Source organism: Rattus norvegicus, chromosome X, assembly GCF_036323735.1.
Source record: "Rattus norvegicus strain BN/NHsdMcwi chromosome X, GRCr8, whole genome shotgun sequence".
NCBI lineage: Eukaryota > Metazoa > Chordata > Mammalia > Rodentia > Muridae > Rattus > Rattus norvegicus.
The window spans coordinates 25021768-25153354 of NC_086039.1; the positions used below are offsets into that span (position 1 = coordinate 25021768).

The window sequence follows — 131587 nt, forward strand, 5'->3', positions numbered from 1 at the left end:
CTATTACAAAAGTGTATATTCAACAAAACTTGAAAATCTGGAGGAAATGGACAATTTTCTAGACAGATGCCAGGTACCGAAGTTAAATCAGAACAGATAAACCATTTAAACAAACCCATAACTCCTAAATAAGTAGAAGCAGACATTAAAAGTCTCCCAACCAAAAAGAGCCCAGGTCCAGATAGGTTCAGTGCAGAATTCTATTAGACATTGACAGAAAACCTCATACCAATATTATCCAAATTATTCCACAAAATGAAACAGACAGAGCACTACCAAATTTCTTCTATGAAGCCACAATTACTCTTATACCTAAACCATACAAAGACCCAACAAAGAAAGAGAAATTCAGACCAATTTCCCTTATGAATATCGACACAAAAACACTCAATAAAATTCTCCCAAACCTAATCCAAGAACACATCAAAACAATCATCCGTCATGATCAAGTAGGCTTCATCCCAGGCATGCAGGGATAGTTTAATATACGGAAACCATCAACATAATCCACTATATAAACAAATCGAAAAATAAAAACCACATGATCATTTCAGTATATGCTGAGAAGCATTTAACAAAATTAAATACACCTTCATGATAAAAGTCCTGGAAAGAACAGGAATTCAAGGCCCATACCTAAACATAGTAAAAGCCATATACGGCAACCAGTAACTAACATTAAACTAAATGGAAAGAAACTTGAAGCAATCCCACTAAAATCAGGGACTAGACAAGGCTTTCCACTCTTTCCCTACTTATTCAATATAGTTCTCAAAGTTCTAGCCAAAGAAATCAGACAGCGAAAGGAGATCAAAGGGATACAGATTGGAAAGGAAGAAGTCAAAATATCACTATTTGCAGATGATATGATTGTATATTTAAGTGACCCCAAAAGTTCCACCAGAGAACTACTAAACCTGATAAACACCTTCAGTAAAGTGACTGGGTATAAAATTAACTCAAATAAATCAGTTGCCTTCTTCTAAACAAAAGAAACAAGCTGAGAAAGAAATTTGGAAAATGACACCCTTCATAATAGCCCAAATAATGTAAAATACTTTGGTGTGACTTTAACCAATTAAGTAAAAGATTTGTATGATAAGAACTTCAAGCCTCTGAAAAAAGAAATTGAAGAAGATCTCAGAAGATGGAAAGATCTCCCACGCTCATGGATTGGCAGGATTAATATAGTAAAAATGGTCATTTTATCAAAAGCAATCTACAAAGTCAATGAAATCCCCATCAAAATTCCAATCCAATTCTTCACAGAGTTAGACAGAACAATTTGCAAATTCATCTGAAATAACAAAATTCCCAGGATAGCTAAAACTATCCTCAACAATAAAAGGACTTCTTGGGTAATCACTATCCCTGAACTCAAGCAGTATTACAGAGCAATAGTGATAAAAACTGTTATCATATTAGTACAGAGACAGACACATAGACCAATGGAATAGAATTGAAGACCCAGAAATGAACCCACACACCTATGGGCACTTGATTTTTGACAAAGGAGCCAAAACCATCCAATGGAAAAAAGATAGCATTTTCAACAAATGGTGCTGGTTCAATTGGAGGTCAGCATGTAGAAGAATGCAGATCGATCCATGCTTATCACCCTGTACAAAGCTTAAGTCTAAGTGCATCAAGGACCTCCACATCAAATGAGATCTACTCAAACTAATAGAAGAAAAAGTTGGGGAAGGATCTTGAACACATGGGCACTGGAGAAAATTTCCTGAACAAAACACCAATGGCTTATGCTCTAAGATCAAGAATCGACAAAAGGGATCTCATAAAGCAACAAAGCTTCTGTAAGGCAAAGGACACTGTCGTTAGGACAAAACAGCAACCAAAAGATTCGGAAAAGATCTTTGCCAATTCTACAATTGATAGAGGGCTTATATCTAAAAATATACAAAGAACTCATGAAGTTAGACTACAGGAAGGCAAATAACCCTATTAAAAAATGGGGTTCAGAGCTAAACAAAAAAAATTCACAGCTGAGGAATGCCAAATGACTGAGAAGTATCTAAAGAAATGTTCAACATCTGTAGTCACAAGGGAAATGCAAATCAAAATAACCCTGAGATTCCACCTCACACCAGTCAGAATGGCTAAGATAAACTCTTGTGATAGCAGATGCTGGCGAGGATGTGGAGAAAGAGGAACACTCCTCCATTGTTGGTGGGATTAAAGACTGGTACAACCATTCTGGAAATCAATCTGGTGCTTCCTCAGAAAATTGGACATAGTACTACCTGAGGACCCAGCTATATGTCTCCTGGACATTACCCAACGATGCTCCAACATACAAGAAAGACATATGCTCCACTATGTTCATAGCAGCCTTATTTTTAATAGCCAGAAACTGGAAAGGACCCAGATGTCCTTCAACACAGGAATGGACACAGAAAATGTGGTACATCCACACAATGGAATACCACACACTATCAAAAACAATGACTTTATGAAATTAATAGGCAAATGGATGGAACTGGAAAATATCATCCTGAGTGAGGTAACCCAATCACAGAAAAACACACATGGTATGCACTCACTGATAAGTGGATTATTAGCCCAAATGCTCGAATTACCCAAGAGTCACAGAACACATGAAACTCAAGAAAGATTACATAAATGCGGATGCTTCACTCCTCTTTAAAAGGGGAACAAAAATACTCTTAGGAGGGAATAGGCAGGCAAACTTTAGAACAGAGACTGAAGGAACACCCATTCAGAGCCTGCACCACACATGGCCCATCCATATACAGCCACCAAACTAGATAAGATGTATGAAGCAAAGAATTGCAGGCTGACAGGAACTGGATGTATATCTTTCCTGAGAGACACTGCCGGAATATGGCAAATACATAGTCGAATGCCAGCAACACACCACTGAACTGAGAATGGGATCCCCATTGACGGAATCAGAGAAAGGACTGAAAGAGCTGCAGGGGCTTGAGACCCCATATGAACAACCAGAGCTTCCATGGACTAAGCCACTACCCAAAGACTATATATACATGGACTGACCCTGGGCTCCAAATTCATAGGTAGCAATGAATAGCTTAGTAAGGGCACCAGTGGAAGGGGAAGCCCTTGGTCCTGTCAAGACTGAGTGAACTGGCCCCAGTGAACGTGATTGTTGGGGTGAGGGCGGTAATGTGGGGAGGATGGGGAGGGGAACATCCACATAGAAGGGGAGGCAGAGGGGTTGGGGGATGTTTGTTGGAAACCGGCAAAGGGAATAACAATTGAAATGTAAATAAATACCCAATTTAATAAAGATGGAAAAAATAATAATCTAAAAAATCCTTAAATCTCTCTTTTTCTGTCTGTCTCTGTCTTTCTATGTATCTGTTTCTGTCTGCCTGTCTGTCTCTGTCTCTGTCTCTGTTTCTCTCTGGGATATGTACAATATAGTCAAATAATGTAATCAAACAAACATAAATATCTATCAATATACAATACTTCAAAGAAAAACTTAAAGTTTTATCAATATACAATAATGAAACAAAATACCTTAAGTTTCTAATATACAATAATTCAAACAAAGTGAGTAAGTTCATCAATCTCTAATCATAACCAATAAGAACTTTTCATCCCAGATAGCAATTTACCACATCAAATGACCAAACCTATCCACCCCACCTTAAGAGACTAGGGTGATGGTCTTCATAAAATTGTTTCCTACTGAATTGTGGCGAAGCATTCCTGTATGGGCCCAAGGACAAAAAAGGTTAGTTTGCAAAAAGGTAGCTGTAGTGTTTGTTGCCCAGTCTCTGTTTTCCCAGTGTCTGTGTGATCAACAATTGGGACTAGTCCTTTTGAGGTTGATTTGCATGCACATTTAGGAGAAATTAGTAACTGAAACAATCTGAATCCCCTGGCTATTTGCTTTGTGAAGACATTGTCTCAGCTGACAAGAAGTATTCCCTAATCAGATCTAATCTTTATAAATTTTGTTGGTAACCATGTTTTTTCATTCCCTGTAGCTACATAAGCGTGATCACTTCTCATCTTAAAACTATTGCTGGTTTCCATTCTAATGTCAGTACATCCTTATAATATATTGATTGGCCTAGTTCCTCAGTTTTTTTCGATAACCCAGTGTCTCTCAGCTATAGTTGTTCTTTTTTCACCAACATTAAGAAAAAATTGAAAGATAACAATGCATTATTGAGTCTGTCCCTGGAGTTTTTTACTCTCCCAGCATCTGTACTGGCAGGTTTTGTGTGTCAACTTGACACAAGCTGAAGTCATCATAGAGAAAGGAGCCGAAGTTGAGAAAATGCCTCCATGAGAATCAGCTATAAGGCATTTTCTCAACTAGTGATCAAGGGGGAGGACCCAGCCCATTGTGGATTGTGTCCTGCTGGACTTGTACTCTTGGATTCTATAAGAGAGCAAGCTGAGCAAGGCAAGGGAAGGAAGCCTCCATGGTGTCTTCATCTTTCCTGCTTCCTGACCTGCTTGAGCTCTAGTCCTGACTTCCTTTGGTGATGAATAGCAATGTGGAAATGTAAGCTGAATAAACCCTTTCCTCCCTAACTTGCTTCTTGGTCATGATGTTTTGTCCAGGAATAGAAGCCCTGACTAATCGCTTCTCGGCCTTTTGGCTAAGATCAAGTGTAGAAGCCCTGACTAAGACAAGCATCTCTTTTAAGGTACATTTGGCTGTTCCTATAACTACTTGTCCTATGGGATGCGGTATACCAGCAACATGTTTTATATTGTAATGTGTGAAGAATTGTTGCATCTTATTGGATACATATGCAGAGCATTCAGTTTTAATTTGTGCATTCAGATTTAATTGTGTATCCCCATGATTGCCAATTTTATTTTATTATTTATTTGGGTTGCTGCCAAGTGATGGAAACTTTTTTCCTTAAATCTTTCCGTTAGTATGTTTCTCATGAAATTGAATTTCTAACACATTCCCTATTAGTAATTTGTCAATTTCATCATTTCCTTGAGCTAATGGACCAGCCAAACCTGTATAAGACAGAATATGTGTAGTATATAATGGATAATTTCTACTTTTGATGGCCTGTTACAATTGTATAAATAACAAAGTTAATTCAGAGTTATCAGATACAATCAGATACAAATTGTGCAGTCTCTATATGCAAAATGAATCTTTATGCATGCAAGGAGTCAGTAATTATGTTAAGAGGTTCAGGATAATCTATTGATACCATAAGTATAGAATTCAATTCTGACTTTTGAAATGATGTATACAGACTTATGACCACCTTGCTTATTTTATCTGACATATAACCTGTCATCCCCATCATATTTGCATCAGTATAATAAGTTGGTACCTCTGGAATTAGGGTTCTCTTTACAATACGTAGAAGAATCCAATTAGTTCTTTAACAAACTGTATTCACTTGCTTTCTGGATATTAGTTTCACCCAAATAGTTACTACAAGCTTTTTGCCAATCCTAATTGATCATCCATAATGATATAATTTCAGCATTTGTAAGAGCTATTACCATTTCAACCAGATCTGTTCATGACAATTGATGTAGTCTTATTTTACATTTGATAATTCAAAAATCTTTTTTTTTTTGGTTCTTTTTTTTTTTCCGGAGCTGGGGACCGAACCCAGGGCCTTGCGCTTCCTAGGCAAGCGCTCTACCACTGAGCTAAATCCCCAACCCCGATAATTCAAAAATCTTTTCTAGTTCTTTGTATGGTTCTTTTCTATATGTGTCTTCAATATGTTACTTTGTTTATGAGCTAAGAAAATCCATTCCATAATATTCCATAATACTATCTTCCATTCGCATAATGAGCCCAGTAGGAGAATGAGTTGAGGGTAAAATGATGAGAATACAAACAAGTTTAGAATCAATTCTATCCACATATACCTCTTTTAGTCTTTGTTCTACAAGAGTTAAGTCTTTTTCTGCTTCAGCTGTTAGATATCTTGGACTGTTTAAATTGGAATCTCCTTATAATTTTTGAAATAAATTACTTAACTCATATATACTTAATCCAATTGTATCCCTCAACCAGTTAATGTCTCCCATTAATTTTGAAAATCCTTAGGTGTAGGCAATTGGTCTCTATGAGTCTGTATCTTTTGTGATCAAATTGTTCGTTGATTGATTTTATAACCCAGATACCTAAGTGAATAACTTCCTCTTTGTATTTTTTTCTGGAGCAATCTGTAACTCCCAGCATGGTAGAATTCTTTATTTTCTAAAACATCTATTTCAGAATTAGCCAACAGAATGTCATCCATATGATAAATGATAGAATGAAAGAATTGCTTAGGAATAATTTCTAAAAGTTGTTGCACAGAATACTGACATAAAGTTGGATGATTTAACAATTCCATGTGAAAGTACTTTCCAGTGGTATCTCTTTAGTGGATGACTATTATACAAAGTAGTTACTGAGAAAGCAAATCTTTCCCAGTCGTTTTCATGCAAACGTACTGAGAAAAATTTATCATTCAAGTCAATTATTACTATGACCATGATTTTGGTAACAAAAGTGGTAAAGGAACTGCAAGCTGCAAAGGACCCATTAGCTGAATTACCTTGTTAACTGCTTTTGAATCTGTTATCATTCTCCATTTACCTGATTTCTTTTCTACAGCAAACACAGGGGAATTCCATGGGCTGGTAGAGTCTTCTATATGTTGAGCCTTTAGCTGTTTTTGTACAAGTTCAAGTGCCTGCAATTTTTCTTTTGTTCTGGGCCACTGCTCTTGCCACAAAGGTTGGTTTGATAACCACTTTAGGGGAAAGGCTGTTGGAATGTCAGTAGTGGTCCTATGATGGTTTGTATTTGTTTGACCCAGGGTGTGGCACTGTCAGAAGGCTTGCAGTGTTGGAATAGGCTTGGCCTTTTTGGAGTAGGCTTGGCTCTGTGGGTGTGGGCTTTAGGAACCTCATCCTAGCTGTCTGAAAGCCAGACTTCCACTAGCAGCCTTCAGATGAAGATGTAGAACTCTCAGTTCCTCCTGTACCATCCCTGCCTGGATGCTGCCATGCTCCCACCTTGATGATAATGGACTGAACCTCTGGACTTGTAAGCCAGCTCCAATTAAATGTTGTCCTTAGAAGAGTTGCCTTGGTCATGGTGTCTGCTCACAGTAATAAAACCCTAACTAAGACAAGCCCCCTCTATACATTTGGAAATCCAATCCCTATGATCTACTGTGTTTTAACATGGGCACAGCTTGAAATTGTGCTCTGTCACCTGTATCAATACCTTCCTCAGAAACAATTACCACATCGTCCCCTATTTCCTCATTTATTGTCCCTGGAATTGCAGGAATATTAATTTGAGTACCTCGTTGTTGTAAAAGATCCCCTCCTCATATGTTTATGGGTATACCAGCCACATAAGGTCTCAACTTCTCTGTTGGTCCTTCTGGTCCCACACAGGCAATCCATTAGACACTTTGCCTTATTCCTGATAATTTGCCAATTCCTATAAATGGTGTGTAAACCTTCTGAAGTTGCCAATCTGGATCCCGAGACTTTTGGGAAAGTATACTAAAGTTAGCCCATGTATCTCCCCACCCTTCTATGTCCACACCATTCATTTGTACTGTTAATTTGGGTCTGTGAACACTGACCATTGTTTGCCAGAACATGTTTCCCAGTGCTACCAAAAGCACTGTTCAACAGGAGTGGCATTGTCCTTGATGTAAGGAAATAATTGAGCAATTCTATCCCCTGCTTCAATTTGAAAATCCCTTTTCATATTTGCTATAATTTTTATTTCATTCTTGCTATCCCTATCTACTACACCTGGAAAGACAATAAATCCTTGCTAAATTAATCCACTCCTCCCAAGATTATTCCTACTGTCCCTGAAGGAATGGGACCATACATACCAGTGGTTAACTTATAACATTCAACTTTTGGGAATAATGTAAGAGAGGTATCTGTGGTCAGATCAAAAGCTGCTCTTTCTTCTCTATTATGTATAAGAAATAAGTCATTTTCTTGCCTGCTTGACACCTCCTGGCTGACCAAAGGAAAACAGCTTGTACTGTTTACTGACAGGCCAGTTCCTTTCCTGATGGCGAGAGGTTACCTCTTATGTCTCAGACCAGCAATCCTTTGACAGTTGTTTGCCCTTTCCACTGTAGCTGCAATAGCCTGGAAGCCTTTGTGGCTCACAGTAACCAGAACCTGCTTGTGCTCCTCTCTGATTACCATAGTCTCTAGAATCAATGTACTGTGATTTTGAACTCTGGATCTTTTTAGCCTTACTGTTTCTTTGGAAGTGACAAAAGTGACCACAATTAAAACATTGAGCATTTTGATTTCTGATATTTCTAGCCACACTTTGCCCTATGATATTTACATTATAATCCTAAGAACCAATACCAGTTGTCTCCCTTATCCATTCATCTATTGGGGCTCCGCATGCTTTCATTGGCCTGATTGCTCTCATATTCAGTTTTTACATTCTCAAAGGCCAATATTTCTCTTTATATGACTGTCTGGCTTCAGAGTCTGGTATGGTTCTATTCACAGCTGACCTCAACCTCTGTAAGAATTCTGTAAAGCTTCTCCAGAATCCTGTATTTCAGTAAAGGAGGGAGATCACCCTCATGCCAACCAGCCCCTATTCCCCCAGGTTCCTCACCCAAATCCAAAGCTCTTAAAGCAGCAGCACGACATTGTTCAATTACAATATCATCAGATCTCATTTGTTCCTGTAAGTCAGCACAATGCCCTTCACCCAGCTTGTGGTCTTTAGAAACGTTATTGCCCTTGTTAAATTACATTGTGCTAGTTTTGTAGCTTCATGTCTTCACCAGGACAAGCACTGTAATTGTTGACCAACTTCTATAACAGCTGACACCTGTCTCTTTCAATCTTGTGGGATCACCCTATGCTATATTGCCCAGTTATTTAGCAGTTCTTTGACAAAGGAAGAGTGTAAGGCATACAAAACATTACTCTTTAAAATGCTCTAAATCTAGCATGTCTATTGTTCACCAGGTCAGTTCATTATATGCAGGAATACCGTCATTAGCAGGCATATGCAGCACAAACACTGGGAAGGCTGTGTTGGCCCAAGCAAATCCTCTGGTGGTGCACTCGGTTGCACATTAACCCTTTGTGCTTGTGATGCCTCCTGCTCTTCCTGGCCCCTTGTCTCACTGCAGCACTTTGGGCACCTGGTATTGAAAGTATGTGGAGCAGGTCGGGGCAGCAATTTACCTTCCAGCCTATTTTCCTTCCCCTTTTCATCATGTTGTTCATTCCAGTCTCATTCACCATGCCTGAATTCCGGTGTTCTCATCATGGCTTTTCTTGCTGTCCAAGCATTTCAGAGTTACAGTCACAAACTCTCTAGGTACATAGGCAACTCTGTAATCTTTTTTAACAGAAGAGAATTGAGTGAACCTTCTGAGTTTTCAGCTTTTCCTCCAAATTTTTTTGAATAGTATATGTGAACACTACTAAGGAAAACCAGAAAACCCCCTATAGGAACACATTAGGAGACTACCCTGCAGCAGTGCCTGCCATTTTGCCAATTTCCTTAAGGAACATTCCTAACTCCTCAAAATCTAGTTTACAACATCAGAAGCAGAATTATCTATTATGTCTAATCTACATTGGGTGCCACCTGTAGGCATAAGTTATTTGCAACTTCTTTTTAGTAAGGGTTCAATCTCTCCTCTAGCCCACTACCCAACAGAGGTAGTGGGAGAGAGAAGTTAATAGGATATGGGGGAAACGGACCTATTCAGCAATAGTTCTTTGGGGGTGAGCTCCATTTTTTTGGGCAGCAACTCAGTCCTGTAGCAAACACCAAACAAAATTTAGCAGCTTCAGATATGTCCTCTAGGCCTGCAGATACCACACAGGAACCAGCAGCTACAGTCTAGTCCTTTTAGCAAGCAGACACCAGGCAGCTATATTTCCATCCTGAAGAAACCTCCAGGCTCACCAACTGGCCTGAGGTGAGACCAGAAAAGCTGCAAGCTGCCACAGGAACCTCATGGGTGGCCCTTGGGCAAGTTTGTCTCAATGGCAGCATTATCACAAGTTGAACTCAATAATGCCAAAGGGGGAATCATTACATGTTTGTCTTTAGTGAATCATAGTGAGGTGGAGTAAACCAAACCAAAGCTCAGTGCTTTTCTCCCACTGTCTGTGGGATCATATTTATACTCCTTCAGCAAGAGTCCTTTCACTTGTGTCTACTTTATCCAAACATCCTTTCACCTGTGTCTGCTTCAGGAAAGCAGTGTTTCATATGTTTGCTTAAGTATCTGTATGCCCCAGCAAAATATCATTTGGCATAACTAACTTTCCAAAAAAAAGTTTCTGCTTCAAACACCTCCACCCAAATGCTTCTAAACTCATTTCTGTAGCTGCCATTATCCCTTTAGGAGAAGGGTAGGGCTTTTGTGACCCCAGTTCTTATCACCACATCCCCTCTGAAGTCATATCCATGGCTATGTTGCTTTCCAAGTGAATCATGATTTGAGGGTAGTTGGTTGGCTGAAAACATCTGGAGCTTAGGAGAGGACTGAGAGGGATGAAGGATCTGGAAAGTAGCAATAAGTGGCTGCCAGTGGGAGCCCATCAAGCACAGACCCCTGGATTTGAATCATGTATACACCGTTTATTTCTTATGTAACTCAACTCTGTTTCCATGACAACCAGGCTCGTGTGCATGATTCTGATCACATTGATCTTAGTTACTTAATCTCTCTAAGTCTCAGTTACCACATATCCTTTTCTCCTTTTCCTTGTAAAAGGACAGTGATGGACATCAAAATCAGGGTCTCATACCTAATAATCAAGTCTTCTACCACACACTTACATCACAGCAATAAAAAAAACTACCTTGTCTGAATCTGTGAATGTTACCTGGTTGGTCAATTACCTGGATAGCTTATGTGAGGTTCAGGGTTCACTCACTAGCACAAAGAGTTACATCATTTGTAACAATGAGGTTGGTTATGATATTCAAGGATAATATTCAGTTTTGGCATCTGTATTTAGACCAGAATATCATTAACTTTTCAAAAGCATGAGGAGTTAAACATGAGTTAGTTACTCCCAGAGGAAATAGAGAAGACTGGGACCGGGAATACCCCAAAATGGGTAGAGTGCCTACCCAATCTGAACCAGGCCCTGTGTTCATTCCCTAGCAATGGATAAGCCCAGAGTGGTGACAATAACTGGAATCCCAGAAAGTGGATGTTTGAAACAGGAGGTTCAGAAGTTGAGTTCAACCTTGAATATATGTCAAGTTTGAGGCCAGCCCATAGTATGTAAGGCTGTGTAAAAAAAAAACACAGAAAGAAAGGTCCCTGTGTCTGCTTGGACAGGTATGAAACATGTCCCTCATCATTCTTCAGTGTGATGGAGAATGTTGCATTCTACCTGCTTCCCTGAATGAAGTCTTGGTAAAAAAAAAAAGTCCATTCACACTATTCCTTTCAAGTATATGGCTGACATAAAGGATCACATTTCACCATGTAGCTGGAATTGAGGCTGCTGTGAATAAAAATTCCTGGAAAGAAGCTCTGTCAACAAAAGCTGACTGAAGCCCCAAAGACTGGAGAAATTGGAATATTGCAGGGTCAGTTCCTAATGAAAACTTTTCTAGTGCTATCTTTCTTTGGTCCCCAAAGAGACACTCTTGTCCACCTGCCTTTCTGATTTAGTATCCATATAAACAGTCAAAACCTTTTGGAATGTATTCACAACAGCATCTTCTCTCCATACCAAGGGGGTTAAGTAAGAATGCTATTTCATAGAATCTGAGGTCAGGGGCTGGTGTTCCTCTACTTTTAAGATTCTTCTCTGATATTTCCGTCAATGTATTTAAACATGCGTTCATGCTCAAGTTCATTTGTCTTGGTATTATAGAATACTCAAGAGACTGGAGGATCCAGAAAGTTTAGATGTCTGGTGAGGTGGGCACATTGTTGTGGAGGCAGGGTGTGGGGGAGGAGGTATGGGATGTAAAACACTCAGGGGGTGGACCTGGAGTTGAATAACACCTGGAGTGTAAAAGTAAATAAATAAAAATTATAAATAAAATAAAATAGTAAAGAAATAAAGGAAGAATACTTCATCAAACTGATTGCACATTGGAACATGGAACTTGGAGCAACCTAAAATCCATGTGTTCAGAACCATGATCGCATCTGTTTGGCTTCAGAACTAACAATCTTACTCCCTTTGAGGTGAGAGCTGTGTTTTGAGCTGACCCTACATATGCACCCACTCCCTTGTCATGATCTGCAATGATCTGGATGACAGGCCCTCCTACTCATATTCTTTTCTCTTATGGTCAATCCACTCAGGTGGCAGGTTTGTGCCTAAACTATCTGGGCACAGAGATAAATAGTCTCTGCTCAGCAAGTTGAGAGTTCCCCTGATTCCATGCCAACCCCATATGCCACTATAGCTGACTTCTCCCATAAAGTCCTAAAAGGCAAACATGAAATTCTCCCACACATGGGATCTCCACATCTGGCATGCTTAGGGAAACTAGCTTACTTCTTGGGTTCTCATTTTCTAGTGAGTTCCTGCTCTCTCACAAAGACAACCAGGAGACCCAAAGAGCAGAGGCTCCTCTACACTTGCCCTCTGTGTACCCCAACTGACCAGCATCCTTCAGAGACCTCTCCTAGACTCTCTGGAACCCCCCCATGTGAGGTCCCCTAGTCTGTCAGTAAACTTTCCTCAGGACTCCCAGGAAGCATCCCAGGATGCTGGTGTCTCTGGGGTCTGCAGCTGTGCCCTGTGAGGAGGGTGAATCCATAGGGATCATTGCTCTCAGGGCTGGAGCTGGACAGTATGTGCCAAGACCCCTATTCGACCACTCCTGGGGAGAAATTTTCTGCAGTCTCCCCTGAGATTCAGGCTGCAACACAGGCAGCTCCCTTTCACCTGAAGCCTGCCTTCCCAAGCAGGTTCTAGCCTGGCCATCCAACCGACTGCTGTGATGCAGCCTCTCTAGCCACTGGAGGACTGCTCCTCTTGATGATCTTAACCCTTGCAGTCTGGAAGACAAGCTGCATTTCCAGGATTGAGCAAAAAATAAAAAAGTGGTCCTCTGCTATGAAACATCTATGAAACAGCCAGAGACACAGAAGGAAAAAGAGAGAGATTAAGAAAGAAATCATTAGAGTCTTGAGAAGATGGAAGGAGGCATGTCATTTGGAGTAACAGAGGAAAGAATGCAAGGCAGGGGCAAGAATAACAGAAAAGCTCCCTAGCTGGGATGGGCCAAGGAAAAGAGATGGGAAACACAGAGAAAAACTCCTAGCACAGGCTTGGTATGCATTTAGGTGTGGACCAGCAGGGTCTTGCCTTGGCCAGCCTGGATAGTGATTTCTGAGAGGAGTTCTTGATTTTCTCAGAAGGTCCAACACTTCAGTATCAGATTCATGGTTGTACAATCTGTGGGACACATTGCATTTACCCATGGATTTCAATTTCCATGAAAAGGGGGACTAAAACTTCATGTAGTTACCATTAGGTATCTGGGAAGTGTTGCTGGGCTCAAAACTGTTCATGCTCTCAGAGGACTTGCATCCTTGGGATGGCCATGACCACCCCACCTGGCACCCTACAGTATGAGACAGTCACTGAAGAGTTACTGTTTTCAATGGAGACAACATTTACCCAATAGAAACCTCAGAGAAACTCTTGTGATTCCTGGCAAAATGAGTATCAGGGTGTGACTTAGAAAGACCCAACTACATACTCATGCACATGCACACACACACAGACCTGTGATTTCTCCTTTAGCACACAAGCATTTAGAATGTTTTCCTCACACGCAAGCTGCAGCAGAAGATACTAGGGAGGGAAGGCTTACTTGGCTGTCCTGTGTGTTAGAGAACAACTGAGCAGCAGAGCTCTGTGGAAAGGGAAATTATGAATGATTACAAGTTTCTATTCACGTTACAATATGGTTTCTCTAGATTGGCTCACACTGTTGGTGGGGGGTTGCTGTACATGTTGGACTCTGTGCAGGCTATGTTGTTAGTTTTTTCCAAAGGAGCAAGAGAGATTCCTTGTGTGGCTCAGCCTCTTGGGTTACAAGCAATGGAGAAGAAGGGTTCCTGTATTTTAATTCTTGAAAAAAATGCAAGAACACAAATCCACTTTTATTTATTTACTCTCCAGTAGTTTAAATCCAGGATGGGTTCAGCATCACACACATTCCGTGTCCAATGCCCTTTGCAGGAACATTGCTTTGGAATTTGGCATGCACCATACCGGTGTTTCCCTGGGCCCAAATACTTTTCCCCAGATCGCTCTGGTTTTGTTATATTTGCCTCCAGGAGTTGCTGTATTGTTTTTTGCATTGTACACATAGCACATCTCTTACCTAGGTAGAACTCAGTTTCATCTCCAGCGTAAAATCCTTCAAGTTTAGAAGAGCTGTCTGCAAAAATGGCCCCATACCATGGCCTTTGAGACATACTTGCTTTTATTTAGAAGTCCTGTTCCCAGCAGGCCTTCACAGGTGCCAAGATGGTGGGAAGAGCAGGTTCCTATATTTTTAGAGAACAATCACAACAGCTCCCTGGAAACGAGGTAATGTCTTGTTACTTGGACCACCTTGGCATCTAAGGAAAAGTTTTGGCAATACTTCTTGTAAGGAAACCCCAGTTTTATTCCAGTGAGTTAGTTTGAAAATTACAGAGTGAGAAGGAGAAACCTAAGTTAACACAATGGGAGGAGGCCATTCTTCACCCAGCATGAGGATGAGAAGTAAAGTCTGGAATGGGCAGCCCGTTGTGTATTTCGAGGGTTACCTGCCTTCTCAAGTTTTTAGTCCTTGTATAACAGAATCTGATGGTGAGAAATGAAAGGTGGCCATATTTCTGCTAAGCATAAAATGGTGGGTGCAAATTAGAGCTGGTAGGTGGCAGTAGTAAGAAGGCCAATTGTTGTGGCTGATACAGTGCAGAGAGCCTAAAAAGAAGTGGTCACCAACAAAAACTGGCAGCTTGACATTCAGTGAGTGGCTGAGCCTCTGTGATCTCCAGCTACCTCATCTGCAGGGAAGATATCCACACTTTTTGAGCACCCCTAAAGGGAGCCTACCAAATCCAAATGCTCCAGATCCTGAAACTTTCTCAGAACCAGTGTGAAACAACAGAAGATTCCACAGGTAACCTCTTCCTGCAGTTTCTTAAAATGCAGATAGGGGTGAGGATGTATTTCCCCGATGGAGGGTATCCTTTATCTAAATGGGGCACTGTGTTCAATTTGAGCATGCACAGAGAAACAAGAAAAAACACACACATGAAAAAAGAAATACATATACACATGAGAGAGAGAGAGAGACAGAGAGATTAAAATGCATGGGTTGTATTAGTATAAATTTTAGAAATTTATCTTTGGTTGTTTTTCTACTTGCATAAACGTTATATTGTGTGCAAAAACATAAATAAAAGAATTCACAGCTGCGGAATGCCAAATGGTTGAGAAACACCTAAAGAAATGTTCAACATCTTTAGTCATAAGGGAAATGCAAATCAAAACAACCCTGAAATTTCATCTCACACCAGTGAGAATGGCTAAGATTAGAAACTCAGGTGACAGCAAATGCTGGCAAGGATGTGGAGAAAGAGGAACACTCCTCCATTGTTGGTGGGATTGCAAACTGGTACAACCATTCTGGAAATCAGTCTGGAGATTCCTCAGAAAATTGGACATTGAACCTCCTGAGGACCCAGCTATACCTCTCTTGGACATATACCCAACAGATGCTCCAACATATAACAAAGACACATGCTCCACTATGTTCATAGCAGCCTTATTTATAATAGCCAGAAGCTGGAAAAAACTCACATGCCTCTCAACAGAGGAATGGATACAGAAAATGTGGTACATCTACACAATGGAATATTACCCAGCTATCAAAAACAATGACTTTTTGAAATTCATTGGCAAATGGATGGAACGGGAAAATATCATCTTGAGTGAGGTAACCCAATCACAGAAAAAAACACATGGTATGCACTAATTGATAAGTGGCTATTAGCCCAAATGCTTGAATTACCCTAGATGCACAGAACACATGAAACTCGAGAAGGATGACTTAAATGTGAATGCTTCACTCCTTCTTTAAAAAGGGAACAAGGATTCCCTTGGGAGGGAATAGGGAGGCAAAGTTTAGAACAGAGGCAGAAGGAACACCCATTCAGAGCCTGCCACATATGTGGTCCATACATATACAGCCAGCAAACTAGATAAGATGCATAAAGCAAAGAAGTGCAGGCCCGATAGGAACCAGATGAAGATCTCTCCTGAGAGACACAGCCAGAATACAGCAAATACATAGCCCGAATGCAATCATTAAACCACTGAACTGAGAACGGGACCCCTGTCGAAGAAATCAGAGAAAGGACTGAATGAGCTTGAAGGAGCTTGAGACCCCATATGAACAACAATGCCAACCAACCAGAGCTTCCAGGGACTAAGCCACTACCCAAAGACTATACATGGACTGACCCTGGGCTCCAACCTCATAGTTAACAATTAATAGCCTAGTAAGAGCACCAGTGGAAGGGAAGACCTTGGTCCTGCCAAGACTGAACCCCCAGGGAACGGGATTGTTGGGGGGAGGGCATTAATGGGGGGAGGATGGGGAGGGGAACACCCATAGAGAAGGGGAGGGGGAGGGTTTAGGGGGATGTTGGCCTGGAAACCGGGAAATGTAATAACAATCGAAATGTAAATAAGAAACACCCAAGTTAATAAAGATGAAAAAAATTTTGTCTTTAAAATCTCCGCCTGCCAATATATATATATATATATATATACATATATATATGTGTGTGTGTGTGTGTGTGTGTGTCTGTGTATGTGTATTTATAAATAGCTACCTACCTATTTATGCATATATGTCATCTACTATAAAAAAAACTCGCAATGTCAAAAACAGTCTACACAACACGGACCACAGTGTCCTACCACACCCAGGCTTAAGCCCTTCTTGATTCACTGAAGTATAACTCCTTCTCCACATGTCTCATTCCTCTCTGGTTCACACCATGACTTGATGTTATCATTTTTCAAAGGCACCTGCCCTCCAGCTGATGAGTCCTCTGAGCAATATTATCTTGCATGATGTATGTAGGAATTCATGAAGTCACACCTTGTCTTTGTGTTCACCCAGAGAGTGCCTGTGCCTTTCATCCCTGCAGGGTCCAGAGTCTAGAAGTGTGTGATACTGGTGCAGTAGCCACATTGCCCTCTTGGCTTTGTAGATGGTATTACTTTTTTAAAGATGTATTTATTCATTTTATGCACATAAGTATGCTGTTGATGTCTTCAGACACACCAGAAGAGGGCATTGAATTCTATTACAGATGGTTGTGAACTACCATGTGGTTGCTGGGAATTGAACTTAGAAACTCTGGAAGAGCCCCTGTACGTGGTATTATGCCAGTTGTTTTTCAGTTGGACCTCATCCGTTCTGAGTGGCCATGACAGATCCTATTCTTGAGTTTCTGTTCATTCAGAGGAATGACAAGTATCACGTCTTCTTGCAGACTCAGTTCCCAAGGATCTAGCAATAGTGCAGACTAAAACAGTATTTAGTGCTCTTAACCACTAAGCCATCTCTCCAGCCCCTCACAAATTTTATTTATCTAAACGTAAGCATTAATTTGAAATGCCAAATCCTGTAAATATTGTCCAGATTCAGCCGTACTAGAGATCCCTGAGCTGGCAGGGCAAGGCTGGGAGTTGAGAGTAAGCAAATGGAGTCTTCCTCTTTTCATAAGGGTGTGCTACCAACTCCATTACCATTTTCAAAGAGCTAAGTATGAGTCTATGGTTTTGTTTGGTTGTCTGAACCAGAGCACTGAAAGGACAGTGAGTTGTCAGACATTCACACTGAAATCATCACTCACTGATTTCATGCAGAAAACTTGCCTCCGAAAAAGCATTAAGTAATTATAAAATTTGAGGGTTAGCACTATCTAAAAAAAAAAGGAAAACTTTTTAATCAATTGTAAACCATAAGCCACACATTGGCTATCAGTATATGAATTGAAAGCTTGATTTTTTAACATTTAAAAAACAGCAGCTACAGCACGTATTTCAATAATCAGTGTTGAACAAGGGGAAACTCTAGAGAATTAACAAGTGGTCCAATCATATATGTAGCATTTTCATTAGATGAACCACCTATAAATACAGTAAGTGCATTTTCTATGGGTTGTATGCACAAATTTACAGAAAATACAAAATCATGTAAAGAGTAAAATTATCAACTTTGCCTGGAAAATTTGTATATGTAATAGGCCAAATATCAGTATTTTGTAATAACCAATTTAATTGCTGTTTGGAATAAGGTATGTTTCACTAGGTTTCTTTTTAAAATACTTCCATGACTCTAGCCTACAATTCTGTATTAACACAACTGAAGCCTTATCTCCAATGAGCATAACAAACAAAGGCTTAAGTCCTCTGGTAAGGTGAGGTACTTAGCCAACTAGCATATCCGTAGAAGCTTAAAATTAGTTTCAAGTATTAAAAAGGAATACTGAATCTTTTCTGGAGCAACAGTTACTCCCCAAATATTAAAGCTCATTTTGAGAGCAAAGGTTTGTATTAAAAATTTCCATATACACTGAAAGATTCAAAGTTCTAACTTCTTACATTGAAGAAGTGACAAAATTACATAATATAAGGCTATTAGCCATTCTTTTGTAAAATTTTTAATGATATCACTTCATGGGCTCTGTAAAATTATAAGCAAACACACGAAATGAAAACTCCTCGCAATCACCAGGACATAAACAAATTGCATAAAAACAATCCTCTAAATCTATCTTGAAATGGGAGTTGGAGTAAGCAAACAGGCTGTAATGCTCTCACAAGTTCCAAAACCTCATCAATCCTTCATAAATCCTGTAACAATCTCTACCTGTTTGATTTTTTTCTTAATAACAAATAAGTTTGAGTTAGTCAATGTAACATTGGCAATCTTTAATCACAATCCTTAAGTTCTCCTTGTAACACCAGAGCACAACCACAACTTTGGGAAGTCTCCTGAGTTCTGAGTACGTGACTAGGCAGCTGTCCTTGGGGCAGTACAATTAGCATCAAAATACAGATAACTTCAGGGCAAACCACAACTTTGGAAAGCAAAACTCAACCTCCAACAAACAATCTAGTCTCCAAAATCCAACCTCCAACAAACAATCTAGTCTCCAAAACACCGAGTCTGTCCTTCATGCTACAAGGTTTGACTGCCAATTCTTATGTATGAACGCACGATGGTACAGTCTCCAATACCTCAACAAAGAGACATTGCCCTAAAATCTTTTAGAAGCCTGGTTTCTAAGATAAGAGTTCCATAAAAATATTATCTCAATTTAGACCTGTTTCCCTAGGTTGGCTCATGCCGCATGTTGTCTAGAATGACTCCGTCCAAATTACCAGTTTTATGCCAACTTTCTGTTACCAATGTTACATTTTTTTAAAACCATATCTAATAACTTAATCCATGACCAAGGCATGTAGAGCATATTGATACATTTAAAACCAATCAGAAACAAAATTGAAGTGGCTTCACATATCTTTAATATTAGACCAAGCACCATTTTTACTTTTCTAGCTGTGATTTTAAGAGAAGCACCTTGTCACCTGCTAAGTCTAATAATCAGCTCATGCAGACGCTCATCCCCGGGCAGCTTCTCCAGCTGACCTAGGCTCCTAGCTACAGGTGCAGTGCTCCAAAGGCCGATTGAAACTGCTTTTTATTCATTTGTTTCTATTTTGAAATGAGATAAAACCAAATCAAGGCATGAACAACCAACAGATAAAGTTTTTACCATTTTTTCTTTTGAACATGAAACATAAAACATTTAAGCAAGAGAAACAAAAACCACAGACATAAACTGACAGACATGGACAGCTTGGTGCACCAAGGACAGACAATAGACATAGAGGGAAAAAACTAGATGGTGTCCCACCGAAGGGACCCAGATATCCTACCTATGGAACCCAGAACCAGAAATAAGCATTTCTCCAATAGGAGCCAGCAGAGAGGCAGGATGTCTCCTGACTTCCTTCTGTTCCTAGGAGAGCTCTGAAAAAGTTCCACACCATCTGCGGAGAGTCCGGGAGGACTGTTTCTCTTAAACCCATTCATTCTCTCTCATATCTAGGGCGTAAACTATCTCTAGTCAGGGTCCAAAGACTAAAACAAAACTCTAAAAGAACGCAAACACAAAAACACTTTACCATTACCTTGTTCCTTTTTTATTACACGTTTTACTCACGCTAGCCCAAATCATCGAGGCCTTTTCTAGCCCATCTTACCCCAATACGTCCCTGCTTCTGCACCAGCTTCCCGAGACGTCCCATCAGGAGACCTTGTCTTTCCCGATCTCGGATAACTGGATTCAAAGTTCAAATCTCGGTGGGACCTCCATTTGTCGGTGCCCCATGCCTGCACTGACATGGTACAGAGAATCGGGCAAAAGCCTGCGGGATTAAATAAACACACACACACACACACACACACACACACACACACACACACACACACACACACAGGTTATTTGTGTCAAGCCAGAAGCGGAAGAAGCTCCTGTAGCTTTATTCACCACTTATATACCCAAGTTCACCAGGTAGAAAATATCTGGGAAGCACAGTGGGAAACCATGGCTCATGACTTCGGTGACCTGAATTAACTAGGGAGAAATCCGGGAAGACCAGCCTAAATCTCAAGGACAAAGGCCGAGAAGACAAAAGGCCAGGAATGAATTGACCACAGCCAAGGTGTGGCCCAGGTATGACTGTACCAGGCCAGACTGCTCCTTTGTTAGGAACAAAAGGCTTCCACATGCATCAGCAGGGCTCAGCAGGGGTCAAACCCTGCAAGAGACCCAGAAGGATCTGACAAGGGGGGGGTGAAACATTGCAGGGGACCCAGGAGGCTCTGACACCTTCCTTTTCAATTCCTCATGTAGTTCCATATCTCATGTCTGCTTCTCCCCTTTTTTCTCAAGACATAGTTTTTCTGTGTAGTACTGGCTGTGCCAGGACTTGCTCTATAGACCAGGCTGACCTCCAACTTGGAGATATGCTTGCCTCTGTCTCCCAAATCTTAGTACTATAAAGGCATGTGCCGCCACCACCCATCAAGTGTGTGTCTTTTATGGCTATATGCAAAATCTCCCAAAGGTAATAGTTATGTTTCATTGTCCTATTCATATGATTTCTTGCATGTACATAATTGGGCATGCTGGTAGTTTATTGAGCTGATGTTTTTATCTGGGGACACTGCTTAGAAGAGTTATTTCTTTAATTCTAGTCTTGTACCATAGGATCGTCCTGTAGGCACCATAAATGGAGAATCACTGTGAGCCAGGGCCTGGACAATCTTACCTATCTGTGTGCTATTGCATGGCTGGAATTTGGGTTCCTTTCCTGCTGCCCTAGTATTTGCTAGGCAGCCACACTTCAGCTCACATTGCCTTTTACAGATGGAAGATTTTGCCATTCTTGGCAACATGTCCTAATATTATTTAACCAAAATGACTAAATGAATTCTGTTCCTCTCAGCTGACATAAGTTCACTTCCTGAGCATCTACCAGAAGGAAAGGTGGGAAAGGCAACATTTACCATTTTAAATTTCAAAACAAACAAAAGGCATTGTGTGTGGTATTCATCACCTCCACACACAAGCATTTGCTTCTTTGCCTATTTATTTTCTCCTCATCCACACTGGGTCTGACCCAAGGAGAGCAGGCACCTGGCCCTGTTTGTTCAGAATGCATGGATGGGCAAGGTTGGTTTGGCTGCACATCAGGGACTGAGAATGCAGCATGGACTAAATAAAGGATAAGAAGTATTGGCCACATCAGTTCCATGATTTGGGCATACAGCCTCACCTCCAGACCTTCCTCATTTGAACTCTCTGCCTCAAGATTATTTCCTGATTCAGACTTCTGAGGAGGCAGAGAATCTCGGGAGGTATTGCTCAACCACTAAGGCACAGGCCATCTGGACTGAGGAAGACCCAGGCTGGAATTCCATCTGTTTTGGTGGTGTGATCTCTGGGACATTATCCAGGCTCTCAGTATTTCGGTCTACTACATTGCAATGTGGGAAAATATGGCTTCTTGTCTTAGAGTTTCATTGCTGTGAAGACACACCATGACCAAGACAACTCTTGTAAAGGACAGCATTTAATTTTGGCTGACTTACAGTGTCAGAAGTTCAGTCCAATATCATCATGAAAGCCTGACAGTGTCTGAGCTGATATGGTGCTGGAGGAGCTGAAACTTCTACATCTTAATCCACAGGCAGCAAGGCAGCAAGGCAGCAAGGCAGCAAGGTAGCAAGGCAGCAAGGCAGCAAGGCAGCAAGGCAGCAAGGCAGCAAGGCAGCAAGGCAGCAAGGCAGCAAGGCAGCAAGGCAGCAAGGCGGCAGCAAGGAGGTGATTGTCTTCTACACTGAGCAGCTCCTGGGCACTGAAGACCTCAAAGATTACTGCCACAGTGACACACTTCCTCCAACAAGGCCACACCTCCTAATAGTGCTACCCCTGGGCCAAGCATTCGAACTCATGAGTCTATAGGTGCCACACCTATTGAAACCACCCCAATTCTGCAAGCCTGAAATACTGATATATTTATAAAAGGGCCCTGAATTTGAATTCTCCATATTTCTTAAGTAAGGGTCTGTAACTGGTGAAACAGAGAAACTCACTGACCACTCATTTCAATCCCAGGCTAGTGAATGGCACTTATAGATAACCATCACTCAACAGTAGCATGGGCTTCGGACTAAGGAAGTGGAAATATAGGGCACTGTGGGAACCTTAGGAAGGCCCCCAGTCCAGATGGTGTGAAGGAAACCAGAGATTAAGTATATTTGTGATTACCTTTTTGAGAGGGCCATACTTATGGGAGTTCAGGATACTGTCTCTGACAATAGACAACCTTACACGTAACCCAGATCTGCCCTGTGCTTTTATATAATCCTGAGAGTATTACCACCTTTTCCAGAGAAATTAGTTTGTTATTAAGAAGCACAGAATTACTAGATATGCTGGTGCACCACTGTAATCCAAATACACACAAAGATGAAGCAGGAGGGTGGACATGAGTTTGTGGATAGCCTGGGCTAAAGAGTAAGACCCTGTCTCAAACAAAAATTTAAGAAAAGAAGAGGAAAAAAATCACCATAGTCATGTCAGAGGGTTCCCTCAGCAGGTAGATAATATAAGGAGGGGAGACAGTAGAAAGGAATGGGGCCCATTTCCTGTCATTACTCACAGCAATGATGCTGTGTGGTGTTTCAGAGATGGACTTACCATGACACTTCATGCCTTCACCAAGAAAGTTACACTAGCCTTCTCTGATGTGCTCAAGAGCTGTACTTTCTCTGTCCTTTACTCGGTGTTTTAAGGATGATCCTTCATCAGAATCCTGGTCTTCCCCCGTCGGCTCCTCATGTAATAACATACACAGACATCTCACACAGTGTACTGAGTCTGGTTAGTTACTTCTGGAATCTACCTTGTACTATTCCATGGACAGCAGTGGCTGGCATGCTGATAGGGTTAATTCAGAAGAAACAAACCATTCACCATGGATCCATATTAAGCTCTTAACAGCATGAGCGTGCACATTCCTTTCTATGAGACAGAGTACAAATGCATGTGGATATGGAGAAACCCTGCCAATTTCTCACAATTCTGGAGACCAGGAACATCAACATCGGGGAGGTGTGCTCTTGGGTCTTGTGAGGGACTTACTGGCATGCCCTCAAATGTCAGAAAGCAGGAAGGACAGCAAGTGGAAATGAATTGTGTCCTTACCTGGACTCAGAGCCAAATGTACTAAAAAAAAAACTATTTTGTTTTGCTTTGTTTCTCTTTGTGTGTGTGGTACTAGTACATAGCCAGAGGTCGGCACTAGAAGTCTTTCTTCATAGCAATGCTTGTTATTTACTGAGTCATGTTCTCTCTGAATTCAGGGCTATCAAGGCCTGCCCCGAGGGATGTTCTGTCTCTGTCTCCAGCATGCAGGTATTACATTGGGACCATCATACCCATCTGGTTTTTAGGAGAATGATGGACCTTGACTGTGGTCATCATACTCTACTCCCTACTTTAGGATCATGTCCATTCTTTTTATGATTCTATACATCTATTCACTAGGCCAGGGCTCTCATCACCTAAGTGTATGCTTAGATATTTTTCAAAACACATTTTTATTTAGGGGTCTCAAACAATTCAATCTCCCTTCTAACCCACAGACCAGAAAAAGTGGGGGAGAAGACAAATAGGAAAAGGGTGTTATGGACCTGTTTAGAAGAACTTCCTTGGGGGTGATTCCACTCTTTGTTGTCAGGATACTACCAGTCCAGTTCAACAGCAAACACCAAATTGGAATCAGTAGAGGCAGTATGATCAGCAGCAACAGCCAGGGTCCTCCCAACTGGCAAGAGTCCCTGGAAGAATGGAGAATCAGCAGGAAGAATACAAGAAATTCTCAGGTATGTTTCTCTCTACTAAGTGAAGACCAGAGAAGCTTTGAAGTGCATAGAAATAGAAGAATATCCTCTCATTGTTTGTGGGGTTCCATTTATATTCTTTCTAAATATCAAGCACCCTCTCAAGTGTCTGTTTGAAGCAAGACATCACAAGCCTGCTCCCAAGACAGCTTCCAGAAGAACATCATGTGGCACAACAGATTTGTTCAACGAGAAATTTTCACTTCAACTAAGTACTCCCTTCCATTAAGCCGCATATTCCCATGCTGGTCTATTCTAGGTTTTCAATGTCAAGTGCTTTTAAGTTTGCCTTCATTTGTTTTGTTTTGAGACGTGCTCTCTATTAAGTGGATCTGGCAGTTATGGGACTCCCTACATAGACCAGGCTGCTCTTGAATTCTCAGGAAACTGCTTTTGCCTATGCCACTGGAGTGCTGAGATCAAAGGCATACACCACCAAATGAAGCTGCAGTCTGTGTTTAGTGGGAAAAAACATGGTCAAACCATAGCACTTTTCTTACTTTGGGTTTTATATTATTTGAAGAGTTGCCATGTCCATAGTGACTGTCATAATCAGAAGCATTTAATTATACATGCATTGCAGTTCAGAGGTTTAGTCCATTATCAACATGGAAGGACTCCACCTACCAGAGGGGAAAGACTGAGCTATACAAAACCCCTAATTTTTCAAAGTAGTGGTGCAACTCCCTTATGACAAAGCACTCAAATATATGTGCCTATGGGGTTCATTGTTATTCAAATTACTTTATTCCACTCACCTCTGTGCTTGCAGCCATATTTTATTGAAAATGAATTTAGTCAGAATTCAAAAGTCCCCATAGTAACTATAACAGTCTGAACATTATTTAATAGACCAAATCTTAAAATGACATCTGAGATTCATTGCAATCTCTTACCTGTAACCCTCTGCAAAATCAAAATAAAAAAGCACATCACATCCTTCCAACATGCAATGCCACAGAGTGTATATTACCATCTCAAAAAGGAGGGAAGGAAGCCTTGTGAGGAGATTGTGGACCAAAGCAAGCCTGAAAACCAGAGGGTAAACTCCAAATTCTGCATCTCCATGTCTGAGGTCAAAGTGCACTTCAGATCTCCATCTGCAAGTTTGTTGACTATGACACACTTCTCTATCTTGGGCTCATTCCACACCCTGTTAGCAGGAATCCCAAGATTCTGGTATCCCCAGCATCTTGGGTCTCAACACAATCCAGGCTTCCCCCTTTACAGCTTCATGCAGGGGCCTCTCTGGGTGACATTGCAGAGACACTCCTGAAATACACCAGGCATCAGCAGCTTTCCTAACCCCTAGAGGGAGAGTTTAACTTTTTCTTGCATTAACTCTAAAGCCAGAATCACATGGCCAAAGCTGCCATGTTATATTGCTTTCTGGGCCTGAACTTGGGCCCCTCATTCAAATACATTTCATCAGATTTCTGTTTTTAATGGTTTACTTCACAGCTTAAGAGTTTCTTTAATTGTTTTTTTTTTACACGTTAGAAGATCAGCTTGGAGGGGTCTTTCCCAGAGGCCACCACTTGCTTTATTCTACTTAGCATCAGGCTTCTCTTAAATCGTTTTGATCTTGTTGAGAGCAGCACTTAGCTCCATCTCACATCCTGGTGCTCCTTTTGTCCTCAAACTACATTTTGTGTTTTTCTCAGCTTTCTCCTTGTCATTAAAGATCTCCATAACTGTTACCAGTAATAACCACACAACAGAGTCAACATTAGGCTATCTTGAAATCTACTTTGCCAAAGCTATTAATCCAAAACTTCACTCTAGCCTCAGGCATTTTATGGTCAAGGGCAAAGGCAGTCACATCCTTTGCCAAAATATTACAAGAACAGTCTCTAGGCCACTTATCAATAAAATATTCCTCCCTCTGAAATCTCTTCATCTGGGCCTTCCAAATTTGCATTGCTCTCAGCACCCATGTCTTCCCCATCTCTAATTACACGTTCCATTAAGTGAGGCTTTCAAGTGCTTTCCAAATCCAAAGTCCCAAAGACTCAAAGTTCATATTCTGTGAGGGAGAGGTATGGCCAGGCCTATCACAGGGCTATCCTGCTCCCTGGTACCACCTCCTGTCTTTGTACTTGTTCTATTGCTGTGGAGAGACACCATGCACATGGCAACTCTTGTGAAAGAAAGCATGTATTTGGGGGTTGCTTGCAGTTTCAGAGGTTTGTTTCATTGACACCATGGTGGGGAACACGGGGGCAGACATGGTGCTGGAGAAGTAGTAGAGAGTTCTTCATCCAGATCTGTAGGCAGCAGGAAGAAAGAGAGCCACTGTGCTTGGCTTGGGCTTTTACATCCTTAAAACCCACCTCCAGAGATACGATTCCTCAAGCAAGGCTACACCTATTCCAAGAAGGCAACAACTTCTAATCAGTCCCTGATGACTAATCACTCAAATATATTAGTCTAGGAATAGGGGCAGGGTTCCACAATCTTATTCAAACCAAAACATCCATTACAACTAGCTCACACTGACCAGGACTTCCTTTGCTGAATTCCTTCAGTTAAACACTTGGTGGCATGAAGAGACTGTTAAGCAAACAGCTCAAAATCAAAATGTCATTCTTCCCATGGTGATCTATACTCAACAATTTTTGGGTGAGGGCAATGGAGAAGGCTTGAGAGGCAAGTGCATTATGATGCTCAGGCAGTAATCCAATGAGACTGTGTTGTATCAGAGGCTGGGAAAATATTTCAGTGCCTACTGAAAGCTACTGCAACCTTTTAAAATATCACACAAGGGTCAAATGCCCCGTAAATAGACCTCATAAGTAAGTAAAAGCACATTTTTACTTTTTTTTTTGAGGTCTGAAATCATTTTATTATTATTATTATTTTTTTATTATTAACTTGAGTATTTCTTATATACATTTCGAGTGTTATTCCCTTTCCCAGTTTCTGGGCAAACATCCCCCTCCCCCCTCCCCTTTCTTATCGGTGTTCCCCTCCCCACCCTCCCCCAATTGTCCCCCTCCCCCCAACAGTCTAGTACACTGGGGGTTCAGTCTTAGCAGGACCCAGGGCTTCCCCTTCCACTGGTGCTCTTACTAGGATATTCATTGCTACCTATGAGGTCAGAGTCCAGGGTCAGTCCATGTATAATCTTTAGGTAGTGGCTTAGTCCCTGGAAGCTCTGGTTGCTTGGCATTGTTGTACATATGGGGTCTCGAGCCCCTTCAAGCTCTTCCAGTTCTTTCTCTGATTCCTTCAACAGGGGTCCTATTCTCAGTTCAGTGGTTTGCTGCTGGTATTCGCCTCTGTATTTGCTGTATTCTGGCTGTGTCTCTCAGGAGCGATCTACATCCAGCTCCTGTCGGTCTGCACTTCTTTGCTTCATCCATCTTGTCTAATTGGATGGCTGTATATGCATGGGCCACATGTGGGGCAGACTCTGAATGGGTGTTCCTTCAGTCTCTGTTTTAATCTTTGCCTCTCTCTTCCCTGCCAAGGGTATTCTTGTTCCCCTTTTAAAGAAGGAGTGAACCATTCACATTTTGATCATCTGTCTTGAGTTTCATTTGTTCTAGGCATTTAGGGTAATTCAAGCATTTGGGCTAATAGCCACTTATCAGTGAGTGCATACCATGTATGTCTTTCTGTGTTTGGGTTAGCTCACTCAGGATGATATTTTCCAGTTCCAGCCATTTGCCTACGAATTTCATAAACTCGTTGTTTTTGATAGCTGAGTAATATTCCATTGTGTAGATGTACCACATTTTCTGTATCCATTCCTCTGTTGAAGGGCATCTGGGTTCTTTCCAGCTTCTGGCTATTATAAATAAGGCGGCAATGAACATAGTGGAGCACGTGTCTTTTTTGTATGTTGAGGCATCTTTTGGGTATATGCCCAAGAGAGGTATAGCTGGATCCTCAGGCAGTTCAATGTCCAATTTTCTGAGGATCCTCCAGACTGATTTCCAGAATGGTTGTACCAGTTTGCAATCCCACCAACAATGGAGGAGTGTTCCTCTTTCTCCACCTCCTCGCCAGCATCTGTTGTCCCCTGAGTTTTTGATCTTAGCCATTCTCACTGGTGTGAGGTGAAATCTCAGGGTTGTTTTGATTTGCATTTCCCTTATGACTAAAGATGTTGAACATTTCTTTAGGTGTTTCTCCGCCATTCAGCATTCCTCAGCTGTGAATTCTTTGTTTAGCTCTGAGCCCCATTTTTTAATAGGGTTATTTGTTTCCCTGTGGTCTAACTTCTTGAGTTCTTTGTATATTTTGGATATAAGGCCTCTATCTGTTGTAGGATTGGTAAAGATCTTTTCCCAATCTGTTGGTTGCCGTTTTGTCCTAACCACAGTGTCCTTTGCCTTACAGAAGCTTTGCAGTTTTATGAGATCCCATTTGTCAATTCTTGATCTTAGAGCGTAAGCCATTGGTGTTTTGTTCAGGAAATTTTTTCCAGTGCCCATGTGTTCCAGATGCTTCCCTAGTTTTCCTTCTATTAGTTTGAGTGTGTCTGCTTTGATGTGGAGGTCCTTGATCCACTTGGACTTAAGCTTTGTACAGGGTGATAAGCATGGATCGATCTGCATTCTTCTACATGTTGACCTCCAGTTGAACCAGCACCATTTGCTGATAATGCTATCTTTTTTCCATTGGATGGTTTTGGCTCCTTTGTCAAAAATCAAGTGACCATATGTGTGTGGGTTCATTTCTGGGTCTTCAATTCTATTCCGTTGGTCTATCTGTCTGTCTCTGTACCAATACCATGCAGTTTTTATCACTATTGCTCTGTAATACTGCTTGAGTTCAGGGATAGTGATTCCCCCTGAAGTCCTTTCATTGTTGAGGCTAGCTTTAGCTATCCTGGGTTTTTTGTTATTCCAGATGAATTTGCAAATTGTTCTGTCTAACTCTTTAAAGAATTGGATTGGTATTTTGATGGGGATTGCATTGAATCTGTAGATTGCTTTTGGTAAAATGGCCATTTTTACTATATTAATCCTGCCAATCCATGAGCATGGGAGATCTTTCCATCTTCTGAGGTCTTCTTCAATTTCCTTCTTCAGTGTCTTGAAGTTCTTATTGTACAGATCTTTTACTTGCTTTGTTAAAGTCACTCCGAGGTACTTTATATTATTTGGGTCTATTATGAAGGGTGTCGTTTCCCTAATTTCTTTCTCGGCTTGTTTCTCTTTTGTATAGAGGAAGGCAACTGATTTATTTGAGTTAATTTTATACCCAGCCACTTTGCTGAAGTTGTTTATCAGCTTTAGTAGTTCTCTGGTGGAACTTTTGGGATCACTTAAATATACTATCATATCATCTGCAAATAGTGATATTTTGACTTCTTCTTTTCCGATCTGTGTCCCCTTGACCTCCTTTTGTTGTCTGATTGCTCTGGCTAGAACTTCAAGAACTATATTGAATAAGTAGAGAGAGAGTGGGCAGCCTTGTCTAGTCCCTGATTTTAGTGGGATTGCTTCAAGTTTCTCTCCATTTAGTTTAATGTTAGCAACTGGTTTGCTGTATATAGCTTTTACCATGTTCAGGTATGGGCCTTGAATTCCTATTCTTTCCAGGACTTTTATCATGAAGGGGTGTTGAATTTTGTCAAATGCTTTCTCAGCATCTAATGAAATGATCATGTGGTTTTGTTCTTTCAGTTTGTTTATATAATGGATCACGTTGATGGTTTTCCGTATATTAAACCATCCCTGCATGCCTGGGATGAAGCCTACTTGATCATGGTGGATGATTGTTTTGATGAGCTCTTGGATTCGGTTTGCCAGAATTTTGTTGAGTATTTTTGCGTCGATATTCCTAAGGGAAATTGGTCTGAAGTTCTCTTTCTTTGTTGTGTCTTTGTGTGGTTTAGGTATAAGAGTAATTGTGGCTTCGTAGAAGGTATTCGGTAGTGATCCATCTGTTTCAATTTTGTGGAATAGTTTGGATAATATTGGTATGAGGTCTTCTATGAAGGTTTGATAGAATTCTGCACTAAACCCGTCTGGACCAGGGCTCTTTTTGGTTGGGAGACCTTTAATGACTGCTTCTATTTCCTTAGGAGTTATGGGGTTGTTTAACTGGTTTATCTGTTCCTGATTTAACTTCGGTACCTGGTATCTGTCTAGGAAATTGTCCATTTCCTGAAGGTTTTCAAGTTTTGTTGAATATAGGTTTTTGTAGTAAGATCTGATGATTTTTTGAATTTCCTCTGAATCTGTTGTTATGTCTCCCTTTTCATTTCTGATTTTGTTAATTTGGACGCACTCTCTGTGTCCTCTCGTTAGTCTGGCTAAGGGTTTATCTATCTTGTTGATTTTCTCAAAGAACCAACTTTTGGTTCTGTTAATTCTTTCTATGGTCCTTTTTGTTTCTACTTGGTTGATTTCAGCTCTGAGTTTGATTATTTCCTGCCTTCTACTCCTCCTGGGTGTATTTGCTTCTTTTTGTTCTAGAGCTTTTAGGTGTGCTGTCAAGCTGCTGACATATGCTCTTTCCTGTTTCTTTCTGCAGGCACTCAGCGCTATGAGTTTTCCTCTTAGCACAGCTTTCATTGTGTCCCATAAGTTTGGGTATGTTGTACCTTCATTTTCATTAAATTCTAAAAAGTTTTTAATTTCTTTCTTTATTTCTTCCTTGACCAGGTTATCATTGAGTAGAGCATTGTTCAATTTCCAAGTATATGTGGACATTCTTCCTTGATTGTTATTGAAGACCAGTTTTAGGCCATGGTGGTCCGATAGCACGCATGGGATTATTTCTATCTTTCTGTACCTGTTGAGGCCCGTTTTTTGACCAAGTATATGGTCAATTTTGGAGAAAGTACCATGAGGAGCTGAGAAGAAGGTATATCCTTTTGCTTTAGGATAGAATGTTCTATAAATATCCGTTAGGTCCATTTGGCTCATGACTTCTCTTAGTCTGTCTACATCTCTGTTTAATATCTGTTTCCATGATCTGTCCATTGATGAGAGTGGGGTGTTGAAATCTCCCACTATTATTGTGTGAGGTGCAATGTGTGTTTTGAGCTTTAGTAAGGTTTCTTTTACATACGTAGGTGCCCTTGTATTTGGGGCATAGATATTTAGGATTGAGAGTTAATCTTGGTGGATTTTTCCTTTGATGAATATGAAGTGTCCTTCCTTATCTTTTTTGATGAATTTTAGTTGAAAATTGATTTTATTTGATATTAGAATGGCTACTCCAGCTTGCTTCTTCTGACCATTTGCTTGGAAAGTTGTTTTCCAGCCTTTCACTCTGAGGTAGTGTCTGTCTTTGTCTCTGAGGTGTGTTTCCTGTAGGCAGCAGAATGCAGGGTCCTCATTGCGTATCCAGTTTGTTAATCTATTTCTTTTTATTGGGGAGTTGAGGCCATTGATGTTGAGAGATATTAAGGAATAGTGGTTATTGCTTCCCGTTATATTCATATTTGGATGTGAGGTTATGTTTGTGTGCTTTCCTTCTCTTTGTTTTGTTGCCAAGACGATTAGTTTCTTGCTTCTTCTAGGGTATAGCTTGCCTCCTTATGTTGGGCTTTACCATTTATTATCCTTTGTAGTGCTGGATTTGTAGAAAGATATTGTGTAAATTTGGTTTTGTCATGGAATATCTTGGTTTCTCCATCTATGTTAATTGAGAGTTTTGCAGGATACAGTAACCTGGACTGGCATTTGTGTTCTCTCAGGGTCTGTATGACATCAGTCCAGGATCTTCTGGTCTTCATAGTTTCTGGCGAGAAGTCTGGTGTGATTCTGATAGGTCTCCCTTTATATGTTACTTGACCTTTTTCCCTTACTGCTTTTAATATTCTTTCTTTATTTTGTTCATTTGGTGTTTTGACTATTATGTGACGGGAGGTGTTTCTTTTCTGGTCCAATCTATTTGGAGTTCTGTAGGCTTCTTGTATGCCTATGGGTATCTCTTTTTTTAGGTTAGGGAAGTTTTCTTCTATGATTTTGTTGAAGATATTTACTGGTCCTTTGAGCTGGGAGTCTTCACTCTCTTCTATACCTATTATCCTTAGGTTTGATCTTCTCATTGAGTCCTGGATTTCCTGTATGTTTTGGACCAGTAGCTTTTTCTGCTTTACATTATCTTTGACAGTTGAGTCAATGATTTCTATGGAATCTTCTGCTCCTGAGATTCTCTCTTCCATCTCTTGAATTCTGTTGGTGAAGCTTGTATCTACAGCTCCTTGTCTCTTCTTTTGGTTTTCTATATCCAGGGTTGTTTCCATGTGTTCTTTCTTGATTGCTTCTATTTCCATTTTTAATTCCTTCAACTGTTTTCCTGGAATTCTTTCAGGGATTTTTGCGATTCCTCTCTGTAGGCTTCTACTTGTTTATTAATGTTTTCCTGTGTTTCCCTAAGTGTGTTCATGTCTTTCTTGAAGTCCTCCAGCATCATGATCAAATATGATTTTGAAACTAGACCTTGCTTTTCTGGTGTGTTTGGATATTCCATGTTTATTTTGGTGGGAGAATTGGGCTCCGATGATGGCATGTAGTCTTGGTTTCTGTTGCTTGGGTTCCTGCGCTTGCCTCTCGCCATCACATTATCTCTAGTGTTACTTATTTCTGCTATTTCTGACAGTGGCTAGACTGTCCTATAAGCCTGTGTGTCAGGAGTGCTGTAGACCTGTTTTCCTCTCTTTCAGTCAGTTATGGGGACAGAGTGTTCTGCTTTCGGGCGTGTAGTTTTTCCTCTCTATAGGTCTTCAGCTGTTCCTGTGGGCCTGTGTCTTTAGTTCACCAGGCAGGTTTCTTGCAGCAGACAAGTTGGTCTTACCTGTGGTCCCGAGGCTCAAGTTTGCTCGCGGGGTGCTGCCCAAGGGCTCTCTGCGGCGGCAGCAACCAGGAAGACCTGTGCCGCCCCTTCTGGGAGCTTCAGTGCACCAGGGTTCCAGAAGGCTTTTGGTGTTTTCCTCTGGCGTCCAAGATGTATGTACAGAGAGCAGTCTCTTCTGGTTTCCCAGGCTTGTCTGCCTCTCTGAAGGTTTAGCTCTCCCTCCCACGGGATTTGGGTGCAGAGAACTGTTTATCCGGTCTGTTTCCCTCAGGTTCCGGCGGTGTCTCAGGCAGGGGTCCTGCTGCTCCTGGGCCCTCCCCCACGGGAGCCCAGAGGCCTTATACAGTTTCCTCTTGGGCCAGGGATGTGGGCAGGGGTGGGCAGTGTTGGTGGTCTCTTCTGCTCTGCAGCCTCAGGAGTGCCCACCTGACCAGGTGGTTGGGTCTCTTTCCCACAGGGTCTGGTAGCAGAGAGCTGCTGCGGGCCCAGGATCCGCGGGCGTGGGACCTCCAGCAAACACAGGACGTGCCCGGTCCTAGATGAACTCTGCCTCTGTGTGTCCCGATCTCACCAGGCAGCTCTCTTGCAGCAGACAAGTTGGTCTTACCTGTGGTCCCGAGGCTCAAGTTTGCTCGCGGGGTGCTGCCCAAGGGCTCTCTGCGGCGGCAGCAACCAGGAAGCACCAGGCAGCTTTCTTGCAGCAGAAAAGTTGGTCTTACCTGTGGTCCCGGGGCTCAAGTTCGCTCGTGGGGTGCTGCCCACGGGCTCTCTGCAGCGGCAGCAACCAGGAAGACCTGTGCCGCCGTTTCCGGGAGCTTCAGTGCACCAGGGTTCCAGATGGTCTTTGGCTTTTTCCTCTGGCATCGGAGATGTGTGTGCAGAGAGCAGTCTCTTCTGGTTTCCCAGGCTTGTCTGCCTCTCTGAAGGTTCAGCTCTCCCTCCCACGGGATTTGGGTGCAGAGAACTGTCACATTTTTACTTTCTTGGTTGGTTGGTTGGTTTGTTTTTCTTTACTTTTGTTTTTCTGAAACAGGTATTTTGTTTGAAGCCTTGGCTTTCAAGGACTTTCCTCTGTAGAACAGGCTGGCCTCAGACACACAGCGCTGTGCCAGCCTCTGCCTCCAATGTTCTGGGTTAAAGCAGTGTGCTACTACTGCCCAGCTAAATAATAATTTGAAAGAGACTTTCTGGATTTCATCTCCAAGGGATGTTATTTAAAGCATTAGCCTTTGAGAATGCTAATAGAGCATGTTGCAAGATTTACACTATGTTAGTGCAATAAAAAAAACTCTGGGTCCTCTCTTTTTGAACTTTTTTTCCTACTTTGATTCCAAATGATTGACAGTTGATAATTATAGATCTAACAGATTGTTTTGTCCATCATCCCCTTAACATCACAAGACTGTGAAAGACTTGCCTTTGCAATGCCAAGATTTACTAATGGTTCCCCTTCCAAACACTGTCAATGACATTGCTATGTCAAGGCATGTTAAACAGCACAATTATATGCCAGGCATAGGTGGACTCTGCTTTGGCTCCTGTCAAAAAACTAGTCCTTCATACAGGTGATGCCTTGATTCCTGTCCCTGAAGCATAATGTTAGAGTACCTCAGATAGTAGATGATATTCACTTTCTCAACAATGCTATACATGACCTAGTAATTGAGGATTACTAAAATTAATGTCTGCATTCATTAAAAATAGATCATTGCATTCAAGTCGATTTCCTTACAGTCTCAATTTAATATTCTACAAACAACAAACAAACGAACACACACACACACACACACACACACACACACACACACACACATACACACAAAGAGAAGAGACATCTGCTAGCAGAACCAGTGTCTGTCAGTAGAGGTACTTAGAATTACACCTCATGTTGTAACCGGGTATCTCCAATGGATACAAAGTCTACGGTTTACCTGAAATATAAGCCACAGTCTATTTCATTGATTGGAATATTCCTGTGTGAACAAAGGTATGTTCAGCCACATAAATGTTAGTTAGAAATGCACCATTACAGATCTACCTCCATCACAGAGATAAAAGCAATTAAATGATATGCTGACTCTAATGCTCAATCCTACCTCCACGCAAATCTTGACGATTTTTGAACAAATCTTGGTTTAGTGACAAAACTTGGTTTGGTTTGTTGAAACTAAATGATTTCATTTGTCTGTGTATTTGTGTTTGTTTAGTCAAAGTACTATTGTCCAAAATCACCTTCAAAATTGCACGGAGCCATATTGGATTTGGGCCTAGCCACTTTTTGACTGCATGGCTCAAAGTGACTAGGTGACTCTGGACTGTTTGGCCACAGATATTCACCCCTAAGATGACTGCCATAAGTCTTAAGATTGTTGAATGAAAGCCTCTCCCATGAATTTACGGCACAGGAAGATAACATTCACAGGATGTTTCAGTCTGAGCAAACACCAGACGTCTCCAGCGTCTCCATCGCATGACCTCTTCACCTTCTGCTCTCGCTGCTGGAATGCCCTTCTCCCTCCATTCTTTGTGTTTCACTAAGGACACTCCCCCTACCTGAAAGCCTTAAAAGCTGTAACGTTCACCCCAATAAACGAGATCTTGACAACAGAACTTTTGCTTGGTCTCCTTCTTCTCTTCACCCCCATTTTGGCCCACAGGTAGAAAGCCTCTTCGGGACCCTGAATAACTGGGTCCCCGCTGGCGGGGACACAAAATTACTAACAGTTCATATTTGGTCAGGCAGATTTCTGATAACTAGGTGTAATTCTCCTCCAATAACGTCCTGCTTCCTAATTTTTTCTCATATTATTCTATTAAAATAAAGGTCGTTATGTCTTTGTAACAAAAAGCAACTCTTTGAAAATCCCACTCAATTTCTTCACTCACTCAATAATTTTTCTTCAGAGATTTTTTACACATAAATACCATTTGCTTAATAAAAATAAATTACAGAGCTCAGCAGGTTTGTGGGGTTGTTGTCGTTGTTTGTTTGTTTGTTTGTTTTAGTCTTCTTCTCTTCTGTATTAGAGCCATGGCTAAAGTCCTTTACAGAGATACAGCTTTTTGTCCTGCTTAGTTTGTTTTCTAAAGGCTCTCGTGGGGACCACAAGTGAAGACACTTGCTTTACCTGAGGCTGGTTTTTCTATTTGTCCGTTGTTATGCATTGTAGATTTGTATAAACCTCTTTTTGCAGTAGGCCTCATATCAATCAGACAACAAAAGGAAGTAAAAGAGATATAAATTGGAAAGGAAGAAGTGAAGGTATCACTATTTGCAGATGATATGATAGTATATTTAAGTGACCCCAAAAATTCCACCAGAGAACTCCTAAACCTGATAAACAATTTCAGCAAAGTGGCTGGATATAAAATTAACTCAAACAAATCATTATCCTTCCTCTACTCAAAAGATAAACAGGCTGAGAAAGAAATTAGGGAAATGACACCCTTCACAATAGTCCCAAATAATATAAAATACCTCTGTGAGACTTTAACAAAGCAAGTGAAAGATCTGTATGACAAGAACTTCAAGTCCCTGAAGAAAGAAATGGAAGGTCTCAGAAGATGGAAAGATCTTCCATGCTCATGGATTGGCAGGATTAAAATAGTAAAAATGGCCATCTTGCCAAAAGCAATCTACAGATTCAATGCAATCCCCATCAAAATTCCACCTCAATTCTTCAGAGTTAGAAAGCGCAGTTAACACTATCCTCCTCTTGTGGGGCTGGCCTAATTAGTTCTCTTGGTTTCTTCCCCTTCTGGGATCACTGGCAAGGACTCTAACTTTGATTTTCCCTACATTTTTCAATCCATTGTGAACCCCATATATTGTCTTATGCAATCATATGAACTTCCTATTACTCTAATGAGTTCACAGAAAGGGAGCTGGGTGTAGCATTCAGGTAATAGACTTTCACACACTCCATGCTTCCTGCACTCCTTATCCATAGATCTTTGCTACTCCCTAGGGAGGATCTCCACCTGTCCAAGGACTGACTGACAAGATGTTTTCTATCCTTTTCTTAGCCATGCAGCTTAGAGCTTTCAAGGACATTATGCAAACATCCTTCTGTATCCTAAAAACCTGCTGTGATGAGAAATACATGATATGTTTTTCACAGTTTCTCTGTTCTAGCTTTGAACTCAGCTCTCCAAATAAAAGCTTTATAGGATGCCAACAAAGCACTTTGAGCAGCATGGCCTTGAGTCCTCTGGTTTTGTTAAATCTCAAATTGGACTTCAGTTCCTCTTCATCTAATCAGGGTATTGAACTGCCTGCATTTAACTGATTTGATGTTCTTTGGGAATATTTTGTTTTTGGTTTTCCTGGCCTCAAAAAATACTTGGTGAACTCTTCCCTTTTTCCTTAGTTCATTTTAATATTTTTCTCTACTGCTATTCATTCTTGTTTTCTCTTTTTTTATTGATTTTTTTTAATTTAGAGAATACTTTATTAGTTTTTGTAATCAAACCCACGTATATAAGACCTTACATATTTAATACAGTGTGTTACCCCTGTACAAATGGAAAAAACTTAAGTTCAACATTTCTAGACCAATATGGCTGTTAATTTCTGTACAGTGCCAACTCAACACAGTAAACGGGGATACTTTTTTCCAAAGTTGACAGCACAGGTAAAGTTTCAAAAAATTCAAATTATATATCTGTATATATATATTTATATTTATATAAAAAGACCAATAATAGCAGTGTGTTATGCATCAACAGCAGCAACAGCTTTTCCAGGTTCTGCAGTCATCTGAACAAAACTGTAGAGACATCCAGCATACTCCATTAAAAAAAAAAAGTAAAAAAACAAAACCCGAGAAAACAGCACAGTTCTGTTACTCTTGTGGTACCTGGCACCATTTTTTTTAAAAATTAGCTTCTCAATCATCATCTGGAAAGAAAACATTCTGAGCAACATCATTAAAAACAGCTCTGATAAAGCACGGTCACTACTACGTATCATAAAGCAGGTACAAGCTATTTTACATCCACAGAGGTATGATACAGTACTGTCCTACATCTATAATACTAGAGGATACAATTTAAAAGGCATTATTTGAGACTTGATTCTACTTTTCCAGCAGAGGGCCCAAAGGATGGTGTGACACAGCTTTGTAAAGAAACATACTCTAGACAGGATTTCCTTTCACTAGTGGCACAGTTCTAAGGATTCATTCTCTCCATGAATGTCAGCTAAAACCGTTATTAAAAAAATGAAATATCCCTAGAACAAAACCGTATAACCACCGGATTCACATGAAGATGACCTAGTGGAGACAAGCTGGACCTCACCTTACCAACAAGCTATCAAATCTGTTATGTTTAAACAGTGAGACCTCCAAGGAAGGAGATGCCAAGTAGTGCTTCAAAGCTTCGGACCACAATCAAACACAGCATTCTTTTCAACAGAAGCAGAAGCTCATCTGAATATGCTCAAGGATGCTGACATCAACATTTAATCATCTCCTCACTCATCCAGGAAGAGGGGGAGATCAGTTACTACTGTACTTTATTGTGTTCAACCAAATCACCATGTTACAAAAATAGCAAGCTGCCATAATAAAAAATAAGGCTCCTCTATCCAGCACCAGATAGCATCATTTTACTTTCAAGCCTAGAAATTGCACACTTGTATATAAACCAATCGAAGATGAGGATTGAGAGTTCATCTTGGTGGATTTTTCCTTTGATGAATATGAAGTGTCCTTCCTTATCTTTTTTGATGACTTTTAATTGAAAATTGATTTTATTTGATATTAGAATTGCTACTCCAGCTTGCTTCTTCTGACCATTTGCTTGGAAAGTTGTTTTCCAGCCTTTCACTCTGAGGTAGTGTCTGTCTTTGTCTCTGAGGTGTGTTTCCTGTAGGCAGCAGAATGCAGGGTCCTCGTTCTGTATCCAGTTTGTTAATCTATGTCTTTTTATTGGGGAGTTGAGGCCATTGATATTGAGAGATATTAAGGAATAGTGATTATTGTTTCCCTTTATATTCATATTTTGATGTGAGGTTATGTTTGTGTGCTTTCATTCTCTTTGTTTTGTTGCCAAGACGATTAGTTTCTTGCTTCTTCTAGGGTATAGCTTGCCTCCTTATGTTGGGCTTTACCATTTATTATCCTTTGTAGTCCTGGATTTCCAGGAGCCTCTGTACACCAGGGTTCCAGATGGCATTTGGTGTTTTCCTCTGGCGTCAGAGATGTTTGCAGAGTGCAGTCTCTTCTGGTTTCCCAGGCGTGTCTGCCTCTCTGTAGGTTTAGCTCTCCCTCCCACGGGATTTGGGTGCAGAGAACTGCTTATCTGGTCTGTCCCTTCAGGTTCTGGCGGTGTCTCAGGCGCAGGGGTCCTGCCGCTCCTGGTCCCTCCCCCACGGGAACCCAGAGGCCTTATACAGTTGCCTCTTGGGCCAGGGATGTGGGCAGGGGTGGGCAGTGTTTGTGGTCTCTTCCGCTCTGCAGCCTCAGGAGTGCCCACCTGACCAGGCGGTGAGGTCTCTCTCCCATGGGGTTTGGGAGCAGAGAGCTGCTGCGGGCCGGGATCCGCAGGTTTCGCTTTTCTTCTCTTTGTTTTTTTCCATGACGATTAGTTTCTTGCTTTTTCTAGGGTGTCGCTTGCCTCCTCATGTTGGGCCTTACTATTTATTATCCTTTGAAGGGCTGGATTTGTAGAAAGATAATGTGTAAATTTGGTTTTGTCATGGAATATCTTGGTTTCTCCATCTATGTTAATTGAGAGTTTTGCTGGATACAGTAACCTGGGCTGGCATTCGTGTTCTCTTAGGGTCTGTATGACATCTGTCCAGGATCTTCTGGCTTTCATAGTCTGTGGTGAGAAGTCCGGTGTGATTCCGACAGGTGTGCCTTTATATGTTACTTGACCTTTTTCCCTTACTGCTTTTAATATTATTTGTTTTGTGCATTTTGTGTTTTGACAATTATGTGACGGGAGGAGTTTCTTTTCTGGTCCAATTTATTTGGAATTCTGTAGGCTTCTGGTATGTTTATGGGCATCTCTTTCCTTAGTTACGGGAAGTTTTCTTCTATGATTTTGTTGAAGATATTTAATGGTCCTTTGAGCTGAGAGTCTTCACTCTCTTCTGTACCTATTATCCTTAGGTTTGATCTTCTCATTGAGTCCTGGATTTCCTCTATGTTTTGGACCAGTAGCTTTTCCCGTTTTACGTTATCTTTGACAGTTGTGTCGATGATTTCTTTGGAGTCTTCTGCTCCCGACATTCTCTCTTCTATCTCTTATATTCTGTTGGTGATGCTTGTATCTACCTTGTCTCTTCCTTTGGTTTTCTATATCCAGGGTTTTCTCCCTTTGTGCTTTCTTCATTGCTTCTTTTTTAATTTTAATTCCTTCACCTGTTTGATTTTTTTCCTGGAATTCTTTCAGGGATATTTGTGATTCCTCTCTATATGCTTCTACTTGTTTATTCATGTTTTCCTGCATTTCTCTAAGGGAGTTCTTTATGTCTTTCTTGAAGTCCTCCATCATCATGATCAAATGTGATTTTAAATCAAGATCTTGCTTTTCTGGTGTGTTTGGATATTCAGTGTTTGCTTTGGTGGGAGAATTGGGCTCTGATGATGCCATGTAGTCTTGGTTTCTGTTGCTTGGGTTCCTGTGCTTGCCTCTTGCCATCAGGTTGTCTCTGGTGTTACCTTGTTCTGCTATTTCTGACAGTGGCTAGACTGTCCTATAGGCCTGTGTGTCAGGAGTGCTGTAGACCTGTTTTTCTGTTTTCTTTCAGCCAATTATTGGAACAGAGTGTTCTGCTTTCAGGTGTGTATTCTTCCCTGTCTACTTGTTTTCAGCTGTTCCTGTGGGCATGTGTCCTGAGTCCACCAGGCAGGTTGCTTGGAGCAGAAAAGTTGATCTTACCTGTGGTCCCGAGGCTGAAGTTGCTCCTGGGGGTCTGCTTTTAAGCTCTCAGTGAGGGCGGCAACCAGGAAGGCCTGTGCCGCCTTCTCTCACATTCTCCCGGGGCCCTGTGTACTGGGGTCCCAGATGGCATTAGGTGTTTTCCTCTGGAGTCAGAAATGTGGTCAGAGTGTAGTCTCTTCTGGCTTCCTCTGAATGTTTAGCTCTCCCTCCCACGTGATTTGGGTGCAGGGAGCTGTTGACTGGGTCCCTTCAGGTAAGGGCGGTGTCTGGACCACAGGGGACCTGCCACTTGAGTGCCCCTATCTTCCAGTTCCCAGAGGCCCTATACAGTTTCTTCTTGAGCAGGGGTGGGCAGTATTGGTGGTCTCTCCTGTTCTGCAGTCTCAGGAGTGCCCACCTGTCCAGGCGGTTAGCTGTCTCTCCCAAGGGGTTTGGGAGCAGTGAGCTGTGGGCTGGGATCAGCGAGGTTTGGGCTCCAGCTAAAAACTGGAAGTGTCCGGTCCCAGAGGAATTTTGCCTCTGTGTATCCTGAGTTTGAGCTCTCAGTGAGGGCGGCAACCTGGAGGGCCAAATTATTTCTTTTTTTTTAATAAAAAAATAATCTTTTTAATAACATTAATACTCACTTCTATTTTCTGGAAAACATGCATAAAAAAAAGTATTCAGTTCAATTGCAAAAGGAGAAACAATCAGCTTAAAGTGAATACTGGACAAGTCAGGAACAGGAGCTCCCTGCTGCCTCTCCTCTGTGGTTACTGCTGTACTTGACGCGAGCCCAGAATTTCCCTAGGAAATAAGTCAGATCCTTGTAAATACTGTCCAGAGAGAAAAACAACAAAAAAACAAAACCCAACAAAAACACAGCTGTCTGCAGGTATCATTCGTGACTGCTTTCAAAACCGCAGGTGAGACCCCAAGTCCATCGAAGGGTTGTTTGTTCAAAGCAAAAAGCAAATCCCTTCACCCCAAAAGTTGTTCCTCATTAAGCAGGGAGTCAAAATACCCACTTCCAATCATAAGTCTGAACAGCATTGGGAAAATCAGAATTTTCATTCTTCTTCAATTTCATGTAACTTAATATAAGCTTCAGCTTACTCGGGCCTACAGCAGTCAGCTTGGGTGTCCACATCTTGGACAGAACACTGGCAGACAAACAACAGCATTCTCTTTTCGTCTCCATCATTTGTATGTATTTTGGGGATTTTTGTTTTGTTTTGTTTTTTTAAAAAAAGATACAAACAATCTTCAAAGTTTACCTTTTTTTGGACTTAAGGCATAACATGAAATTGCTCATTATTCTAAAGCTGAATTTTGAAATGAACTAGTTTAGTGCTATCAAACCCTGTTTGCGTGTACAGTGTTTCAATTATAGAGCACGTTGTTTATGTTCTTGCTCGAGTCCTGATGTTGTTCCTGACTGTGCCATCCCATGCCACCGTGTGCCTGCTGCCACTCACTGCCATGCAGTGGAGAAGCCAGGCACCAGCTCGCAGTCCCCAGCTGCCATCTCAGTTCAATGCATGCTGCTTGATGGTGTGGAAGATCCAGTCCATTTTTGTTGTCCAGCCACCATGATGTGCGTCATTCATTTGCTTTGTGAAATACTCCAGAGCCTCTTGCTCAGTTTTGTCTAAGGCTAGAGTCTTTCGAATATATGCAATATCATCAAAAGACTGCAGTTCTGGCATTCCGGAGCCAAGCATCATGGAGAAAAGGTTGATGAAGAGATTGGCATGCTGCCGAATTGCTAGGTACGCCTTGTAACACATCTCCTGAAACCTCTCAAACTCTCTGGTCTTTGTGTACTCTTGTGCTCCTTTACTAATCACTATTAAGAAATCCTGCGTCAAAACAAACGGCACGCGTTCCCGTTTATAGCCAAATTTTTTCTTCTTGTGATCCAAAAAGTGCCCAAAATCTATATGAAACAGCTGTCCGTCATCTTTCACCATGATGTTGCTGTTGTGCCGGTCTCCAATTCCCAAGATAAAGGTTGCCACGCAGTACCCAGCGCAGGACCAAGTGAACAGGTCAATGGCTGCGTCATATATCTTGCCCTTGTTCTTGTCCTTGAGCCACTGATGCAGCGTGTGCCTGTTGAACTGCAGTGCCCCCTTCAGGCCTCCTTTGCACTGAATCTGCATGATGGTGTGAGAGTTTCTCACCACCTCGATGAGACCCACACAGTCCCCAATGGATAGACAGGCATAAGGTAGCATGCGAAGGTCAAGGCCTTGGTTTTGCCAGATGTTCTCCATGATTCTGAAGGGTTAACATGTCTTGCCGTAAGTCATCGCCATTTTTAAAGATGATCTCATTGTTCTGAAACAGTAGCTCTGACATGATGTCTGGGTTCTCCCAATTCAACCACAGTGGCCTTTTTGCAGAGGACATAATTCGACACTCTTCAAGCCTGAGGTTTCCTAGTTGATGAGCAGGATTTAGAGGGGACAGAAAACCCTGCAAAGCATCCATGAAATCTGGCTGTCTCATCTGTTCAACCAAGAACTTCATCTGTACCTTCTGTGTCTCATCCTTCTTCTCTTGCTTGAGGATGTCAGTTAGATTGATGAGCTTCTCCATGGCCTCTACCTGTCTGTTCAGGTGCTTCAGATACATCCCACAGGCACGGCAGTAGGACTCCAACAGCAGGCTGAACCTCTGACTGACAGTCTTATTGTGCATCTCAGATTTTAAATGCCAAAAGAAAAAATGGCCAATCCTTTGATTTGTCAGTGCTTTCTTGAGTAAAAATCTCACAAGCAGGTTATCCAAATACTGTTCATATTTTAAGACCTGTACAAGCTGGATGAGGTACTGAGAAAGTTTGTCATCTGTTAAGTATTTTTCCAAGCACCGGACAGCAAAGCTCCGAACCATGGGGTCTGGGTAGTTACAGTCCAGGAGCTCCATGGCTTGCTCTGGTTTGATTGGAGGCCAATCTTTTACTAAGCAGTACATCTGGGCCACTTCATCTCTGGAATTCCACTTGACAGACAGAAGCAATTTGGGTAGGATTTCAGGAATAGTTACACAGTAGTGTCTGTGGCTCCATAGGAAGTCTTTCTCTTGTTCAGTGATTTCAGACAGTGGGTCCCGGGTACAAAGTGCTCAGAGCTGTTCCTTGTCATTTTCTCTTAACTCATTGTCTCTGGCTAGTCTGTTACTCAGTCCTGTATGAGAGTAACTGAATCCGGCTTCTCGGGACACAGACCAATTGGCATGCTCTTCGATCACAGACATATCTGGAAACTTCACCACACTGCTGAACCAATCAAACTCCAACTCTAAGCATGGAGTTTCTTTATTTGGATTTGACCCAGTAACACCAATAGGGTTCAGCAGATCTTCCAACCCATGTGGTACAGGCCAGAGATTCAAAGCCATTTTCCCGGACACTAGGGTGTCTGTATAATCAAACAAGTTTATGTTTCCCCAGGCCAACGGACAGTGCTCCTCCTTAGCACCCTTTCGGCCTTTAACAGAGCAGATTGAAAGGCAAAGGCGGGCAGCACGAGGAAGATCAGGAATGTATATATCATAATTCAGCCATTCATTCCACCTAGGATTGGAACAAGGGACTCTTTGAGTATTCACATTGTCACATAAGGATTCTCCTCCATGGTAGATACCTGTTCGAACATAGATCTTATCAATGTCTCGAATATTTACATTTACATAGGTTGCACACAGAATTTTTATTCTGAGCGCGCTATTTATAACCCAGAGAGATTTCGTAGCAGTCTCCCCGTTCATATAGGGTGTCGCTGTGGAAATGCGCCTGGAGTAGGATGGCATTGTGAAGCTATCGATCGGCAGCTGAGAGTGCAGGCTCTCCTTGGCCATCAGCATCAAGTTGGGCATCCTCCCCAGCATTATACAGCTTCTTATGTACTGTAAGAGATCACAGAGTGAGGGGAGAAGCTACTTCGCACAAGGGTCTTCTCTCCTTGTACTGACTCAGAGGGTACTTCTCTAGGAAGTACTCATCACAGCCACACACTTTGAGAATGTACTTGCCCTGGTATTCTAAGACACAGAGTTTCAGCTGCTCCGAGGACAGCAACATGCTCCGGGTCTTCTTCCTGATGGCCTCAGCAATGACTTGCTCTGGCACGCAGTCATGGTTGATCTTCAGAGTGTACTTCTGCTTGTCGTTGTTTGGAGAGACTATCACCCAAATCACCACTATGATTTGTCCTTTATCTAACTTGTTGTAGATGTGCTTTGGCAGTTCTGGGGAAGACTCGACATTTGGAGGGTAGACATACATTGCTCTGCTATGAGGCGAGTTGAGATCCCGCAGGCCCACGGCTTCTTTGCAAACATTCAGAATGTTCTTCGGAAGTCTTGGACTTCTAGATCTTTAACCATATCAAATTCACACACTGGCATGCCAATAACAAAACCAATTTCTCGGTTGAGGATCTTTTCTTCACGGTTGCCTACTGGCTCAATTACTTTTAAAAAGGGTTGAAAAAGCCGAAGGTCACAAAGCCGTCTTGTTTCATCGAAAAATTCTTCCCTTTCTGCTTCTTGGGTAACACTTACGAAAATGTAAGATGATTCATCTTGCAGAAGCTGATGGAGAGGGTATTTCCTGGCCTCTTTGAACAGTTCATGCTTGATGGTGACTAGTGTGGCCTCACGGAGGCATTCTAAAGTCACTATCATTCCATTTGGGAGTAAACATTCCACTAGGATTCGTGGGGGCATCAAGTGGATGCCCCACAGTTCACCCGAAGATGGTCGTGGAGGAATTGTTCTGACCCTCTGCAAACTTTACATAGAAAACTGCTTTATGGAGTCAGAAATATGGCTGTCAGCGCGGCGCCCGCCTCCCGGGCCCTCTCCCCCGCCGCTGCGGAGCTGCCCGGCCGGGCCCGAGCGCTGCCTCGCCGGCCGCCCCAGCCCCAGCCTCAGCCTCGGCCGCCGCGCCCAAATTATTTCTTAAACTACTGTTTTGATCCTTTTATCTCCACATCCTTCTCTAGCCCACCTTCTGACTCAATTTACCTGTTTGTTCAACACACTACATAGACTTGATTGCTTGATGTCCTTGTGATGTGCACATCTAGATTATAACCTCTGTCCCAGAGACCAATGTCTGACTACCTACTCCAGAAGAATAGGCGCTGCCCTGATTCTGCGTCCCTAGTCAGCTCTAGGAAGCCAGAGTCTCAACTTCAATGTCTCCTATCCTTTTGGGTCTCTTTCTCTACTTACCTTTCCCAGAAAATTTTATTCTATATTTTTATACAAAAACACAAACAAAAAGATGAAAATGTTAAATTATGAGCATTTTGAGCTAGTGTGATGGCTCAGCAGTTAAGAGTACTGACTGTTCTTCCAGAGGATTCTGGTTCAATTCCCAGCACCCACATGGCAGCTCAAACTGCCTGTAACTCCAAGATCTGACAACTTAACACAGATGTACATGCAGGCAAAAACATACCAAGGTGCATAAAATAAAAATAGTCTCGGATCCCGGCCTGCAGCAGCTCTCTGCTCCCAGACCCCGTGAGAGAGACACCCAACCGCCTGGTCAGGTGGGCACTCCTGAGGCTGCAGAGCGGAAGAGACAACCAACACTGCCCACCCCTGCCCACATCCCTGGCCCAAGAGGAAACTGTATAAGGCCTCTGGGCTCCCGTGGGGGAGGGCCCAGGAGCGGAAGGACCCCTGCCTGAGGCACCGCCAAAACCTGAAGGAAACAGACCAGATAAACAGTTCTCTGCACCCAAATCCCGTGGGAGGGAGAGCTAAACCTTCAGAGAGGCAGACAAGCCTGGGAAACTAGAAGAGACTGCTCTCTGCACATACATCTCGGACGCCAGAGGAAAACACCAAAGGCCATCTGGAACCCTGATGCACTGAAGCTCCCGGAAAGGGCGGCACAGATCTTCCTGGTTGCTGCCGCCACAGAGAGCCCGAGGGCAGCACCTAGCCAGCGAACTGGAGCCTCAGGACCAGAGGTAAGACCAACTTTTCTGCTGCAAGTGACCTGCCTGGTGAACTCAAGACACAGGCCCACAGGAACAGCTGAAGACCTGTAGAGAGGAAAAACTACACGCCCGAAAGCAGAACACTCTGTCCCCATAACTGAATGAAAGAGGGGAAAACAGGACTACAGCACTCCTGACACACAGGCTTATAGGACAGTCTAGACACTGTCAGAAATAGCAGAACAAAGTAACACTAGAGATAATCTGATGGCGAGAGGCAAGTGCAGGAACCCAAGCAACAGCAACCAAGACTACACGGCATCATGGGAGCCCAATTCTCCCACCAAAACAAACATGGAATGTCCAAACACACCAGAAAAGCAAGATCTAGTTTCACAATCATATTTGATCATGAGGCTGGAGGACTTCAAGAAAGACGTGAAGAACTCCCTTAGAGAACAAGTAGAAGCCTACAGAGAGGAATCACAAAAATGCCTGAAGAATTCCAGGAAAACATAATTAAACAAGTAGAAGCCCATAGAGAGGAGTCACAAAAATCCCTGAAAGAATTCCAGGAAATCATAAATAAACAAGTAGAAGCCCATAGAGAGGAGTCACAAAAATCCCTGAAAGAATTCCAGGAAAACACAATCAAACAGTTAAAGGAATTAAAAATGGAAATAGAAGCAATCAAGAAAGAAAACATGGAAACAACCCTGGATATAGAAAACCAAAAGAAGAGACAAGGAGCTGTAGATACAAGCTTCACCAACAGAATACAAGAGATGGAAGAGAGAATCTCAGGAGCAGAAGAGTCCATAGAAATCATTGACTAAACTGTCAAAGATAATGTAAAGCAGAAAAAGCTACTTGTCCAAAACATACAGGAAATCCAGGACTCAATGAGAAGATCAAACCTAAGGATAATAGGTATAGAAGAGAGTGAAGACTCCCAGCTCAAAGGACCAGAAAATATCTTCATCAAAATCATAGAAGAAAACTTCCCTAACCTAAAAAAAGAGATACCCATAGGCATACAAGAAGCCTACAGAACTCCAAATAGATTGGACCAGAAAAGAAACACCTCCCGTCACATAATTGTCAAAACACCAAATGCACAAAATAAAGAAAGAATATTAAAAGCAGTAAGGGAAAAAGGTCAAGTAACATATAAAGGCAGACCTATCAGAATCACACCAGACTTTTCACCAGAAACTATGAAGGCCAGAAGATCCTGGACTGATGTCATACAGACCCTAAGAGAACACAAATGCCAGCCCAGGTTACTGTATCCTGCAAAACTCTCAACATAGATGGAGAAACCAAGATAGTCCATGACAAAACCAAATTTACACAATATCTTTCTACAAATCCAGCACTACAAAGGATAATAAATGGTAAAGCCCAACATAAGGAGGCAAGCTATACCCTAGAAGAAGCAAGAAACTAATCATCTTGGCAACAAAACAAAGAGAAGAAAAGCACACAAACATAACCTCACATCCAAATATGAATATAACGGGAAGCAATAATCACTATTCCTTAATATCTCTCAACATCAATGGCCTCAACTCCCCAATAAAAAGAAATAGATTAACAAACTGGATACGCAACGAGGACCCTGCATTCTGCTGCCTACAGGAAACACACCTCAGAGACAAAGACAGACACTACCTCAGAGTGAAAGGCTAGAAAACAACTTTCCAAGCAAATGGTCAGAAGAAGCAAGCTGGAGTAGCCATTCTAATATCAAATAAAATAAATTTTCAACTAAAATTCATCAAAAAAGATAAGGAAGGACACTTCATATTCATCAAAGGAAAAATCCACCAAGATGAACTCTCAATCCTAAATATCTATGCCCCAAATACAAGGGCACCTACATACGTAAAAGAAACCTTACTAAAGCTCAAAACACACATTGCACCTCACACAATAATAGTGGGAGATTTCAACACCCCACTCTCATCAATGGACAGATCATGGAAACAAAATTAAACAGAGATGTAGACAGACTAAGAGAAGTCATGAGCCAAATGGACTTAACGGATATTTATAGAACATTCTATCCTAAAGCAAAAGGATATATCTTCTTCTCAGCTCCTCATGGTACTTTCTCCAAAATTGACCATATAATTGGTCAAAAAACGGGCCTCAACAGGTACAGAAAGATAGAAATAATCCCATGCATGCTATCGGACCACCACGGCCTAAAACTGGTCTTCAATAACAATAAGGGAAGAATGCCCACATATACGTGGAAATTGAACAATGCTCTACTCAATGATAACCTGGTCAAGGAAGAAATAAAGAAAGAAATTAAAGACTTTTTAGAATTTAATGAAAATGAAGGTACAACATACCCAAACTTATGGGACACAATGAAAGCTGTGCTAAGAGGAAAACTCATAGCGCTGAGTGCCTGCAGAAAGAAACAGGAAAGAGCAGATGTCAGCAGCTTGACAGCACACCTAAAAGCTCTAGAACAAAAAGAAGCAAATACACCCAGAAGAGTAGAAGGCAGGAAATAATCAAACTCAGAGATGAAATCAACCAAGTAGAAACAAAAAGGACCATAGAAAGAATCAACAGAACCAAAAGTTGGTTCTTTGAGAAAATCAACAAGATAGATAAACCCTTAGCCAGACTAAGGAGAGGACACAGAGAGTGCATCCAAATTAACAAAATCAGAAATGAAAAGGGAGACATAACTACAGATTCAGAGGAAATTCAAAAAATCATCAGATCTTACTATAAAAGCCTATATTCAACAAAACTGGAAAATCTACAGGAAATGGACAATTTCCTAGACAGATACCAGGTACTGAAGTTAAATCAGGAACAGAAAAACAAGTTAAACAACCCCATAACTCCTAAGGAAATAGAAGCAGTCATTAAAGGTCTCCCAACCAAAAAGAGCCCAGGTCCAGACGTGTTTAGTGCAGAATTCTATCAAACCTTCATAGAAGACCTCATACCAATATTATCCAAACTATTCCACAAAATTGAAACAGATGGATCACTACCGAATACCTTCTACGAAGCCACAATTACTCTTATACCTAAACCACACAAAGACACAACAAAGAAAGAGAACTTCAGACCAATTTCCCTTATGAATATCGACGCAAAAATACTCAATAAAATTCTGGCAAACCGAATTCAAGAGCACATCAAAACAATCATCCACCATGATCAAGTAGGCTTCATCCCAGGCATGCAGGGATGGTTTAATATACGGAAAACCATCAACGTGATCCATTATATAAACAAACTGAAAGAACAAAACCACATGATCATTTCATTAGATGCTGAGAAAGCATTTGACAAAATTCAACACCCCTTCATGATAAAAGTCCTGGAAAGAATAGGAATTCAAGGCCCATACCTGAACATGGTAAAAGCCATATACAGCAAACCAGTTGCTAACAGTAAATTAAATGGAGAGAAACTTGAAGCAATCCCACTAAAATCAGGGACTAGACAAGGCTGCCCACTCTCTCCCTACTTTTTCAATATAGTTCTTGAAGTTCTAGCCAGAGCAATCAGACAACAAAAGGAGGTCAAGGGGATACAGATCGGAAAAGAAGAGGTCAAAATATCACTATTTGCAGATGATATGATAGTATATTTAAGTGATCCCAAAAGTTCCACCAGAGAACTACTAAAGCTGATAAACAACTTCAGCAAAGTGGCTGGGTATAAAATTAACTCAAATAAATCAGTTGCCTTCCTCTATACAAAAGAGAAACAAGCCGAGAAAGAAATTAGGGAAACGACACCCTTCATAATAGACCCAAATAATATAAAGTACCTCGGTGTGACTTTAACCAAGCAAGTAAAAGATCTGTACAATAAGAAATTCAAGACACTGAGGAAAGAAATTGAAGAAGACTTCAGAGGATGGAAAGATCTCCCATGCTCCTGGATTGGCAGGATTAATATAGTAAAAATGGCCATTTTACCAAAATCAATCTACAGATTCAATGCAATCCCCATCAAAATACCAATCCAATTCTTCAAAGAGTTAGACGGAACAATTTGCAAATTCATCTGGAATAACAAAAAACCCACGATAGCTAAAGGTATCCTCAACAATAAAAGGACTTCAGGGGGAATCACTATCCCTGAACTCAAGCAGTATTACAGAGCAATAGTGATAAAAACTGCATGGTATTGGTACAGAGACAGACAAATAGACCAATGGAATAGAATTGAAGACCCAGAAATGAACCCACACACCTATGGGCACTTGATTTTTGACAAAGGAGCCAAAACCATCCAATGGAAAAAAGATAGCATTTTCAGCAAATGGTGCTGGTTCAACTGGAGGTCAACATGTAGAAGAATGCAGATCGATCCATGCTTATCACCCTGTACAAAGCTTAAGTCCAAGTGGATCAAGGACCTCCACATCAAACCAGACATACTCAAACTAATAGAAGAAAAACTAGGGAAGCATCTGGAACACATGGGCACTGGAAAAAATTTCCTGAACAAAACACCAATGGCTTATGCTCTAAGATCAAAAATCGACAAATGGGATCTCATAAAACTGCAAAGCTTCTGTAAGGCAAAGGACACTGTGGTTAGGAAAAAACGGCAACCAACAGATTGGGAAAAGATCTTTCCCAATCCTACAACCGATAGAGGCCTTATATCCAAAATATACAAAGAACTCAAGAAGTTAGACCGCAGGGAGACAAATAACCCCATTAAAAAATGGGGTTCAGAGCTAAACAAAGAATTCACAGCTGAGGAATGCCGAATGGCTGAGAAACACCTAAAGAAATGTTCAACATCTTTAGTCATAAGGGAAATGCAAATCAAAACAACCCTGAGATTTCACCTCACACCAGTCAGAATGGCTAAGATCAAAAACTCAGGTGACAGCAGATGCTGGCGAGGATGTGGAGAAAGAGGAACACTCCTCCATTTTTGGTGGGATTGCAGACTGGTAAAACCATTCTGGAAATCAGTCTGGAGGTTCCTCAGAAAATTGGACATTGAACTGCCTGACGATCCAGCTATACCTCTCTTGGGCATATACCCAAAAGATGCCTCAACATATCAAAGAGACACATGCTCCACTATGTTCATCGCAGCCTTATTTATAATAGCCAGAAACTGGAAAGAACCCAGATGCCCTTCAACAGAGGAATGGATACAGAAAATGTGGCACATCTACACAATGGAATATTACTCAGCTATCAAAAACAACGAGTTTATGAAATTCATAAGCAAATGGTTGGAACTGGAAAATATCATCCTGAGTGAGCTAACCCAATCACAGAAAGACATACATGGTATGCACTCATTGATAAGTGGCTATTAGCCCAAATGCTTGAATTACCCTAGATCCCTAGAACAAACGAAACTCAAGACGGATGATCAAAATGTGAATGCTTCACTCCTTCTTTAAATGAGGAAAAAGAATACCCTTGGCAGGGAAGGGAGAGGCAAAGATTAAAACAGAGACTGAAGGAACACCCATTCAGAGCCTGCCCCACATGTGGCCCATACATATACAGCCACCCAATTAGACAAGATGGATGAAGCAAAGTAGTGCAGACTGACAGGAGCCGGATGTAGATCGCTCCTGAGAGACACATCCAGAATACAGCAAATACGGAGGCGAATACCAGCAGCAAACCACTGAACTGAGAATAGGACCCCCGTTGAAGGAATCAGAAAAAGAACTGGAAGAGCTTGAAGGGGCTCGAGACCCCATATGTACAACAATGCCAAGCAACCAGAGCTTCCAGGGACTAAGCCACTACCTAAAGACTATACATGGTTGACCCTGGACTCTGACCTCATACGTAGCAATGAATATCCTAGTAAGAGCACCAGTGGAAGGGGAAGCCCTGGGTCCTGCTAAGACTGAACCCCCAGTGAACTAGACTGTGGGGGGGAGGGCGGCAATGGGGGGAGGGTTGGGAGGGGAACACCCATAAGGAAGGGGAGGGGGGAGGGGGATGTTTGCCCGGAAACCGGGAAAGGGAATAACACTCGAAATGTATATAAGAAATACTCAAGTTAATAAAAAAAAATAGTCTCTTTTTGTGACCATATTTCACTGTTTGTAGAAATCAGACCATGCTCCCTCCTAGAGTTCATTGTCCCCTGCTAGCTAGGAAGATTAAAACATACAAATCTCCAAGGAATAAATCAGACTCAAGGCAAAAGGGACTTAATCATGCGTCCTTTGTGAGGTCCCTGACTGCAGAGATGGTAGAACAGGACAAACAAATGTTTCTCTCTATCTCTGCAGTCCATGAACTTGAATTATGATCAACCTAATACCCTTCAGTTACATAGTCCACATATCTAAGCCATAAGTTATCCTAGAGTGCTTATCCCATGAGTCAATGTTTTAAGAGTTAGTGCTCTTCTTTTTTCGCTAGACTTTGAAATGCACATCTTCTTGCCAACTCACCCTAGAGCCCGCAATAGGAGTGCACAGGTAAATAATGAATCTACCTCAGTGCTAGTCTATTGAACCAGCTCATTGTTGCCTGGACACTGCCATGATCATTGTGTTTTCTCTTAACGTATAGCATCTCCCTGACAGGTGATTAGGAAGGACCCTAAATAATTTTTAACTTCATAGCACACTTTGTGCCAGTTTTGTCAGTTTTCATTTTATGGTCATTGGTGATGTATAAATACCAATAAATGACATATTATAGTCAAAATGTTAAAAATACAAAGCAAAGAAAATTAAAAGTTATAAGACAAAATTGCCAACTAACCTTCAAAGTCAGAAATGTCACAATAGTGTCAAATCTCTCATCAGAACTCAGAGCCAGGACATCATGGAATAGTATATTTCAAGCCCTAAAGGCAAATAACTGTCAGCCAAGATTGTTATATCCAGCAAAGCTATTTTTAAACTTGACAGAAAATAAGGACATTTCAAGGCCAGCACAAACTAAGTCAGTTCATGGCCACCAAACTAGCGTAGAAAAAATACTTTAAAAAATACTTATACTGTATATACACATAGTAGGAAGAAAGACAGTTTGAATTACAATTTAACAGGAAGGATTTATTTCCTGAGAGGAGTAGCTATACAAAGGAGAGCTATGAAGAAGTCCATCATGTCCAACACAGTATATGAATAAGCCTGGATGCTAATAGGAGAGAAAATAAGGAACAAATAATAGTCCAGCCAACCAGGAAAACCCACAAATTTAAAAAGAATAACTATACATTTCTCAATAATATCCATGGAGAAGTTCTTCTCTAGTTAATGTTCTAAATGTCTCTTATACTTGAATGCCTAGTTCTTTCTCAAGACTTGACTTATTTTTCTGTTACAATTTCATTGGATGATTTTCTATGTGTGCCTTAGTTTCTCCTAACCTATGGATTCTTTTGTTTGATTTTTTTGGTTATATACCAGAGGGTTTTGACCAGGGGCTGAATTGACACCAGAAACACAAGTAAAATTAAAGATAGCGTGGGACTGGATAGGTGGCTCAGTGGTTAACAGCACTTGTTGCTCTTCCAAAGACCCAGGCTTAATTCCCAGTACCCATATGGCAGTTAAAAATTGTCTGGAACTTCAGTTCCAAGGAATAAATACTCTTTTCCAGTCTCTATGTTAACTACATGTGATGAACATACATATATATATATAGATAAAACACCCATATACAGAAAATAAAATAAATTAATTAAAAAAGATATATTTGGGAGCACATGCTTGTAATCTCATCACTGAAGAGGCAGAGACAGGCAGATCCCCTGAGTTCTGTTCCTAGCACTTACACTGGGCAATTCACAACTGCCTGAAACTTTTCCATGGACATCTGCATGCACATGTGCGTACATGTGTACATATGTGTATATATATTCATCACACCCATACACAAATTATTAAGTTTAATTTTTTAATGGAGTTACAGGAAGTCATGAACCTCTTGTGGGTGCTGGAAACTGAAACTTGGTCCTTTGCAAAAAACAACAAGTGGTTCTAACTGCTAAGCCACCCCTCCAGCCCAAAAACATAAATTTAAATTGGCTCAAGTCACCAATAAGGAGATAGAGTCTGGCTGACTGAATTGAAAAAATGATTCAAAAGCTATAGCATATTAATTAAGACATCCACAGACTGAGAGTTAAAGAATGGATGGCAATCTATCACTCAAACAAATACCAAGAACAAGACAGCTATGCTGAAGTATATTTCCAACTAAAATTAGAAGAGCTAAAGAAGGAATGATTTAGCAAAAAGATATAGTAATTGTAAATATGTATGCACTGAAAGCTGTAGTTTTGAATTTTATCAAACAAACATTAAAAGACGTGAACTACCAGGTGGTCCCTGGTTCAGTAATAATGTGAATGTTTAGTATGCCAATCACAGCTGACAATAAATAATCTAAGCAAAAATTCAACAAAGAAACTCAAAAGTAAAGCTTTTTCCCTTATTACTTCCTATATAATTCTATATCCCCTGTCTAGAGAGTGGTGCCACCCACTGAAAGAAGCAAGGGTGTGTTTATGGCTCGCAATTTAAGGGAAGGAAATCATGTCAGCAAAAGTAACGCACAGCTGGTCATGTGGTTTCAGGAAGCAGAGAGGGATGAGTACTCAGCTTGCTTTATCATTTTCATGCAGTCCAAGATGCTGGCCCATGGGCTGGTGCTGATCATATTTAGGGTAGGTCTTACCACATCAATTAACTTAGTTTAAACATATCACTCTCATGCTTAGAGGTCTCTTTGGTGGCTCTAGATCCTGTCAAGTTGACTTTAGTATTAACTACCATAGAGGGATGTTCTCATTGAGAAACCTCTTTATATTAGTTACATTTCTGTTGCTGTGATAAAACATTGTGACCAAAGGCTACTTAAGGAAGAGAGGGGTTTATTTTGCATGTGGCTCTGGAGGTTAAGAGCCATGAAGGCAGAGTAGAGACATGGCATCAAGTACCAGTCATCGAGACAGAAACAGAGAGTCAAAGCTCATACCTTGAACCACAAGCACAAAGCAGAGAGTGCAACCTGGAAATGGCAAGGTTTTTAATCTCAAAGTTTCCCTAGTGACATATTTACTCTTACCAGGCTATACCACCCAAACTTCCCTAAACAGTGCCACTAACTGGGAACCAAGTGTCCAAATGCCTGAGACTATGGCATCATCTCTCATTCAGACCACCAGCATACTCTTAAAGGCCCCATTTCCTGGTAGCACTCAATAAAAAGAAAATAACTTTCTATTTTTTCAACATAGAAGCTAAGAAATGCATGCTGACAGGAGCCTGATACAGCTGTCTCCAGAGAGGCAGAGGCAGAGCATCGCAAATACAGATGCGAATGCTAGCAACGAACCATCAAACTGAGAACGGGATCCCAGTTGGAGGAAATAGAGAAAGGATTGAAAGAGCTGAAGGGCTTTGCAACCCCATAAGATCAACAATACCAATCAACTGGTGCTCCCAGGGTGGGGGAAAACAGTACTCAAAGACAACACATTGACAGACTTATGGCTCCAGCTGCACATGTAGCAAAGGATACCCTTGTTGGCACCAATGGAAGGAGAAGCCCTTGGTTCTTCCAAGGATGGACCACCCAGTGGAGAGGAATGAGGGGTGCGCTGGGAAGGGGTGGTGATTTGGGAGGGGATCACCCTTATAGAAGAGGGGAGGGGGGATAGGATAGGGGGGTTATGTATGGGCAACTGGGAAAGGGAAAAACATTAGAAATGTAAATTTAAAAATTCAATAAAGCTCTCTGCTCCCAAACCCCGTGGGAGAGAGACCTCACCGCCTGATCAGGTGGGCACTCCTGAGGCTGCAGAGCGGAGGAGACCACCAACACTGCCCACCCCTGCCCACATCCCTGGCCCAAGAGGCAACTGTATAAGGCCTCTGGGTTCCCGTAGGGGAGGGCCCAGGAGCGGCAGGACCCCTGCGCCCGAGACACCGCCGGAACCTGAAGGAAACAGACCGGATAGACAGTTCTCTGCACCCAAATCCCGTGGGAGGGAGAGCTAAACCTTCAGAGAGGCGGACACGCCTGGGAAACCAGAAGAGACTGCACTCTGTGCACATCCAGACGCCAGAGGAAAACACCAAACGCCATCTGGAACCCTGGTGCACGGAGGCTCCCGGAAAGAGCGGCACAGATCTTCCCGGTTGCTGCCACCGCGGAGCGGACTTAGGCAGTACCCCACGAGCAAACTTGAGCCTTGGAACCGCAGGTAGGACCAACTTTTCCCCTGCAAGAAACCTGCCTGATGAACTCAGGACACACAGAGGCAAAATTCCTCTAGGACCGGGCATTTCCTGTGTTTACCGGAAGTCCCACACCCGCGGATCCCGGCCCGCAGCAGCTCTCTGCTCCCAAACCCCGTGGGGGAGAGACCTCACCGCCTGATCAGGTGGGCACTCCTGAGGCTGCAGAGCGGAGAAGACCACAAACACTGCCCACCCCTGCCCACATCCCTGGCCCAAGAGGCAACTGTATAAGGCCTCTGGGTTCCCATAGGGGAGGGCCCAGGAGCGGCAGGATCCCTGCCTGAGACACCACCGGAACCTGAAGGAAACAGACCGGATAAACAGTTCTCTGCACCCAAATCCCGTGGGAGGGAGAGCTAAACCTTCAGAGAGGCGGACACGCCTGGGAAACCAGAAGAGACTGCACTCTGTGCACATCCAGACGCCAGAGGAAAACACCAAACGCCATCTGGAACCCTGGTGCACGGAGGCTCCCGGAAAGAGCGGCGCAGATCTTCCTGGTTGCTGCTGCCGCAGAGAGCTCGTAGGCAGCACTCCACGAGCAAACTTGAGCCTCGGGACCACAGGTAAGACCAACTTTTCTGCTGCAAGAGACCTGCCTGGTGAACTCAGGACACACAGAGGCAAAATTCCTCTAGGACCGGGCACTTCCTGTGTTTACTGGGAGTCCCAAACCCGCAGATCTGGGCCGGCAGCAGCTCTCTGCCCCCAGACCCCATGGGAGAGAGACGTCACCACCTGGTCAGGTGGGCACTCCTGAGGCTGCAGAGCGGAAGAGACCACAAACACTGCCCACCCCTGCTCACATCCCTGGCCCAAGAGGAAAGTGTATACGGCCTCTGGGTTCCTGTGGGGGAGGGCCCAGGAGCGGCAGGACCCCTGCACCTGAGACACCGCCAGAACCTGAAGGGACAGACCAGATAAACAGTTCTCTGCACCCAAATCCCGTGGGAGGGAGAGCTAAACCTACAGAGAGGCAGACACGCCTGGGAAACCAGAAGAGCCTGCACTCTGCACACATCTCTGACGCCAGAGGAAAACACCAAACACCATCTGGAACCCTGGTGCACGGAGGCTCCCGGAAAGGGTGGCGCAGATCTTCCTGGTGGCTACCACCACGGAGAGCTCATAGGCAGCATCCCACGAGCAAACTTGAGCCTCGGGACCACAGGTAAGACCAACTTTTCTGCTGCAAGTGACCTGCCTGGTGAACACCAGACACAGGCCCACAGGAACAGCTGAAGGCCTGTAGATAGGAAAAACTACAAGCCTGAAAGCAGAACAATCTGTCCCCATAACTGGCTGAAAGAAAACAGGAAAACAGGTCTACAACACTCCTGACACACAGGCTTATAGGACAGTCTAGCCACTGTCAGAAATAGCAGAACAAAGTAACACTAGAGATAATCTGATGGCGAGAGGCAAGTGCAGGAAGCCAAGCAACAGAAACCAAGACTACATGGCATCATCGGAGCCCAATTCTCCCACCAAAGCAAACATGGAATATCCAAACACACCAGAAAAGCAAGATCTAGTTTCAAAATCATATTTGATCATGATGTTGGAGGACTTCAAGAAAGACGTGAAGAACAAGTAGAAGCCTACAGAGAGATATCGCAAAAAATCCCTGAAAGAATTCCAGGAAATCATAAATAAACAAGTAGAAGCCCATAGAGAGGAGTCACAAAAATCCCTGAAAGAATTCCAGGAAAACACAATCAAACAGTTGAAGGAAATAAAAATGGAAATAGAAGCAAACAAGAAAGAACACATGGAAACAACCCTGGATATAGAACACCAAAAGAGGAGACAAGGAGCTGTAGATACGATATTCACCAACAGAATACAAGAGATGGAAGAGAGAATCTCAGGAGCAGAAGAGTCCATAGAAATCATTGACTCAACGATGTCAAAGATAATGTAAAGCAGAAAAAGCTACTGGTCCAAAACATACAGGAAATCCAGGACTCAATGAGAAGATCAAACCTAAGGATAATAGGTATAGAAGAGAGTGAAGACTCCCAGCTCAAAGGACCAGTAAATATCTTCATCAAAATCATAGAAGAAAACTTCCCTAACCTAAAAAAAGAGATACCCATAGGCATACAAGAAGCCTACAGAACTCCAAATAGATTGGACCAGAAAAGAAACACCTCCCGTCACATAATAGTCAAAACACCAAACACACAAAATAAAGAAAGAATATTAAAAGCAGTAAGGGAAAAAGGTCAAGTAACATATAAAGGCAGACCTCTCAGAATTACACCAGACTATTCACCAGAAACTATGAAAGCCAGAAGATCCAGGACAGATGTCATACAGACCCTAAGAGAACACAAATGCCAGCCCAGGTTACTGTATCCTGCAAAACTCTCAATTAACATAGAGGGAGAAACCAAGATATTCCATGACAAATCCAAATTTACATAATATCTTTCTACAAATCCAGCACTACAAAGGATAATAAATGGTAAAGCCCAACATAAAGCGGCAAGCTATACCCTAAACGAAACAAGAAACTAATCATCTTGGCAACAAAACAAAGAAAAGAAAAGCACACAAACATAACCTCACATCCAAATATGAATATAACTGGAAGCAATAATCACTATTGCTTAATATCTCTCAACATCAATGGCCTCAACTCCCCAATAAAAAGACATAGATTAACAAACTGGATACAGAACGAGGACCCTGCATTCTGCTGCCTACAGGAAACACACCTCAGAGACAAAGACAAAGACTACCTCAGAGTGAAAGGCTGGAAAACAACTTTCCAGGCAAATGGTCAGAAGAAGCAAGCTGGAGTAGCCATTCTAATATCAAATAAAATCAATTTTCAACTAAAATTCATCAAAAAAGATAAGGAAGGACACTTCATATGCATGAAAGGAAAAATCCACCAAGATGAACTCTCAATCCTAAATATCTATGCCCCAAATACAAGGGCAACTACATGCGTAAAAGAAACCTTACTAAAGCTCAAAACACACATTGCACCTTACACAATAATATTAGGAGATTTCAACACCCCACTCTCATCAATGGACAGATCATGGAAACAGAAATTAAACAGAGATGTAGACAGACTAAGAGAAGTCATGAGCCAAATGGACTTAACAGATATTTATAGAAAATTCTATCCTAAAGCAAAAGGATATAAGTTATTCTCAGCTCGTCATGGTACTTTCTCCAAAATTGACCATATAATTGGTCAAAAAACGGGCCTCAACAGGTACAGAAAGATAGAAATAATCCCATGCATGCTATCGGACCACCACGTCCTAAAACTGGTCTTCAATAACAATAAGGGAAGAATGCCCACATATACGTGGAAATTGAACAATGCTCTACTCAATGATAACCTGGTCAAGGAAGAAATAAAGAAAGAAATTAAAGACTTTTTAGAATTTAATGAAAATGACGGTACAACATACCCAAACTTATGGGACACAATGAAAGCTGTGCTAAGAGGAAAACTCATAGCGCTGAGTGCCTGCAGAAAGAAACAGGAAAGAGCATATGTCAGCAGCTTGACAGCACACTTAAAAGCTCTAGAACAAAAAGAAGCAAATACACCCAGGAGGAGTAGAAGGCAGGAAATAATCAAACTCAGAGCTGAAATCAACCAAGTAGAAACAAAAAGGACCATAGAAAGAATCAACAGAACCAAAAGTTGGTTCTTTGAGAAAATCAACAAAATAGATCAACCCTTAGCCAGACTAACGAGGGGACACAGAGAGTGTATCCAAATTAACAAAATCAGAAATGAAAAGGGAGACATAACTACAGATTCAGAGGAAATTAAAAAAATCATCAGATCTTACTATAAAAGCCTATATTCAACAAAATTTGAAAATCTGCAGGATTTGGACAATTTCCTAGACAGATACCAGGTACCAAAGTTAAATCAGGAACAGATAAACCAGTTAAACAACCCCATAACTCCTAAGGAAATAGAAGCAGTCATTAAAGGTCTCCCAACCAAAAAGAGCCCAGGTCCAGACGGGTTTAGTGTAGAATTCTATCAGACCTTCATAGAAGACCTCATACCAATATTATCCAAACTATTCCACAAAATTGAAACAGATGGATCACTACCGAATACCTTCTACGAAGCCACAATTACTCTTATACCTAAACCACACAAAGACACAACAAAGAAAGAGAACTTCAGAACAATTTCCCTTATGAATATCGACGCAAAAATACTCAATAAAATTCTGGCAAACTGAATCCAAGAGCACATCAAAACAATCATCCACCATGATCAAGTAGGCTTCATCCCAGGCATGCAGGGATGGTTTAATATATGGAAAACCATCAACGTCATCCATTATATAAACAAACTCAAAGAACAAACCACATGATCATTTCATTAGATGCTGAGAAAGCATTTGACAAAATTCAACACCCCTTCATGATAAAAGTCCTGGAAAGAATAGGAATTCAAGGCCCATACCTAAACATAGTAAAAGCCATATACAGCAAACCAGTTGCTAACATTAAACTAAATGGAGAGAAACTTGAAGCAATCCCACTAAAATCAGGGACTAGACAAGGCTGCCCACTCTCTCTCTACTTATTCAATATAGTTCTTGAAGTTCTAGCCAGAGCAATCAGACAACAAAATGAGGTCAAGGGGATACAGATCGGAAAAGAAGAAGTCAAAATATTACTATTTGCAGATGATATAAGAGTATAATTAAGTGATCCCCAAAGTTCCACCAGAGAACTACTAAAGCTGATAAACAACTTCAGCAAAGTGGCTGGGTATAAAATTAACTCCAATAAATCAGTAGCCTTCCTCTACACAAAAGAAAAACAAGCCGAGAAAGAAATTAGGGAAAGGATACCCTTCATAATAGACCCAAATAATATAAAGTACCTCGGTGTGACTTTAACCAAGCAAGTAAAAGATTTGTACAATAAGAACTTCAAGACTCTGAAGAAAGAAATTGAAGAAGTCTTCAGAAGATAGAAAGATATCCCATGCTCCTGGATTGGCAGGATTAATATAGTAAAAATGGCCATTTTACCAAAAGCGATCTACAGATTCAATGCAATCCCCATCAAAGTACAAATCCAATTCTTCAAAGAGTTAGACAGAACAATTTGCAAATTCATCTGGAATAACACAAAACCCAGGATAGCTAAAACTATCCTCAACAATAAAAGGACTTCTGGGGGAATCACTATCCCTGAACTCAAGCAGTATTACAGAGCAATAGTGATAAAAACTGCATGGTATTGGTACAGAGACAGACAGATAGACCAATGGAATAGAATTGAAGACCCAGAAATGAACCCACACACCTATGGGCACTTGATTTTTGACTAAGGAGCCAAAACCATCCAATGGAAAAAAGATAGCATTTTCAGCAAATGGTGCTGGTTCAACTGGAGGTCAACATGTAGAAGAATGCAGATCGATCCATGCTTATCACCCTGTACAAAGCTTAAGTCCAAGTGGATCAAGGACCTCCACATCAAACCAGACACACTCAAACTAATAGAAGAAAAACTAGGGAAGCATCTGGAACACATGGGCACTGGAAAAAATTTCCTGAACAAAATACCAATGGCTTATGCTCTAAGATCAAGAATCGACAAATGGGATCTCATAAAACTGCAAAGTTTCTGTAAGGCAAAGGACACTGTGGTTAGGACAAAATGACAACCAACAGATTGGGAAAAGTACTTTACCAATCCTACAACAGATAGAGGCCTTATATCCAAAATATACAAAGAACTCAAGAAGTTAGACCGCAGGGAGACAAATAACCCTATTAAAAATGGGGTTCAGAGCTAAACAAAGAATTCACAGCTGAGGAATGCCGAATGGCTGAGAAACACCTAAGGAAATGTTCAACATCTTTAGTCATAAGGGAAATGCAAACCAAAACAACCCTGAGATTCCACCTCACACCAGTCAGAATGGCTAAGATCAAAAACTCAGGTGACAGGAAAAGCTGGTGAGGATGTGGAGAAAGAGGAACACTCCTCCATTGTTGGTGGGATTGCAGACTGGTAAAACCATTCTGGAAATCAGTCTGGAGGTTCCTCAGAAAATTGGACATTGAACTGCCTGAGGATCCAGCTATACCTCTCTTGGGCATATACCCAAAAGATGCCTCAACATATAAAAGAGACACGTGCTCCACTATGTTCATCGCAGCCTTATTTATAATAGCCAGAAAATGGAAAGAACCCAGATGCCCTTCAACAGAGGAATGGATACAGAAAATGTGGTACATCTACACAATGGAATACTACTTAGCTATCAAAAACAACGAGTTTATGAAATTCGTAGGCAAACGGTTGGAACTGGAAAATATCATCCTGAGTGAGGTAACCCAATCACAGAAAAACACACATGGTATGCACTCATTGATAAATGGCTATTAGCCCAAATGCTTGAATTACCCTAGATGCCTAGAACAAATGAAACTCAAGACGGATGATCAAAATGTGAATGCTTCACTCCTTTAAAAGGGGAACAAGAATACCCTTGGCAGGGAAGAGAGAGGCAAAGATTAAAACAGAGACTGAAGGAACACCCATTCAGAGCCTGCCCCACATGTGGCCCATACATATACAGCCACCCAATTAGACAAGATGGATGAAGCAAAGAAGTGCAGACCGACAGGAGCCGGATGTAGATCGCTCCTGAGAGACACAGCCAGAATACAGCAAATACAGAGGCGAATGCCAGCAGTAAACCACTGAACTGAGAATAGGACCCCCGATGAAGGAATCAGAGAAAGAACTGGAAGAGCTTGAAGGGGCTCGAGACCCCATATGAACAACAATGCCCACCAACCGGAGCTTCCAGGGACTAAGCCACTACCCAAAGACTATACATGGACTGACCCTGGACTCCAACCTCATATGTAGCAATGAATAGCCTAGTAAGAGCACCAGTGGAAGGGGAAGCCCTTGGTCCTGCCAAGCCTGAATCCCCAGTGAATGTGATTTTTAGCGGGAGGGCGGTAATGGGGGGAGGATGGGTAGTGGAACACCCATAGAGAAGGGGAAGGGGAGGAGTTAAGGGGTTGTTGGCCCAGAAACCGGGAAGAGGAATAACAATCGAAATGTAAATAAGATATACTCAAGTTAATAAAGATGAAAATATAATTTGATCATTTATAAGGTGACTGACCGAGACATTTATCATTCCAGCCACCACAAATATGTAAATTCAAACACTAGCCAAGCTCCCAAACTCCTGAGTGCTGGCTCCTCCGTGGTGTGCTGAAACTGCTGTGCTGCTCAAAGGTTTCTGTTTCCTTAACCAGAGCTAATTCAACAGCTCTTCTCTTACTCAGCCAATAGGGTTCTTTTAGAAATAGCAGTTTGCCCACTTGGAAACCGTGCAGTTTTGGTGTAAGTGGTATGGATATGTTACCTCTAAGGTCTGATAATTTCTACGTAAACGGGCTGAAAATTGCCCCCTTTATGATAATAGTCCTTGAAATAATAAAAAACTTTCAGTCGTGTCTGGCATAAGGGTTTGTTTGTTTTATATTTGTTTATTTAGTGTGTTGTGGTCGGGGAGAGGACACAGCAGAAGTCAGAGGACAATTTCAGGGAGTCTGTTCCTCTCTGTCATCTGGGTCCCAGGGCGCAAACTCAGTTTTTCGGTCTGGATGAAGAGTTCCATTACCTACTGAGCGCCATCCCAGGTTCTGTGTCTTTCTTTGGGACAGGATTTCATGTAGTCCAGGCTAGTCTTGAACTAGTTTTCCTCCTGCCTCTACATCCCAAATGCTTGGATTAGAGACATGAGCCCTTGTTTCACGCTTACAAGGATATTTAGAAAAAAAAATTTTTTTATAGGTTTTTTTTTCTTTTTCTTTTTTTTTCTTTTTTTCTTTCTTTTTTTTTTTTGGAGCTGGAGACCGGACCCAGGGCCTTGTGTTTGCTAGGCAAGTGCTCTACCAATGAGCTAAATCCCCAACCCTGAAAAAAATTTTTTTTCTTCATCTTCGTTTAGATTTAAAAACTGATTAAGAGTTGAACCCAGGTCCTCTGGAAGAGCAGATAGTGACCTTAACCAGTAAGCCTGAACTTGAATTAAAAAGAAACACACCTATTTAATTAACATGGAATATCATGTGTGTGCCACAGATATTAAGCTCAGAGAACAGCTTGTGGGCGTTGGTTTTCTCCTCTAACCGTGTGGTCCAGCGATGGTCAGGCTTGGCGACCAGCACCTTTACCAGCTGATTGTCCGGTAGCTCTCCCCTCCCTCGAACTTAAGAACTGATTATGGATGCACAGAAGCAATAAGATCAGAAAAGGCTGCAGGTCTTTTTTTTTTTAACCTTTCTTCTGTATCTATGTACAACAAATTATTATTGTACGCTGTAAGAGATGTAGAGGTTCACCTGCGCTAAGCCCCACCCCCGCTTGTAAGATTGTCTCTGTATTTAGTATATTTAATAAAAGATCCCGCTGATGAGTCTTTTTTAAAAAAAATAAGGTGACTGACCATTAACTTTTATGTATTAGTTATCTTTCACAGTTCATGCTGGGTGCGGTGACACACAACTTTTATCCCAGCCCTTGGAAGGCAGAGGCAAATGGATCTCAGCCTGGTCTACGTAGTGAGTTTTAGGCCAGCTAAGACTACACAGAAATATGTTGTCTCAAAAAGCAAGCAAGCAAACAAACAAAACAGTTTACAGTGAATAACTCTCATAAGATTAGGATTTAATTATTTCATTTTTGTTAAGATTTTGAGCCTTGCCAAAAATCACGACAGGGTCCAAGGTCTTGCTGTAACTAGGGTCTGTGTTCATGTTAGTGGTCTGTATTTGTAGCCATCCAGTGGCTTAAGATTGAACAGGGCTCACCTGAAAGGAGGGTTGGAAATGAAAGGGGCTGGGTGCGAGAAAAACATGGAGCCAAGACAGTGTTCTGATCAAGGCTCAAAGTTTATTTCTGTAGGTCCAACTTATAAGCACTTCAACAAACAAAGCTTTTCTTGAGAAAGTTCCTATATAGACTAAACCTAGATAAGAATTCCTCTTTGCTGCACACACTGCTCTCATGGCCTTGGCTACACAGACTGCTCTCATGGCAGTACTAGAGCTCCCCAAATGTATTGCCACTGAAGGCCATGTCTGTGATCTGTGATGCTGCCTGAAGCCATATCTATGTCCATGGACTGTGCTGCTGCCAGGGAGCATGCAAGAGCTGCATCTAGACCCCCTATAGCTTGGTCTTCATGTGGGTCTCCTAACAGAGGCTGTCTTGATCTCTGTTCCCTGCCATTCTCTTTCCCCCTACCTGAACTGCCTGGTTGGGCCTCAATGGGAGAGTATATACCTAGTCTTTCTTGAATTAGATGTCCCAGGGTGGCGTGGCACCCAAGGGAGGCTCCCCTACTCTAAGGAGAAGCAGAGGAGGTAATGGGTGTAGGGATTTGTGCAGGTGGGACTGGGAAGAGAGGAGGAAGGGGGCTGTCTTTGGGGTATAATGTGAATAAAAAAGAAAGAAATTGGTTTGAATTTCAAATGCCAGGCAGAACTAGTGGAGAGTCTTATTCTACTGCATAAGGCAGCCCCAGTTTGAGAAAATGATGAAAACTGGCCTGAATGTTAGGGAATACTTGTAAGACTGGGACAGGGTCTCAAAGTTAGTTAACTGTGGGAAGTTCCTAGAACCTCCAAGACTTTGTGTCCAGAGGAGGAATGGAAAGTTCCCAGAGTTTCTGGGGTCTGGTCAGTGTATTTCTGAGTCAGACCTGGATGGTTATTTTGTTCTGCAGAATTTGTATATGTGAACATAGCAGTCAACAAGTAATGACAAGTGTCTCAGCCTAGATGTCAGAGAAGGTTGGAGGAAGAGGTCAGAGGAAGGGTCAGAGGAAGGGTCAGAGGAAGACTGACAGGAGAATTCAGAGGAAAGAAAAAGATTGGAGTCAAGCTGGGTTTTTACACAGAGTACCAACAAAGTCCTAAGAAGCAAGGTTTCATCCACTGGACTTGAACTACTCATGGCAGAGGCCACAAAGAACAGAAGTCTTAGTCTCAGATCTGACTGGTGGGTATTTAGCCTATATACTAAATGTCTTGGTCAGGGGTTTGTTGCTATGAAGAGAAACCATGGCCAAGGCAACTCTTATAAAATAAAGCATTTAATTCAGGGCTTGCTTACAGTTTCAGGGGATTAGTCCAACATCATCATGGTAGGAAGCATGGCAGGATGCAGACAGACATAATGCTGGAGAAGGAGCTGAGAGATAAATCCTGACACACTTGGTCAAGAGATAGACTCTTGACTTAGCATGGACTTTTGAAATTTCAAAGCCAACCAGTGACACACTTCCCCCAATAAGGTCCTAAACAGTGCCAATCACTGGTGACTAGGCATTCAAATCTATTAGCGTCTGAGGGTCAATCTTATGCACACTGCCACAGTAAGATTATAGGGTATTTGTGCTCTGGAAGGAATGACCCATAGGAGGGAGCAAGGAGTACTTTCTGTCCAGGGGCCAACAAATGGATCCTGGGATTCCACACTAGATGTAGGAAAAATGAGGCAAAGAGCAGACAGACTCGATCTCAACAGGCTGAAACTATTGGGATAGAAAGAGGTCCCAAATTTTCTTCAGGATGAAGTTTGAGTTCTCCTAGAGGGCCCAGAAAACATGTATAGATACATAAATAGCTAGCAGGAAGTTACAGCCATTCTTTTGTGGTTTGGTGGGAAGCCAAGTGACTCATTTTTGATACCCAGGCATATTGTTTCTACAAGTGGATCAGAACAGTCAGTCTGTGGCCAAGCCATTCTTTATGACTAAGGACTATTGCTCAGTTTAGCTCAACTCAACTTCCTTATGATCAGGGGCTATTACCAAACTCAGTCAACTCAAAATACTCCTGGAAAATATAAGGGGCAAAAAAGAAGAAAATAAAAAATGTATTGCCCCCCATGGAAAAAGTACATGGTATAGTTTCATGTTGTTGTATGTAGTATCATGTTGCTGTAATAAAACACTGTCTGAAGACAAGTTGGAGTGGGGGAGGTTTTATTTCAGCTTACAATTTCAAGTTTCAATCGATCACTGAGGGAAGTCAGGTCAGGAACTGAAGCAGAGATCATGGAGGGACACTGCTTATTGGCTTGTTTTCTTACTTACTCAGCTAGCTTTATTACATACCCAGGCACACCTGCCTAGGGATGGTGCCACCCACAGTGAGCTGGGCCCTGCCATTTCAATCATCAATCAAAATTGTCTTTTGCTGGCGTGACCACAGACCAATCTAATCTCAGCAATCCTGCAATCAAAATTGAAACTAACCAGAACATTGCATAAGCAAATGGAAAAAGCATAAACTGTGTGAAAGGAAATAACAGATGGGAAACATGAAAAACTTATGAACATGCAATAAAGTAAAAAGGCTTGCTAAACATCTATGGAGAAAAAAGGAATCACAAGGGAACAAAAAGAAAAGATGAGGTGAGAAGCTTCTTTCTGTGTCTTTGATCATTGGATGTGACCAGTTCTTCATGGGGGTTGGGGAGGGTCAGTTAAACTTGTGTACTCTTGTTCTTCCTGTATGTTTCTACTGTTGGAGAGTATGCATTGCATGAGTGTCTGATGTCCACTGTCTTCCTTAATTGTTTTCCTTCCTTACATAGTAGAGTAATCTGCTCTGTTAATCACACTTAGCTTTTCATTCTGAGGATTGGGAAGATCCTTTTCTCTGTGTGACTTCCCATACTGTACTCCCTGGAGTGGCTAGTGTTTTAGCTGGAGGAGGTCTCCAGCTAAAGTGTATTTGGAGTGTGGGAAGCAACCAAAGCACCAAGATGGGAAGAGGCAGAGGACCTGTCCTTTTACTTCCCAGATCTCTTGAGCATTAAATGAATGAAGGGCACATGGGTGGGTCTAGATTTTGATCCACCCAATGGCCTTAGGCTCAGAGCTGACTCCAGAATTAGTTTCAGTTGATGAGATCTCCTTCCCAGCCACCAAGGGTGGGACTGTCTCTCCTCATGCATTTCCCAGCTAGAGGCAGCTTCCTGCTACCTGCACCCTTTGGCTTGTGGGTTTTCAGCCATCTTGCTCTTCACAACTGTCCCTCTGAGGCTTCCCTCACTATTGGATGTTCCCTTATCTCAGCCACCACCTCCACCCTGAGGTAGCTCAATTTTGAACAATAGATTCTTCTGCAAGATAGATTCTGGTCACACTACACACACACACACACACACACACACACACACACACACGCACACACACACACACACACACACACACACACACACACACTACACAGACATACATAGAGGCAAAACACCCATAAACATAACATTAAAATAAATAATATTTTTTTAAAAGTAGCTCTTGGTCACTGCTTTCCAATTCATATAGCATGACAAAATTGTTTTTTCTTTCTAACAGTCACCCATCTTCCAGATAAGCAAACCTACTACTGTAGTTAAGGTTCATGAGGGTTATCCAGAGGGTAGGACTGCCTGGATTCTGTCTGTCTTTTGTAAATGGCTGCCATTTCCCCTTTCCCCTACCAGCTTACTTCCCTGGCTCATAACAACTTTTTTGAAAGCTCTTTTCTGGCATCCTTTTACCTCCTTTGTGATTTCCAAAGCTCCGCTTCTATTTCTCTTGATAAAAGGTGTATTATTCTTATTCTAGTTCTCTCCTTTACCGGCTCACTTAGAGGCAGTCTTCTACCTCCCATCTTATCTAAAATTTTCTCTCTTTGTTGTTTATCAAACTGTTTCCCTGGAATGCTCTGGAAAAAGCCATCCATGAACTCCATGTTGACATAGATGCAGAAAGATCTCCTGTGAAGGTTTTATTCTTGCCTGAGACTTTTGACTACATCCTGAGCAGGAGTTTGAGTAGCTCCCGGCATGACATCCACCTAGAAGACATGGGGCCTGTAATAATATATCTGAGTGGTTAGAATACTTGTCAGATGCAATAAGAACTCAACAGAGCTGGGGATGGGGCTCAGTGATAAAGCTTGTAGAAGGCCTTGGGCTTAATGTCTGGCACCATTTTAAAATGTATAAACAAACAAATAGAAATTCTCAGCAGGTGACAAGATACAGCAGTACACAACATTCTAAACCCAGATATTTGGAAATGCAGAGATTACCATTCAGAAGAGAAAATCTGGGAAGGCACATCTCCATAGGTACACATGAGATAATGGATTTCAGGATTTCGTTTTTCATTTAAAAAATTCTAGTATTATTTGGCCTTTTATTTAAAAAAACCCACATGAATTAATTTGGCAACATATTGTCATAGGGTAAAAATGCAACTCAACATAAATATGCCTAATAGCCAAGCCCTACACAGCAACTGATACAAATTTGAGTCATCTTCAATTTTCAAAGAATTACTGTTCTATGTTTCATGAAGGTATCTGCTCACTATCTTACTGACTTTTAAAACAAAGTACAAAAAGAGTTGTACTAATAAACACAAAGCCATATGTTTCATTCACAAATACAGGGTTTTAACATCAAAATTGTGATTTCGGTAATGTAGAGAATAGCAAGAATAACAAGAGAGTAGCAAGTATATGTTTTGAAAATGTACACGTGCTTTGAATTTTTTTCATTTTTTTCCTAAGAAGTCTTCCCAATGTAGGAGTGAATAAAGAAAACTTTTCCTTTTTAAAGAAGGGCTTCTCATGTCTGATTTGTATGTCCTGTCTATAAACACAGATCCATATCTACTAGCTGCAGTCTAGGCTTTCCTAAGAGGAATTCGAGGTAATATTCATTTTGTAGTCCTATTCCAGACTGACTAAATCAGGATCAATATGGATAGAGTTCCTAAAAATGGTTTCCAGAAGATCTGGTCTAACACACAAGTGAGTTATAGAAACATATGCATATCCATTTTACCTGTCTTCTTTTCAAATGCAATCCTGGACTTTGTATTCATTTGATGTGCTGGATTACTTTGATTAGTTTCTATCTGTTGTTGAAATAGAATATTCTGACCAGAAGCAAGTTGGGAAGGAAAGGGTTTATTTGGTGTACGTGTCCCAACCACAGCTCGTCATTGAGAGATACCACCACAGGTAGGCGAAGAAGGAGCCTGGAGGAAGGAACTGAAGCAGAAAGCATGAAGGAATGTTACTTAGCGTCATGCTCCTCGTGGTTTTTAAGCTTACTTACTTAAAGAACCCAGAAACACCTACTCAGAGGTGGCACCACCCACAGTGGGCTGGGTCATCCCATATCAATCATAATTAAGAAAACGCCTCACAGATATGTCAATAGGACAGTGATTTACAACCCATGGGTTACAGCTCCTTTGGTGTTGTAGATCAGATACTTGTATTGAGATAACTGTACAAAATTGTAGTTATGAAGTAGCAATGAAAATAATTTCATGTATGGGAGTCTCCACACCCTGAGGAACTGAGGAACTGTTGAAAGGGATGTAGCATTAGAAAGGCTGAGACATTCCCGTAAGCACAAACTGAGAGAGGTAACTCCTCACCTGAGATTTCTTCTCAATTAAACCTAGGCTTATGTCAAGCTGACAAAAACTGACCAACACAGCTTCCATAGGTTTATTTTTTTTTGTTATTGTTGTCATTTTTTCTATTTAATGATAATGTTCTTTCTCTTTACAACCACATTTGAAACAGTCTCCAGGATTCACTGTGTTCACTCTACAACACCCCTCTTTCTATTTCCTAGTCAGGCAGGCAAAAAGAAAAGGCCTTACTGGTGGAAAGGCATCTGAATACTCTGAATACTGTTGTCTTGGAAACCACTCTGATTCTCAACACCAAAGGGTCACTAGCTCAGTTTGAAAGCCCTAGAGTGAGACAATAGCCCTCCCCGATCTGATTTCTTCCTGGGAAAGGAGGTTGAACTTGAGAGCTGAGGTTGGTTTCCAGGGAGATCAAAGCTAGGTATTTACGATTCATGAATAAAAAAATTACAGACATGAAATTTAGTGCACAGGGTGGATTATAAGAACATACCTACAGATATTGGAATTACAAGTTGAATAGTTACATTCACACAGAGAGTACTTGTTCTGGATGGGTGTGCATATGCAAACAAGCACACACACACACACACACACAGTGTAAACCCACTAGCATGTGCTTTCTACTCGTATTTGCACAGTGATTCTGTCTGACTAAAGCAACAAGTGCATGTGAATACAAAAGGCAATGAGGCAAAATAAGTAGGCAGGACTCATAATGAGGAAAGAGTGGACTGTTCTTTACTGATGGGGGACAGTAGCAAAAAAGTTACATACCTTTTCCTCCACTCCTCCACTGCACTTTCACATGTGCATTACATTTTAAAAGAGCTTTAGTAAGATATAATTGACACACTAATCCATGCCATGTGTACCCAAGATCAACTATGGGCACAGTACTTGTAGAAAGTATACACAGTTGTATACACGTCACACATGTCATCCCATTTTATAACACTTCTTTCACAGGACTGAAAGAGCTTGAAGGGGCTCGAGATCCCTTATGAACAACAATGCCAAGCAACCAGAGCTTCCAGGGACTAAGCCACTACCTAAAGACTATACATGGACTGACCCTGGACTCTGACCTCATAGGTAGCAATGAATAACCTAGTAAGAGCACCAGTGGAAGGGGAAGCCCTTGGTCCTGCCAAGACTGAACCCCCAGTGAATGTGATTGTTGGAGTGAGGGTGGTAATGGGGGGAGGATGGGGAGGGGAACAGCCATAAGGAAGGGGAGGGGGAGGGGTTGGGGGATGTTTGCCAGGAAACCGGGAAGGGGAATAACAATCGAAATGTAAATAAGAAATACTCAAGTTAATAAAGATGGAAAAAAACACTTCTTTCACTCAAAAATATCCTTACTATTCATATAGCAAGCAAGTTCTGATTCCCTCCAGGCCAGGCAAGCTGTAATCTATGTCCTATCTCTGTATAGTGCCCTTTCTGATTTTTTTCTTTAAAGTGACTCACATAGTAAGTGGTCTTTTGACACTTAGAAAAAAGACTTTTTGTCCAGTGACATGGCTCAGTAGATAAGGCCCTTGTTGCTAAGCCTGATAACCTGAGTTCAGTCCCCAAGACTCTTAGAGTGGAAGTAGAGAATCAACCCTTGCAAATTGTCCTCTAATATCAACACACATGCTTGGGAATATGCAGTATTCTCCAACACAAAAATATTTGCAATTTTAAGTTTTTGAGGTTCATGCATGTTATAGATTCAGCTTTAAAAATTTTCTATGTTCATTGTTCAATAATATTCTACTTCACTGATAGGCCACCTTTCCTTTATCCCTTTACCAATTGGTATATTTTTCATTTCCACTTTGGGCCCATCTATGACCATCAGAATACATGCTGTCTTTATCTGCTCACTGCTTCTAATAACATGTAATCACAAACACAAACTGGATAAAGTATAAAGATTTATTTTGGTTTATGATCCTCATCCAAGGTTAAGGGGATTCTTGCTAACAGGGATCCCAGATGGAGGAAGAGGAATCCATTGCATGACAGGGATACATGAAGCATGGGAATGCCTTGCAACTGGTTTTTGAGGAAAACTGGTGTGGAGCTACATCCTACAGGAATGATGATACTGCCATGTCTATTTTGAAATTAGACCAACTGTGATTACCTGCATGAAATTCTCACAAGATCAAGCCCACAAAAATTCGCTTGTGGGAGTGAGATCATGAGTCCTCTCTTCAAGAATATATAAGAGACTTAACAAATGATGGTGACAAGTGGGAAGAATTCCTCAGAGTACGGTATAACTGCCTGAAAGTTTCCCATGTTTTAGTGAATAACAACCCCAGTTAAACTTATTAATTCACCAAGTTAATATGTAGCTGGAGGCATTTCATTGGACTGCCATTGATGTCCTATATATAGTAAATAAATGTTTACTCATGCCACCCAGGAAAAACCATACAACATAGACCTACATCCCAGATAACATTTTAACCCACTCACTCATCCATCTGTATTTCTACATTTTAAGAATTAATTAATTAATTACTGTATGAGTACACTAGCTGTCTTCAGACACACCAGAAGAGGGCATCAGATCCCATTACAGATGGTTGTAATGTGGTTCCTGGGAATTCAACTCAGAACCTCTGGAAGAGCAGTCAGCGCTTTTTTTTTTTTTTTTCGGAGCTGGGGACCGAACCCAGGGCCTTGCGCTGGCTAGGCAAGCACTCTACCACTGAGCTAAATCCCCACCCCCAAGTCAGTGCTCTTAATCCCTGAACCATCTCTCCTTCATCATCATCGTCGTCGTCATCGCCATCATCATCATCATCACCTTCCTCTTCATCCTCCTCTTTACCTGCTTCTTGTTCTTTATTTTTTTCCAGTACTAGGAATTGAACCCAAGACCTTCTATATCCTAAAAAAAAGTATCTATCTCTGAGTTATGTCCCTGGTGCCCAGGCCTTCAATAATTGCATGAAATACTAAAACATCCATGAGAGAACAATCAATCTTTAAACATCACTCCTAGCCCCACTTCTTAGTCTCTCATATGGGGATTAAATTTATGCATTTTTGGAGATGACCCATAGCACATCTAAGGGTAAAGTTATGTGTCTTGGCCTCAGTCTTATGGGAGAAAGAACCTCTTCTTTCACCACAATGCATAATAAGTGCTTTAAAATTATAGTAGATATCCTTTACAAGTTGAAGGCCTTCTCTGCAATTCCAAGGTTGTTGACTTTATTTCATTTTGCTTTTTGACACCCCTGTCAGCATACAGATCATCCTGGCCTGGAATTCAGACATCTACTTATCTCTGTGTGCCAACGGCTAGAATTAGAGGCAGGTGTCACCACTTCTGGTCTATTGACTGTTTTGGGTTATGAGAATTTCACATATGTCTGTCATAGTTAATCCTCATTCTCTCCCTTCCAGAGGGAAAATCATTTTTCTTCAGGGACATCACCCTCATAGCTGCTTTTTAATCATGACAATGTGGAATGCCAAAATGCTCAGTTTTGTTCTTGATTACATTAACATGATACATGAAATTTGAACATTATACATACCTCGGGGGAATCTTACTTGGAAGTGTATCCTAATCTGCCAGGTATGCTAGTATGTGAGTAGAATCACAGTCTGTAGAAGCTGAGTCAGGAAGACTGCAAGTTTGAGCCAGGACAGGGCTACATAGTGATTTCCAGACCAGACAGACCTACATAGTGAAACCCTGTTCTAAAACAAGCATGCATGAAAAACTATGTTATACATTTTGCATGCTTTTGCTGGATTTGATTTGACAATATTTTCTTGAGGAATTTTTCATAGATATTCAAGATGGGCATTGGTCTGTGGGGTCCTTGTGTTGGCTCAGCTTGACTATAGAGGTAAAAAAATACTATTGACATAGAGAATGTGTGGGAAAACATTCCCCAATCTTGAATATTATGCAAGGGTATAGGAATAACCAGTATTATTTTTCTTTCTCTCCTGTCATTTCCATGTTAACTAATATTTATTTTCTTATTTTTAAGTTTATTTTTAAGCCAGTATACAAAGTAATGGGTTTCATTGTAGCTTTCTCATACATTTATGTCATTATTCTTTGTTCTTATTGATCCCCTCTACCATTATCCCTCAGGTCCTCTCCACCTCCCTATCCTATCCCCAAGTAGATGTCATCTTCTGCTTTCATGGCACATGCATTCCATTACGCCATTGCCTCTCCATTTCTCATCCCTTAAAGTCTCTCCTCTTCTTGCATGATCCCTTAACCACATTCATGATGTTTCCCCACACATAAATGTCTATGTATTTAAATACAGAGTCCACATATGAAAGAAAACATATGGATTTGTATCAGTCTGGCTAATTTTGTTTAGCATAGTGATCTCCAGTTACATGTGTTTGCCTTCAAATGTTGTATGTTCCATTTTCTTTTGTGGCCAAATAAAATTCCATGGTGCATTTGTAGCACATTTCTTTAACTGTTCATCTGCTGATGGACATCTAGGTTGGTTCCTTGTCTTGATGATGGTGAACATAGAATCAATGACTACCTAATAGTGTGCATGTGTATCTCTGTGCTATCTTGAGTTTAAGCATTTCAAGTATATATTTAAGACTCTTGGGCTGGAGAGATGGCTCAGCAGTGGGCTGGAGAGATGGCTCAGCAGTGGGCTGGAGAGATGGCTCAGTGGTTAAGAGCACTGACTGCTCTTCCAGAGGTCCTGAGTTCAATTCCCAGCAACCACATGGTGGCTCACAACCATCTGTAATGGGATCTGACACCCTCTTCTGGTGTGTCTGAAGTCAATGACAGTGTATACATAAAATAAATAAACCTTTAAAAAAAACCCAAAAGACTCAGAGTTGGGTCACGAGGCAGGTGTACCTTAAATTTTCTTGAAGAAGCTCCACACCAATTTCCACGGTGATTTCACCTGCATTATATTGCCAGCAACAGGATGTAGGGCTCCTATTTGTCCACATCCTTCCCAGCACTTGCTATTATTTTTCTTTTTTTTATTGTTTAGTACTTATTTAAAATTTTATTGGATATATTTTTATTTACATTTCAAATGTTATTCTCTTTCCCAGTTTTCTACCCATAAGCCCCCATCCCATCCCCCTCCCCTTCTTCTATAAGGGTGTTCCCCTCCCCATCCAACCCCCTTCCTGTCCCCCAACATTCCCCTACACTGGGGGTCCAACTTTGGCAGGACCAAAGGGCTTCTCTTCCTTTGGTACCCAACAAGGCTACATATGCAGCTGGAGCCATGGGTCTGTCCATGTGTAGTCTTTGGGTAGTGGTTTACTCCCTGGGAGCTCTGGTTGGTTGGCATTGTTGTTTTTATGGGGTTGCAAGCCCCTTCAGCTCTTTCAATCCATTCTCTAATTCCTCCAACGTAGGTCCTGTACTCAGTTCAATGGTTTGCTGCTAGCATTTGCCTCTGTATATGACATGCTCTAGCTATGTCTCTCAGGAGACATCTATATCTGGCTCCTGTCAGTATGCACTTTCTTAGCTTCATCAATCTTATCTAGTTTTGGTGGCTGTATATATATGGGCTACATGTGGGGCAGGCTCTGAATGGCCAGCTGTTCCTTCAGTCTCTGCTCCAAACTTTGCTTCCATATCCCCTCTTATGAATATTTTTGCTCCACACTTTGCTGAAGTTGTTTATCAGGCTTAGTAGTTCTCTGGTGGAACTTTTGGGATCACTTAAGTATACTATCATATCACCTGCAAATAGTGATATTTTTACTTCTTCCTTTCCAATTTGTATCTCTTTGACCTCCTTTTGTTGTCTGATTGCTCTGGCTAGGACTTAGAGTACTACTATATTGAATAAGTAGGGAAAGAGTAGGCAGCCTTGTCTAGTCCCTGATTTCAGTGAGATTGTTTCAAGTTTCTCTCCACTTAATTTGATGTTGGCTACTGGTTTGCTATATATTGCTTTTACTATGTTTAGGTATGGGCCTTGAATTCCTGATCTTTCTGAACTTTTAACATGAAAGGGTGTTGAATTTTGTCAAATGCTTTCTCAGAATCTAATGAAATGATCATGTGGGTTTTTTTCTTTGAGTTTGTTTATATAGTGGATTACACTGACGGATTTCTGTATATTGAATCATCTCTGCATCCCTGGGCTGAAGCCAACTTGATCATGATGGATGATTGTTTTGATATGTTCTTGGATTCGGCTTGCAAGAATTTTATGAGTATTTTTACATTGATATTCATAAGGGAAATTGGTCTGAAGTTTTCTTTCTTTGTTGGGTCTTTGTGTGGTTTAGGTAAAAGCATAATTGTGGCTTCATAGAAGGAATTGGGTAATGACTCTTCTGTTTCTATTTTGTGGAATAGTTTGGAGAGTATTGGTATGAGGTCTTCTTTGAAGGTCTGATAGAATTCTGCACTAAATCCATCTGGTCCTGGGCTCATTTTGATTGGGAGATTTTTAATAACTCCTTCAATTTCTTCAGGAGTTATGGGGTTGTTTATATGGTTTATCTGGTCCTGATTTAACTTTGGTACCTGGTATTTGTCTAGAAAATTGTCCATTTCCTCCAGATTTTCAGTTTTGTTCAATACAGGTTTTCTAAGTAGGATCTGATTTTTTTTTATTTCCTCAGAACCTATTGTTATGTCTCCCATTTCATTTCTGATTTTGTTATTTTGGATACTTTCACTGTACCCTGTGGTTGGTCTGGCTAAGGTTTTATCTATCTTGTTGATTTTCTCAAAGAACCAGCTCCTGGTTTTGTTGGTTCTTTGTATAGTCTTTTTTGTTTCTATTTGGTTGATTTCAGCACTGAGTTTGATTATTTCCTGCCTTCTACTCTTCTTGGGTGTATTTGTTTCTTTTTGTTCTAGAGCTTTTAGGTGTGCTGTCAAACTGCTAATGTATGCTCTCTCCAATTTCTTTTTGGAGGCACTCAGAGCTACGATTTTTCCCCTTAGTACTGGTTTCATTGTGACCCATCAGTTTGGGTATGTTGTGCCTTCATTTTCATTAAATTCTAAAAAGTCTTTCATTTCTTTCTTTATATCTTCCCTGACAAAGTCATCCTTGAGTAGAGCATTGTTCAACTTCCATGTATATGTGGGCTTTCTATCATTTTTGTTGTTATTGAAGTTGAGCCTTAGTCCATGGTGATCGGATAGAATGCATTGGATTATTTCAATCTTCTTATATCTATTGAGTCCTGTTTTGTGACCTATTATATGGTCAATTTTGGAGAAAGTACCGTGAGGTTCAGAGAAGAAGGTATATTCTCTTCTTTTAGGATGAAATATTCTATGAATATCTGTTAAGTTCATGTGGTTCATAACTTCTATTAGTTTCTCTATATCTCTGTTTAATTTCTGTTTCCATGATCTGTCCATTGATGAGAGTTGGGTGTTCAAATCTCCTACTATTATTGTGTGAGGTGCAATGTGTGATTTGAGTTTTAGTAAGGTTTTGTTTATGAATGTAGGTGCCCTTGTATTTGTAGGATTGAGAGTTCATCCTGGCAAATTTTTCCTTTGATGAATATGAAGTGTCCTCCTTGTCTTTTTTGATAACTTTTGGTTGAAAGTCGATTTTATTAGATATTAGAATGGCTATTCCAGCTTGCTTATTTGGATCATTTGCCTGGAAAGTTGTTTTCCAACCTTTTACTCTGAGTTAGTGACTGTCTTTTTCTCTGAGGTGTGTTTCATGTATGCAGCAAAATGCTGGGTCCTCTTTCAGTATCTAATCGGTTAGTCTATGTCTTTTTATTGGGGAATTGAGTCCATTGATATTAAGAGATATTAAAGAATAGTGATTGTTGCTTCCTGATATTTTTATTGTTAGAGTTGGAATTGTGTTTGTGTGTCTCTCTTCTTTTGGTGTCATTGCAAGGAGATTACTTTCTTGCTTTTTCTAGGGTGTAGTTTCCCTCCTAGTGTTTGAGTTTTCCATCTGTTTTCCTTGGTAGGACTAGATTTGTAGAAAGATATTGTGTAAATTTGGTTTTGTCATGAAATATCTTGGTTTCTCCATCTGTGTTAATTGAGAGTTTTGCTGGATATAGTAGCCTGGGCTAGCATTTGTGTTCTCTTAGGATCTGTATGACATCTGTCTAGGATCTTCTGGCTTTCATAGTCTCTGGTGAGAAGTCTGGTGTAATTCTGACAGGGCTGCGTTTATATGTTACTTGACCTTTTGCCCTTACTGCTTTAAATAGTCTTTCTTTGCTTTGTGCATTTGGTGTTTTAACTATTATGTGACAGGAGGAATTTCTCTTCTGGTCCAATCTATTTGGAGTTCTGTAGGCTTCTTGTATGTTTATATGCATCTCTCTCTTTAGGTTAGGAAAGTTTTCTTCTATAATTTTGTTGAAGGTATTTACTAGCCCCCTAAATTGGGAGTCTTCACTCTCTTCTATACCATTATCCTTAGGTTTGAACTTCTCATTGTATCCTGGATTTCCTGGAAATTTTGGGCTAGGAGCTTTTTGTATTTTACATTATCCCTGATGGTTGTGTTGATGTTTTCTATGGTATCTTCTGTCCCTGAGATTCTTGCTTCTGTCTCCTGTATTCTGTTGGTAATGCTTACATCTATGACTCCTGTTCTCTTTCCTAGGTTTTCTATCTCTGGGGTTATCTCCCTTTGTGATTTCTTTATTGGTTCTATTTTCATTTTTAAATCCTGATGGTTTTGTTCATTTCCTTTACCTGTTTTCTTGTGTTTTCCTTTAATTCTTTAAGGGATTCTTTAAGGGATTTTTGTGTTTCCTCTTTTAGGGCTTCTATGTGTTTACTTGTGTTGTCCTGTATTTAAGGGAGTTATTTATGTTCTTCTTAAAGTCCTCTATCAACATCATAAAATGTGATTTTAAGTCCAAATCTTGCTTTTCTGATGTGTTTGGATATCCAGTATTTGCTTTGGTGGAAGAACAGGGCTCTGATGATGACAAGTAGTCTTAGTTTCTGTTGCTTAGATCCCTGGGCTTGTCTCTCACCATCATGTTGTCTCTGGTGTCGGCTTGTCTTGCTTACTCTGAAAATGGCTTGGTCCTCCTGTAGGCCTGTCTGTCAGCACTCCTGTAGACCTGTTTTCTTTCAGCCAGATCTGGCAACAGAGATCTCTGCTCTCGGGTATGTAGGCACTCCTGGCAACTGGCTTTCAACTCTTGGTGCAGGCAGAACCCAAAGGGTCCTGCCCCTGACTGCTCCTAGGTCCCTGTGCCCATGGGGCACAGATGGCACTAGGCAATTTCCTTTTGGGTCATGAATGTGGGCAGAAAGCATTCATCTCCTCTGGGTTCTCAGGAGTGTCCACACTTCTGAGGTTCCAGCTCTCTCCCCCACAGGATTTTAGTGCAGGGAGCTTTGTGACTGGTTCAGTTCAGTTCCAGGCACAGCCAGAAACCAGCCAGTTCCTGTCGCTGGCTGCTCCTATATTCCTGTACCCAGAGGCACTATGCAGTTTCCTCTTGGGCTGGAAATGTGGGCAGCAATGGGCAGAAGTGGGGCAGAAGTGGAGGTCTGTCTTGAGGTCTCAGGGTTGTCTACACTTCTGGGAGTTCAGCTCTCTCCCCCACGGGATTTGGCCTCAGGGAGCTGTGGGATCAGTTCAGTTCAGTTCCAGGCACAGACTGAAACTGGAAATGTCCTGTCCCAGAGGACTTCTGTCTTTTTGTGTCTTGGGGCCACCAGGCAGGCTGCTTGGAGCAGAAAAGTTGGTCTTACCTCTGCTCACAGGTGTGTAGGCACTCCTGGCAACTGGCTTTCAACTCTTGGTGTGTGCCCCTGACTGCTTCTCGGTCCCTGTGCCAAGTGGGCACAGATGGCACTAGACAATTTCCTCTTGGGTCAGAAATGTGGGCAGAGAATAGTTGTCTCTTCTGGGTACTCAGGAATGATTGCATTTCTAAGGGTCCAGCTCTCTTCTCTCCCCCACAGAACTTGGGTACAGGGAACTGTGTGACCACTGTTTAATCCTTTTTTACAGTCCAGTCTTTATCACCTTCCTGGTTTGCCACCGCCCTGACTGCTCCCCATCCCATACCTCCTTTCCTTCCCCCTTCTCCAAGAGGATGACCTAACACACACACACACACACACACACACACACACACACACACACTTCACACACTTTTCTTGATGTCAGCTATTCTGACTAAGTTGAGATAGACTCTCAAATCAGTTTTAATTTGTATTTCCCTGGAGGACATTGATGATGATGATGGTGGTGGTGGTGGTGGTGGTGGTGATGATGATGGGCATTTTTTCAAACATGTAAGGTGTATTGACCATTTCTGTCTCTTATTTTGGTCATCTGCCCTATTATTGAATGGCTGATCTAAGGAAAATTTTGGTGTTTGATTCCTGCACTTCTTCATATGCTCAGTATATCAATCCCCTACCTGATGTATAGCTGGCAGAGGAGTTTTTTCCTCTCCTGTTAACAGTTTGCTCACTGTGGTGAGCATTCCATTGCTGTGCAGAAGCATCTCATATTCACATAACAGCAATTGTCAATCCTTGGTGCCATTTATTGTGCCACTTGAGTATCCTTCAGAAAACCCTGCCTTCAGTCTGTATCTTGAAGAGTTTATAGTTTTCTCTAGTGGTTTCATGTTTTTCTGACCTATGTGAAAATCCTTTTTGAATTTATATTTTCACAGTGTGAGACATAAGTTTCATTGTTCTGTAGGTGGATATCTTGTTTTCTCAGAACCCTACATTTTTTGGTGAAAATTGGGTGATGTATCTATATGGGTTTGTTTATGGGTCCCTTATATTCTCAGTCTACATGTGTGTCCTTGCATTGCTACCATCCAGTATTGCCACCATGGATCGGTAATACAGTTTGAGATCAGGTATTATGGTCGAAAATGTGTAGAGGGCCTCAATAACATTCGCCACCACAAGATGGCGCTGGCTTCCACTGCGCCCCACGTGGAAGGCCAGGATAGCTTTCGCCATTACAAGATGGTGCTGGCCTCCGCCGTGCCAGCCGACTTCCTTTCAGGAAGTTAACTGTGTGCGCATGTGCAAGAGTGCCTTTGTGCCAGGTCTTTGCCCACTCCGGGGCGTGCCTAATGAGATCATGGGTAAGCGACCAATCAGGTGTGGATGCGCCGCGCTAGGGTGTATATAAGCCGCGCCATGCTGATGCCCCGGCGCCCTCTCTATTATTAATAAATATAAGCATTTTGGCTACAGAAGGATTCGTGTGTTCCCGCGTATTCTTGCTGGCGAGAGGTCGCGCGGGACACGAATGTAACCACTGCTCATTCTTTTCAGGATGCTTTTGCTAATCCAGGTCATTGATGTTCCCATATGAATTTTAGGATTGCTTTTAACCTCACTGCGAGGAAATGTCACTGGAATTTGGGTGAAGATTAAGTTAATATGTAGGTTACTTTTAGTCCTACAGATATTTTTACAGTATTGATTCTGCTGAGTCATGAACATGGGAGGTCTTTCCATCATTTTGTGTCTTTCCCTTTCTGTTCTCCATGTTCATGGCAGAAGTATTTCACTTCTTAAGTTTATTCCTGGTCTCTTTATTCTTCTTGAGGCTATTATAAATGGGATACTTTTCCTAATTTCTTTCTGGGCTAGTTGACTATGGCATATAAAAAGGCTGCTGAGTCTTGAATGTTGATTTCATACTTTGCTACATTGATAAAAGCATTTGCCACATCTAAGAATTTTCTGTTAGATTCTTTATGTTGATGCCACCTGTACCTCTTTTATTCATTTTGCCATCTCACTCTGATTAAGACTTTGAACACAATATTGATTAGGAATTGCAAGAGTAAAGAATTCTCATCCTGATCTCCATCCTGATTTTAGAGGAAATTCTTTCCACTTTCTCCCATTTATTACAATGTTGGTCTCGCTTTTTGTTCCAAGATGCTGTGCTAAGGTACCCTAAGAGAAGCAATTTAAGGTAGAATTGGTTTATCTGGATTACAATTCCAGGTTACAGTCTATCATTGCATGAAGTTCAAGGTGGCAGTTACACAACCATAGCTACACAACTATAACATACATGCAGAAGCCATAGGTCAGTTCCATGCAGGTTCAGTCTCTGTGAGCCCCTATGAGCTTAGTACTCTAGGCTTGATGCTGTGGGTTTTCTTGTGCTGTCCTTGACCCCTCTGGCTCCTATAACCCTCCCCCTCTTCTACAGGATTCCCCAAGCTCCGCCTACAGTTTGGCTGTGGGTCTTTGCATCTAGAAAACAAACTTCTAACAACATCAAAACATACAAGATACAGAAACAAACTTAAAATCAACACACATATTCCCAACAAAAAATGGAAAAATAATATGCTAAGGAGTTTAAAAAGTATCTACCCTAAAAGTGGAAATGCTGAAATACCTTAAAGGAGTAGGCATGGGAAGAGGAAAATGGAGAACTTTCAAGGTTAAGAAAGAGAAAACAAGAATGAATAGCAGTAGAGAATAATGTTACAATAAACTAAGGAAAAAAGGAAGAGTTCACCAAATATTTTTTTGAGGGCAGGAAAAACAAAAACAAAATATTCCCAAAGAACACCAAATCACTTAAATGCAGGCAGTTCAATACCCTGATTAGATGAAGAAGAACTGAAGTCCAATTTAAGATTTAACAAAACCAGAGGACTCAAGGCCATGCTGCTCAAAAGTGCCTTCACTGGCATCCTGTGAAGCTTTTATTGGGAGAGCTCAAAGTTCAAAGCTGGAACAGAGAAACAGTGAAAAACATATCAAGTATTTCTCATCACTATCAGCAGGTTGTTCAGGAGAAAGAAGGATATTTGCATAATGTCCTTGAAAACTCTAAGCTGCATGGCTAAGAAGAGGAGAGGAAACATCTTGTCAGTCAGTCCTTGGACAGGTGGAGATCCTCCTTAGGGAGTAACAAAGTTCTGTGGACAAGGAGTGCATGAGGCAGAGGAGTGTGCGAAAGTCTATTACCTGAATGCTACCCCCAGCTCCCTTTCTGCGAACTCATTAGAGCATTAGGAAATTCAGAAGATTAAGACAATATATGGGGTTCACAAGGCATCGAAAAATGTAGGAAAAATCAAAGTTAGAATCCTTGCCAGTGATCCCAGAAGGGGAAGAAGCCAAGAGAACCAATTAGGCCAGCCCCACCAGGAGGGGTAAGGTGTGATTTTACAGATCTCCAGCAGTATGAGGAGAGTGTTGTTGGACCAGGAGAGAGTTATCTGTCATATTGAAACATGCATACCAGGAAACTGATGATAACCTATATGATGTTCTAGCAGTATATAAACTATGGCAGAATGTTCTGCAAAATTGCTCTTTAAGGTTCCTTCCTATCTGTATATAATTCCCCTAAGATAGTAGCAGAGGCATTGACTGTGTTGCTGGAGACACAGGCCAGTTGGGAGATTTCCTCAGTTGAAGGAGTGCTATCAGTCTTAGAAAGAGGAAGGCAGTTTGACCTATGCCTAACAAGTAGAGATTGTCCTCACAAGTAGATGTAGACTGTGTTAGCTAAGGAAGAGAAAGAGTTGAAGAGCTCTGTCCATAGAGTAGTATCCCTAGAAATGTGCTGGCAATGCCTTACATTTACATAAAATGGCCCATCCAGACAAAGCTTTGCCCAAAAGAGCTAAAACGTACTTCTTTCCCAGGACAGTTAAGGGGCTGTCTTGGTGAGGGTTTTATTGCTGTGAAGAGACACCATGACCATAGCTACTCTTATAAAGGCAAACATTTAATTTGGGCTAGTTTACACTTTCAGAGGTTTAGTCCATTATCAAAACAAGAAGCATGGCAGCATTGAGGCAGATACAGTGCTCAGGAGGAGCTGAAAGTTCTACATCTTGATCCACAGGCAGCATGGAGGGAATGTGAGCCACACTGGGTGTAGCTTGAGCATATGAGACCTCAAAGTCTGACCCCCAGTGATATACTTCCTACTCAAATAAGGCCACACTTCCTTATGGTGCTATTCCTTAAAGGCTAAGCATTCAAACACATGGGTTTATGGAACTAGTCCTATTCAAACCACCATATGGGCACACGGTCAGTATTAGAACACTCAATATAGGTTTTACCGGGAGTCCCAAACGCGCGGATCCCGGCCCGCAGCAGCTCTCTGCTCCCAAACCCTGTGGGAGAGAGACCTCACCACCTGGTCAGGTGGGCACTCCTGAGGCTGCAGAGCAGAAGAGACCACCAACACTGCCCACGTCTGCCCACATCCCTGGCCCAAGAGGAAACTGTATACGGCCTCTGGGTTCCCATAGAGGAGGGCCCAGGAGCAGCAGGACCGCTGCGTCTGAGACACCGCCAGAACCTGAAGGGACCTACCGGATAAACAGTTCTCTACAACCAAATCTCGTGGGAGGGAGAGCTAAACCTTCAGAGAGGCAGACATGCCTGGGAAACCAGAAGAGACTGCACTCTGCACACATCTCTGACGCCAGAGGAAAACACCAAACGCCATCTGGAACCCTGGTGCACGAAAGCTCCCGGAAAGGGTGGCACAGATCTTCCTGGTTGCTGCCACCGCGGAGAGCTCATTAGCAACACCCCACGAGCAAACTTGAGCCTCGGGACCACAAGTAAGACCAACTTTTCTGCTGCAAGTGACCTACCTGGTGAACTCCAGACACAGGCCCACAGGAACAGCTGAAGACCTGTAGATAGGAAAAACTACACGCGGGAAAACAGAACACTCTGTCCCCATAACTGGCTGAAAGAAAACAGGAAAACAGGTCTATGACACTCCTGACACACAGGCGTATAGGACAGTCTAGCCACTGTCAGAAATAACAGAACAAAGTAACACTAGAGATAATCTGATGGCGAGAGGCAAGCGCAGGAACCCAAGCAACAGAAACCAAGACTACATGGCATCATCGGAGCCCAATTCTCCCACCAAAGCAAACATGGAATATCCAAACACACCAGAAAAGCAAGATCTAGTTTCAAAACCATATTTTATCATGGTGCTGGAGGACTTCAAGAAAGACGTGAAGAACTCCCTTAGAGAAACACAGGAAAACATTAATAAACAAGTAGAAGCCTACAGAGAAGAATCGCAAAAATCCCTGAAAGAATTCCAGGAAAACATAATTAAACAAGTAGAAGCCCATAGAGAGGAGTCACAACAATCCCTGAAAGACTTCGAGGAAAACATAAATAAACAAGTAGAAGCCCATAGAGAGGAGTCACAAAAATCCCTGAAAGAATTCCAGGAAAACACAATCAAACAGTTGAAGGAATTAAAAATGGAAATAGAATCAATCAAGAAAGAACACATGGAAACAACCCTGGATATAGAAAACCAAAAGAAGAGACAAGGAGCGGTAGATACCAGCTTCACCAACAGAATACAAGAGATGGAAGAGAGAATCTCAGGAGCAGAAGATTCCATAGAAATCATTGACTCAACTGTCAAAGATAATGTAAAGCAGAAAAAGCTACTGGTCCAAAACATACAGGAAATCCAGGACTCAATGAGAAGATCAAACCTAAGGATAATAGGTATAGAAGAGAGTGAAGACTCCCAGCTCAAAGGACCAGTAAATATCTTCAACAAAATCATAGAAGAAAACTTCCCTAACCTAAAAAAAGAGATACCCATAGGCATACAAGAAGCGTACAGAACCCCAAATAGATTGGATCAGAAAAGAAACACCTCCCGTCACATAATAGTTAAAACACCAAACGCACAAAATAAAGAAAGAATATTAAAAGCAGTAAGGGAAAAAGGTCAAGTAACATATAAAGGCAGACCTATCAGAATTACACCAGACTTTTCGCCAGAAACTATGAAAGCCAGAAGATCCTGGACAGATGTCATACAGACCCTAAGAGAATACAAATGCCAGCCCAGGTTACTGTATCCTGCAAAACTCTCAATTAACATAGATGGAGAAACCAAGATATTCCATGACAAAACCAAATTTACACAATATCTTTCTACAAATCCAGCACTACAAAGGATAATAAATGGTAAAGCCCAACATAAGGAGGCAAGCTATACCCTAGAAGAAGCAAGAAACTAATCGTCTTGGCAACAAAACAAAGAGAAGGAAAGCACATAAACATAACCTCATATCCAAATATGAATATAACAGGAAGCAATAATCACTATTCCTTAATATCTCTCAACATCAATGGCCTCAACTCCCCAATAAAAAGACATAGATTAACAAACTGAACACGCAATGAGGACCCTGCATTCTGCTGCCTACAGGAAACACACCTCAGAGACAAAGACAGACACTACCTCAGAGTGAAACCTGGAAAACAACTTTCCAAGCAAATGGTCAGAAGAAGCAAGCTGGAGTAGCCATTCTGATATCAAATAAAATAAATTTTCAACTAAAATTCATCAAAAAGATAAGGAAGGACACTTCATATTCATCAAAGGAAAAATCCACCAAGATGAACTCTCAATCCTAAATATCTATGCCCCAAATACAAGGGCACCTACCTACGTAAAAGAAACCTTACTAAAGCTCAAAACACACATTGCACCTCACACAATAATAGTAGGGGATTTCAACACCCCACTCTCATCAATGGACAGGTCATGGAAACAGAAATTAAACAGAGACGTACACAGACTAAGAGAAGTCATGAGCCAAGTGGACTTAACAGATATTTATAGAACATTCTATCCTAAAGCAAAAGGATATACCTTCTTTTCAGCTCGTCATGGTACTTTCTCCAAAATTGACCATATAATTGGTCAAAAAAAACGGGCCTCAACAGGTACAGAAAGCTAGAAATAATCCCATGTGTGCTATCGGACCACCACGGCCTAAAACTGGTCTTCAATAACAATAAGGGAAGAATGCCCACACATATACTTGGAAGTTGAACAATGCTCTGTTCAATGATAACTTGGTCAAGGAAGAAATAAAGAAAGAAATTAAAGACTTTTTAGAATTTAATGAAAATGAAGGTACAACATACCCAAACTTATGGGACACAATGAAAGCTGTGCTAAGAGGAAAACTCATAGCGCTGAGTGCCTGCAGAAAGAAACAGGAAAGAGCATATGTCAGCAGCTTGACAGCACACCTAAAAGCTCTAGAACAAAAAGAAGCAAATACACCCAGGAGGAGTAGAAGGCAGGAAATAATCAAACTCAGAACTGAAATCAACCAAGTAGAAACAAAAAGGACCATAGAAAGAATCATCAGAACCAAAAGTTGGTTCTTTGAGAAAATCAACAATATAGATAAACCCTTAGCCAGACTAATGAGAGGACACAGAGAGTGTGTCCAAATTAACAAAATCAGAAATGAAAAGGGAGACATAACTACAGATTCCGAGGAAATTCAAAAAATCATCAGATCTTACTATAAAAGCCTATATTCAACAAAACTTGAAAATCTGCAGGAAATGGACAATTTCCTAGACAGATACCAGGTACCGAAGTTAAATTAGGAACAGATAAACAATTAAACAACCCCACAAATCCTAAGGAAAGAGAAGCAGTCATTAAAGTTCTCCCAACCAAAAAGAGCCCAGGTCCAGACGGGTTTAGTGCAGAATTCCATCAGACCTTCATAGAAGACCTCATACCAATATTATCCAAACTATTCCACAATATTGAAACAGATGGAGCACTACCGAATTCCTTCTATGAAGCCACAATTACTCTTAACCACACAAAGACCCAACAAAGAAAGACAACTTCAGACCAATTTCCCTTATGAATATCGACGCAAAAATACTCAATAAAATTCTGGCAAACTGAATCCAACAGCACATCAAAACAATCATCCACCATGATCAAGTAGGCATCATCCCAGGCAGGCAGGGATGATTTAATATATGGAAAACAATAAACGTAATCCTTTATAAAAACAAACTGAAAGAACAAAACCACATGATCATTTCATTAGATGCTGAGAAAGCATGTGACAAAATTCAACACCCCTTCATGTTAAAAGTCCTGGAAAGAATAGGAATTTAAGGCCCATACCTAAACATAGTAAAAGCCATATACAGCAAACCAGTTGCTAACATTAAACTAAATGGAGAGAAACTTGAAGCAATCCCACTAAAATCAGGAACTAGATGAGGCTGCCCACTCTCTCACTACTTATTCAATATAGTTCTTGAAGTTCTAGCCAGAGCAATCAGACAACAAAAGGAGATCAAGGGGATACAGATCGGAAAAGAAGAGGTCAAAATATCACTATTTGCAGATGACATGATAGTATATTTAAGTGATCCCAAAAGTTCCACCAGAGAACTACTAAAGCTGATAAACAACTTCAGCAAAGTGGCTGGGCATAAAATTAACTCAAATAAATCAGTAGCCTTCCTCTACACAAAAGAGAAGCAAGCCGAGAAAGAAATTAGGGAAACGACACCCTTCATAATAGACCCAAATAATATAAAGTACCTTGGTGTGACTTTAACCAAGCAAGTAAAAGATTTGTACAATAAGAACTTCAAGACACTGAAGAGAGAAATTGAAGAAGACCCTAGAAGATGGAAAGATCTCCCATGCTCATGGATTGGCAGGATTAATATAGTAAAAATGGCCATTTTACCAAAAGCGATCTACAAATTCAATGCAATCCCCATCAAAATACCAATCCAATTCTTCAGAGAGTTAGACAGAACAATTTGCAAATTCATCTGGAATAACAAAAAACCCAGGATAGCTAAAACTATCCTCAACAATAAAAGGACTTCAGGGGGAATCACTATCCCTGAACTCAAGCAATATTACAGAGCAATAGTGATAAAAACTGCATGGTATTGGTACAGAGACAGACAGATAGACCAATGGAATAGAATTGAAGACCCAGAAATGAACCCACACACCTATGAGCACTTGATTTTTGACAAAGGAGCAAAAACCATCCAATGGAAAAAAGATAGCATTTTCAGCAAATGGTGCTGGTTCAACTGGAGGTCAACATGTAGAAGAATGCAGATCGATCCATGCTTATCACCCTGTACAAAGCTTAAGTCCAAGTGGATCAAGGACCTCCACATCAAACCAGACACACTCAAACTAATAGAAGAAAAACTAGGGAAGCATCTGGAACACATGGGCACTGGAAAAAATTTCCTGAAGAAAACACCAATGGCTTATGCTCTAAGATCAAGAATCGACAAATGGGATCTCATAAAACTGCAAAGCTTCTGTAAGGCAAAGGACACTGTGGTTAGGACAAAATGGCAACCAACAGATTGGGAAAAGATCTTTACCAATCCTACAACAGATAGAGGCCTTATATCCAAAATATATAAAGAACTCAAGAAGTTAGACCGCAGGGAGACAAATAACCCTATTAAAAAATGGGGTTCAGAGCTAAACAAAGAATTCACAGCTGAGGAATGCCGAATGGCTGAGAAACACCTAAAGAAATGTTCAACATCTTTAGTCATAAGGGAAATGCAAATCAAAACAACCCTGAGATTTCACCTCACACCAGTGAGAATGGCTAAGATCAAAAACTCAGGTGACAGCAGATGCTGGCGAGGATGCAGAGAAAGAGGAACACTCCTCCATTGTTGGTGGGATTGCAGACTGGTACAACCATTCTGGAAATCATTCTGGAGGTTCCTCAGAAAATTGGACATTGAACTGCCTGAGGATCCAGCTATACCTCTCTTGGGCATATACCCAAAAGATGCCCCAACATATAAAAAAGACACATGCTCCACTATGTTCATCGCAGCCTTATTCATAATAGCCAGAAGGTGGAAAGAACCCAGATGCCCTTCAACAGAGGAATGGATACAGAAAATATGGTACATCTACACAATGGAATATTACTCAGCTATCAAAAACAACGAGTTTATGAAATTCGTAGGCAAATGGTTGGAACTGGAAAATATCATCCTGAGTGAGGTAACCCAATCACAGAAAAACACACATGGTATGCACTCATTGATAAGTGGCTATTAGCCCAAATGCTTGAATTACCCTAGATGCCTAGAACAAATGAAACTCAAGACGGATGATCAAAATGTGAATGCTTCACTCCTTCTTTAAAAGGGGAACAAGAATACCCTTGGCAGGGAAGAGAGAGGCAAAGATTAAAAGAGACACAGAAGGAACACCCATTCAGAGCCTGCCCCACATGTGGCCCATACATATACAGCCATCCAATTATACAAGATGGATGAAGCAAAGAAGTGCAGGCTGACAGGAGCCAGATGTAGATCGCTCCTGAGAGACACAGCCAGAATACAGCAAATACAGAGGCGAATGCCAGCAGCAAATCACTGAACTGAGAATAGGACCCCCGTTGAAGGAATCAGAGAAAGAACTGGAAGAGTTTGAAGGGGCTCGAGACCCCATATGAACAACAATGCCAAGCAACCAGAGCTTCAAGGGACTAAGCCACTACCTAAAGACTACACATGGACTGACCCTGGACTCTGACCTCATAGGTAGCAATGAATATCCTAGTAAGAGCACCAGTGGAAGGGGAAGCCCTGGCTCCTGCTAAGACTGAACCCCCAGTGAACTAGATCGTTGGGGGGGAAGGGCGGCAATGGGGGGAGGTTGGGGAGGGGAACACCCATAAGGAAGGGGAGGGGGGAGGGGGCTGTTTGCCCGGAAACCAGGAAAGGGAATAACACTCGAAATGTATATAAGAAATACTCAAGTTAATAAAAAAAAAAAGACACAGATTAACAAACTGGATACATAATGAGGACCCAGCAGCTGCCTACAGGAAACACACCTGAGGGACAAAGACAGACACTACCTCAGAGTAAAAGGCTGGAAAATAACTTTCCAAACAAATGGTCTGAAGAAGCAAGTTGGAGTAGCCATTCTAATATCAAATAAAATCAATTTTCAACCAAAAGTCATCAAAAAAGATAAGGAAGGACACTTCATATTCATCAAAGGAAAAATATACCAAGATGAACTCTCAATCCTAAATATCTATGCTCCAAATACAAGGGCACCTACATACATAAAAGAAACTTTAAAGCTCAAAGCACACATTGAACCTCACACAATAAGAGTAGGAGATTTCAACACCCCACTCTCATCAATGGACAGATCATGAAAATAGAAATTAAACATAGACATAGACAGACTAACAGAAGTCACGATCCAAATGCACTTAACAGATATTTGTAGAACATTCTATCCTAAAACAAAAGGATATACCTTCTTCTCACCACCTCATGGTACTTTCTCCAAAATCGACCATATAATCGGTCACAAAACAGGCCTCAACAGATACAGAAATATAGAAATAATCCCATGCGTCCTATCAGACCACCACGGGCTAAATCTGGCCTTCAATAGCAAGAATAACAAGAATACCCTTGGGAGGGGATAGGAAGGCAAAGTTTAGAACAGAGGCTGAAGGAACGCCCATTCAGATCCTGCCCCACATGTGGCCCATATATATACAGCAACCAAACTAGATAAAATGGATGAAGCAAAGAAGTGCAGGCCGACAGGAACCGGATATAGATCTCTCCTGAGAAACACAGCCAGAATATGGCAAATACATAGGTGAATGCCAGCAGCAAACCACTGAACTGAGAATGGGACCCCCGTTGAAGGAATCAGAGAAAGGACTGAAAGAGCTTGAAGGGGCTTGAGACCCCATATGAATAACAATGCCAACCAACCAGAGCATCCAGGGACTAAGCCACTACCCAAGACTATACATGGACTGACCCTGGGCTCCAACTACATAGGTAGCAATGAATAGCCTAGTAAGGGCACCAGTGGTAGGGGAAGCCCATGGTCCTGCCACAGCTGGACCCCCAGTGAACGGGATTCTTGTGGGAATAGCAGTAATGGGGGGAGGATTGGGAGGGGAACACTTATATAGAATGGGAGGGGTAAGGGTGAGGGGGATATTGGCATGGAAATCAGGAAAGGGAATAACATTTGAAACGCAAATAAGAAATACCCAATTTAATAAAGATGGAGAAAACTATAAAGGCAAAAAAAACCAAAAACAAAAAACAAAAACAAAAAAAGAAACACTCAATATATGAGCAATGAGCCTGCATGAAAGGCAATGGGTAAAAACATTGGATTGTTTGTCATAATTGGATCACCCTGTGATGTGACATCCTCATTTGTGATATTAACACAGTTATCATAATTTACTGGCAATCTAACCAGATTTCTTGAGTGTAGATGATGAACAGTTTGTCCTTCTTGAGCAAAAAAAATGAAGTTTTCTTCAAGGTATCTACAGCCAACTTGCCCCCAAAATTTTGATCCAAATAAGTAGTCTACTCCTTGAGTTGCATTAGCACAAAAAGTATCCAGATCCCCCCCCTTTTTAATGAATATAACTCCTGTATCCAATATAAAGGTAGGGACTTTGAGAATATCAGAAATTACATTCTTTCTTTTAGTCTGATCAGTGATATTTTCCTAAGGGTCTCTCATGTAATTTTACCTAAATAACTCTAATCCAAACTTGTACCACCTAATAGGGCCAACAATATTTTCAATACACATGAAAGTAGAGTTTAGCGACAGTGGAGAATAAATCACAGCTGAACCCACAGTGGAAACATATGGTTGACAAATCTGTCATGCAATTGTGAATGGAAACCAACATCATGGGGAGCCTGGTTGTAGGGGTGACAGTTTTTTGTGATCCTTGGATCAGACATCAGACTATTAAGTAAGTTTTTAAAATTGTCCACAAGTAGGTGGTAATGCTTGCTGTGTGTGATGAATAATTTTCTCTTTTGGGATGGTGATGTGTCTCCATTTCAATAACATTTCAAAGTATCCTCATTATTAAAATTATGCTGTTTCGTGACGATGTTTTGATCTCTGTGCTGGCATCCAAGCTTCTTTTTTGTTGTCTGTGGAAACACAGCACATCTCTGACCACTCGCCTTAGCAAGGCCAGGCTTCCAAGCACTACGTACTTCATCTGTCTGTCAAATTCTCTGGGAACAGCTAGCAGAATTGGCCCAGTCCCACACTATTGTTCTTCAGAACTCCTGTGATTACACAAGTCTTAAATTTATACAAAATAAAGTAAGAAATCGTAAATCTTTAGGGGGAGGTAATATTCACCCATGTATGTTTTTCAGGAAGCATTTTGATGATATGATGTTTGTGTTTAATTATGGCTTGGCCCTGCAGGTTCTCAAGGATATATGTTCTATGACTAAAGGGACAATCAGCACTGGCACACATAAAGTAAGCACTGGCATGTGTGGGTGCATTAGCAGTATTTATTGTACTAAATAGAGCTAAAATAGCAACCATATTTACTAGACATGTAACAACATGAACGGCTTTTTCTCCAGGTAGCACTAGAGCTCATGTGTAACCCTAATAAGTGTCAAACATGTGAAAAAGGAGAAAGGGCCAGAGAATCAAATATGAATATAACCATCTGCAAGAGCTCATTTGGTCACATCTGTGAAAAGGGAGTATTTGAAATAGCACAGGAGAGACGGAAAATTACGATATATAGAGGTCGGAATCTAGGGGAAAACCATTTTTGCATGAAAGAAGCCTGAGCATGTGTAATTGCATGCTACCATTGGAGATCTTTGATAGCTATAAACACCAGCAAACTTGGTCATTCCCTTTACCAGGGAACCCAGAAGCCCAGAATGACGTCTGGTATGAGTAACATATACAGGATGGATTCATTGTCCTGTGAAATGTTGAACCTGAAAACATATTAGGCAGAAAGGACTGTTTTTCATTTTCTATAATGGTAACGGTTTCTAAACGTGGTAATAAAACTGTAGCATATTAGGAATCAGTCAAATACTAAATGATGTAGAAACGTCCCTTAGGAATATCTACACAGCATATAGGTCATGTTGTTGTGTTAAAGAAAATGCCAAGGTTGTTTGGAGAATCTTCAAGAATGATCCAGCATAGGCTAACTGTCTGAGACTGATACCAGCGGTGAAGTAGGCAGGAGCTTATAAATGAGAAACTCGAGAACAGTGTTGGGGAATATCCAAAGCAGATTTGAAAGAGGGGAATAGCTTGATTTGAAATAAGGACAAATAAGATATCCCAAGAAGACAGGTAATGCAATCTGTTAATAATCTAATTTCTGTATAAAAAGGTCAAAACTGTCTTCAGTATTTATTGTATATTGCTGTCCATCTTTTTTCTGCCCTCTCAAGGAGGTGCCCGGACACAGGTGAGGTCGGGTGAAATCTTACTAGTCACATAAGGTTGGAGCCTGTGATTGGGCAGTAGAAAAAGAAGGCAGAGCTGAAAGTTTTAGAGAAGGGACAGAGACAGACAGACACACGCAGAGAGACAGACAGACAGACAGACAGACAGATGAATGGACAGACGGAAATAGACACAGGAAAGAGAAGATGGTACCTGAAAGAGAGGATTATGAGACAGTACCACTGTGGTCCTAGAAGCCATAAGTAATTAGGAATTTCAGAGATGAACAATTAAGTAATGTAGGGTACATCTATGCAATCTAACTGTTGCAGCCTGTATCTATATCAATTGAGTTTTTTATGCTTTGTGTGGGCATTTTTAGAAGATTTACTATTTTAAAACTGGCTGGTAAATTACAAGCCTCTGGACTTTTCATTTTATGGGGCTAGAGGTTTAGAACTTCAGTAGCCAGTCTAAGCAGACTGTCCTCAGGGGACGGATGGGTTGGGAGTATGGAGCCATTCAGAGGCCGGCTAACCTCAGGAAACTAGGCAGATGCCACTTGGAAACCACAGGGGCAGGCAAGACTGCCATAGACTGCATGTTGCAGGCTTTAGTGTGGATTATTTTTCATTTTTCATTTCTTTCATTGGACATTTTTATTTACATTTCAAATATTATTCCCTTCCCAGTTTTCCATCCATAAGCCCCCTATCCTATCCCCATCCCCATCTTCTATACAGCTGTGCCCCTTCCCCAACACTCCTCCTTGCCACCTACCCGCCCTGACATACCCTTACACTGAGGGGTCCAGCCTTGGCAGGACCAAAAGTTTCTCCTCCCATTGGTGCCCAACAAGGCCATTCTCTGCTACATATGCAACTGAAGCCATGGGTCTGTCCATGTGTAGTCTTTGGGTAGTGGTTTAGTCTTTGGGAACTCTTTTTGGTTGGTATTGTTCTTATGGAGTTGCAAACCCCTTCGGCTCCTTCAATCCTTTCTCTAACTCCTCCAACAGAGACCCCATTCTCAGTTCAATGTTTTGCAGCTAGCATTCACCTCTGTATTTGTTATGCTCTGGTTGAGCCTCTCAGGAGACAGCTATATCAGGCTCCTGTCAGCATGCACTTCTTAGCTTCATCAAACTTATCTAGTTTTGTGGGCTGTATATATGGGCCACATGTGGGGCAGGCTCTGAGTGGCCGTTCCTTCAGTCTCTGCTCCAAACTTTGCTGCCATATCCCCTCCTATGAATATTTTTCTTCCCCCTTTTAAGAAGGAGTTAAGCATCCACACTTCGGTCATCCTTCTTCTTGAGCTTCATGTGGTCTGTGGCTTGTATGCTGGGTAATCAAAGCTTTTCGGCTAATATCCACTTATATGCACTGAGTGCATACCATGTGTGTTTTTCTGTGATTGGGTTACCTCACTCAGGATGATATTTTCCAGTTCCATCTATTTGCGTATGAATTTCATAAAGTCATTGTCTTTGATAGCCGAGTATTATTTCATTGTGTAGATGTACCACATTTTCTGTATCCATTCCTCTATTGAAGGGCATCTGGGTTCTTTCCAGCTGCTGGCTATTATAAAATAAGGCTGCTCTGAACATAGTGGAGCATGTATCTTTGTTATATGTTGGAGCATTCCTAGACTCATATATTTGAGTGATTAGTCATCAGGGACTGATTAGAAGTTGTGGCCTTCTTGGAATAGGTGTAGCCTTCTTTGAGGAAGCGTATCTCTAGAGGTGGGTTTTAAGGATGTAAAAGCCCAAGCCAAGCCCAGTGGCTCTCTTTCTTCCTGCTGCCTACAGATCTGGATGAAGAACTCTCTACTACTTCTCCAGCACCATGTCTGCCCCCGTGTTCCCCACCATGGTGTCAATGAAACAAACCTCTGAAACTGCAAGCAAGCCCCAAATACATGCTTTCCTTCACAAGAGTTGCCATGTTCATACTGTCTCTCTACAGCAATAGAACAAGGACAAAGACAGTAGGTGGTACCAGGGAGCAGGATAGCCCTGTGATAGGCCTGGCCATGCCTCTCCTTCACAGAATATGAACTTTGAGTCTTTGGGACTTTGGATTTGGAAAGCACTTGAAAGCCTCACTTAATGGAACGTGTAATTAGAGAGGGGGAAGACATGGGTGCTGAGAGCAATGCAAATTTGGAAGGCCCAGATGAAGAGATTTCAGAGGGAAGAATATTTTATTGATAAGTGGCCTAGAGACTGTTCTTGTAATATTTTGGCAAAGGATGTGGCTGCCTTTGCCCTTGACCATAAAATGCCTGAGGCTAAAATGCAGTTTTGGATTAATAGCTTTGGCAAAGTAGATTTCAAGATAGCCTAATGTTGACTCTGTTGTGTGGTTATTAGTGGTAACAGTTATGGAGATCTTTAATGACAAGGAGAAAGCTGAGAAAAACACAAAATGTAGTTTGAGGACAAAAGGAGCACCAGGATGTGAGATGGAGCTAAGTGCTGCTCTCAACAAGATCAAAAGGATTTAAGAGAAGCCTGATGCTAAGTAGAATAAAGCAAGTGGTGGCCTCAGGGAAAGACCCCTCCAAGCTGATCTTCCAACTTGTAAAAAAAAAACAATTAAAGAAACTCTTAAGTTGTGAAGTAAACCATTAAAAACAGAAATCTGATGAAAATGTATTTGAATGAGGGCCCAAGTTCAGGCCCAGAAAGCAGTATAACATGGCAGCTTTGGCCATGTGATTCTGGCTTTAGAGTTAATGCAAGAAAAAGTTAAACTCTCCCTCTAGGGGTTAGGAAAGCTTCTGATGCCTGGTGTATTTCAGGAGTGTCTCTGCAATGTCACCCAGAGAGGCCCCTGCATGAAGCTGTAAAGGGGAAGCCTGGATTGTGTTGAGACCCAAGATGTTGGGGATACCAGAATCTTGGGATTCCTGCTAACAGGGTGTGGAATGAGCCCAAGACAGAGAAGTGTGTTGTAGTCAACAAAGTTGCAGATGGAGATCTGAAGTGCACTTTGACCTCAGACATGGAGATGCAGAATTTGGAGTTTACCCTCTGGTTTTCAGGCTTGCTTTGGTCCACTATCTCCTCACAAGGCTTCCTTCCCTCCTTTTTGAGATGGTAATATACACTCTGTGGCATTGCATGTTGGAAGGATGTGATGTGGTTTTTTATTTTGATTTTGCAGAGGGTTGCAGGTAAGAGATTGCAATGAATCTCAGATGTCATTTTAAGATTTGGTCTATTAAATAATGCTCAGACTGCTATAGATACTATGGGGACTTTTGAATTCTGACTAAATTCATTTTCAATAAAATATGGCTGCAAGCACAGAGGGGAATGGAATAAAGTAATATGAATAACAATGACCCCCATAGGCAAATATAGTTGAGTGCTTTGTCATCAGGGAGTGGCACCACGACTTTGAAAAATTAGGGATGTTGTATAGCTCAGTTTTTCCCCTCTGGTAGGTAGAGTCCTTCCATGCTGATAATGGACTAAACCTCTGAACTGCAAGGCATGTATAATTAAATGCTTCTGATTATGACAGTCACTATGGTCATGGCAACTCTTCAAATAATATAAAACCCAAAGTAAGAAAAGTGCTATGGTTTGGCCATGTTGATTCCCACTAAAAACAGACTGCAGCCTCATTTAGTGGTGTATGCCTTTGATCTCAGCACTCCAGTGGCATAGGCAAAAGCAGATCTCTGAGAATTCAAGAGCAGCCTGGTCTATGTAGGGAGTCCCATAACTGCCAGACCCACTTAATAGAGAGCATGTCTCAAAACAAAACAAATGAAGGCAAACTTAAAAGCACTTGACATTGAAAACTTAGAATAGACCAGCATGGGAATATGTGGCTTAATGGAAGGGGGTACTTAGTTGAAGTGGAAATTTCTCATTGAACAAGTCTGTTGTGCCACATGATGTTCTTCTGGAAGCTGTCTTGGGAGCAGGCTTGTGATGTCTTGTTTAAAACAGACACTTGAGAGGGTGCTTGATATTTAGAAAGAATATAAATGGAACCCCACAAACATGAGAGGATATTCTTCTATTTCTATGCACTTCAAAGCTTCACTGGTCTTCACTTAGTAGGGAGAAACATACCTGAGAACTTCTTGTATTCTCACTGCTGATTCTCCATTCTTCCAGGGACTCCTGCCAGTTGGGAGGACCCTGGCTGTTGCTACTGATCATACTGCCTCTACTGATTCCAATTTGGTGTTTGCTGTTGAACTGGACTGGTAGTATCCTGACAACAAAGAGTGGAATCACCCCCAAGGAAGTTCTTCTAAACAGGTCTATAACACCCTTTTCCTATTTGTCTTTTCCCCCACTTTTTCTGGTCTGTGGGTTAGAAGGGAGATTGAATTGTTTGAGACCCCTAAATAAAAATGTGTTTTGAAAAATATCTAAGCATACACTTAGGTGACGAGAGCCCTGGCCCAGTGAATAGAATCATAAAAAGAATGGACATGATCCTAAGGTAGGGAGTGGATGGATAAAGTGCTTGCTATGCAAGTATGATGACCACAGTCAAGGTCCATCATCCTCCTAAAAACCAGATGGGTGTGATGGTCCCAATGTAATACCTGCACGCTGGAGACAGAGACAGAGCATCCCTCGGGGCAGGCCTTGATAGCCCTGAATTCAGAGAGAACATGACTCAGTAAATAACAAGCATTGCTATGAAGAAAGACTTCTAGTGCCAACCTCTGGATATGCACTAGTACCACACACACAAAGAGAAACAAAGCAAAACAAAATAGTTTTTTTTTAGTACATTTGGCTCTGAGTCCAGGTAAGGACACAATTCATTTCCACTTGCTGTCCTTCCTGCTTTCTGACATTTGAGGGCATGCCAGTAAGTTCCTCACAAGACCCAAGAGCACACCTCCCCGATGTTGATGTTCCTGGTCTCCAGAATTGTGAGAAATTGGCAGGGTTTCTCCATATCCACACGCATTTGTACTCTGTCTCATAGAAAGGAATGTGCACGCTCATGCTGTTAAGAGCTTAATATGGATCCATGGTGAATGGTTTGTTTCTTCTGAATTAACCCTATCAGGATGCCAGCCACTGCTGCCCATGGAATAGTACAAGGTAGATTCCAGAAGTAACTAACCAGACTCAGTACACTGTGTGAGATGTCTGTGTATGTTATTACATGAGGAGCCGACGGGGGAAGACCAGGATTCTGATGAAGGATCATCCTTAAAACACCGAGTAAAGGACAGAGAAAGTACAGCTCTTGAGCACATCAGAGAAGGCTAGTGTAACTTTCTTGGTGAAGGCATGAAGTGTCATGGTAAGTCCATCTCTGAAACACCACACAGCATCATTGCTGTGAGTAATGACAGGAAATGGGCCCCATTCCTTTCTACTGTCTCCCCTCCTTATATTATCTACCTGCTGAGGGAACCCTCTGACATGACTATGGTGATTTTTTTCCTCTTCTTTTCTTAAATTTTTGTTTGAGACAGGGTCTTACTCTTTAGCCCAGGCTATCCACAAACTCATGTCCACCCTCCTGCTTCATCTTTGTGTGTATTTGGATTACAGTGGTGCACCAGCATATCTAGTAATTCTGTGCTTCTTAATAACAAACTAATTTCTCTGGAAAAAGTGGTAATACTCTCAGGATTATATAAAAGCACAGGGCAGATCTGGGTTACGTGTAAGGTTGTCTATTGTCAGAGACAGTGTCCTGAACTCCCATAAGTATGGCCCTCTCAAAAAGGTAATCACAAATATACTTAATCTCTGGTTTCCTTCACACCATCTGGACTGGGGGCCTTCCTAAGGTTCCCACAGTGCCCTATATTTCCACTTCCTTAGTCCGAAGCCCATGCTACTGTTGAGTGATGGTTATCTATAAGTGCCATTCACTAGCCTGGGATTGAAATGAGTGGTCAGTGAGTTTCTCTGTTTCACCAGTTACAGACCCTTACTTAAGAAATATGGAGAATTCAAATTCAGGGCCCTTTTATAAATATATCAGTATTTCAGACTTGCAGAATTGGGGTGGTTTCAATAGGTGTGGCACCTATAGACTCATGAGTTCGAATGCTTGGCCCAGGGGTAGCACTATTAAGAGGTGTGGCCTTGTTGGAGGAAGTGTGTCACTGTGGCAGTAATCTTTGAGGTCTTCAGTGCCCAGGAGCTGCTCAGTGTAGAAGACAATCACCTCCTTGCTGCCGCCTTGCTGCCTTGCTGCCTTGCTGCCTTGCTGCCTTGCTGCCTTGCTGCCTTGCTGCCTTGCTGCCTTGCTGCCTTGCTGCCTTGCTGCCTTGCTGCTTTGCTGCCTTGCTACCTTGCTGCCTTGCTGCCTTGCTGCCTTGCTGCCTGTGGATTAAGATGTAGAAGTTTCAGCTCCTCCAGCACCATATCAGCTCAGACACTGTCAGGCTTCCATGATGATATTGGACTGAACTTCTGACACTGTAAGTCAGCCAAAATTAAATGCTGTCCTTTACAAGAGTTGTCCTGGTCATGGTGTGTCTTCACAGCAATGAAACCCTAAGACAAGAAGCCATATTTTCCCACATTGCAATGTAGTAGACCGAAATACTGAGAGCCTGGATAATGTCCCAGAGATCACACCACCAAAACAGATGGAATTCCAGCCTGGGTCTTCCTCAGTCCAGATGGCCTGTGCCTTAGTGGTTGAGCAATACCTCCCGAGATTCTCTGCCTCCTCAGAAGTCTGAATCAGGAAATAATCTTGAGGCAGAGAGTTCAAATGAGGAAGGTCTGGAGGTGAGGCCGTGTGCCCAGATCATGGAACTGATGTGGCCAATACTTCTTATCCTTTATTTAGTCCATGCTATGTTCTCAGTCCCTGATGTGCAGTCAAACCAACCTTGCCCATCCATGCATTCTGAACAAACAGGATCAGGTGCCTGCTCTCCTTGGATCAGACCCAGTGTGGATGAGGAGAAAATAAATAGCCAAAGAAGCAAATGCTTGTGTGTGGAGGTGATAAATACCACACACAATGCCTTTTGTTTGTTTTGAAATTTAAAATGGTAAATGTTGCCTTTCCCACCTTTCCTTCTGGTAGATGCTCAGGAAGTGAACTTATGTCAGCTGAGAGGAACAGAATTCATTTAGTCATTTTGGTTAAATAATATTAGGACATGTTGCCAAGAATGGCAAAATCTTCCATCTGTAAAAGGCAATGTGAGCTGAAGTGTGGCTGCCTAGCAAATACTAGGGCAGCAGGAAAGGAACCCAAATTCCAGCCATGCAAAAGCACACAGATAGGTAAGATTGTCCAGGCCCTGGCTCACAGTGATTCTCCATTTATGGTGCCTACAGGACGATCCTATGGTACCATGACTAGAGTTAAAGAAATAACTCTTCTAAGCAGTGTCCCCAGATAAAAACATCAGCTCAATAAACTACCAGCATGCCTAATTATGTACATGCAAGAAATCATATGAATAGGACAATGAAACATAACTATTACCTTTGGGAGATTTTGCATATAGCCATAAAAGACACACACTTGATGGGTGGTGGTGGCCCATGCCTTTATAGTACTAGGATTTGGGAGACAGAGGCAAGCAGGTCTCCAAGTTGGAGGCCAGCCTGGTCTATAGAGCAAGTCCCGGAACAGCCAGTACCTCATAGAAAAACCATGTCTTGCGAAAAAAGGGGAGAAGCAGACATGAGATATGGAACTACATGAGGAATTGAAAAGGAAGGCCTCCGGGAATGGCTAGAAAAAGAGACAAAGCAACACAATGAAGACAGAGTCATTTTGTCCCAGTGCCAAGCCCCCCTGCTCACCAGGTACTAATTTCTGGGTTTGCATCATAGAACCTGACACCCATGGCCTGTGTGAGACTTACAAGTCCTTCTCATCTACAGAAACTCATCATCAGACTGTCTGCATCATAGATCCTGACACCTATGGCCTGTGTGAGACTTACAAATCTCACCTACAGAACAACAGCATCAGAGTTTCCAGGGCGCCTTCTCCAAACATGTATTTTTCGAGGACAATGTGGTTCCATCAATGTCAGCCAATGAAACCTGAGCAAGCCAGCTCAGTCAGTCAACTGGGTCTCAAGAGAGGGAGTGAGGATTCAAAAAATAAACAGTTAGACAAAATATAACATTACTCCAGCCAGTGCTGAGCCTAAAGCAGCTTTAATTTCCCCAGTCTGCTTTTATATCATTCTAGGTACATCCAAAAAACATGGTCAGTTCTTAGATCAAAGACAAAGTAATGAAGTGAAGTAGTAAACAAGGAGCTCACACAAGATAGTAATCAAGCAAAGTAGGAAGCCAAAGGAACACACAATGTAATAATTAAGTAAAGTAGTAAGGAGATCACATAAAGTAGTAATTAAGCAAAGTAGTAACCAAAGCTCTATGGTCACTGTTTCTAACATTCTTATCTGAGCCTTCTTCCTTGTCTGAGCCCAGTGGCAAATTCCTGGAAGCAGTACCAAAAGCTCTCAACAGAAACCCAATCCTAAGGAGTGACCCAATGAAGCAAAGTTCTGTGAACATACAGTAATGGGAGGAGGGGAAATTTCAGTCTGCACTATTGCTAGACCCTTGGGAACTGAGTCTGCAAGAAGACGTGATACTTGTCATTCCTCTGAATGAACAGAAACTCAAGAATAGGATCTGTCATGGCCACTCAGAACGGATAAGGTCCAACTGATAAACAACTGGCATAATACCACATACAGGGGCTCTTCCAGAGTTCCTAAGTTCAAATCCCAGCAACCACATGGTAGTTCACAACTATCTATAATAGAATTCAATGCCCTCTTCTGGTGTGTCTGAAGACATCAACAGCATACTCATGTGCATAAACTAAATAAATATATCTTTTAAAAAGTAATACCATCTACAAAACCAGGAGGGCAATGTGACTACTGCACCAGTATCACACACTTCTAGACTCTGGACCCTGCAGGGATGAAAGGCACAGGCACTCTCTGGGTGAACACAAAGACAAGGTGTGACTTCATGAATTCCTACATACATCATGCAAGATAATATTGCTCAGAGGACTCGTCAGCTGGAGGGCAGGTACCTTTGAAAAATGATAACATCAAGTCATGGTGTAAACCAGAGAGGAATGAGACATGTGGAGAAGGAGTTCTACTTCAGTGAATCAAGAAGGGCTTAAGCCTAGGTGTGGTAGGACATTGTGGTCCATGTTGTGTAGACTGTATCTGACATTGTGAGGTTTTATTTTTTTTAGTAGATGATATATATGCAAAAATAGGTAGCTACTTATAGATATACATATATAGAAATATAGATGTAGATAGGCAGATGGAGATTTTAAAGACAAAATTTATTTATGTTTTTGCATATTATATAATGTTTATGCACATTAGACAAATGACCAAAGATAGATTTATAAAATTTATACTTATACAACCTATGCATTTTAATCTCTCTGTCTCTCTCTGTCTCTGTCTGTCTGTCTCTGTCTCTCTCTGTCTCTCTCTGTGTCTCTCTCTGTCTCTATCTCTCTCCCTCTCTCTCTCCCTCCATACCTCCCTCCCTCCCTCTGTTGCTCCTCTGTGAGTGTGTGTGTGTTTCTGTTTTCTTCTGTGTTGTGTTTTCCTGTTTCTCTGTGTGCATGCTCAAATTGAACACAGTGCCCCATTCAGATAAAGGACACCCTCCGTCGGAGAAATACATCCTCACCCCTGTCTGCATTTTAAGAAACTGCAGGAAGAGGTCAGCTGTGGAATCGTCTGTTTTTTCACACTAGTTCTGAGAAAGTTTCAGGATCTGGAACATTTGGATTTGGTAGGCTCCCTTTAGGGGTGCTCAAAAAGTGTCGATATCTTCCCTGCAGATGAGGTAGCTGGAGATCACAGAGGCTCAGCCACTCACTGAATGTCAAGCTGCCAGTTTTTGTTGGTGACCACTTTTTTTTTTTTGTAAAAATTTTTTATTTTTTATTTTTTTGGCTGCATGAACCAAATACCTTTTTTTCCTGCAGTTACTCCTTAATTGCTTTGCAAAGATCCCCAGACAATACCGTCCTTCTTGGCATATAGTAATTTGGTGAATATAGACTCCAGCTATATTATATCAGAAGAGAAAGTTTAAACTTGCTGTGGCTCCTCTTTCAAAAGACAAGGGCCCCCTTTCCAGTACCACAGCAAGAAATAGGGCTCCCTTTAATTTAAGCTTTCAGAAACTCCCCATTGAAAGAACCCCAGGACAAAATATTTTGCAAGTGACCACTTCTTTACAGGCTCTCTGCACTGTATCAGCCACAACAATTGGCCCTCTCACTACTGCCACCTATTGGCTCTAATTTGTATCCACCATTTTATGCTTAGCAGAGATATGACCAACTTGCATTTCTCACCATCAGATTCTGTTTTACAAAGACTAACAACTTGAGAAGGCAGGTAACCCTCAAAATGCACTGCCCATTCCAGACTTTACTTCCCTTGGATTTACTTCTCATCCTCATGCTGGGTGAAGAGTGGTCTCCTCCCATTGTGTTAACTTAGGTTTCTCCTTCTCACCCTGTGCAATTTTCAAACTAACTCACTGGAACAAAAGTGGGGTTTCCTTACAAAAAGTATTGCCAAAACTTTTCCTTAGATGCCAAGGTGGTTCAAGTGACAAGGCATTGCCTCTGTTCCAGGGAGCTGTTGAAATTGTTCTCTAAAAATACAGGAACCTGCTCTTTCCAGCATCTTGGCACTTATGAAGGCCTGCTGGGAACAGGACTTGTCTAGAAGGCCATGGTATGGGGCCATTTTTGCTGGCTAAGAGTAAGGTCTCCAGAACCAAAGAGAGCAGACAGCTCTTCTTAAACTTGAAGGATTTTACGCTGGAGATGAAACTGAGTTCTACCTAGGTCAGAGATGTGCTATGTGTGCAATGCAAAAAACAATACAGCAACTCCTTGAAGCAAATATAACAAAACCAGAGCAATCTGGGGAAAAGTATTTGGGCCCAGGGAAACAGTGGTATGGTGCATGCCAAATTCCAAAGCAATGTTCTGGCAAAGGGCATTGAACACGGAATGTGTGTGATGCTGAACCCATCCTGGATTTAAACTACTGGAGAATAAATAAATAAAAGTGGATTTGTGCTCTTGCATTTTTTTTCAAGAATTAAAATACAGGAACCCTTCTTCTCCATTGCTTGTACCCCAAGAGGCTGAGCCACACAAGGAATCTCTCTTGCTCTTTCGGAAAAACCTAACAACACAGTCCCCACGGAGTTCAACATGTACAGCAACACCCCACCAACAGTGTGAGCCAATCTAGAGAAACCATATTGTAACGTGAATAGAAACTTGTAATCATTCATAATTTCCCTTTCCACAGAGCTCTGCTGCTCAGTTGTTCTCTAACACACAGGACAGCCAAGTAAGCCTTCCCTCCCTAGTATCTTCTGCTGCAGCTTGCGTGTGAGGAAAACATTCTAAATGCTTGTGTGCTAAAGGAGAAATCACAGGTCTGTGTGTGTGTGCATGTGCATGAGTATGTAGTTGGGTCTTTCTAAGTCACACCCTGATACTCATTTTGCCAGGAATCACAAGAGTTTCTCTGAGGTTTCTATTGGGTAAATGTTGTCTCCATTGAAAACAGTAACTCTTCAGTGACTGTCTCATACTGTAGGGTGCCAGGTGGGGTGGTCATGGCCATCCCAAGGATGCAAGTCCTCTGAGAGCATGAACAGTTTTGAGCCCAGCAACACTTCCCAGATACCTAATGGTAACTACATGAAGTTTTAGTCCCCCTTTTCATGGAAATTGAAATCCATGGGTAAATGCAATGTGTCCCACAGATTGTACAACCATGAATCTGATACTGAAGTGTTGGACCTTCTGAGAAAATCAAGAACTCCTCTCAGAAATCACTATCCAGGCTGGCCAAGGCAAGACCCTGCTGGTCCACACCTAAATGCATACCAAGCCTGTGCTAGGAGTTTTTCTCTGTGTTTCCCATCTCTTTTCCTTGGCCCATCCCAGCTAGGGAGCTTTTCTGTTATTCTTGCCCCTGCCTTGCATTCTTTCCTCTGCTACTCCAAATGACATGCCTCCTTCCATCTTCTCAAGACTCTAATGATTTCTTTCTTAATCTCTCTCTTTTTCCTTCTGTGTCTCTGGCTGTTTCATAGATGTTTCATAGCAGAGGACCACTTTTTTATTTTTTGCTCAATCCTGGAAATGCAGCTTGTCTTCCAGACTGCAAGGGTTAAGATCATCAAGAGGAGCAGTCCTCCAGTGGCTAGAGAGGCTGCATCACAGCAGTCGGTTGGATGGCCAGGCTAGAACCTGCTTGGGAAGGCAGGCTTCAGGTGAAAGGGAGCTGCCTGTGTTGCAGCCTGAATCTCAGGGGAGACTGCAGAAAATTTCTCCCCAGGAGTGGTCGAATAGGGGTCTTGGCACATACTGTCCAGCTCCAGCCCTGAGAGCAATGATCCCTATGGATTCACCCTCCTCACAGGGCACAGCTGCAGACCCCAGAGACACCAGCATCCTGGGATGCTTCCTGGGAGTCCTGAGGAAAGTTTACTGACAGACTAGGGGACCTCACATGGGGGGGGTTCCAGAGAGTCTAGGAGAGGTCTCTGAAGGATGCTGGTCAGTTGGGGTACACAGAGGGCAAGTTTAGAGGAGCCTCTGCTCTTTGGGTCTCCTGGTTGTCTTTGTGAGAGAGCAGGAACTCACTAGAAAATGAGAACCCAAGAAGTAAGCTAGTTTCCCTAAGCATGCCAGATGTGGAGATCCCATGTGTGGGAGAATTTCATGTTTGCCTTTTAGGACTTTATGGGAGAAGTCAGCTATAGTGGCATATGGGGTTGGCATGGAATCGGGGGAACTCTCAACTTGCTGAGCAGAGAATATTTATCTCTGTGCCCAGATAGTTTAGGGCACAAACCTGCCACCTGAGTGGATTGACCATAAGAGAAAAGAATATGAGTAGGAGGGCCTGTCATCCAGGAGTTTCCAGATCATGACAAGGGAGTGGGTGCATATGTAGGATCAGCTCAAAACACAGCTCTCACCTCAAAGGGAGTAAGATTGTTAGTTCTGAAGCCAAACAGATGCGATCATGGTTCTGAACACATGGATTTTAGGTTGCTCCAAGTTCCATGTTCCAATGTGCAATCAGTTTGATGAAGTATTCTTCCTTTATTTCTTTACTATTTTATTTTATTTATAATTTTTATTTATTTACTTTTACACTCCAGGTGTTATTCAACTCCCGGTCCACCCCCTGAGTGTTGGTAGCCACCCGTACCAGCTGTTGTCTGTTAGTACAGGGCACAGCTGTTGTCCACCCCGAAGGATGCAGTGCGCATGCGCAAGGGTGTGTTTCTCCCAAGTCTTTGCCCAACCCGGGGCGTGCCAATGAGATCACGGCTATGCGGCCAATCAGGAAGGAACACGTTGCTTTGGGGGATATAAAGCTAACACTCTCTGGGGCCGCAGCGTCTCTCCTCTTCAAGATGCAATAAACGCTTTGCTGCAGAAGGATCCTTGTGTCCACGTGCGTTCTTGCTGGCAAGATGATAGCGCGGGACATTTGGTGCCGAAACCCGGAAAAACGCCTCATCATCGCCGGCGCCGAGGAGACCCTCCACTGATGGAGAGGATTCAGAACTGCAGGACGAAGGTAAGCTCTGAGAGGCATGTTTAGTCTTGATCTCTCTCATCTCTCTCCCCCATTAGAAGATGCAGTGGAAGCTTTTTTTATTGTTTTGGCAGCGCTCATTCTTTTTCTTTTGGTTTTTGATTTTGCGACTGCCGCTAGGCACAGTCAAAAGCCATGCCTAGAAGATGAGAAATGCTGCCCAACAGTAATAGCAGGACAAGGGGCGTTAGAGGAGTTACAGGACAGCATGTCAGAAACAGAGCGAGGTGAAAGATTAGAAGCTTTAAGAAGGAAATGTGCACCTAAGAGGCCCTTCCAAGGACCTTGGATCTGAGGAAGCAAGAGATAGGGGAAAGGACACCCTGGGAGAGAAACAGGGGAAGGAGAAGAAAACCCCGAAAACAAGCCTTCATCTGGTAGAGGAGTTAGAGGCTTTGGGGCTTGATAGTTCAGAAACAGACGAGCTTAGCCCCTCTGAGGAAGAGGATTTAGAAGATGAGGCAGCTCGCTATGAAGAAGAAAGATATGGGCCTAGGTGGAGAGCCACTGTGAAGAAACCGAAAGTTATGGATCTTTTGTGGGCAATGCTGGTAATTTTGTTTATTTTTTTCTTTGTGTGGGAAGCCATTACAGCCGTTAGGACAGGTCAGAGGGTCCTTGCAGAGCAACAACAAAGTATGTTGGAGGGAGAAAAGGTCTCGAAAGAAAAAAAGAAAAGAAAAGGAGATAAAAGGAACACAGTATTTTGGGAGAAAAATTTTGTCTTTTTGCTTGTAAAAGGTGTGATTAGGCTCTGGAACCTTCACAGAGTCATACTGATCAGATTTGATAGAGGTAGACTGCCTGAAAAATTTATTCAGGAGAATCAAACAAAAAGATATCTCGATTCTAAACTTTTTTCTTGAGAATTGTACAGAGTTTGCCTACTTGGATTCCTGGTCTCAAGGACTTTCAGCTGGGACCAGTCAGGACACATCAGCTACAGCATTAGTTTCATTTTTCCTACCCCTACCCCCAAGGACGTCTCAACACCCAGGCACAGCTTGATGGAGTTAATGTAATTGGGTTGTGAGTGGAAATATTCAGGACTGTGTTTCACTTCCATACCATTTGTGAATGTCAGTCGTGCTGCTCAGATATCCCGTAATATATCTCAGTATCTTACAGGAATTTGGTTTCAACACGTTGATGGACTAGTCCAGGAATTGAGACAATCCATCATCCATATCAACCCCACTCGAGTGGATGGTCACCGTGGAAGTGGTGGGAAAGGGGAAATCCTACCTCTCTGCTGACTCCTATTGGAATCTGGGTCCCTTTGGTGGGACACCATCTAGTTTTTCCCCTCTGTCTATTGTCTGTCCTTGGTGCACCAAGCTGTCCATGTATGTCAGGTTATGTCTGTGGTTTTTGTTTCTTGTTGCTTAAATGTTTTATGTTTCATGTTCAAAAGAGAAAATGGTAAAAAAAAAAACTTTATCTGCTGGTCGTTCACACCTTGACTTGATTTTAACTCGTTTCAAAAAAGGAACAAATGAATAAAAAGCAGTTCAATCAGCCCTTGGAGCCTTGCACCTGTAGTAGGAGCCTGGGTCTGCTGGAGAAGCTGCCCGGGAATGAGCGTCTGCAAGAGCAGATTATTAGACTGAGCAGGTGACAAGGTGCTTCTCTTAAAATCACAGCTAGAGTTCTCTGCACCCAAATCCCGTGGGAGGGAGAGCTAAACCTTCAGAGAGGCAGACAAGCCTGGGAAACCAGAAGAGACTGCTCTCTGCACACACATCTCGGACACCAGAGGAAAACACCAAAGGCCATCTGGAACCCTGGTGCACTGAAGCTCCCGGAAGGGGCAGCACAGATCTTCCTGGTTGCTGCCGCTGCAGAGAGCCTGTGGGCAGCACCCCACGAGCGAACTTGAGCCTTGGGACCACAGGTAAGACCAACTTTTCTGCTGCAAGAAAGCTGCCTGGTGAACTCAAGACACAGGCCCACAGGAACAGCTGAAGACCTGTAGAGAGGAAAAACTACACGACCGAAAGCAGAACACTCTGTCCCCATAACTGACTGAAAGAGAGGAAAACAGGTCTACAGCACTCCTGACACACAGGCTTATAGGACAGTCTAGCCACTGTCAGAAATAGCAGAACAAAGTAACACTAGAGATAATCTGATGGCGAGAGGCAAGCACAGGAACCCAAGCAACAGAAACCAAGACTACATGGCATCATCGGAGCCCAATTCTCCCACCAAAACAAACATGGAATATCCAAACACACCAGAAAAGCAAGAACTAGTTTCAAAATCATATTTGATCATGATGCTGGAGGACTTCAAGAAAGACATGAAGAACTCCTTTAGGGAAACACAGGAAAACATTAATAAACAAGAGGAAGCCTACAGAGAGGAATCGCAAAAATCCCTGAAAGAATCGCAAAAATCCCTAAAAGAATTCCAGGAAAACACAATCAAACAGTTGAAGGAATTAAAAACGGAAATAGAAGCAATCAAGAAAGAACACATGGAAACAACCCTGGATATAGAAAACCAAAAGAAGAGACAAGAAGCTGTAGATACAAGCTTCACCAACAGAATACAAGAGATGGAAGAGAGAATCTCAGGAGCAGAAGATTCCATAGAAATCATTGACTCAACTGTCAAAGATAATGTAAAGCAGAAAAAGCTACTGGTCCAAAACATACAGGAAATCCAGGACTCAATGAGAAGATCAAACCTAAGGATAATAGGTATAGAAGAGAGTGAAGACTCCCAGCTCAAAGGACCAGTAAATATCTTCAACAAAATCATAGAAGAAAACTTCCCTAACCTAAAAAAAGAGATACCCATAGGCATACAAGAAGCCTACAGAACTCCAAATAGATTGGACCAGAAAAGAAACACCTCCCGTCACATAATAGTCAAAACACCAAACGCACAAAATAAAGAAAGAATATTAAAAGCAGTAAGGGAAAAAGGTCAAGTAACATATAAAGGCAGACCTATCAGAATTACACCAGACTTTTCGCCAGAAACTATGAAGGCCAGAAGATCCTGGACTGATGTTATACAGACCCTAAGAGAACACAAATGCCAGCCCAGGTTACTGTATCCTGCAAAACTCTCAATTAACATAGATGGAGAAACCAAGATATTCCATGACAAAACCAAATTTACACAATATCTTTCTACAAATCCAGCACTAAAAAGGATAATAAATGGTAAAGCCCAACATAAGGAGGCAAGCTATACCCTAGAAGAAGCAAGAAACTAATTGTCTTGGCAACAAAACAAAGAGAATGAAAGCACACAAACATAACCTCACATACAACTATGAATATAACGGGAAGCAATAATCACTATTCCTTAATATCTCTCAACATCAATGGCCTCAACTCCCCAATAAAAAGACATAGATTAACAAACTGGATAGGCAACGAGGACCCTGCATTCTGCTGCCTACAGGAAACACACCTCAGAGACAAAGACAGACATTACCTCCGAGTGAAAGGCTGGAAAACAATTTTCCAAGCAAATGGTCAGAAGAAGCAAGCTGGAGTAGCCATTCTAGTATCAAATAAAATCAATTTTCAACTAAAAGTCATCAAAAAAGATAAGGAAGGACACTTCATATTCATCAAAGGAAAAATCCACCAAGATGAACTCTCAATCCTAAACATCTATGCCCCAAATACAAGGGCAACTACATACGTAAAAGAAACCTTACTAAAGCTCAAAACACACATTGCACCTCACACAATAATAGTGGGAGATTTCAACACCCCACTCTCATCAATGGACAGATCATGGAAACAGAAATTAAACAGAGATGTAGACAGACTAAGAGAAGTCATGAGCCAAATGGACTTAACGGATATTTATAGAACATTCTATCCTAAAGCAAAAGGATATACCTTCTTCTCAGCTCCTCATGGTACTTTCTCCAAAATTGACCATATAATTGGTCAAAAAACGGGCCTCAACAGGTACAGAAAGATAGAAATAATCCCATGCGTGCTATAGGACCATCACGGCCTAAAACTGGTCTTCAATAACAATCAAGGAAGAATGCCCACATATACGTGGAAATTGAACAATGCTCTACTCAATGATAACCTGGTCAAGGAAGAAATAAAGAAAGAAATTAAAAACTTTTTAGAATTTAATGAAAATGAAGGTACAACATACCCAAACTTATGGGACACAATGAAAGCTGTGCTAAGAGGAAAACTCATAGCGCTGAGTGCCTGCAGAAAGAAACAGGAAAGAGCATATGTCAGCAGCTTGACAGCACACCTAAAAGCTCTAGAACAAAAAGAAGCAAATACACCCAGGAGGAGTAGAAGGCAGGAAATAATCAAACTGAGAGCTGAAATCAACCAAGTAGAAACAAAACGGACCTTACAAAGAATCAACAGAACCAAAAGATGGTTCTTTGAGAAAATCAACAATATAGATAAACCCTTAGCCAGACTACCGAGAGGACACAGAGAGTGTGTCCAAATTAACAAAATCAGAAATGAAAAGGGAGACATAACTACAGATTCCGAGGAAATTCAAAAAATCATCAGATCTTACTATAAAAGCCTATATTCAACAAAACTTGAAAATCTGGAGGAAATGGACAATTTCCTAGACATATATCAGGTACCGAAGTTAAATCAGGAACAGATAAACAGTTAAACAACCCCATAAATCCTAAGGAAAGAGAAGCAGTCATTAAAGGTCTCCCAACCAAAAAGTGCCCAGGTCCAGACGGGTTTAGTGCAGAATTCTATCAGACCTTCATAGAAGACCTCATACCAATATTATCCAAACTATTCCACAAAATTGAAACAGATGGATCACTACTGAATACCTTCTAGGAAGCCACAATTACTCTTATACGTAAACCACACAAAGACACAACAAAGAAAGAGAACTTCAGACCAATTTCCCTTATGAATATCGACGCAAAAATACTCAACAAAATTCTGGCAAACCGAATCCAAGAGCACATCAAAACAATCATCCACCATGACCAAGTAGGCTTCATCCCAGGCATGCAGGGATGGTTTAATATACGGAAAACCATCAACGTGATCCATTATATAAACAAACTGAAAGAACAAAACCACATGATCATTTCATTAGATGCTGAGAAAGCATTTGACAAAATTCAACGCCCCTTCATGATAAAAGTCCTGGAAAGAATAGGAATTCAAGGCCCATACCTGAACATAGTAAAAGCCATATACAGCAAAGCAGTTGCTAACATTAAACTAAATGGAGAGAAACTTGAAGCAATCCCACTAAAATCAGGGACTAGACAAGGCTTCCCACGCTCTCCCTACTTATTCAATATAGTTCTTGAAGTTCTAGCCAGAGCAATCAGACAACAAAAGGAGGTCAAGGGGATACAGATCGGAAAAGAAGAAGTCAAAATATCACTATTTGAAGCTGATATGATAGTATATTTAAGTGATCCCAAAAGTTCCACCAGAGAACTACTAAAGCTGATAAACAACTTCAGGAAAGTGGCTGGGTATAAAATTAACTCAAATAAATCAGTTGCCTTCCTCTATACAAAAGAGAAACAAGCCGAGAAAGAAATTAGGGAAACGACACCCTTCATAATAGACCCAAATAATATAAAGTACCTCGGTGTGACTTTAACAAAGCAAGTAAAAGATCTGTACAATAAGAACTTCAAGACACTGAAGAAGGAAATTGAAGAAGACCTCAGAAGATGGAAAGATCTCCCATGCTCATGGATTGGCAGGATTAATATAGTAAAAATGGCCATTTTACCAAAAGCAATCTACAGATTCAATGCAATCCCCATCAAAATACCAATCCAATTCTTCAAAGAGTTAGACAGAACAATTTCCAAATTCATCTGGAACAACAAAAAACCCAGGATAGCTAAAGCTATCCTCAACAATAAAAGGACTTCAGAGGGAATCACTATCCCTGAACTCAAGCAGTATTACAGAGCAATAGTGATAAAAACTGCATGGTATTAGTACAGAGACAGACAGATAGACCAATGGAATAGAATTGAAGACCCAGAAATGAACCCACACACCTATGGTCACTTGATTTTTGACAAAGGAGCCAAAACCATCCAATGGAAAAAAGATAGCATTTTCAGCAAATGGTGCTGGTTCAACTGGAGGGCAACATGTAGAAGAATGCAGATCGATCCATGCTTATCACCCTGTACAAAGCTTAAGTCCAAGTGGATCAAGGACCTCCACATCAAACCAGACACACTCAAACTAATAGAAGAAAAACTAGGGAAGCATCTGGAACACATGGGCACTGGAAAAAATTTCCTGAACAAAACACCAATGGCTTATGCTCTAAGATCAAGAATCGACAAATGGGATCTCATAAAACTGCAAAGCTTCTGTAAGGCAAAGGACACTATGGTTAGGACAAAACAGCAACCAACAGATTGGGAAAAGATCTTTACCAATCCTATAACAGATAGAGGCCTTATATCCAAAATATACAAAGAACTCAAGAAGTTAGACCGCAGGGAAACAAATAACCCTATTAAAAAATGGGGTTCAGAGCTAAACAAGAATTCACAGCTGAGGAATGCCAAATGGCTGAGAAACACCTAAAGAAATGTTCAACATCTTTAGTCATAAGGGAAATGCAAATCAAAACAACCCTGAGATTTCACCTCACACCAGTGAGAATGGCTAAGATCAAAAACTCAGGGGACAACAGATGCTGGCGAGGATGTGGAGAAAGAGGAACACTCCTCCATTGTTGGTGGGATTGAAAACTGGTACAACCATTCTGGAAATCAGTCTGGAGGTTCCTCAGAAAATTGTACATTGAACTGCCTGAGGATCCAGTTATACCTCTCTTGCGCATATACCCAAAAGGTGCCCCAACTTATAAAAAATACACATGCTCCACTATGTTCATTGCAGCCTTATTTATAATAGCCAGAAGCTGGAAAGAACCCAGATGCCCTTCAACAGAGGAATGGATACAGAAAATGTGGTACATCTACACAATGGAATATTACTCAGCTATCAAAAACAATGACTTTATGAAATTCGTAGGCAAATGGTTGGAACTGAAAAACATCATCCTGAGTGAGCTAACCTAATCACAGAAAGACATACATGGTGTGCACTCATTGATATGTGGGTATTAGCCCAAATGCTTGAATTACCCTAGATGCCTAGAACAAATGAAACTCAAGACGGATGATCAAAATGTGAATGCTTCACTCCTTCTTTAAAAGGGGAACAAGAATACCCTTGGCAGGGAATAGAGAGGCAAAGATTAAAACAGAGACTGAAGGAACACCCATTCAGAGCCTGCCCCACATGTGGCCCATACATATACAGCCACCCAATTAGACAAGATGGATGAAGCAAAGAAGTGCAGACCGACAGGAGCCGGATGTAGATCGCTCCTGAGAGACACAGCCAGAATACAGCAAATACAGAGGCGAATGCCAGCAGCAAACCACTGAACTGAGAATAGGACCCCCGTTGAAGGAATCAGAGAAAGAACTGGAAGAACTTGAAGGGGCTTGAGACCCCATATGTACAACAATGCCAAGCAACCAGAGCTTCCAGGGACTAAGCCACTACCTAAAGACTATACATGGACTGACCCTGGACTCTGACCTCATAGGTCGCAATGAATATCCAATAAGAGCACCAGTGGAAGGGGAAGCCCTTGGTCCTGCTGAGACTGAACCCCCAGTGCACTAGACTGGTGGGGGGAGGGCGGCAATGGGGGGGGAGGGTTGGGATGGGAACACCCATAAGGAAGGGGAGGGTGGAGGGGGATGTTTGCCCTGATACCGGGAAAGGGAATAACACTCAAAATGTATATAAGAAATACTCAAGTTAATAAAAAAAAGATAAAAAAAAAGAAAAAAAATCACAGCTAGAAAAGTCATAATGGTGTTTGGTCTAAATATTGAAGATAAGTGTAGCCACTTCAATTTTGTTTCTGATTGGTTCTAAATGTATAATTATTCTCTTCATGCCTTGGTTATGGACTATTGGCTTTTATGTTGTTGGATATGGTTAAAAAATGTAACATTGGTAACAGAAAGTTGAGAAAAAAAAGTGTAACATTGGTAACAAAGTTGACATAAAACTGTTAATTTGGATAAAGTTATTCTAGACAACATGTGGCATGAGCCAATCCATGGAAACAGGTCTAAATTTGGACAATATTTTTATGGAACTCTTATCTTAGAAACCAGGCTTCTAAAAGATTTTAAGGGCAATGTCTCTTTGTTGAGGTATTGGAGACCACACCATCATGCGTTCATATGTAAGAATTGACAGTCGAACCTTGTATAGACTCAGTGTCTTGGAGACTGGATTTTGGAGACTAGATTGTTTGTTGGAGGTTGAGTTTTGCTTTCCAAAGTTGTTTGCCCCTTTTGCCGTTAGATAAGAATCAGACTGCAGCGTGGTTTAATTTGCCACGGGATTCATCTGGGCCCTGTAAAAGCTGAATGCCACCTGGATTTCTGGCTGGTGGCCGGCCAGACAGGAGGGGCCTATGCTGTCTCGACAGCCAAAGAAATTGGACTAGTGAATTTGACAATTTGATGGAGCAGCTGCGTGTGGCTATTGTAACCGTGAATTCCACAAGAGTTGATGCTTCTTTCGCAGAGGGACTATCTTCCTGGATCACATCTGCCATGACCCACTTCAAGGAGTGGACGGGAATAATTGGGGTTGGCATGCTTTTGTGCAGAGGGATAGTGTTTATGCTATGGTTGGTGTGTAAGCTACGTGTCCAACAGCAACGTGACAAAGTGGTCATTGCGCAGGCCCTTGCAGCACTTGATGTGGGCTCATCTCCCTCGGTTTGGTTAAACATGCTTAAGGATTGACAATGGGATTGTGTTCAGACCCTGAGTCCTTTGAGACATTGTACCAGGATTGGGTGTCCTACACCTAAAGGTAGCCTTTGCACCCTGCAGGATTAGTCCCATTGCACGCAGGAAGGTACCTTGCCCTTGTCACATCCATTCAAGGTCTCAAACCCTGAGGGTCCTACAAGAGCCCAATGGTTGATCGAACTTGTTCTTTATATTATTTGAGAGGGGGAGATGTTGGTAGCCACCCGTACCAGCTGTTGTCTGTTAGTATAGGGCACAGCTGTTGTCCACCCCGAAGGATGCAGTGCGCATGCACAAGGGTGTGTTCGCGCCAAGTCTTTGCCCACCCCGGGGCATGCCAATGAGATCACGGCTATGCGGCCAATCAGGAAGGAACATGTTGCTTTGGGGGATATAAAGCTAACACTCTCTGGGGCCGCAGCGTCTCTCCTCTTCAAGATGCAATAAACACTTTGCTGCAGAAGGATCCTGGTGTCCGCGTGCGTTCTTGCTGGTGAGATGATAGCACGGGACACCCTGAGTATTTCACATCCCATACCTCCTCCCCAGTCCCCCACCTCCACAATGATGTCCCCACCCCACAAGACATCTAAACTTTCTTGGGCCTGTCGTTCCTGGAGTATTATATAGTACCAAGACATATAAACTTGAGCATGAACTGATGTTTAAAATACATTGACAGAAACATCAGAGAGGAATCTTAAAAGTAGAGGAACACCAGCCCCTGACCTCAGATACTATGTGATATCATTCTTACTTAGACCCCTTGGTATGGAGAGAAGATGCTGTTGTGAATACATTTCAAAGGTTATTGACTATGACTATTTATATGGATGCTAAATTGGAAAGAGAGGTGGACGAGAATGTCTCTTTGGGGACTAAAGATAGCGCTAGAAAAGTTTTCATTAGGAACTGACCCTGCAATATTCCAATTTCTCCACAGTCCTTGGAGCTTCAGTCAGCTTTTGTTGACAGAGCTTCTTTCCAGGAATTTTTATTCACAGCAGCCTCAATTCCAGCTACATGGTGAAGTGTGGTTCTTTATGTCAGCCATATACTTGAAAGGAATAGTGTGAATGGACTTTTTTTTTTTTTTACCAAGACTTCATTCAGGGAAGCAGGTAGAATGCAACATTCTCCATCACACTGAAGAATGATGAGGGATATGTTTCATACCTGTCCAAGCAGACACAGGGACCTTTCTTTCTGTGGTTTCTTTTACACAGCCTTACATACTATGGGCTGGCCTCAAACTTGACATATACTCAATGATGACCTCATCTTCTGAACCTCCTGTTTCAAACATCCACTTTCTGAGATTCCAGTTATTGTCACCACTCTGGGCTTATCCATTGCTAGGGAATGAACCCTGGTTCAGATTGGGTAGGCACTCTACCCATTTTGGGGTATTCCCGGTCCCAGTCTTTTCTATTTCCTCTGGGAGTAACTAACTCATGTATAACTTCTTACACTTATCTAGTGATATTCTGGTCTAAATACAGATGCCAAAACTGAATATTATCCTTGAATATCATAACCAACCTCATTCTTACAAACGATGTAACTCTTTGTGCTAGTGTGTGAACCTGGACCTCACACAAGCTATCCAGGTAATAGACCAACCAGGTAACATTCACAGATTCAGACAAGGTAGATTTTTATTGCTGTGATGTAAATGTGTGGTAGAAGACTTGGCATTAGGTATGAAACCTTGATTTTTATGTCTAGCACTGTCCATTTACAAGGAAAAAGAGAAAAGGAAATGTGGTAACTGAGACTTAGAGAGATTAAGTAATTAAGATCAGTGTGATCAGAATCATACATACTGGCCTGGTGGTCATGGAAACAGAGCTGAGTTACATAAGAAATAAGTGGTATATATGTGATTTAAATCCAGGGTTCCGTGCCTGATGTGCTCCCTCTGGCAGCTGCTTATTGCTGCTTTCCAGATCCTCCATCCCTGTCAACCCTTTCCTAAGCTCCAGACATTTTGAGCCAACTGACCACCCTCAAATCATGATTCACTTGCAAAGCAACATGGCCATGGATATGACTTCAGAGGGGATGTGGTGATAGGAACAGGGGTCACAAAAGCCCTATCCTTCCCCTGAAGGGATAATGGCAGCTACAGAAATGAGTTTAGAAGGTTTTGGATGGTGATGTTTGATGTGGAAACATATTTGTCTTTGGAAAATTAATTATGCCAAATGATGTTTTTCTGGGGTACACAGACGCTAAAGGAAACACATGAAACACTGCTTTCCTGAAGCAGACACAAGTGAAAGGACTCTTGATGAAGGAGTATAAATATGACCACACAGACAGTGGGAGAAAAGCACTGAACTTTGGTTTGGTTTGCTCCACCTACTATGCTTCACTAAAGACAAGAATGTATTGATTTCTTTTATAGCATTGTTGAGTTCAACTTGTGATAATGCTGCCATTGAGAGAAACTTGCCCAAGAACACTGATGAGGTTCCTGTGGCAGCTTGCAGCTTCTCTGGCCTCACCTCAGACCAGTTGGGGAGCCTGGTGGTTTCTTTAGGATTGGACTATAGGTGCCTGGTGTCTGCTTGTTTAAAGGACTGGACTTTAGTTGCTGGTTCTTGCCTGTTGTCTGCCTGACTAGAGGACGTATCTGAGACGGTAAGTAGTGTTTGGAGTTTGCTCCAGGACTGAATTGCTGCCCAAAAAGATGGAGCTCACCCTCAAAGAACTATTGCTGAACAGGTCCACTTCCCCCACATCCTAATGACTTTTCTCTTCCACTACTTTTGCTGGGTGGTGGGCTAGAGGAGAGGTTGAACCTTTATTAAAAATAGGGTGCAATTAACTTATGCCTACAGGTGGCACCCAATATAGATTAGGCATAATGGTTAATTCTGCCTTTGATGTGGTTGTGGAAACTAGATTTTGAGGGGTTACTAATGTTCCTTAAGGGAATTGGCAAAATGACAGGTACTGCTGCTGGGTAGTCTCCTACTCTGTTTACGTAGGGGGTTTTCTGATTTTGCTTTGTAGTGTTCACGTATACTATTAAAAAAATTTTTGGAGGAAAAGCTGAACACTCAGAAGGTTCACTCAATCCTCTTCTGTTAGAAAAGATTACAGAGTTGCCTATGCACCTTGAGTGTTTGTGACTCTAAGTCTGAAATGCTTAGGAAGCAAGAAGAGCCACGGGGAGAATACCAGAATTCAGACTCGGTGAATGAGACTTGAACAGATCTCAGGATGAAAAGGGGAAAGAAAATAGGCTGGAAGGTAAATTGCTGCCCCGACCTGCTCCACATACTTTCAGTACCAGGTGTCCAAAGTGCCTCAGTGAGACAAGGGGCCAGGAAGACCAGGAGGCATCACAAGCACAAAGGGTTAATATGCGACTGAGTGCATCACGAACACAGCCTTCCCAGTTTTGTGCCGCATATGCCTGCTAATGATTGTATTCTTGCCTATAATGAATTGACCTGGTGAACAATAGAAATGCTAGATTTAGAGCATTTTAAAGAGTCTAGTGTTTTGTAAAGCTTACACTCTTTCTTTGTCAAATAAATGCTAAACAACTGGGCTATATAGCATTGCGTGATCCCACAAGACTGAAAGGGATTGGTGATAGCTGTTTAGAAGCTTGTCAACAATTACAGTGCTTGTCCTGGTGAAGACATGAAGCTACAAAACTAGCACAATGTAATTAACAAGGGGAATAATGTTTCTAAAGAACAGAAGCTTGGTGAAGGGCATTATGCTGACTTACAGGAGCAAATGAGATCTGATGATAATGTAATTGAACAATGTCATGTTGCTGCTTTAAGAGCTTTGGATTTGGGTGGGGAACCTGGGGGTTGGAGGGGTAGTGAGGGTGATCTCCCTCCTTTACTGAAATACAGGATTCTGGAGAAGCTTTACAGAATTCTTACAGAGGTTGAGGTCAGCTGTGAATAGAGCCATAGCTAAAGCCAGACAGTCATAGATAGAGAAATATTGGCCTTTGAGAATGTAAAAACTGAATATAAGAGAGCTATCAGGCCAATGAAAGCATGTGGAGCCCCAATAGATGAATGAATAAGGGAGATAATTGGTATTGGTTCTTAGAAGTATAATGCAAAATCATAGGGCAAATTGTGGCTAGAAATATCAGAAATCAAAATGCTCAATGTAATTGTGGTCACTTTTGTCATTTCCAAAGGAACAGTAAGGCTAAAAAGATCCAGAGTTCAAAATCACAGTACATTGATTCTAGAGACTATGGTAATCAGAGAGGAGCACAAGCAGGTTCTGGTTACTGTGAGCCACAAAGGCTTCCAGGCTATTGCAGCTACAGTGGAAAGGGCAAACAACTGTCAAAGGATTGCTGGTCTGAGACATAAGAGGTAACCTCTCGCCATCAGGAAAGGAACTGTCTGGCCTGTCAGTAGTCAGGAGGTGTCAAACAGGCAAGAAAATGACTTATTTCTTATACATAATAGAGAAGAAAGAGCAGCTTTTGATCTGACCACAGATACCTCTCTTACATTATTCCCAAAAGTTGAATGTTATAAGTTAACCACTGGTATGTATGGTCCCATTCCTTCAGGGACAGTAGGAATAATCTTGGGAGGAGTGGATTAATTTAGCAAGGATTTATTGTCTTTCCAGGTGTAGTAGATAGGGATAGCAAGAATGAAATAAAAATTATAGCAAATATGAAAAAGGATTTTCAAATTGAATCAGGGGATAGAATTGCTCAATTATTTCCTTACATCAAGGGCAATGTCACTCCTGTTGAACAGTGCTTTTGGTAGCACTGGGAAACATGTTCTGGCAAACAATGTTCAGTGTTCACAGACCCAAATTAACAGTACAAATTAATGGTGTGGACATATAAGGGTGGGGAGATACATGGGCTGACTTTAGTATACTTTCCCAAAAGTCTCGGGATCCAGATTGGCAACTTCAGAAGGTTTACACACCATTTATAGGAATTGGCAAATTATCAGGAATAAGGCAAAGTGTCTAATGGATTGCCTGTGTGGGACCAGAAGGACCAACAGAGAAGCTGAGACCTTATGTGGCTGGTATACTCAAAAACGTATGAGGAAGGGGTCTTTTACAACAATGAGGTACTCAAATTAATATTCTTGCAATTCCAGGGACAGTAAATGAGGATATAGGGGATGATATGGCAATTGTTTCTGAGGAAGGTATTAATACGGGTGACAGAGCACAATTGCAAGCTGTGCCCATGGTAAAAACACAAGACATCACAGGGATTGAATTTTCAAATATATAGAGGTGGCTTGTCTTAGTTAGGGTTTTATTGCTGTGAGCAGACACCATGACCAAGGCAACTCTTCTAAGGACAACATTTAATTGGGGTGGCTTACAGGTTCAGAGGTTCAGTCCATTATCATCAAGTTGGGAGCATGGCAGCATCCAGGCACGCATGGTACAGGAGGAGCTGAGAGTTCTACATCTTCAGGCTGCTAGTGGAAGTCTGGCTGCCAGATAGCTAGGATGAGATCCCTAAAGCCCACACCCACAGATCCAAGCCTACTCCAAAAAGGCCAAGCCTACTCTAACATTGCAAGCCTTCTGATAGTGCCACACCCTGGACCAAACAAATACAAACCATCGTAGGGCCACTGCTGAAATACCAATAGCCTTTCCCAAAAGTGGTTATCAAATCAACCTTTGTGGAAAAAGCAGTGGCCCATAAGAGAAGAAAAATTGCAGGCACTTGAACTTGTACAAGAACAGCTAGAGGCTCAACATATAGAAGACTCTACCAGCCCATGGAATTCCCCTGTGTTTGTTGTAGCAAGGAAATCAGGTAAATGGAGAATGATAACAGATTTAAGAGCAGTTAACAAGGTAATTCAGCCAATGAATCCTTTGCTGCCTGCAGTTCCTTTACCACTTTTGTTACCAAAATCATGGTCATAGTATAATTGACTTGAATGATAAATTTTTCTCAATACCTTTGCATGAAAAGGAGGGGAAAAGGTTTGATTTTTCAGTAACTACTTTGAATAATAATCATCAACTAAAGAGATAGCACTGGAAAGTACATTCACAGGGAATTGTTAAATCATCCAACTTTATGTCAGTATTTTGTGCAATATCTTTTAGAAATTATTCCTTAGCAATTCTTTCAGTCTATCATTTAACATATGGATCACATTCTGTTGGCTAATTCTGATATATATGTTTTAGAAAATAAAGAATTCTACCATGCTAGGTGTTACAGATTGCTCCAGAAAAGATACAAAGAGGAAGTTATTCACTTAGGCATCTGGATTATAAAATCAATCAATAAACAATTTGATCACAAAAGATACAGACCCATAGAGACCAATTGCTTACACTTAGTGATTTTCAAAATTAATGGGAGATATTAACTGGTTGAGGGATACAGTTAGATTAAGTATATACGAGTTGAGTAATTTATTTCAAATATTACAAGGAGATTCCAATTTAAACAGTCCAAGATATCTAACAGCTGAAGCAGAAAAAAGATTTAACTCTTGTAGAAAAAAAGACTGAAAGAGGCGTATGTGGATAGAATTGATCCTAAAGGTGGTTGTCTTCTGATTATTTTACCCTCAATTCATTCTCGAACTGGACTCATTATACAAAGGGAAGATAGTATTATGGATTGGATTTTATTAGCTCATAAACAAAGTAACGTATTGAAGACACATATAAAAAAGAACTATATGAAGAACTAGAAAGGACTTTTGAATTATCAAATAAAATAAGACAACATCTGCTGTGGTCCAGACTGTGCACGGATCTGAAGGGACCTGGTCAAACAGCTCCTTGCACACAAATCCCATGGGAGGGAGAGCTAGACCTTCAGAGGGGCAGACATGCTTGGGAAGCCATAGGAGACTACCCTCTGCCCACATTTCGGAGTCTAGAGGAAAACGCCTAGCGCCATCTGGGGCCCCTGTGCACAGGGTCCCAAGAGAAGGCGGGGCAGGCCCTTCTGGTTGCTGCCTTCACGGAGAGCTGAAACCCAGCTTCAAGGAGCGACTTCAGGCCTGAGACCAGAGGTAAGATCAACTTTTCTGCTCCAAGTGACCTGTCTGGTGGACTCAGGACACACGGCCACAGGAACAGCTGAAGACCAGTAGACAGGAATGACTACACGCCTGAAATCAGAACACACTGTTCTTATAACTTGCTGAAAGAAAACAGGAAAGCAAGTCTACAGCACTCCTGACACACAGGCCTATAGGACTGTATAGCCACTGTCAGAAATAGTTGAACAAGGTAACACCAGAGACAACATGATAGCAAGAGGCAAGCACAGGAACCCAAGCAACAGAAACCAAGACTACATGGCATCATTGGAGCCCAATTCTCCCACCAAAGCAAACACTGAATATCCAAACACACCAGAAAAGCAAGATCTAGATTTAAAATCACTTTGGATCATGATGATGGAGGACTTCAAGAAAGAGATAAAAAACTCCCTTAGAGAAATGCAGGAAAACACAAATAAACAAGGAGAATCCTATAGAGAAGAAACACAAAAATCTCTGAAAGAATTAAAGGAAAACACAATCAAACAGATGAAGGATTTAAAATGGAAATAGAAGCAATAAAGAAAGCACAAAGGGAGGCAACCCTGGATATAGAAAACCAAAGGAAGAGACAAGGAACCATAGATACAAGCATCACCAACAGAATACAAGAGATAGAAGAGAGAATGCCAGGAGCAGAAGATTCCATAGAAATCATCGACACAACTGTCAAAGACAATGTAAAATGTAAAAAGCTACTCACCCAAAAGATACAGGAAATCCAGGACACAATGCGAAAATCAAACCTAAGGATAATAGCTATAGAAGAGAGTGAAGACTCCCAGCTCAAAGAACCAGTAAATATCTTCAACAAAATCATAGAAGAAAATGTTCCTAAACTAAAGAAAGAGATGCCCATAAACATAGAAGAAGCCTACAGAACTCCAAACAGATTGGACCAGAAAAGAAATTCCTCCCATCACATAATGGTTAAAACAACAAATGCACAAAAGCACAAAACAAAGAAAGAATATTAAAAACAGTAAGGGGAAAAGGTCAAGTAACATGTAAAGGCAGACCTATCAGAATTACACCAGATTTCTCACCAGAGACTATGAAAGCCAGAAGATCCTGGACAGATGTCATACAGACCCTAAGAGAACACAAATGCCAGCCCAGGTTACTGTATCCAACAAAACTCTCAATTAACATAGAGGGAGAAACCAAAATTTGCCATGACAAAACCAAATTTATACAATATCTTTATACAAATCCAACCCTACAAAGGATAATATATGGTAAATCCCAATACAAGGAGGCAAGCTACACCCTAGAAAAAGCAAGAAACTAATCGTTTTGCAACAAAACAAAGAGAAGACAAGCACACAAACATATTCACACATCCAAACACGAATATAACAGGAAGCAATAATCACTATTCCTTAATATCTCTCAACATCGATGGACTCAATTCCAAATAAAAAGACACAGATTAACAAACTGGATACACAATGAGGAACCAACATTTTGCTGCCTACAGGAAACACACCTCAGAGACAAAGACAGACACTACCTCTAGATGCTGGAAAACAACTTTCGAAGCAAATGGTCTGAGGAAGCAAGCTGGAGTAGCCATCCTAATATCGAATAAAATCAATTTTCAACTACAAGTCATCAAAAAAGATAAGGAAGGACACTTCATATTCATCAAAGGAAAAATCTACCAAGATGAACTCTCAATCCTAAATATCTATGCTCCAAATACAAGGGCATGTACATACATAAAAGAAAACTTACTAAAACTCAAAGCACACATTGAATCTCACACAATAATAGTAGGAGATTTCGATACCCCACTCTCATCAATGGACAGATCATGGAAACAGAAATTAAACAGAGATGTAGACAGACTAAGAGAAGTCATGAGCCAAATGGACTTAACAGATATTTATAGAACATTCTATCCTAAAGCAAAAGGATATAAGTTATTCTCAGCTCCTCATAGTACTTTCTCCAAAATTGACCATATAATTGGTCAACAAACGGGCCTCAACAGGTACAAACTCAGAGCTGAAATCAATCAAGTAGAAACAAAAAGGACCATAGAAAGAATCAACAGAACCAAAAGTTGGTTCTTTGAGAAAATAAACAAGATAGATAAACCCTTAGCCAGACTAACGAGAGGACACAGAGAGTGTGTCCAAATTAACAAAATCAGAAATGAAAAGGGAGACATAACTACAGATTCAGAGGAAATTCAAAAATTGATCAGATCCTACTACAAAAGCCTATATTCAACAAAACTTGAAAATCTGCATGAAATGGACAATTTCCTAGACAGATACCAGGTACCGAAGTTAAATCAGGAACAGATAAACCAGTTAAACAACCCCATAACTCCTAAGGAAATAGAAGCAGTCATTAAAGGTATCCCAACCAAAAGAGCCCAGGTCCAGATGGGTTGAGTGCAGAATTCTCATACCAATATTATCCAAACTATTCCACAAAATTGAAACAGATGGAGCACTACCGAATTCCTTCTATGAAGCCACAATTACTCTTATACCTAAACCACACAAAGACCCAACAAAGAAAGAGAACTTCAGACCAATTTCCCTTATGAATATCGACGCCCAAATACTCAACAAAATTCTGGCAAACAGAATCCAAGAGCACATCAAAACAATCATCCACCATGATCAATACCAGGCATGCAGGGATGGTTTAATATATGGAAAACCATCAACGTCATCCATTATATAAACAAACTGAAAGAACAAAACCACATGATCATTTCATTAGATGCTGAGAAAGCATTTGACAAAATTCAACGCCCCTTCATGATAAAAGTCCTGGAAAGAATAGGAATTCAAGGCCCATACCTGAACATAGTAAAAGCCATATACAGCAAACCAGTTGCTAACATTAAACTAAATGGAGAGAAACTTGAAGCAATCCCACTAAAATCAGGGACTAGACAAGGCTGCCCACTCTCTCCCTACTTCTTCAATATAGTTCTTGAAGTTCTAGCCAGAGCAATCAGACAACAAAAGGAGATAAAGGGGATACAGATCGGAAAAGAAGAGGTCAAAATATCACTATTTGCAGATGACATGATAGTATATTTAAGTGATCCCAAAAGTTCCACCAGAGAACTACTAAAGCTGATAAACAACTTCAGCAAAGTGGCTGGGTATAAAATTAACTCAAATAAATCAGTAGCCTTCCTCTACACAAAAGAGAAACAAGCCGAGAAAGAAATTAGGGAAACGACACCCTTCATAATAGACCCAAATAATATAAAGTACCTCGGTGTGACTTTAACCAAGCAAGTAACAGATTTGTACGATAAGAACTTCAAGACTCTGAAGAAAGAAATTGAAGACCTCAGAAGATGGAAAGATCTCCCATGTTCATGAATTGGCAGGATTAATATAGTAAAAATGGCCATTTTACCAAAAGCGATCTACAGATTCAATGCAATCCCCATCAAAATACCAATCCAATTCTTCAGAGAGTTAGACAGAACAATTTGCAAATTCATCTGGAATAACAAAAAACCAAGGATAGCTAAAACTATCCTCAACAATAAAAGGACTTCAGGGGGAATCACTATCCCTGAACTCAAGCAGTATTACAGAGCAATAGTGATAAAAACTGCATGGTATTGGTACAGAGACAGACAGATAGACCAATGGAATAGAATTGAAGACCCAGAAATGAACCCACACACCTATGGTCACTTGATTTTTGACAAAGGAGCCAAAACCATCCAATGGAAAAAAGATAGCATTTTCAGCAAATGGTGCTGGTTCAACTGGAGGTCAACATGTAGAAGATTGCAGATCGATCCAGGCTTACCACCCTGTACAAAGCTTAAGACCAAGTGGATCAAGGACCTCCACATCAAACGAGACACACTCAAACTAATAGAAGAAAAACTAGGGAAGCATCTGGAACACATGGGCACTGGAAAAAATTTCCTGAACAAAACACCAATGGCTTATGCTCTAAGATCAAGAATCGACAAATGGGATCTCATAAAACTGCAAAGCTTCTGTAAGACAAAGGACACTGTGGTTAGGACAAAACAGCAACCAACAGATTGGGAAAAGATCTTTACCAATCCTACAACAGATAGAGGCCTTATATCCAAAATATACAAAGAACTCAAGAAGTTAGACTGCAGGGAAACAAATAACCTCGGTGTGACTTTAACCAAGGAAGTAAAAGATCTGTACAATTAGAACTTCAAGACACTGAAGAAAGAAATTGAAGAACACCTCAGAAGATGGAAAGATCTCCCATGCTCATGGATTGGCAGGATTAATATAGTAAAAATGGCCATTTTACCAAAAGCGATCTACACACTCAAACTAATAGAAGAAAAACTAGGGAAGCATCTGGAACACATGGGCACTGGAAAAAACCCAGTCATATCTACTTTAAATCCTCAGATGCATATTCACTCATCAGCAGTTCTTATTAAGTCACATCAGGGAGCTAACTGATGGCAAAAGTGGGTATAAGAAACCAACTATCACCAGTCCAGCCTCAGTGAGAGTCATGTCAGCCAGTGCTGCCATTGTTCTTGTTCCTGATCATAAAATGTCCCTAGCTTAATTTTTTAAGACTGTGCCTTTCTGACCTTCTAATTGTTCCCTAAGATTTTCTGCATCAGAGTCAGTAGCAAAAACATCTCTGTTGGCAATGTGGATGTTTGCTCCATGATCATTTATTTTAGTTTTATTCTTAGATTTTTATGAGTATCCAGTGTATAAAATACATCTCAGCACTAATATGTTTAAAAAGAAACTAAAAATGTCTCCATCCCTGTTAAAATTTATCTCAATGACATTGAGAGTAGCTGTTCAGTTACATCTATGATTTTATTATACAAACTATTTTATACTATGCTGCTTATATTCACCTTATTGGAAACACCTTCCTTTAGGTTATGTGTAATATTAGTGACAATAGCTGTTATTAAAAAGACTAAAAAATAATTGGACATGGTGCTTCATATCTGTGATTTTAGCAATTTGAATAATAAGGCACAAAGACTGTGAGGTTTTGGCCAGACCAGACTACACCAGGAAGTCCAGACCTGGGGTAAGGAGGCTACACAACAAGGCTATGTATTAAAATGCTCTAGCCAAGCAGCAGAAAGCTATATTTTTAGCTACTCAAGAGACCAAATCAAGAGGATTGCAAATTTGAGGTCAGCTTGAGTTACATATTGATTTCTAGGCCAATCTGAGCAACTTAGTAAGGAATCATCTCCAAAAACAAACAAACAAAATGCAAAACAAACAAACAAACCATGTTTAAAATAGTCAATGTAGAAAAAAAGTCATAAAGAAGCTAGAACCTTCATATCTTGCAGTCAACAGTGCAAAATAGTACAATTACTTTGTGAAAGAGTTTAATGGACAAGACCCAATTCAAGTCCCTGGTCTCTATGCAAGAGAAATGAGATTATATACCAGCATACATTTTTATGCATGCTTCTTTTCATGTTTTGTAAAGCTTAGAGCTAATCCAGATGTTTAAAAGTTATTATTGAGCAGGCTAACTGTAGAGATCCATGCTTTGAAACACTAGCTAGAATAAAAGAAAAAAATTCCACACATGCTGCAATATGGTTAGACTATGAAACCATTATTTTAGTAGTGGGATGTAGTGGATCAGGCTTCTAATCCCAGAATTTGGCAGGGAGAGGCAGGAGGATTGATATAAGTTCAAAACCAGCATGAGAATACAGTTCCAAGTCAGCCCTAAATATAGATGTACCCTGTATTAAAAAGGAAAACAAAACAAAACCTAATGCTAGCTGTAAAGTTCTAAGCCCAAAATATCATGTCATAAATATGTTTCCACTTGTATAATTAATGTTGACATATAGCTCCATGGTGTAAAATTAGCATGAATTAATTATCTAATTGTCAGATATTAAGTAGTTTTCCCATTTTTCAATACAACAAATGATGCTGTGATGGTCATCTTTATGTCATGATATTTGCGGCCAAATGTCAATGTGTGTTTCAACCAACAGGGGGTGTGCATGCTTTCAGGCTAACAGTAAATATTGCCAAAGGGCCCTCCCAAGTTGCTCAGACAAAACTCTTAAGAACAGAGATT

At 41.4% G+C, this 131587-nt stretch overlaps 1 protein-coding gene and 1 pseudogene across 1 annotated transcript; one reads left to right on the forward strand and one right to left on the reverse strand.

Moving 5' to 3' along the window:
• Positions 1 to 4602: 4602 nt before the first annotated feature.
• LOC120099523 (U2 spliceosomal RNA) lies at positions 4603 to 4767 on the forward strand (annotated as a pseudogene).
• Positions 4768 to 42355: 37588 nt separating this feature from the next.
• On the reverse strand, positions 42356 to 100151 carry LOC134484121 (phosphatidylinositol 4,5-bisphosphate 3-kinase catalytic subunit alpha isoform-like). Its single transcript, XM_063280516.1, is given in 5 exon segments — positions 42356 to 43453; positions 43455 to 45082; positions 45117 to 45529; positions 45532 to 45961; positions 100062 to 100151. Coding segments are annotated over 5 exon segments (3318 nt in total). The 3' UTR covers positions 42356 to 42696.
• Between the last annotated feature and the right edge of the window lie 31436 nt (positions 100152 to 131587).